The sequence below is a fragment of the Ranitomeya variabilis genome, chromosome 2 (genome assembly GCF_051348905.1).
Source record: "Ranitomeya variabilis isolate aRanVar5 chromosome 2, aRanVar5.hap1, whole genome shotgun sequence".
Classification (NCBI taxonomy): Eukaryota; Metazoa; Chordata; class Amphibia; order Anura; family Dendrobatidae; genus Ranitomeya; species Ranitomeya variabilis.
The window spans coordinates 285693508-285837686 of record NC_135233.1 but is presented as its reverse complement, the minus strand read 5'-3'; positions in this window follow the sequence as shown (position 1 = coordinate 285837686).

Genomic DNA, 144179 nt, shown 5'->3' with positions numbered 1-144179 from the left:
CACTAAATTTACATCTTTCTTTGCCAATCTGGGTTATCATCCGTGTATCTTACCTAGGTCTCCAATTAATTCTCCGGTTCTGGCAGTGGAGGAAAGGCTGACTGTGATGAGGCAAAAACTGGAGGTTCTGATGGAATCCCTGACCACAGCTCAAGAACGTTATAAGAGATTGGCTGATAGATTCCGTAAACCTTCACCCATGTTCAAGGTAGGAGATTCCGTGTGGTTAGCAACTAAGAATCTGAAGTTAAACATTCCTTCACAAAAACTTGGACAGAAATTCATTGGTCCTTTCAAGATCAACGGTATTGTGAGCTCTGTGGCCTGCCAGCTGAAGCTGCCTAGGACTATGAAGGTACACCCAATTTTTCATGTATCTTTACTAAAGCCTGTATCTCCTAATACCTTCCAGGGACGTGTTGTGCCACCTCCGCAGCCTGTGGTGATTGATGGGCAAGAACAATTTGTGGTGGAGGAAATTGTTGATTCCAGGATTCGCAGGAATCGGCTCCAATATCTGATAAGATGGCAGGGATATCCCCCTGAGTTTCTCTCTGCACCTGTTTGAATCACCGTGTGATAATATAGACTTTACCACTTATAAAACTGTGTCCTGTAGTTGTCTTGTTCCACTCAAAGAGTCTCCTGAGTTATCCCCTATAATTATTACACATGCTCATATACTCGTATTTTTAACTAGCGGGTGGTGACGGTGAGGCCAACATAAATTTTAGGGCAGGTACATATAGACAGCCATAGAATCAGTGTCTCATGTGCCCTGAATTCTCAGCTTAGTTATGTGTTGTGGATTCTGTTTGTGGGCTCCCTCTGGTGGTTACTGCTGGTACTGGGTGACTTTGGTGGGTTGCGGCCTTTGGTTTCCACCTGTCCATCAGAGGCTGGGTGTTTCCTATTTTACCTGGCCTTTCTGTCATTCCCTTGCCGGCTATCAATGTATTCAGATGTGCTCTGTTTGGTTCCTGCCTACCTGCTCCCAGATCTTTCAGGATAAGCTAAGTGCTGATTTTCAGTTGTTGGTTTTTTTGTCCAGCTTGCTTATTATGTCTCTATGCTAGCTGGTAGCTCTAGTGGACTGAGGTTCTCCCCATGTGCCATGAGTTGGCACATGGGTTCTTGTAATCTCAGGATGGTTTTTTGATTAGGGTTTTTTGCTGACCGCTCAGACCCCTTTTTGTTGTGAATTTGGATTCTGGGCTCCCCCGGTGGCCGCTTGTGGAATTGGACTTGTCATCCTCTTTCCTGTTTCACCTGATTCCATCAGTAGTGGGTGTCGCTATTTAAGCTCATTTCTCTGGTGGTTTCTTGCCGGTCAACAATGTTATCTGATGCCTCTCAGTGCTTGTTCCTGCTTCTAGACAACTACTGATAAGTTGGACTTTTGTCCATGTTTTGTTTTGCCTATTTGTTCCAGTTCGCAGCTGAAGTTTTGTTACTGTGTCTGGAAAGCTCTCGTCGATCAGGGATTGCTACTCTGGCGTTATGAGTTAATGCCAGAGTTTAAGGTAATCTCTGGATGGTGTTTTGTTAGTATTTTTCTGCTGACCATGAAAGTATACTATCTGTCTTCTGCTATCTAGTAAGCGGACCTCAAATTTGCTAAGACTATTTTCCTGCTGCGTTTGTTGTTTCATCTGAACTCACCGTCATTATATGTGGGGGGCTACTGTCTTCTTCGGAATATTTCTCTAGAGGTGAGCCAGGTCTTATATTTCCCTCTGCTAGCTATTTAGGTCTTAGGCCAGAGCTGGGCATCTAGCTATAAATAGGAAATGCTACCTGGCTATTTCTAGTTGCGCGGCAGGCTTAGTTCATGGTCAGTATAGTTCCATCTTCCGAGAGCTTGTCCCTCTATAGGCTTGCTATGATCTCTGCCTGCAGAGATCATGACAGTTTGACCGGCCAGTTAAAGTGTTAAAGACCCAGGTTGAGAAAGGAGAGTTATAAGAAGTCTGCTGGAATTTTTTTTTTTTTTTTTTTCTCCAGTCTGCCTTGCTGTAGTCTTTTTTCTCTCTCTCCTCCTAATCTCTGTATGCTCTGTGTGCACCTGACAATAATGGATCTCCAGAGTGTAACTGCGGGTTTGAATAATCTCATCACGAAAGTACAAAATTTACAAGATTTTGTAGTACATGCTCCGGTATCTGAGCCGAGAATTCCTTTGCCGGAGTTCTTCACAGGGAATAGAGCTAGCTTCCAGAATTTCCGAAATAATTGTAAGCTTTATTTGTCCCTGAAGTCTCGTTCAGCTGGAGACCCTGCTCAGCAGGTTAGGATTGTGATTTCCTTGCTCAGGGGTGACCCTCAAGATTGGGCCTTCTCATTGCCAGCAGGGGATCCTGCGTTACGCGATGTGGATGCGTTTTTTCTGGCCTTGGGCTTGCTTTATGAGGAACCTCATTTGGAACTTCAGGCAGAAAAAACTTTGATGGCACTATCTCAGGGGCAAGACGAAGCTGAAGTTTTCTGCCAAAAATTCCGAAAATGGTCTGTGCTTACTCAGTGGAATGAGTGCGCCTTGGCGGCAACTTTCAGAGAAGGTCTCTCTGATGCCGTTAAGGATGTTATGGTGGGGTTCCCTTTGCCTGCAGGTCTGAATGAGTCCATGACAATGGCTATTCAGATTGATAGGCGTCTGCGGGAGCGCAAACCGATGCACCATCTGGCGGTGTCTATGGAAAAGACGCCAGAAAGTATGCAGTGTGATAGAATTCTGTCCAGGAGTGAGCGACAGAATTTTAGACGGAAGAATGGATTGTGTTTCTATTGTGGGGATTCTACTCATGTTATATCGGCATGCTCTAGGCGTACAAAGAAGCTTGATAAGTCTGTTTCCATTGGCACCATTCAGTCTAAGTTTATTTTGTCTGTAACCCTGATTTGCTCTTTGTCATCCATTGCCACGGACGCCTATGTTGACTCTGGCGCCGCTCTGAGTCTTATGGATTGGTCCTTTGCCAATCGTTGTGGTTTTGATTTAGAGCCTTTGGAGACTCTTATTCCTCTGAAAGGGATTGACTCCACCCCATTGGCTAATAATAAACCACAATACTGGACACAAGTAACCATGCGTATCAATCCGGATCACCAGGAGATTATTCGTTTCCTGGTGCTGTATAATTTACATGACGATTTGGTACTGGGATTGCCATGGTTGCAGTCTCACAATCCAGTCTTGGACTGGAGAGCTATGTCTGTGTTGAGCTGGGGATGTAGGGGTATTCATGGGGACGTACCTTTGGTTTCTATTTCGTCGTCCATTCCCTCTGAAGTCCCTGAGTTCCTCTCTGATTATCAAGACGTCTTTGACGAACCCAAGCTTGGGTCGTTACCTCCGCACCGTGAGTGCGATTGTGCCTTAGATTTGATACCGGGTTGTAAATATCCAAAGGGTCGTTTGTTTAATTTGTCTGTGCCGGAACATGCTGCTATGCGGGAATATATAAAGGAGTCTTTGGAAAAGGGACATATTCGTCCATCTTCTTCTCCCTTGGGAGCTGGGTTTTTCTTTGTCTCAAAAAAAGACGGCTCTTTGAGACCATGTATTGATTATCGGCTTCTGAATAAGATCACTGTTAAGTATCAATACCCATTGCCATTGCTTACTGATTTGTTTGCTCGTATAGAGGGTGCTAAGTGGTTCTCTAAAATTGATCTTCGTGGGGCGTATAATTTGGTGCGGATCAGGCAGGGGGATGAGTGGAAGACCGCATTTAATACGCCCGAGGGCCACTTTGAGTATTTGGTCATGCCTTTTGGTCTTTCTAATGCCCCTTCAGTTTTCCAGTCTTTTATGCATGATATTTTCCGCGATTTTCTGGATAAATTTATGATAATATATCTGGATGATATTCTGATTTTTTCTGATGACTGGGACTCTCACGTCCAGCAGGTCAGGAGAGTTTTTCAGGTTCTGCGGTCTAATTCTTTATGTGTGAAGGGGTCTAAGTGCGTTTTTGGGGTCCAGAAAATTTCCTTTTTGGGGTATATTTTTTCTCCCTCTTCCATTGAGATGGATCCCGTCAAGGTGCAAGCTATTTGTGACTGGACTCAGCCCTCCTCTCTTAAGGGTCTTCAGAGATTTTTGGGCTTTGCCAACTTTTACCGCCGATTTATTGCTGGTTTTTCGGATGTCGTTAAACCACTGACTGATTTGACCAGACAAGGCGCTGATGTTGCTAATTGGTCCCCTCATGCTGTAGAGGCCTTTCAGGAGCTTAAGCGCCGTTTTGCCTCTGCCCCTGTGTTGCGTCAGCCTGATGTGAATCTGCCTTTTCAGGTTGAGGTTGACGCTTCGGAGATCGGAGCTGGGGCAGTGTTGTCGCAGAAAGGTTCCGACTGCTCCGTCATTAGGCCTTGTGCCTTCTTTTCTCGCAAATTTTCGCCCGCAGAGCGGAATTATGATGTTGGGAATCGGGAGCTTTTGGCCATGAAGTGGGCGTTTGAGGAGTGGCGCCATTGGCTCGAGGGGGCTAGGCATCAGGTGGTGGTATTGACTGACCACAAAAATTTGATTTATCTTGAGACTGCCAGACGCCTGAATCCTAGACAGGCGCGCTGGTCTTTATTTTTTTCTCGCTTTAATTTTGTGGTGTCATACCTACCGGGTTCTAAGAATGTTAAGGCAGATGCCCTTTCTAGGAGTTTTGACCCGGACTCTCCTGGTAATTCTGAACCCACAGGTATCCTTAGGGAGGGAGTAATTTTGTCGGCCGTTTCTCCTGATCTGCGGCGGTCCTTGCAAGAGTTTCAGGCGGATAGACCGGATCGTTGTCCGCCTGATAGACTGTTTGTTCCGGATGATTGGACCAGCAGAGTCATCTCTGAGGTACATTCTTCTGCATTGGCAGGTCATCCCGGAATTTTTGGTACCAGGGATTTGGTGGCAAGATCCTTCTGGTGGCCTTCTCTGTCACGAGATGTGCGAGTCTTTGTGCAGTCATGTGACGTTTGTGCTCGGGCCAAGTCTTGTAGTTCTCGGGCTAGCGGACTGCTGTTGCCCTTGCCTATTCCTAAGAGGCCTTGGACACACATCTCGATGGATTTTATTTCAGATCTGCCTGTTTCCCAGAAGATGTCTGTCATCTGGGTGGTCTGTGACCGTTTCTCTAAAATGGTCCATTTGGTTCCTCTGCCCAAGTTGCCTTCTTCTTCTGAGTTGGTTCCTCTGTTTTTTCAGAATGTTGTCCGATTGCACGGTATTCCTGAGAATATTGTTTCTGACAGAGGTACCCAATTTGTGTCTAGATTTTGGCGGGCATTCTGTGCTAGGATGGGCATAGATTTGTCTTTTTCATCTGCTTTTCACCCTCAGACTAATGGCCAGACCGAGCGGACTAATCAGACCCTTGAGACATATCTGAGGTGTTTTGTCTCTGCTGACCAGGATGATTGGGTTGCTTTTTTGCCATTGGCAGAGTTCGCCCTCAATAATCGTGCCAGTTCTTCCACCTTGGTGTCCCCGTTTTTCTGTAATTCGGGGTTTCACCCTCGATTTTCCTCCGGTCAGGTGGAATCCTCGGATTGTCCTGGAGTGGATGCGGTGGTGGAGAGATTGCATCACATCTGGGGGCAGGTTATGGACAATTTGAAGTTGTCACAGGAGAAGACTCAGCGTTTTGCCAACCGTCATCGTCGTGTTGGTTCTCGGCTTTGTGTTGGAGATTTAGTGTGGTTGTCTTCTCGTTTTGTCCCTATGAGGGTCTCTTCTCCTAAGTTTAAACCTCGGTTCATCGGCCCTTATAGAATATTGGAGATTCTTAATCCTGTTTCTTTCCGTTTGGACCTCCCTGCGTCCTTTTCCATTCATAACGTTTTTCATCGGTCGTTATTGCGCAGGTATGAGGTACCTGTTGTACCTTCTCTTGAGCCTCCTGCTCCGGTGTTGGTTGAGGGTGAGTTGGAGTACGTTGTGGAGAAAATTTTGGACTCTCGTGTTTCCAGACGGAAACTCCAGTATCTGGTCAACTGGAAGGGTTACGGCCAGGAGGATAATTCTTGGGTCAATGCATCTGATGTTCATGCTTCTGATCTTGTTCGTGCCTTCCATAGGGCTCATCCTGGTCGCCCTGGTGGATCTGGTGAGGGTTCGGTGCCCCCTCCTTGAGGGGGGGGTACTGTTGTGAATTTGGATTCTGGGCTCCCCCGGTGGCCGCTTGTGGAATTGGACTTGTCATCCTCTTTCCTGTTTCACCTGATTCCATCAGTAGTGGGTGTCGCTATTTAAGCTCATTTCTCTGGTGGTTTCTTGCCGGTCAACAATGTTATCTGATGCCTCTCAGTGCTTGTTCCTGCTTCTAGACAACTACTGATAAGTTGGACTTTTGTCCATGTTTTGTTTTGCCTATTTGTTCCAGTTCGCAGCTGAAGTTTTGTTACTGTGTCTGGAAAGCTCTCGTCGATCAGGGATTGCTACTCTGGCGTTATGAGTTAATGCCAGAGTTTAAGGTAATCTCTGGATGGTGTTTTGTTAGTATTTTTCTGCTGACCATGAAAGTATACTATCTGTCTTCTGCTATCTAGTAAGCGGACCTCAAATTTGCTAAGACTATTTTCCTGCTGCGTTTGTTGTTTCATCTGAACTCACCGTCATTATATGTGGGGGGCTACTGTCTTCTTCGGAATATTTCTCTAGAGGTGAGCCAGGTCTTATATTTCCCTCTGCTAGCTATTTAGGTCTTAGGCCAGAGCTGGGCATCTAGCTATAAATAGGAAATGCTACCTGGCTATTTCTAGTTGCGCGGCAGGCTTAGTTCATGGTCAGTATAGTTCCATCTTCCGAGAGCTTGTCCCTCTATAGGCTTGCTATGATCTCTGCCTGCAGAGATCATGACACCTTTTGTATCGTTCTGCTTTCTAGTTTACAGCGGGCCTCAATTTGCTGAACCTATATATATCATCTCTATGTGTGTGCCTTCCTCTCATTTCACCGTCAATACATGTGGGGGGCAACTATACCTTTTGGGGTTCATTCCTCTGGAGGCAAGTGAGGTCTTTATTTTCTCTGCAGTACTAGTTAGCTCTTAGGCTGGTGCGTGGCGTCTAGAACCAACGTAGGCACGCTCCCTGGCTATCTCTAGTTGCGTTTGTCAGGCGTAGGGCAGCGGTCAGCCCAGGTTCCATCACCCTAGAGCTCGTCCGATATTTTGTATTACTTTGCTTGTCCCTTGCTATCCCTAGCCATTGGGATTCATGACAGTATAGCCGGCCCACAAAGTGTTAATTGTTTGGGCTGAAGCAGGAGAAAAAGAAGTGTTTAAGGGAAATTTATTTATTTTATTTTTTTCCCTTCAGAGTTTTGCTGCCTAGCCCTTAATTGCTGTCTAGCTGCTTCTTACCTCCTCTTAACCCTTGAATAGCTCTGATATTAGCTGTTTAACATGGATGTCCAGAGTTTGGCTTCCAGCCTGAGTAATCTCGCGGCAAAAGTTCAAAACATACAGGATTTTGTTGTTCACACTCCCATGTCTGAACCTAGAATTCCTATTCCAGAGTTCTTTTCTGGAGATAGATCTACCTTCCTGAATTTCAGGAACAATTGTAAATTGTTTCTTTCTTTAAAATCTCGCTCCTCTGGAGACCCTGCTCAACAGGTCAAGATTGTAATATCTTTCCTGCGAGGCGACCCTCAGAATTGGGCATTTGCATTGGCACCAGGGGATCCTGCATTGCTCAATGTGGATGCGTTTTTTCTGGCATTGGGATTGCTCTATGAGGAACCCAATCTGGAAATTCAGGCTGAAAAGGCTTTATTAGCCCTCTCTCAGGGGTATGATGAAGCGGAAATATATTGTCAAAAATTTCGGAAATGGTCGGTGCTTACTCAGTGGAATGAGTGCGCCCTGGCTGCAAACTTCAGAAATGGTCTTTCCGAGGCCATTAAGGATATTATGGTGGGGTTCCCTACGCCTACAGGTCTGAATGAGTCGATGGCTATGGCCATTCAGATTGATCGGCGTTTACGGGAGCGCAAACCCGTGCACCAGTTGGCGGTGTCTTTTGAACAGGCACCTGAGACTATGCAATGTGATAGAATTCAGTCCAGAAATGAACGGCAAAATTATAGGCGGAAAAATGGATTGTGTTTTTATTGTGGTGATTCAGCTCATGTTATATCAGCATGCTCTAAACGCACAAAAAGGGTTGATAAATCTTTTGCCATTGGTACTCTGCAGCCTAAGTTCATTTTGTCTGTGACTCTGATTTTTTCACTGTCTTCCATTTCCGTCGATGCCTATGTGGATTCGGGCGCTGCCCTGAGTCTTATGGATTGGTCATTTGCTAAACGCTGCGGTTTTAGTCTGGAACCTCTGGAAGTTCCTATTCCTCTGAAGGGAATTGACTCTACACCATTGGCTATGAATAAACCGCAGTATTGGACACAAGTGACCATGCGCATGACTCCCGTTCATCAGGAGGTGATTCGCTTCCTTGTACTGTATAATTTACATGATGTACTAGTGCTTGGTCTGCCATGGTTACAAACTCATAATCCTGTCCTGGACTGGAAAACAATGTCTGTGTTAAGCTGGGGATGTCAGGGGGTTCATGATTATGCACCTCCGATTTCAATCGCTTCATCTACTCCTTCTGAGATCCCTGCGTTTTTGTCTGACTATAGGGATGTTTTTGAGGAGCCTAAGCTCAATTCGCTCCCTCCGCATAGAGATTGTGACTGTGCTATAGAATTGATTCCTGGCAGTAAGTTCCCTAAGGGTCGTTTATTTAATCTGTCACTGCCAGAGCATACTGCTATGCGGAATTATATTAAGGAGTCCTTGGAAAAGGGACATATTCGTCCATCTTCGTCCCCTCTGGGAGCAGGTTTTTTTTTCGTGGCAAAAAAAGATGGTTCCCTGAGGCCTTGTATAGATTATCGCCTTCTGAATAAGATTACAGTCAAGTATCAGTATCCATTGCCATTATTGACTGATTTGTTTGCTCGCATTAAGGGGGCTAGGTGGTTCACTAAGATAGATCTTCGCGGTGCGTATAATCTGGTGCGGATAAAACAGGGTGATGAGTGGAAAACCGCATTTAATACGCCTGAGGGCCATTTTGAGTATTTGGTAATGCCTTTTGGACTCTCCAATGCTCCGTCAGTCTTTCAGTCCTTTATGCACAATATTTTCCGTGAATATCTGGATAAGTTTATGATTGTGTATTTGGATGATATTTTGGTGTTTTCTGATGACTGGGAGTCTCATGTTCTACAGGTCAGGAAGGTGTTTCAGGTTCTGCGGGCCAATTCTCTGTTTGTGAAGGGCTCAAAGTGTCTCTTCGGAGTCCAGAAGATTTCTTTTTTGGGGTACATTTTTTCTCCTTCTACTATTGAGATGGATCCCGTCAAGGTTCAGGCGATTTGTGACTGGACACAACCTACATCTGTTAAGAGCCTTCAGAAGTTCTTGGGGTTTGCTAATTTTTATCGTCGGTTCATTGCTAATTTTTCCAGTATTGTTAAACGTTTGACTGATTTGACTAAAAAGGGTGCTGATGTTGCTGATTGGTCTCCTGCGGCCGTGGAGGCCTTTCAGGAACTTAAGCGCCGGTTTTCTTCTGCTCCTGTGTTGTGTCAACCAGATGTTTCACTTCCTTTTCAGGTTGAGGTTGATGCTTCCGAGATTGGAGCGGGGGCGGTTTTGTCACAGAGAAGTTCTAATGGCTCGGTGATGAAGCCATGTGCATTCTTCTCTAGAAAATTCTCGCCCGCCGAGCGCAATTATGATGTGGGTAATCGGGAGCTTTTGGCCATGAAGTGGGCATTTGAGGAGTGGCGTCATTGGCTTGAGGGTGCTAAACATCGTGTGGTGGTCTTGACTGATCACAAGAATCTCATTTACCTTGAGTCTGCCAGGCGTTTGAATCCTAGACAGGCTCGTTGGTCGTTGTTTTTTTCTCGTTTCAATTTCGTGGTTTCATACCTGCCAGGTTCAAAGAATGTCAAGGCAGATGCTCTTTCCAGGAGTTTTGTGCCTGACTCTCCTGGAGACTCTGGGCCTACTGGTATCCTTAGGGATGGGGTAATATTGTCCGCCGTATCCCCAGACTTGCGACGTGCATTGCAGGAGTTTCAGGTGGATAAACCGGATCGTTGTCCACCAGAAAGACTGTTTGTTCCGGATGATTGGACCAGTAGAGTCATCTCCGAGGTCCATTCTTCTGTGTTGGCTGGTCATCCTGGAATATTTGGTACTAGAGACTTGGTGGCCAGGTCTTTTTGGTGGCCTTCCTTGTCTAGGGATGTGCGTACCTTTGTGCAGTCTTGTGAAGTGTGTGCTCGAGCTAAGCCTTGCTGTTCTCGGGCCAGTGGGTTGTTGTTATCCTTGCCCATCCCGAAGAGGCCTTGGACGCACATTTCCATGGATTTTATTTCTGATCTCCTGGTTTCACAGAAAATGTCCGTTATCTGGGTTGTGTGTGACCGCTTTTCTAAGATGGTTCATTTGGTGCCCTTGCCTAAGTTGCCTTCCTCCTCTGAGTTGGTCCCTTTATTTTTTCAGAACGTGGTTCGTTTGCATGGGATTCCGGAGAATATCGTTTCTGACAGGGGATCCCAGTTTGTGTCTAGATTTTGGCGGACGTTTTGTGCCAAGATGGGCATTGATTTGTCTTTCTCGTCTGCATTCCATCCTCAGACGAATGGCCAGACGGAGCGAACTAATCAGACCTTGGAAACTTATTTGAGGTGTTTTGTTTCTGCTGATCAAGATGACTGGGTTGCTTTTTTGCCACTGGCCGAATTTGCTCTTAATAATCGGGCTAGTTCTGCCACGTTGGTCTCTCTTTTTTTTTGTAATTCGGGGTTTCATCCTCGTTTTTCCTCTGGTCAGGTGGAGTCTTCGGATTGTCCTGGAGTGGACGTGGTGGTGGACAGGCTGCATCAGATTTGGAACCAGGTGGTGGACAATTTGAAGTTATCTCAGGAGAAGACTCAGCAGTTTGCTAATCGCCGTCGCCGCGTGGGTCCCCGACTTCTTGTTGGGGATTTGGTGTGGTTGTCTTCTCGTTTTGTCCCTATGAAGGTCTCTTCTCCTAAGTTCAAGCCTCGGTTCATCGGTCCTTATAGGATCTCGGAGATTCTTAACCCTGTATCTTTTCGTTTGGATCTCCCAGCATCGTTTGCTATTCATAATGTGTTCCATCGGTCGTTGTTGCGGAGGTATGAGGTGCCCGTTGTTCCTTCGGTTGAGCCTCCTGCTCCGGTGCTGGTGGAGGGAGAATTGGAGTATGTTGTTGAGAAGATCTTGGATTCTCGTGTTTCCAGACGCAAACTCCAGTATTTGGTTAAGTGGAAGGGTTATGGTCAGGAGGATAATTCCTGGGTGGTCGCCTCCGATGTTCATGCGACTGATTTGGTCCGCGCCTTCCATAGAGCTCACCCTGATCGCCCTGGGGGTTCTCGTGAGGGTTCGGTGATCCCTCCTCAAGGGGGGGGTACTGTTGTGGATTCTGTTTGTGGGCTCCCTCTGGTGGTTACTGCTGGTACTGGGTGACTTTGGTGGGTTGCGGCCTTTGGTTTCCACCTGTCCATCAGAGGCTGGGTGTTTCCTATTTTACCTGGCCTTTCTGTCATTCCCTTGCCGGCTATCAATGTATTCAGATGTGCTCTGTTTGGTTCCTGCCTACCTGCTCCCAGATCTTTCAGGATAAGCTAAGTGCTGATTTTCAGTTGTTGGTTTTTTTGTCCAGCTTGCTTATTATGTCTCTATGCTAGCTGGTAGCTCTAGTGGACTGAGGTTCTCCCCATGTGCCATGAGTTGGCACATGGGTTCTTGTAATCTCAGGATGGTTTTTTGATTAGGGTTTTTTGCTGACCGCTCAGACCCCTTTTGTATCGTTCTGCTTTCTAGTTTACAGCGGGCCTCAATTTGCTGAACCTATATATATCATCTCTATGTGTGTGCCTTCCTCTCATTTCACCGTCAATACATGTGGGGGGCAACTATACCTTTTGGGGTTCATTCCTCTGGAGGCAAGTGAGGTCTTTATTTTCTCTGCAGTACTAGTTAGCTCTTAGGCTGGTGCGTGGCGTCTAGAACCAACGTAGGCACGCTCCCTGGCTATCTCTAGTTGCGTTTGTCAGGCGTAGGGCAGCGGTCAGCCCAGGTTCCATCACCCTAGAGCTCGTCCGATATTTTGTATTACTTTGCTTGTCCCTTGCTATCCCTAGCTATTGGGATTCATGACAGTTATGGAGTCAGAATACCATACATCATAGTTGGACAGGGGTTCCTACCGATAATGTGTAGGTACTTCATGGCGATTGTGCGTGGTACAGGAGCTGTGCCAGCATGTTCACCACCAGAAGCTTGGCTTTCGTGATAGCCATGCCCTGACTGTCGTAGCTAGGAACGGTGCCCCGGCTGTCATAGCCAGGGGCTGTTTAACCCTCTAAATGCCATGATCAATATCAATGGCAACATTTTGGAGGCTAGGAGAGGGAGGGGCCTCATCTCCCATCCGATCGGCACCCCCCGCAATGTCATCGTGAGGGCCCAATGTGTCGTCATGGTAACTTGAGGTCGTCATGACCACCTCCGGATCTACCAGCGACAGTGGCCTGCTTAGACCATGCCAGGAGCATGGTCTAAAAGGTTTCTGTCAGTGCAGCAGTGACAGGTATAATGCAATGCAATGCTGTATATCAGAGATCAGCGTAATAAGAGTTAAAAAAAAAGCATAAGAAAATTGTGCAAATATTAAAAAAATCATAAAATAATAAATGAAAAAAAATATTATACCCATAAATACGAATATTTATGTAAACTAAAAAAGTACACATATTTGTTATCTTCATGTCCAGAATGAAATTATCTATAAAACTGTGACACTAGTTAACCCCTTCAGTAAACACTGTTAAAAAAAAAAAGGTGGCAAAAAAACATGCTTTTGCCCCCTTCCACCCAAAACAAGTGGAATGAAACGCTATCAAAAAGTCAAATGTAAATAAAAATGAAAACATCATCTTGTCCCGCAAAAAAACAAGCCTCCATACAGCTCTGTCAGCGGAGAAATAGAAAAAATCTGTAGCTCCCACATTAAAGCGCTGCAGAAATATATATTTTTTTCTCTTTTTTTTTCTATAAAAATTTTTTATTGTGTAAAGCGGCAAAACAGAAAAAATAGATATAAATGTGGTATCACTGTAATAGTAAACCCCTTCCTCAAGAGGTGTAGTTGACAAAATGGGGTCACATGTGTCGGTTTTTGCTGTTTTGGCATGTGAGGGGCTCCTCAATGTGACATGGCATCTGCAATCTATTCCAGGCAAAATTGCGATCCAGAATGCCATTGGTGCTCCTTTACTTCCCAGCCCTGCTGTGCGCCCAAACAATAGTTTTCCACCACATATGGCGTATCAGTGTACTCAGGAGAAATTGCACAACACATTGCATGGTCCATTATTTTCTTCTGTTACTTTGTGAAAATGAAAAATTTGGGGCTGAAGCAACATTTTTGTGGGAAAAAAATTATTTTTTTCTAATTTCATGGCTCAATGTTATAAAATTTTGTGATTTTGCATTCAAGGTGCTCACCAGACCTCTAAATAAATTCCTTGAGTGTGAGTGATGTAGTTTCCAAAATTGGGTCACTTGTAGTGATGAGTGAGTATACCCATTACTCGAGATTTCCTGAGCATGCTTGGGTGGTCTCCTATTATTTCAGCGTGCTCGGAGATTTAGTTTATGTCGAAGCAGCTGCATGATTTGCGGCTGCTAGACAGCTTGAATACATGTAGGGGTTGCTTGTTTGTTAGGAAATCCCCACATGTATTCAAGCTGTCTAGCAGCCGCAAATCAACTAAATAAACTAAATCTCCGAGCACGCTGAAATACTCGAAGACCACTCGCTCGCTCATCACTAGTCACTTGTAGTGAGTTTCATCTGTTTAGGCACATCCGGGGTTCTGCAAACCCAACATTGCTTCCAGCCAATTTTGTTTTCCAAAATTCAAATGGTGTCCCTTGCCTTCTGAGCCCTGCCGTGTGGCAAAACAGTCATTCTCCACCACATTTGGGCTATTGGTGTACTCCGGAGAAATTGTACAACAGATTTTGGGGTCCATTTTTCCCTGTTGTGAAAATAAAAAAAATTGGGTTTAAGATAACATTTTTGTGGGACAAAGAAAAATTAATCATTTTTTCTTCCACATTGTTTTGATTCCTGCAAAGCATCAGAAGGGTTGAGCACTTTGAGGTTTGCAGTTTTTAAAATGATGTCGCTTGGGTATTTTCTGTCTTGTAGGCCCCTCAAAGTCACTTCAAATATGAAGTGGTCCCTAAAAAAATTGGTTTTGTAAATTTTGTTAGAAAAATTAGAAGTTGATGAAAAACTTTTAATCCTTCTAACTTCCTAACAAAAACAAATTACGTTTCAAGAATTATGTTGATGTACAACAAACATATGGTAAATGGAATTTGTTAGCCATTTTGTGTGATATAAGAGCATAAAAATAGAAGTTTGAAAATTGCAAAATTTTCATCAAAATTCCAATATTTTCACAAATAAATGCAAAAAAATAGACTTAAATTTACCACTAACGTTAACACTACCTTTATGTAAAATAAGCTCTGGAGGCAGAGTTATCTTCCAGGCAACGTCATTTACATAAAGTGATAAAAGATTAATTCTCCCCAACAAGACGTGATATCAGACACACAGGGAGGACTGTTTTCAGCAGCCTATAACCTGTATGCCCATACTAATAGTTTAGATAGGTCAAATGAGGTGACATATTCCCTTTCATTTACTTTCAGACTCCTTATAATGCCGTTTGTTACCTGTTCTAAGTTTTAGACCTTTTTCTTCTGGGTATGTGTCTTCAAGTAATGCATGCTGGATTTATGCATGTCCAGGATTTATGTTTTTAACCTTTATTTCATAAAAGTTATATTTTGATTATTTTTGCAACTATCTTGGTCTTGTATGTTATTCAGTATTGGTTTTGAAGGGTTGAATAATTCTGAGACTGCAGTAGCCATTAAAAGTGGCATTTTGTGCTGCATTCGGAGTAACCATTTGTTACATTAATTGTGTTTGGTGCGTGGAGCAGCCAGGGATTGTACAATCCTCAGACCATCTCCAGAGAGCTGCAGCATCAACTTGCTGCAGATGGTGTCACTGTGCATCGGTCAACTATACAACGCACTGTGTTTTTTTGCCACCATGCATAACTCCTTTTTGTATTACCAAACAACTCAATCTTGGTTTCATGAGTCCACAGGACCTTCTTCCAAAAAGAAATTGGCTTCTCCAAATGTGCTTTTGCATACCTCAGCCGACTCTGTTTGTGGCGTGCTTGCAGAAATGGCTTCTTTCACATCACTCTCCCATACAGCTTCTCCTTGTGCAAAGTGTGTTGTATAGTTGACCGATGCACAGTGACACCATCTGCAGCAAGTTGATGCTGCAGCTCTCTGGAGGTGGTCTGAGGATTGTCCTTGACTGATCTCACCATTCTTCTTCTCTGCCTTTCTGATGTTTTTCTTGGCCTGCCACTTCTGGCCTTAACAAGAATTGTACCTGTGTTCTTCCATTTCCTTACTATGTTCCTCACAGTGGAAATTGACAGGTTAAACCTCTGAGACAGCTTTTTGTATCCTTCCCCTGAACAACTATGTTGAATAATCTTTGTTTTCAGATCATTTGACAGTTGTTTTGAGGAGCCCATGATGCCACTCTTCAGAGGAGATTCAAACAGGAGAACAACTTGCAAGTGGCCACTTTAAGTAGCTTTTCTCATGATTGCATACACCTAGCTATGAAGTTCAAAGCTCAATGAGGTTACAAAACCAAAAAAAGTGCTGTAGTAAGTCAGTAAAAAGTAGGTAGGAGTATTTAAAACAAGAAAATGATAAGGGTGCCCATACTTATGCACCTGTCAAATTTTGTTTGAATGCAGATTGCACATTTTCTGTTCGTACAATAAACCTCATTTCAAGGCAGAAACATTACTGTGTCCAACAGTTATTAGATATATGAAACTGAAATAGCTGTTGGAAAAAAAACAATTTTTATAAAACATTAAGCTTAAGATTAATAGGGGTGCCCAAACTTTTTCATATGACTGTAGATCTTACATAATACCGCCATATACTTCTCACATAATACCATCATATAGAGCACACATAATACCACCATATAGATCTCACATAATACCGCCAGTGTTCTCACATAATACCACCATATAGAGCACACATAATACCGCCATATAGAGCACACATAATACCGCCATATAGAGCACACATAATACCACCATATAGATCTCACATAATACCGCCAGTGTTCTCACATAATACCGCCATATAGATCACACATAATACCGCCATACAGAGCACACATAATACCGCCATATAGAGCACACAATACCGCCATATACTTCACACATAATACCGCCATATAGATCTCACATAATATCACCAGTGTTCTCACATAATACCGCCATATAGATCACACATAATACCGCCATATACTTCTCACATAACGACGCCATATAGATCTCACATAATACCGCCATATAGATCACACATAACGGGGGAGAGGAGTGCATAGGAGAGGATTAGATACACAGCTCAGCAGTCAGTATCACACAGGGCAGTATTAGATACACAGCTCAGTCAGTATCATACAGGATAGGACTAGATACATGGCTCAGCCGTCAGTATCACAAAGGATAGGATTAGATACATAGCTCAGCAGTCAATATCACACAGGGGAGGATTAGATACACATCTCAGCACAATATCACACAGGGTAGGATTAGATACATGGCTCAGCAGACAGTATCACACAGGATAGGATTAAGGTACCTTCACATTAAGCGACGCTGCAGCGATAGCGACAACGATGCCGATCGCTGCAGCGTCGCTGTTTGATCGCTGGAGAGCTGTCACACAGACCGCTCTCCAGCGACCAACGATGCCGAGGTCCCTGGGTAACCAGGGTAAACATCGGGTTGCTAAGCGCAGGGCCGCGCTTAGTAACCCGATGTTTACCCTGGTTACCAGCGTAAAAGTAAAAATAACAAACAGTACATGCTCACCTGCGCGTCCCCCGGCGTCCGCTTCCTGTACTGTGTGAGCGCCGGCCCTAACAGCAGAGCGGTGACGTCACCGCTGTGCTGTACTTTCACTTTAGGGCCGGCGCTCAGTCAGAGCAGGAAGTGGACGGCAGAGGACGCGCAGGTGAGTATGTACTGTTTGTTTTTTTTACTTTTACGCTGGTAACCAGGGTAAACATCGGGTTACTAAGCGCGGCCCTGCGCTTAGTAACCCGATATTTACCCTGGTTACCAGCGTAAAACATCGCTGGTATCGTTGCTTTTGGTGTCAAACACGACGATACACGCCGGTCTGACGACCAAATAAAGTTCTGAACTTTCAGCCACGACCAGCGATATCACAGCAGGATCCAGATCGCTGCTGCGTGTCAAACACAACGATATCGCTATCCAGGACGCTGCAACGTCACGGATCGCTAGCGATATCGTTTAGTGTGAAGGTACCTTTAGATACACAGCTCAGCAGACAGTATCACACAGGATAGGATTAGATACACGGCTCAGTCAGTATCACACAGGAGAGGATTAGATACACAGCTCAGTCAGTATAATAATTGTTTATATAAACAATCATTTTTAATACAAAAAATAAAATGCTGCACCTTCCCTTTAAGGGATCGGACATTAAGTGTAGCTAGTATTGACTTACAGAGTAGCTACTTTCTCTAGATGCATATTTGTCTTGTCTACCAATTTGCTTGTTTTTCCCATTGAGCATGGCCAATAAGACTTTATCTCAGCTGGTCTCCTTATGTTGAAGAAATTACCTCAAAGCTAGATGCGAGGGTACCTTGCTAAATCCTGCACTGAACAAGGAATACGCACCCCAAAACAGCTGACTTTAGATCAGTGTCTCTCTTGGCTATTATCCCTAGTTTTGTTGCAAGGCTTGCTAGGGTCCAACATTGACATAAATGCCAGCTGGTAGCTACCTCCACTTGGTGGCAGTAGCAAGATAGTTTATTTCCTTCCTGTAGAGCTAATCTGTTTGAATTTACATCAAAACTGAATAATCTTTACTTAGAAAAATCACAAATTCAATAAACTAATATAATGAGGCTATGTAAAAACAAACAGGCTAATTATGATCTTTCTTTCTGCCCACTCCTATCATTATGGAATTGTTATAATTATTCGGCTGCCTTACATTTTCTAACTTAATCCAATTAAAATTCCCAATGTATTTGTATTCAATCTTCACATATCTACTACAGGGGCATTATATCTCATTTTCTGAAAATAACACAATATTGTACATATATATGTATTGCAGGTAGACATTACAGATCACTATTTTGCCATAAATAGGCATTTTTGGCAAAATTAACGTTAGAAGACAAATGTACTTTTGCATCACATTTTAGGTGGAAAATACCTATCAATTTATGATTCTTGCTGCAAACCCTTCTTAAGTTTCATCACAGAATTCACCCACTGATTCTCTCTTTCTGTTACCTGTATATTGTTACTGCGCATGCCCAGTCTGCGTCCTGAAGTCCCGGCTCTCTGCGTCCATGTATCCTTGGTTACGCCAGGTACTCCGTTCCTGTGACTCGGAGACCGGAACGTCCGGGACCTCCTGACTGCGCATGCGCCGATCACACCCGGGCCAAAGCACTCGGAATATGCACACTATATAAATGCCTCTAGAACCCGCAATAGCCACCCCCTGAGGAAGGATAGTTTTCCGAAACGCGCGTCGGGTGTGCGCAGGCACGGGACTCAGCTTACCCCCCAGGTATATGATATAGATATTGCTGTGCTGTCTTATATTTTTTTATGTAGTTGGCACATTGTCTGACCTTAATTTTGGTCGTTACACACTGGCACTTTATTTATTTGGCGTGTCTTTGCATATACACCCAATTAGAATTGGTTTGGCTATTGATGCACATTAGCACTTTATCCTTGTTGCTGGTTTCATTATATATTTTTTAGACTCTTTTGCACAAACTTACACTTATTTTTTATATATATAATATTTTTTGGCACCTTCTGATATGCACAGCTGAAACAAAAATCCTTTTATTTTAATATTTGGGGGTTTTGCTGAGAATAATCATAATTAATGTCTTATTTTTTGCTTTTGCACACTTTTGTATACATATATTTCTATATATAATTTTATTATGTAATCTTTGCCACTTTTAGAAATAAAGGCATATTTTAATTATTCTCGTGCTTACATACTTTCTGCTGGTCCTATGTTCCGTATTGCTTTGGTTTTGGTCTCTTCTTTACAGTGGTTCCCACTGTTGGTCTTCACAGCGCACCCTGATTTTTAGTCTATTCTCTATGGTATTGGTATATGATATTTATTGTGATTTACGCATATTCTAGGGTGTGCTGTGTTTCTAATTTTTACAACAGAATAGTGACAGCATCTAAATCCAATCCCTTGCTTTTTATGTGCCATAAAAAATACAATAGAAATAATGTGAAGCTGACAGAATCTAGTGTAGCTAACCAAAATGCAAAGTAACTGGTTGAAACGTTGCTTCTACTTCTACTTCTCTACTGGTGGATGGTTATCTATATGAAAAGGGATATTTGGTGTGGTTTCATCTCTTCTCAGTACTACTCAACCTACCTCCTGCTTGTAACAGCTGACAGGGAGAACACGCAGGAGGCAGGGAATACAGAAGATTAAAGCTGAATTACATTGGTTACACTGAGACTGCTATGTGTGTTGGTCCAAAGCAGCAAAGCAAAAATTATAAAAAACTTATGCAACAGAAGCATTTGAGAACTAAAGGGTGCCTTCAAGGTTGCCAACTTTCCCATATCCTTCTAGAAGTTTATAAGGATTGTGCAAACTCATAAAACTTTTTACAAACAGCTGCCAATGGTCTAAAATAAAAATAAGAGTAATGGTCATGTTAATTATCCTCTGCTGCTCCAGTGTAGCCTCCTCACAGACAGTCTTGTTGGTCTCTGTTCACTTAGCTCTAGTGCTGAGGTACTGAGATACTGTATATGCACCTTGTCCTTGCTAGATTATGATAAAGACTTACAGGACACCGGGGAAGCATTACCATGGGAGAAGCAGTAGAATGGTAAGGTAAGTATTTCTCCTTTAGATAATCCAGATGAGAAGACAGAAGAGAAGCTTTAGACATTGTTTGATTACAGCAAAATTACAAGACCACGCTCCACTACTGGTATACAAGGGACAGAAAAATTTTATTCATGGGTTTCCATTATGGTATCTGTCATGATAATGGAAAAAATATTTTATGTGTATTGAGCTACTTTTTTTCCAGCATTTTGACATAACATACAACAGGGGGTCCTCACAGAGCGCTCAACACAGTTGTGAATGGAGCTTAGAAGATGCAATTGCATGAAAACGTCATGGTTGGTCAATGGCTAGCAAAAATAACAAGGACTTTACAGTGACTGATTTTGCCGGAGCTGGATATCACAAGGTTAATACTGTTTTGAAGAGAATCCTGCTTTTTGTTGTATGCTTTCAGCGCTATTACATGGCACATTGTTACCTGTGTAATTAGTCTGAGGTTTGATTTAGAACCAATGAAGGGCCACAGGCAGGGAAGAAATGAAAAATAATAAGACCATTTTGCAACTCAGTTCAGATCACTCATGTCATCCATCATATCAAAGCCAGCGTTTTGAGTCAAGGGACTGGGCTACTTAAGGGTTCTCACAATTTCTGTTTGCTCTAATCTCTTTCCCATGCAGGTAATAAAATACATTCATCTTGATGGTCAAATAGTTTGGCACAATGTAACAATAAATAGAATACCCCAAATGTGACCATGTTTCTGCAGAAGACCTTTGCCATTCACACTGACATTCATCTGTCCTAATAGTCAAGAGAGGGTTTTAGAAAGCAATGCTGGCGGTATGACACAACAGCTAAAGCTTGGAGCTGGTTTCTGTATCACAGATGCTAACTTATTTTCCTTTTGACTAGTTTAAGAAATAATTGTCTAAAAACACAACAAACGGTGAGCATATAATACCAGGGTAGCCACAGGGCAAATACTTTCTGACTTGGGAGTGACAAGCAGCTTGTGGGCATCTTTCATGTGAGGCTACATGAGCACTGCTGGTTTCGGGAAGCATTTCATTAATACATTTCATTAATGGCGCCATGAATTCACAGATGTTCTGCTCCATATTGAAAGAGAAGATTGCTCCCATCGCTCTGTGTCCATGGTAGACATGCACTTTTCCAACATGACAAGATCCAAAACATCTCTGCATCTCTGAAGAAGAACATGGTGAAAGTGATTCATTGACCAAGTGTCTCCTGATCTGAGCAAAACCGAACACCTATGGGGAATTCTAAGGAGACCAGGTGTCATTGCTCCCCATCCAGTCTCTAAAAGAGGTAAAAAAAAAAAAAATGCTGTGTCACGCATGCGCCGTCGCCGCTTTTTTTGGTTAGGTTTCTGGGGGGTGTGCCGCTGATTGTGTCCTTTTGGGGCACTCGGTGACATACTCTCCGGGTCCCTATCTTTTTGGCGATGGCGGTTGCATGGTGACTGCAGCGCTGCGATTGTGTTCCCTTAATTAACATGGCTGCGGTGATGTCGAGCGCCGTGACACGCATGCGCCGCCCCGTCCTGTGCTGGGGATTCTGGGGCATGCGCCGCCGACTGTGTCCTTTGGATGCACTCGGTGATGTACTTCCGGATCCCTGTCGGAGTGATGGCGGTGGTTGCATGATGATCGCGGCGTCATATACCTATGGCGTCTCCTTAATATAGATTTATGACAGCTGTGATCTTGCTATTTAATGCCTCTGTACCCTGCCCACATCACTCCCTGATGAAGCGGAAAGCGCAAAGTGCGTTGGAGTGGTGTGTGCGGGGGCAGTGGCGTCCTGATACTGGTTGGTACTTGGGTATTTTACCATACTTACTTTCTCTGCACCTGGCTTTTATTAATTTTTAGTGTAATAATTTTGCTATCACTATGAATTTTGGTATATATATTTACTATACACTATGATTAATTGAGTTTTAAATAGTTGAGTGTCCATATTCATTTAGCACTGTGCACTTTCATTTTTGGTCATTTTGATTATTTTATTAGATAGTTTTTTGCACTTTTTTAGTACTGATTAATTTTATATATATTTTTTATATATATATTTTTAATATATGTCACTTGCATGTATGTATATATATATGCATGCGCATATGTATATATGTGTTTATATGTGTATATGTTGTAGGGGTTGTACTCGCTCAGGTGCGACGGGTGACACTAAGGAGACACGTTTCCTTAAAAGTTCACAGGGTTTATTGCTCCATAAATCACATTGCAACAGGAACAACAGGTAAACAGTCTTACGTCAGACAGATGATTCCTCAATGTCCATAACAGCGCTCCGCTCTCTCAGGTCTGTGGGCACACAGACTATGCTATGTCCAGCACGTAGGCTCTCCAGCCTAAATATGGTCTCTGTGTGTTGTTCAGGATGTCTGTCCCCACGTGGAACCGTCCAACACACAGGCCACTCTGCAGTGTCCAGCCAGGACACATGGAAGTGTGTCCACCCTGACAGACTCCCACACACTCACACCATGTGCTACACACACCTCCTTTATATAGGTGTAACCACACCCAGGTACCTGTCACATGGCCAGTCAGGTGAGCGTGACATCACCACAGGTCCTTACACACAAAACCATCTTACGTGTTCAGACACGCCTCTTTGGGTGGGTTTGTAGGTGACTGAACCCACCCATCTCTCCAATCACCTGGAAGCCTTCCCAATGTAAACAAATCCCTCAGCAGTAGATCTGCTTGAGCAAAACATACCCAGGCTTCCATCACAGGGCCACCCACTTCTGCGATACATACCGTCCATTAATCACATGACCAGTCGCTATGCCACAATGTATGAATAACATTTGGGTGCACAGAATATTTTGAATTTTAATTTTATTTTGTGCCAATCAGTTTCAGTATGCCTTGCCCTACGCATACATAGTTTCTATATCAAATTATTGATCTCTGTATTTTTGTATATCTTTTTAGGAATAAATTGTATGTATATTATCAGCTTCAATAAAGTTTTAATATTATATGAATTTTACATAAAACATTTTTTTACATGGAGATGAATTATGTGTTTATTATGTGCAAATAAAATATTGTTCATTATTAATGGTGGTCTTTTGAATATTTTTTAAGGGCTATATATCTAAAAGAGGTCGTTCTTGAAGAATGGAAAAAGATGTTGCCATGTGTCACCAACTTGTTCATTCCAGACTAGAAGACTTGGTGCTGTTCTTAAAAATCATGGGAGTCATACAAAATTCTAGATGTATTACTTTTGATGTGGGGTGTATTCATTTTTGTACCAAATAATTTGAGTAAAACTGACTATTTTGTAATGAAAATTATATTATTAACATTACTTTCATGTTATGGGTAGTGTTGAGCGATACCTTCCGATATCGGAAAGTATCGGTATCAGATTGGTTTGGCCGATATTAAAAAAATATCGGATATCACCGATACCGATACCCGATACCAATGCAAGTCAATGGGACCAAAATATCGGAATTAAAATAAACCCTTTCTTTCCTTGTAGGTTCATTCTACATGAAGGAAAACAACTAAGAATAATGTAGGATGTATTGGGGGAGGTGGCGGAGACATTAAAGGCATAGAGGTTTAGCCCAATCAAATAGAATAGCAGGAATTTTAATTTTTTTTTTAAGACGTTCGGAGTTACAAAGATATTGACTATGTTAAGATTTTTTTCATTTTGTCAGATATTGATGTTTCACTACTTCCATGCCCTTCACCTTTTTTACTTCTCCCACACTTTCTTCTTCATCATCCTCAGCAGCAGCATCAAACTTCTTCTTCACCTTATTCATCTTCTTCTTCATCGTCTACCTATTATTTTTTTTTGTAACATTCTTCATATTCTTTTTATTAAACTATTATTCTTCTTCATATTCTACTTCTTCATCATATTCTTATTTGTGACAGGCATTCCTGTAGTTGTTATCTATAAGTTTGAAGATTACACCTTACGTTCTGCCTGTCACAAAAGAGTTACAACAGGATTTGTCCGCGTTCAGTTAGGCCTGCAGCAGCAGGCTTTTTCCAGGGGCACCACGAGGAGGAACGGACTCACCCCCATACACTGCTTAGTCTTCTTCTGCTTATAATTAAGATAATATCTTTTGCTCTGATGTTTAGTCTTATGCTCAATGTTCTTCTGCTCTTTGTTCTGCAGCCTCTTGTTCTTCTGCTTCTCGGTCTTCCGGGTCGTCGTCTTTAGGGTCTTGAACTTGGAAATGTAGCAGAAGGTACAAGAAGGCTGAGAAAATGCCGAGAACCAGCTGATGGAACTGGAACTCGGATGGCTACCCAAAGGTCCAAGAGCCAATGGAACTACCGAGGACCAGCTGACGTTACTGGAACCCGGTTACTAAGCAGGAGGTACCCGTCCCAGAAAGCACTACCAAGGACCACCTGACGTTGGTGGAACTCGGATACCCAGAAGGAGGCACCTAAGCCAAAGGCTCTGCCCAGAACCAGCTGACGGTACTGGAACCAGGTTGGGGAGCTGAAGGTACAAGAGCAAAAGACACTGCCGAGAACCAGCTGACGGTACTGGAACCTGGATGGGTAGCCGAAAGTCCAAGAGCCAATGGAACTACCGAGGACCAGCTAACGTTACTGGAACCCGGTTACTAAGCAGGAGGTACCCGTGCCAGAAAGCAATACCAAGGACCACCTGATGTTGGTGGAACTCGGATACCCAGCAGGAGGCACCTAAGCCAAAGGACCTGCCCGGAACCAGCTGACGGTACTGGAACCAGGGGGACCTATTCAAGATTGTCTTCCTAGAGCCCCAACTAGCAGTGTTGGAGCCAAGAGTCAGCAGGGGGAGCAGAGTGTAGGCTGAAGCCTGCACTGGAGGCAGCTTAGTGTCTGTTGTGTCTGCGTGGCATTTGCAGGACACATTGCCGGCTACACAGCAGGGGAACAGCTGGCGTTACTGAACCCCACTGACACAGTGGCGAGTGTTTTTCTCTGTGCAGCCAGCACTTCTGAGCACCAACTGGCGGTGTTAGAGCCCAGGGAATCAAGGAGGAGCAGAGGAACAGAGTGTAGGCCGAAGCCTGAGGAGGTTGAAAGGGAACCTTTAACCCCCCCAAGGCGTTTGTAGCTGAAAGAGCTATCTTGTGCAGCACTCAGGATGCAAAAGGAAAAGGTGGCTCTTTTAATTATGCTCCTTGCAAACGCAGATCTAAACACTTATAAAATGTGTCCCCTGATACCGTGAAACCGTCCCGGAGGTGGGACTTTCCTTCAAAATGGGACGCAGCACAGCCGTCATTCCTACCCCCTTGGTGCCGTGTGCCGCCTCCTCAGCATTGTTTGAATCTGTCCCCTAGCCTGCGCTGTTATGTTCAATCTTGGCCATGCGCAGTTAGCGCAGCCCGTCTTCTGACATCATTTGGTGTCAGGCTGGTTGTGCCTGTGCGGACGCGCTGCCCGAGATCCCACCTGGCAGTGTCGTCTAATGCAATCACACTGCGGGCCTGGGATCCATGGGCATGCGCAGTGCATATCTTCGCCTCTCACTCCCCTCCTTCCGGCTTCTTCAGACTGTGCGGCGTCACGGCCGTGGCATGCTATTAGGGATCAGCTGACGGCGTACAGTCTGAAGAAGGCGGAGGGAGATGAGTGAGAGCCTGAGGTGAAGATATGCACTGCGCATGCCCATGGATCCCAGGCCCGCAGTGTGATTAAATCAAAAGAGACTGCGAGGCGGGATCTCGGGCTGCGCGGCCGCACAGGCGCAGGCAGCCTGACAACAAATGATATCAGAAGACGGGCAGTGCTAAGTGCGCATGGCCAAGGGATAACATAACAGCGCAGGCTATGGACAGATTCAAACAACGCTGAGGAGGCGGCGCACGGCACCAAGGGGGTAGGAATGACGGCTGTGCTGCGTCCCATTACGAAGGAAAGTCCCACCTCCGGGACAGTCTCACGGTATCAGGGGACACATTTTATAAGTGTTAAGTTCTGCGTGTGCAAGGAGCTAAACTTAAAGAGCTACCTTTTCCTTGTGCAGCATTACTGCTGCACAAGGTGGCTCTTTCAGTAACAAACGCCTGGGGGGGGGGACAGGTTCCCTTAAATTTCAGTAGTTGTGTCAGCGTGGCGGTCGCAGGACACATTGCCGGCTACACAGCTGGGGATCAGCTGACGTTACTGAAACCCAATAACACTGGGTCATGTGTTTTGACTGTGCAGACGGCACTTCTGAGCATCAACTGGCGGTGTTGGAGCCCAGGGATTACAGTTCAGGTGGTAGAAACATGAACGCAACAGGAGACCTGGATACTGTAGCCAACCAGTTATTTAATCTGGAAGAGGAGTGGCAAATTCCTGCGAGATCCAGGCCTTGTTCATTTTCAGAAAAGTAAGCAGGTCAATGTTATTGGAGGATAGTCTCATGCGACGGTCTGTTAGTACACCACCTGCGGCACTAAAGACGCGTTCCGATAATACACTAGCAGCAGGGCAAGCCAGCACCTCCAATGCATACTGGCTTAGTTCTGGCCATGTATCCAGCTTAGAGACCCAAAATTTGAAGGGGGAAGAGCCGTCTGGGAGTACAGTAAGAGGGCAAGACATGTAGTCTGTCATCATCTGACGGAAACGTTGCCTCCTGCTGACTGGAGCCGTCTGTGATGGTGTAGACATGTGTGGCGGGCACACAAAACTGTGCCACAGTTGGGCCATACTGGTCTTGCCTTGTGCTGAGGCACTGATTCTGCTCCCTCTTTGTGCAGAGCTTCCTCCACTGCCTCGACGCACTGAGCTGCTTTGTAAAGCACTAGCAGCACTGCTCTCATTTGGACTGGAGAAGATGATGGAATTCACCAGTGTGTCTTGGTACTCCCGCATTTTACGCTCCCGGTTCAACGGTGTTATGAGGCTTTGTAAGTTGTCCCGGTAGCGAGGATCTAGGAGGGTGTACACCCAATAATCAGCCATGTTGAGAATGTGGACGATGCGGCGGTCGTTTCTCAGGCACTGCAGCATGTAATCAGCCATGTGCTGCAGACTGCCAACTGGCCAAGAAACGCTGTCCCCTGCTTGAGGCGTGATCTCTGCCTGCTCTGCATCACCCCACCCTCGCTCTACACACTGACTACTGGAGAATTGTGTAACTCCCTCCTCTGGACCGATGTCTTCCTCCTCTATTGACTCCTCCTCATCCTCCTCACAAAGTGTCCCCTGCCTATGCCTTTGTGAGGAACCACGTAGCGCTGACTGTCCAGAAGCTGATGGAATTGGTGACTCCTCATCCTCCACCTCTTCCACAACATCATCCCTTAGCACTTGCAGTGTTTGTTGAAGCAGGCAGATAAGGGGGACAGTCATGCTGACTAGTGCATCATCTGCACTCACCATCCACGTGGAATCATCGAAGGAACGCAAAACCTGGCAGACGTCCTTCATAGTGGCCCACTCAGTGGTTGTGAAGTCTGAATGGCGCGGAGTGCGATTTCTTTGCTCCTGATGCAGCTGGTACTCCATTACTGCTGGCTGCTGCTCACACAACCGCTCCAACATATGTAACGTGGAATTCCACCTGGTGGGTAGGTCACATATGATGCGATGTTCCGGAAGGCGGAATCGGCGCTGCAGAGCTGCAATGCGCGATTTTGCCATGCTGGAACGCCGCAAGTGAGCACACTCTAGATGGACCTTGTGCAGCAGTGCATCAGGATCCGGATAGTCCCTCAAAAAACTCTGTACGACCAAGTTGAGCACATGTGCCAGACATGGGATGTGAGTGAGGTTGCCTAGGGCAAGAGCTGCCACCAGATTTCAGCCATTGTCACACACTACCATGCCAGGCTGGAGATTCGCTGGCACAAACCACACGTCGCTCTCCTGCTTGATGGCATTCCAGAGCTCCTGCGCTGTGTGGCTTCGATTCCCCAAAGAAATTAATTTCAAGATGGCCTGTTGACGTTTGGCCACAGCTGTGCTCATGTCGGTCGTAACAGGTAAACGTTCATGGGTCCCTGTGGAGGTGGACTGTGACGGCTCCTGCAGCGATGATTCTGAGGAACTTGTGTATGAGGAGGAGTCAATGCGTACAGACTGGATTCCTGCAATCCTTGAAGTTGGCAGAACACGTCCTGCGCCACTCGCACGATCTGTACCCGGCTCAACAACATTAACCCAATGGGCAGTGAGGGAAAGGTATCGCCCCTGTCCATGGTGACTGGTCGACGCATCGGTGGTGAGGTGGACCTTGCTACTGATGGCGTTCAGTAGTGCGTGTTTTATGTGTCCCTCCACATGCTTGTGCAGGGCAGGGACGGCTTGCCTGCTGAAATAAAAGCAGCTGGGCACATTGTATTGTGGGACTGCCAATGCCATCAAGTCACGGAAGCTGTCAGTCTCCACCAGCCTGAATGAGAGCATTTCAAGGGACAGTAGTTTTGCAATACCAGCATTCAGAGCCTGTGCTCGGGGGTGGTTTGCTGAGAATGGCTGCCTTTTCTCCCATGCCTGTGCTACCGATGGCTGTAGACTGGGCTGGAAGTGTGAGGATGACTAGGAACGTGGTGCTGTGGGTGGAATTACACTGGGTCTCTGGACAACAGTGCCAGAGGTTCTTCCATGGCGATCCTGTGAGGAAGCCAAACCATCTGTGTGTGAGCTGGAGGAAGAGGCAACAACACGAGCTGAAGAGGTGGTAGGTGCCGCTGTTGGTTGGCCTAGGTCTTCAGTGTGTTTTTGTAACTCCACCGCGTGCTTGGTACGCACATGTTTCCACATATTTGTGGTATTGACGTTGCTGACATTTTTCCCTCTTTTGACTTTCTGATGACACACCTTGCATTTGACAAAGCAAATGTCATCTGCAACTGTGTCAAAAAAGGACCAGGCACTGCAAGTCTTGGGAGCGCCCGTTTTGGCTTTTGGAAAAGGCATGCTCCTAACGGGTGCCGAAGTGGAGGCTACAGGAACCGCAGTCTTCCCCCTCCCTCTCCCTCTTTGGCCCGTTCGGGGAATCTCTTCCTCAGAGCTGCTCCCACCACCTTCCTGTACCTCACGCCACGATGGGTCAAGGACCTCATCATCTACACTACAGACTGCCACCAACTGCTTCTCCTGGGTAGTCTCGGCAGCCCAGTACGCACCAGAAAGTGGCACCTGAGTCTCATCATCAGATGCGTACTGCGGTGTGGTGACCGGAGGCACTGGCCCACCCGTCTCTTCAGAGTCAGAGAGACAAAGCTCTTGGGCATCACTGCATACTGCCTCTTCTTCCATTTCTCCAATGCTGCTTGGCTGGCCCCCTGTTTCCAAGCCAAGGGATTCAGAGAACAGAAGTAGAGATGGCTCCTGTCCTGGGCTCTCTGACTGCCTGGGCAATTTGGCAGGTGGTGAAGAGACAGATGGGTGCTCTCCAGTGCTCTGTGCCTGAGAGGATGTGGCACTAATTGAAGTCGATGCGATCTCCTACAAAGCTGCGCATGAAGGACTGTTCCCTGCTGAAACTGGGTGATGATGAGTCACCGGTGCCCGCAGCAGGCACAGAATCCCCACGTCCTCTCCCTGCTCCGCGCCCATGCCCACGTGCCTTACTCCCTGCCTTCTTCATCTTGGTTGACTGATAAAGATAAGCAGAAAAGTACTAAGGGCTTAGCGTGCTTATTCCTGAACAGCTCCTAACAGGTATAAGAAACACTAATTTTCTAAAGTGTGGACTAGACTTTAATATGAGCTAATGTGGCTTACACAACTGTAAAGTGGTGTGTTTGGTGAACTTTATTAATTTTTTTTTTTTTTTGCAGAACTGACTACAGAGTGAGCTGCACTCACACACAGACCATGCAGACAGCCGTGAACGGCGCTGCAAGGCCAAAACAAGCTCCTCTATGTAATCCTATTTTGTGTTTTTCCACAATCTAGCAGGATACAGAGGGAAAGCCACTAATAGGATAAATTTGAAAAAATGTGCAGCAGGCTGCACTAATTGAGAAACAGGCAATGGAACGGTATGAGGCAGTCACGCACCCTGAGCTGACTACAACCGGCTGTGGCTGCGGACAGACTACAGAGCGATGTGCACTCACACAGAGACCGTGCAGACAGCCGTAAATGGCGCTGCAAGGCCAAAAAAGCTGCTCTATGTAATCCTATAAAACATAAATAGGAGAAACCGGAGCATGTTTATATAAGAAAAAAGTTTTATACTTTATACTTTATTATACTATAATAAAGTATAAAACTTTTTTCTTATATAAACATGCTCCGGTTTCTCCTATTTATGTTTCATGTTCTTTGGAGCTAATTGATGGGTCTGGGCACATACAACACACTTGTGTTGTTTCAGACCAACAATATGATTTTGGGACTCTTAATATTATTCTATGTAATCCTATGTAGTGTTTTTCCACAATTTAGCCGGATACGGATGGAAAGCCACTAATAGGAAATATTTGAAAAAATGTGCAGCAGGCTGCACTAATTGCAAAAAAGGACAATGGATTGAACGGCATGAGGCAGTCACGCACCCTGAGCTGACTGCAACCGGCTGTGGCTGCAGACAGACTACAGAGCGATGTGCACTCACACAGAGACCATGCAGACAGCCGTAAACGGCACTGCATGGCCAAAAAAAGCTGCTCTATGTAATCCTACGTAGTGTTTTTCCACAATTTAGCTGGATACGGATGGAAAGCCACTAATAGGAAATATTTGAAAAAATGTGCAGCAGGCTGCACTAATTGCAAAAAAGGACAATGGATAGAACAATATGAGGCAGTGAAGCACTCTGAGCTGACTACAACTGGCTGTGGCTGCAGACAGACTACAGAGCGATGTGCACTCACACACACAGAGACCTTGCAGACAGCTGTGAACAGCGCTGTAAGGCAAAAGCAAGGATCTCACACAGCAGTTGCTAAATTAGCCTTGGTAAAGCACAATGAAGCAAATCGCTATCTCTAAACTGGCTCTCAGTCAGAACACAGCGTCCTGTCCCTAACTGAATTCACAGCAGAGTGAGCCCTAAATGACGGCAGCGACTTTTATAGTGCATCATGACATCATTTCAGCAGCCAATCACAGCCATGCCAGTACTTCCATGCCCACCATGCAGAACAGGATGTGCCCACACTTCTAATCATTACTCATTGGCTGAATTCGGGCACTTTGAATTGTGGGAACTTCCGATTCCGGTATCCGATATACTGAAAATATCGGAACTCGGTATCGGAATTCCGATACCGCAAATATCGGCCGATACCCGAAACTTCTTCAGTGCTGATTTTCGTGGAGGAGAGCATCAGGTTTGGAACAATGTATTCACATATTTTGGTCATATAGCAGTTTTCAATTATCTTTTTGGCAAAATCTAGAAGCTGTGTTGCAGTTTGGTAGAAATGGTGGAAAACAAATGCAATATGGACAATAATTTGTGGGAGAAATTAACAGTTTGCTGGTGTGAGCAAGGAAAAACTTAGCTCTAAAGGATGCTTCACATCTACACACCATATGAACAAATCACATAAAGAATTGGTGCAAGAAGACCACACTGCACGGTTATTATTAAAAAATGCAAACATTTTATTTCAACAATATTCATAAAATATATAAAACAGCAGCTGAACCAAATTATTATTTTTTATATAGTACCATTGATTCCATGGTGCTGTACATGAGAAGGGGTTACATACAAATGATGGGACACGTCAAAGAAAGGGTGTTAGTCAAATACAAATGTCGCACCCCGGAAGAAAGCAAGCGCTGAAATGCGTGTAGGGGACTTTGGCTACATGTTCAAAGCTTGGGTAAATATATACTTTTTGTCCTTACTGTTTCTCATTGCACATGCACCTTACTTTAGCTAGGACTCTACAGCCTTCCTATGATTAAATCCATGGCTGCACAGCCAGCATTTATTTAGTGCTATTAATATATTTGACAGTCTCCGGACAGTAATATTCTGTGATCTCTCATTGCACTTTACTTCACGTGATCACTAATGGTGCTTACATTTTGCTTGTTATATATATACCTGATCTATTTTATATTATGAAATACTGAACAGATTAGTTGTATATTTATATAACTGGCTGCTATTATTTAAGACTATAATGAATATATATATATACACAGTACAGAGCAAAAGTTTGGACACACCTTCTCATTTAAAGATTTTTCTGTATTTTCATATCTTCAGTTGTTTCACGCTTTTTTGTTAAGTATATAATTCCACATGTGTTAATTCATAGTTTTGATGCCTTCATTGTGAATTTACAATTTTCATAGTCATAAAAATACAGAAAAATCTTTAAATGAGAAGGTGTGTCCAAACTTTTGCTCTGTACTTTATATATATTGACCTGGTCTCTAATCTGAGCTGTGTTATGATCCGGTGGTAGGATCACCAAACTGACCTGATAGGTAAACCTGAATAGTAGGACAAGCTCCGGGAATGTGGAACTATACCGACCACAATCCTGATCCTATCCACACACACTAAAGGCAGCCGTGGAGCGTTACCTAAAAACCTAGACGCCTCTTCACAGCCTGAGAAACTAGCTACCCCTAGAGAGAAAGCAAAGCCTCACTTGCCTCAGAGAAATAACCCCAAAGTTTAGACAGCCCCCCACAAATAATAACGGTGAGTTAAGGGGAAAATACAAACGTAGGAATGAAAAACAGGTTTAAGCAAATGAGGCCCGCTAACACTAAATAGACAGAAGATAGCAGGGATCTGTGCGGTCGGTACAAAAACTATCAAAAACTATCCATGCAGAAAGTACAAGAACCCCCACACCGACTCACGATGTGAGGGGCGCACTTCTGCTCCCCAGAGCTACCAGCAAGCGAAAAATCACAGATAAGCAAGCTGGACTGAACACATCATATACTGAGAAACATATTCAAGGAAACAATGAGCAAAAAGAACTAGCAAGACTTAGCTTCTCAGAAATAGACAGGTCACCAGGAAAATCCAGGAGAGGTCAGAACCAGTACTGAATACAACGACAGCAGGCAACAAGTAAAGGTCCAGGTGGATTTAAATAGGAACCAGCATAGCAGGAAATGAGGCAGCTGAGCCCAGCTCCAGACCCGCAGTATCGCTAAAGGCCACCAGAGGGAACCCAGACGGAATTCACAACAGTACCCCCCCTTGAGGAGGGGTCACCGAACCCTCACCAGAGCCCCCAGGCCGATCAGGACGAGCCGAATGAAAGGCACGAACCAAATCGGCCGCATGGACATCAGAGGTGACAACCCAGGAATTATCCTCCTGACCATAGCCCTTCCATTTAACTAAGTACTGAAGCTTTCGTCTCGAAACATGAGAATCCAAGATCTTCTCCACCACATACTCTAATTCTCCCTCGACCAAGACCGGAGCAGGAGGGTCAACAGAAGGAACCACAGGCACCACATATCTCCGCAACAATGACCTATGGAACACATTGTGAATGGCAAATGATGCTGGGAGGTCCAAACGAAATGACACAGGGTTGAGGATTTCCAAAATCTTATAAGGACCGATGAAACGAGGCTTGAACTTAGGAGAGGAAACCTTCATCGGGACATAACGAGAAGACAACCATACCAAATCCCCCACACGAAGTCGGGGACCCACACAGCGACGGCGGTTAGCAAAGCGCTGAGCCTTCTCTTGTGACAACGTCAAATTGTCCACCACATGGTTCCAAATCTGCTGCAACCTATCCACCACAGAATCCACCCCAGGACAGTCAGAAGGCTCAACCTGACCTGAGGAAAAACGAGGATGAAAACCAGAATTGCAATAAAAAGGCGAAACCAAAGTAGCAGAACTAGCCCGATTATTGAGGGCGAACTCAGCCATTGGCAAAAAAAGTCACCCAATCATCCTGATCCGCAGAAACAAAACATCTCAGATAAGTCTCCAAGGTCTGATTAGTTCGTTCGGTTTGGCCATTCGTCTGAGGATGGAAGGCCGATGAAAAAAATTCAATGCCCATCTTAGCACAAAAGGACCGCCAAAATCTGGACACAAACTGGGATCCTCTGTCAGACACAATATTCTAAGAAATACCATGCAAACGAACCACATTCTGAAAAAACAGTGGAACCAAATCGGAGGAGGAAGGCAGCTTAGGCAAGGGCACCAAATGGACCATTTTAGAAAAACGATCACAAACCACCCAGATAACAGACATCTTCTGAGAGACTGGAAGATCCGAAATAAAATCCATGGAAATATGCGTCCAGGGCCTCTTCGGGACAGGTAAAGGCAAAAGCAGTCCACTGGCACGAGAACAGCAGGGCTTGGCCCGAGCACAAATCCCACAGGACTGCACAAAGGAACACACATCCCGCGACAAGGAAGGCCACCAAAAGGACCTAGCCACCAAATCCCTGGTACCAAAAATCCCAGGATGACCCGCCAACACCAAAGAATGAACCTCGGAAATGACTCTACTGGTCCATCTATCCGGGACAAACAGTCTCTCCGGTGGACAACGGTCAGGTCTATTGGCCTGAAATTCCTGCAGTACCCGTTGTAAATCAGGGGAGATGGCAGACAAAATCACCCCCTCTCTGAGGACACCAGCCGGTTCAGAAACTCCCGGAGAGTCAGGCACAAAGCTCCTAGAAAGAGCATCAGCCTTCATGTTCTTCGAACCCGGAAGGTATGAAACCACAAAATCGAAACGGGAGAAAAACAGCGACCATCGAGCCTGTCTAGGATTTAGCCGTTTAGCAGACTCAAGATAATTCAAATTCTTGTGATCCGTCAAGACCACCACACGATGTTTGGCTCCCTCTAGCCAATGTCGCCACTCCTCAAATGCCCATTTCATTGCCAACAACTCCCGATTACCAACATCATAATTCCGCTCTGCAGGCGAAAACTTTCTTGAAAAGAAAGCACATGGCCTCATCACAGAGCCATCAGAGCTTCTCTGTGACAAGACAGCCCCAGCTCCAATCTCAGAAGCATCAACCTCGACCTGGAAGGGCAGAGAGACATCCGGCTGACGCAAGACAGGAGCCGAAGAGAACCGACGTTTGAGCTCCTGAAAGGCCTCCACGGCCGCAGGAGACCAATTCGTCACATCAGAACCCTTCTTGGTCAAATCCGTCAAAGGCTTAATCACACTGGAAAAATTAGTGATGAAGCGACGGTAAAAATTAGCAAAACCCAAGAACTTCTGAAGACTCTTTACCGATGTAGGTTGAGTCCAGTCATAAATAGCCTGGACCTTGACTGGATCCATCTCAATGGTAGAAGGAGAAAAAATAAAGCCCAAAAAGGAAACCTTCTGGACTCCGAAGAGACATTTAGAGTCCTTCACAAACAAGGCATTGGCTCGCAGGACCTGAAATACCATCCTGACCTGCTTCACATGAGACTCCCAATCATCAGAAAAGACCAAAATATCATCCAGGTACACAATCATAAACCTATCCAGATATTCTCGGAAGATGTCGTGCATGAAGGACTGGAACACAGAAGGGGCCTTAGAAAGCCCAAAAGGCATCACCAAGTACTCAAAATGGCCTTCGGGCGTATTGAATGCTGTTTTCCATTCATCGCCCTGCTTCATACGCACAAGATTATACGCTCCACGAAGATCTATCTTGGTGAACCAACTGGCCCCCCTAATCCGAGCAAACAGATCGGACAACAGTGGCAAAGGATACTGAAATTTGACCGTGATGTTATTTAGAAGGCGATAATCTATACAGGGTCTCAGAGAACCATCCTTCTTGGCCACAAAAAAGAACCCCGCACCCAAAGGGGACGAGGACAGGCGAATATGCCCCTTCTCCAAAGACTCCTTGATATAACTCCGCATAGCGGCATGTTCTGGTACAGACAAATTAAAAAGTCGTCCCTTAGGGAACTTACTACCAGGAATCAAATTTATGGCGCAATCACAATCCCTATGAGGAGGTAGGGCACTGGACTTGGGCTCATCAAATACATCCTGGTAGTCCGACAAAAATTCAGGGACTTCAGAAGGAGTAGAAGAAGCAATAGACACCAAAGGAGCATCGCCATGAATCCCCTGGCAACCCCAACTTGACACAGACATTGCTTTCCAATCCAGGACTGGATTATGAGCCTGCAGCCATGGCAGACCTAACACGACAACATCATGCAAATTATGTAACACAAGAAAGCGAATCACCTCCTGATGTGCAGGAGTCATGCACATGGTCACTTGAGCCCAGTACTGAGGTTTATTCTTGGCCAATGGCGTGGCATCAATTCCCTTTAGTGGAATAGGGAATTGCAAAGGCTCCAAGATAAAACCACAGCGCCTGGCAAAAGACCAATCCATCAAATTCAGGGCAGCACCTGAATCCACAAAAGCCATAACTGAGTAGGATGACAGAGAGCAAATCAAAGTAACAGACAAAATGAATTTAGGCTGTACAGTACCAATGGTGACAGACTTAGCGAAGTTTTTTATGCGCTTAGAACAATCTGAGATAACATGAGCAGAATCACCACAGTAAAAGCACAACCCATTCTGACGTCTGTGATTTTGCCGTTCAATTCTGGTCAGAATCCTGTCACATTGCATAGACTCAGGCTTCTGCTCAGAAAATACCGCCAGATGGTGCACTGGTTTGCGCTCCCGTAAGCGCCGATCAATCTGAATGGCCAAAGACATTGACTCATTCAGACCCGTAGGCGTGGGGAACCCCACCATAACATCCTTAATGGCTTCAGAAAGACCCTTTCTGAAAATCGCTGCCAGGGCACACTCATTCCATTGAGTGAGCACAGACCATTTCCTAAACTTCTGACAGAAAACCTCTGCTTCATCCTGACCCTGGGAGAGAGCCAGCAAAACCTTTTCTGCTTGGTCTACCAGATTAGGTTCCTCATAAAGCACTCCAAGCGCCAGAAAAAACGCATCCACATTTTGCAATGCAGGATCTCCCGGCGCCAGAGAGAATGCCCAATCTTGAGGGTCACCACGCAACAAAGAAATAATAATTTTAACTTGCTGAACCGGATCACCAGAGGAACGAGGTCTCAGAGAAAGGAATAATTTGCAATTATTTTTAAAGTTCAAAAACCTAGATCTGTCTCTGGAGAACAGCTCAGGAATAGGTATCTTAGGCTCTGACATAGGACTGCGGACTACATAATCCTGAATGCCTTGTACCCTAGCAGTGAGATGATCCACACTAGAAGACAGACTCTGAAGGTCCATAGGTGCAGCTGAATTCTGAACCACCCAGAGATTAAGGGGAGGAGAGAGGCTAGACACACTGCAGAGGAAAAAAAAAATGAACTCAGGATTTCTCTTATCCCTCTTTTGCGATGCATTAACTCTTTATGGGCCTGCTGTACTGTTATGATCCGGTGGTAGGATCACCAAACTGACCTGATAGGTAAACCTGAATAGTAGGACAAGCTCCGGGAATGTGGAACTATACCGACCGCAATCCTGATCCTATCCACACACACTAAAGGCAGCCGTGGAGCATTACCTAAAAACCTAGACGCCTCTTCACAGCCTGAGAAACTAGCTACCCCTAGAGAGAAAGCAAAGCCTCACTTGCCTCAGAGAAATAACCCCAAAGTTTAGACAGCCCCCCACAGATAATAACGGTGAGTTAAGGGGAAAATACAAACGTAGGAATGAAAAACAGGTTTAAGCAAATGAGGCCCGCTAACACTAAATAGACAGAAGATAGCAGGGATCTGTGCGGTCGGTACAAAAACTATCAAAAACTATCCATGCAGAAAGTACAAGAACCCCCACACCGACTCACGATGTGAGGGGCGCACTTCTGCTCCCCAGAGCTACCAGCAAGCGAAAAATCACATATAAGCAAGCTGGACTGAACACATCATATACTGAGAAACATATTCAAGGAAACAATGAGCAAAAAGAACTAGCAAGACTTAGCTTCTCAGAAATAGACAGGTCACCAGGAAAATCCAGGAGAGGTCAGAACCAGTACTGAATACAACGACAGCAGGCAACAAGTAAAGGTCCAGGTGGATTTAAATAGGAACCAGCATAGCAGGAAATGAGGCAGCTGAGCCCAGCTCCAGACCCGCAGTATCGCTAAAGGCCACCAGAGGGAACCCAGACGGAATTCACAACAGAGCTGCTGTTAGCCTGCGATTTCTGAGGCTGGTGACTCGGATAAACTTATCCTCAGAAGCAGAGGTGACTCTTGGTCTTCCTTTCCTGGGGCAGTCCTCATGTGAGCCAGTTTCTTTGTAGCGCTTGATGGTTTTTGACACTGTACTTGGGGACACTTTCAAAGTTTTCCAATTTTTCGGACTGACTGACCTTCATTTCTTAAAGTAATGATGGCCACTCATTTTTCTTTACTTAGCTGCTTTTTTCTTGCCATAATACAAATTCTAACAGTCATATTCAGTAGGACTATCAGCTGTGTATCCACCAGACTTCTGCACAACACAACTGATGGTCCCAACCCCATTTATAAGGCAAGAAATCCCACTTATTAAACCTGACTGGGCACACCTGTGAAGTGAAAACCATTCCCGGTGACTACCTCTTGAAGCTCATCAAGAGAATGCCAAGAGTGTGCAAAAGGTGTCTACTTTGAAGAACCTAGAATATAAGACATATTTTCAGTTGTTTCACAGTTTTTTGTTAAGTATATAATTCCACATGTGTTAATTCAAAATTTTGATGCCTTCAGTGTGAATGTACAATTTTCATAGCCATGAAAATACAGAAAAATCTTTAAATGGGAAGGTGTGTCCAAACTTTTGGTCTGTACTTTCTCTCTCTCTCTCTATATGTATATATATATATATATATATATATATATATATATATATATATATATATATACTCATGTACTCTGTAATCTTAATGTATCATGAGGCACTGCTATCATGTGTATGTGACTAATACCCTTTCTTTGACATGTCCCATCATTTGGTTCAGCTGTTTTTTTTATGTATTTTATGAATATTGTTGAATTAAAATTTAGCATTTTTTTAATAGTAATCGTCTTGCCATAATTAATTGTATGATGTACAGTGGGGAAAAACAGTATTTAGTTAGCCACCAAGTGTGCACGCTCTCCCACTTAAAAAGATGAGAGAGGCCTGTAATTGAAATCATAAGTAGACCACAATTATAAGAGTCAAAATGAGAAAACAAATCCAGATAATCACCTTGTGTTATATTTATACTAGCTATTGAACCCGTTCTACGCCCGGGTGGCGAGCATTTATATTGGTATATGGTCTTCATCCTGTCATGTGCTGCTCCCATCCTGCACCCCCGTTTTGTGATGTGGTGCTGTCATCCTGCTCCCATATTTTGTAATGTGCTGCTGCCATCCTACGTCCCCATCCTGCCATGTGCTGCTCCCATCCTGTGCCCCCGTTTTAATCAGTAATGGCAACAGACACTGTGGCAGTATTGAGTCGAAAGTGGCTGCCTTGCTCCACAGACGTGTGTTATATATTCTTTAGAAAGTTACTTGGTAGCTTTGCTGACGCTTTGTGTAGTGTAGATATTCTTACACATGCTCCTGATATCTGTAACGAAATCATTAATGTGGGCGGAAATGCCACAACATCATGAGAGGGCGGGATTGTGATGCAGTAATCGGCACCAGCGCAGTCCGCGCTGCAGTGTCTCTTCAGATGTATGTAACGTAATGAGGGCGGGATCGTGTCCACCGTGTCCCCATGGCCCCGGATTCCAGCCCATAAATGTCCCCCTGCTCCCTGAATCGGCGCCGGCTCAGTCCACGCTTTCCAGCGCCATTTTCTTGAAGACACACTGCAGTATCCAAGAAAATGGCACCAGAAAGCGCGGACTGCGCAGACGCCGATTCCGGGAGTAGGGGGACATTCATGCCCTGGAATAAGGGGGCCTAAGTAAGTAATTGCTGTGGCACGAACTGCCACAACGTCATGAGGGAGGGATCGTGTCAACCGTGTCCCCACGCCCCCTGATTCCGGCTCATAAATGTCCCCCTGCTCCCAGAATCAGTGCATGCGCAGTCTGCGCTTTCTGGCGCCATTTTCTTCAAGACACACTGTAGTATGTATTCAAGAAAATGGAGCTGGAAAGTGCAGACTGCGCAGGCGCTGATTCCGGGAGCAGAGGGACATTCATACGCCGGAATCAGGGGGCGTAAGTAATTGCTGTGGCATGACCTGCTGCAGCATCATGAAGGCGGGATCATGTCCACCGTGTCCCCACGCCCCCTGATTCCGGGAGCAGGGGGACATTTATGGGCCAAAATTAAGGGGCGTGGGCACACTGTGGGGGTGGAAACTAAGTGATATGGGCGGGATTGTGACACAGATTTCGGCGCCAGCGCAGTCTGCGCTTTCCGGTGCCATTTTTTCTTGAGTACGGACTCTGTCTATAATCTAACGGTAGGAGTGTCATGTTTGCGCAGTCTATAAAGGCTTCGGACAGAGTGACACTCCTACCGTTATAGTATAGATATCTTATTTTGTTATATATCCTTTGTTGGCAGTGACAGAGGTCAAACGTTTTCTTTAAGTCTTCACAAGGTTGGCACACACTGTTGGTGGTATGTTGGCCCATTCCTCCATGCAGATCTCCTCTAGAGCATTGATGTTTTGGGCCTGTCACTGGGCAACACGTGTGCTTTCAACTCCCTCCAAACATTTTCTATGGGGTTGAGATCTGGAGACTGGCTAGGCCACTCCATGACCTTCATATGCTTCTTACAAAGCCACTCCTTTGTTGCCCTGGTGCTGTGCTTGGGATCATTATCATACTGAAAGACCCATCCACGTTTCATCTTCAATGCTCTTGCTGATGGAAGGAGGTTTGCACTCAAAATCACACGATACATGGCCCCATTCATCCTCCATGTACACGGATCAGTCGTCCTGGTCTCTTTGCAGAGAAACAGCCCCAAAGCATGATGTTGACCCCCCATGCTTCACAGTAGGTATGGTGTTCTTTGGATGCAACACTCGTCTCCTCCAAGCATGATGAGTTTTGTGTTTACCAAACAGTTCTACTGTGGTTTCATCAGACCATATCACATTCTCCCAGCACTCTTCTGGATAATCCAAATGCTCTCTAGCAAATTTCAGATGGCCTGGACATGTACTGGCTTAAGCAGGAGGACACGTCTGGCACTGCAGCATCTGAGTCCCTGGGGGTGTAGTGTGTTACTGATGGTAGCCTTTGTTATGGTGGTCCCAGCTCTATGCAGGTCATTCACTAGGTAACCCCCGTGTGGTTTGGGGATTTTTGCTCACCGTTCTTGTCATCATTTAACCCCACAGTGTGAGATCTTGTGTGGAGCCCCAGATCGAGGGAGATTATTAGTGGTCTTGTATGTCTTCCATTTTCTTAATATTGCTCACACAGTTGATTTCATCACACCAAGCTGCTTGCCTATTGCAGATTCAGTCTTCCCAGCCTGGTGCAGGGCTACAACTTTGTTTCTGGTGTCCTTCGACAGCTCTTTGGTCTTCACCATAGTGGAGTTTGGAGTGTGACTGTTTGAAGTTGTGGACACTCAGGTGTCTTTTATACTGATAACATGTTCAAAGAGGTGCCATTACTACAGTTAATGAGTGGAGAACAGAGGAGGCTCTTAAAGAAGAAGTTACAGGTCTGTGAAAGCCAGAAATCTTGTATGTTTTTAGATGACCAAATGCTTATTTTCCACCATAATTTGCAAAATAAATATTGCCAAATCAGACAAGGTGATTTTCTGGATTTGTTTTCTCATTTTGACTCTCATAGTTGTGGTCTACCTATGATGTCAATTACAGGCCTCTCTCATCTTTTTATGTGGGGGAAATTGCACAATTGGTGGCTGACTAAATATGTTTTTTTCCCCACTGTATTCATTAATACGTGCATGATCTATGGTCCTATACCAATTGTTATGCTTCACAGTTTGTTCAACATTTGCAACATCCCACTTGGAGACTTTTTGATCTGGCTTATTTCTTTCCAGGACTTATACTATAGCCACATTTCACTACATGCTTTGCACGTGCAAACCTTTGAACAACTTTTCTACTTTCTATTTACCTGCTGGTGTCTGGTTCTTACTGTGGTTCCACCTAGTTTGGCTTACCCCTGTCATATCCCTACATATTTTTGGTTTTGTGTCTTATATATTGTTCATAATGAAGCTTTGATATTTTTACACTATTTGATTCTTGATGGTGCTTTCTTCTTATATGATTTCTATTGTTATTAATGTGTAGTGTATAGAAGGGATAGAAGTTAGCATAAAGTAGTAGCGGGGTTAGAATAGAAGGGGCACATTGGAGATAGAGAATAGGATAGATAAGAATGTTAGTTTAGGCACAGGCAGCAAGGGGTTATTCAGTGGGGAGGGGTCAGAGCAGAGCAGCACATCGCAGGGAGATATAGGAAAGGGATTTCCTGTTTAAAATCAGACGACCGGGCAGTCTGCCCAAGGGCAGGACGCATACAGTGAGACAGTTACAGGCTGTGGGGGTAAAGCTGTGGACGGCCAAAGGACCCCAGGCTGGAGAATAGTGCAGTTGGGCACCAGCTCAACAGGATCATCCCCAGGAAGGACAAGGGGCTGACAGGGAGCTGGTGATGCTGAAGGTACAGATGGGACACGAACTGTCCAAAGATGCTGCCTGATGGAACAGGAAAGGAAAGCGCAGACTGGACAGAGTCTGGCTAGAGGTACGGCCTTGAACACCGAGAGTAAACAGAGAGAAATGACAGTGATACTACAGTCTGACCGGAAGGCAAGGAAAGGACAGGAAACATTGCCCTGTGTGAACTGTGCTGCCAATGTGAAGGAAGCCTTGCTGTTTAGTAAAGTTCAACTGTTAGAAAAGAACTGTGAATTTGTGGTATTTCATGGAACCTGGGAGCCAGAAGCTAGAGTAATAGAGACTGAGGGAATTTCAGCAACAGACGTGAGTACTGTACTGTACCCATCTCTCCATGTGTAAGGTGCCAGGTTGGTCACTGACTGTGAGTTAGTATACTCCCCCATGACTACCACCCCGTGCCACCTTGTTATAAATGTACTACATATATCCACCATCAATGTACAGCAGATGTCACCAATGTTAGGTCAGTAAGGCTTTGGGCACATCAGCAGCTGGACTACATAATTTTACCATCAGTCAGATCCAGTGTATGAGTTTCTCAGATAGCAGCGAGCTCTCATCATTGATATAAGGGAGCCAGCTCAATGTGCAAGCTCATTCATGACTGACATATCACTAAAGAAAAAACAAGCAGAGGCAGAGAGACATTATTTATGAAGCTTAATTTAGCTTACCCAGTGTAGGATTCACAGCTATAATGCTCAGTACTGCTGAATCACATCCAGGGCCGGCATTAGCAGCAGGCAGACCAGGCAGCTGCCTAGGGCCCCCACTCCCCCAGGGGCCCCAGCAAGTCACCTGCCGCCAGCACCAACTCCCCCAGTCACAGCCGCCGCATTGAACTATACCGGCGTTATAGATGCCAGTACTGTTCAAAGCAATGATGGAGGAGAGAGCATCAGCTGATGCTCCTTCTCCCATCATTCCTCTCTGCCTCTGACACTGCGGGTGCGTGATGACATCACTTCATCGTGTACCTGCTGTGTGTCGGCAGACTACAGCTGCTGAGACCGGAGCTGAGCCGGAGGATTGCATCATACTCTTTGATGGGGCTACATTATATTCTATGGGGAGGTGGGCTGTATTATATTCTCTGGGGGCTACATTATATTCTATGGGGGGCTGTATTATATTCTATGGGGAAGATAGCTGTATTATATTGTCTGGGGGCTACATTATTTTCTATGGGGGACTGTATTATATTCTATGGGGGTTAGATTATATTCTATGGGGGCTGTATTATATTCTATGAGGGAGGATTGCATCATATTCTTTGATGGGGCTACATTATATTCTATGGGGAGGTGGGCTGTATTATATTCTCTGAGGGGCTACATTATATTCTTTGGGGAGGTGGGCTGTATTATATTCTCTGGGGGCTACATTATATTCTATGGGGGGTGTATTATATTCTATGAGGGAGGATTGCATCATACTCTTTTATGGGGCAACATTATATTCTATGGGGAGGTGGGCTGTATTATATTCTATGGGGGTTACATTATATTCTATGGGGGGCTGTATTATATTCTATGAGGGAGGATTGCATCATATTCTTTGATGGGGCTTCATTTTATTCTATGGGGAGGTGGGCTGTATTATATTCTCTGGGGCTGTATTATATTCTATGAGGGAGGATTGCATCATACTCTTTTATGGGGCTACATTATATTCTATGGGGAGGTGATCTGTATTATATTCTATTGTGGGCTACATTATTTTCTATGTATTAAATTTATTCTATGTATTAAATTTATTATATTCTATGAAGGGTGATTGTATCATACTCTATGAGGAGGCTACATTGTATTTTATGGGGGGCTGCATCATATTCTATGGGGGGCTTCATTATACTCTATGAGGGAGCTACATTATATTCTATGGGGGGCTGCATTATATTCTATGGGGGCTGCATTATACTTTATGAGGGGGCTACCATATATTCTATGGATGGGCTGCATTATACTATATGAGGGGGCTGCATTATATTCTATTGGGGGTTACATTATATTGTATGGCGGGGCTGCATTATACATTGTGGGGTGTCAGCATTATACTATATGTAGGCTGCATTATACTGTATCGGACTATAGAGAATACATTATACTATATGAAGAACTATGGGGTGCATTATACTATGGGAAGTGAATTGTACTACATGGATGACTATATGGAGCACTATGAGGAGTGTATTATACTCTATGGAGGACTGAGGAGTGTATTTTAATATAGAATGGAATATATATGGAAAGATGAACAAGAATCCTTCTCTGCATGTATGTGCTATGTATAGGTGACATCATAGCAGAAGTAGAGCCATCATATAACGGACAGAAATAGTTATTCCTCATGTACATACACAGGATTATTCGGAAACATTGAAGGAAATTTATGAGGGCATGAATAAAACAATGGCTCCATTTTTGCAGACATGTATATTTTACTCTGAAGGACTGCAGCATTTCAGAGAAAACAAACTTTAAAATTCCAGCTAGGAACAATGTGAATACAATGACCAGTCATAGAGTTATGTCCCTGCAGCATGTCGCCTTGTCTCAGCCATGCTTAGCTAGACTAACAGTTTTTTCCCTATGCACCAGAGGTGAGGAACCTTTTTTCTGCCAAGGGTCATTTGAATATTTCTAACATCATTCACGGGCCATACAAAATTATCCACTTAAAAATTAGCCTGCCGTGTTTGGTCAAATATTTAATTAAAGGGAACCTGTCGGCAGGATTGTGCACAGTAACCTACAGACAGTGTCAGGTCTGCGCCGTTATACTGATTACAATGATACCTTGGTTGATGAAATCCGTCTTGTGGTTGTTCTTTAATCTTTATTTTCAGTTTTGTGTTAATGAGATTCTCGTGCCCTAAGGTAGGGCTGGTGTATGTGGTGCTCTGATTAGATATTCATAATGCAGACTGCTGACAGGTCACTGGTCCCTCACTGACCTGCCCCCTAGTTTGCATAATGAATACCTAACATACTGAAGAAATAAATAAAAAAAAAAAAACGCTTCTGCAGGCAGGTGTCAGCCGTGGCACCTGCTCTGCAGCATAATCGCTTGTTTAGCTCATACTGAGGTCATAAAACAGGAGGAATCAGGAACACAACACAAGCAATGACCAGCACAAGCAATGTAGCAAAACTAATTGACTGGCAGTGGAGGTCAGAGACCCAGAGTTTTAAATAGCAGGCATCCCCGCCCAGGGCGCGTAGAAAGAAGCAATCGAAACCAAACATTTTATCCCATAGTTTCATGATCTGGTGGCACCAAAAGTCCCAGGAATAAAACAGGAATGATGCTACCAAACATCACTCACAACAAAGATGCAGCGCCGTCTAGCAACCAAATCAGAAGACAGCACAGATGTCAAGCATACATCACATAGGAGATATTGTGACTGCTGTATATATCACTGGAACTGCTTTATATACATTCTATAGGAGTCACTGAGTCTGCTGGGCTTACATCATATAGGAGACACAGTGACTGCTGCACATATATCACATAGGATACACCGAGACTTCTGTGTCTAGATGACAAAGGAGACACCAAGACTGCAGTACAAATCACATAGGAGACAATGCAACTGCTGTATATAAATAAAATGGGATACGCTGATAGTGAGGTATAGTTGGCACTCAACAGTTTAAAGAGTGGGAGCTCCTTGGTTAATATGTAAACATAAGAATGGTAAATCAGGCAGTCCAATTCAAGTTGAAATGATTATGTGTTTATTAACATCAGGAAAAGATCTTTGTGCAGTGGGCGAATGTTTCAGTCACATGACCTTGTTCACAGCCAGAAAAAGTTACAGACTTATGCAGGCTGTTGTAGACTGCTACATCATCTTTCTTTTAGGATACACTCAGACTGATGTTTATACATCATACAGGAGACACAGTGTCAGCTCTATATGCATAACATTGGAGACACGGAGACTGCTGTATATACATCAAATAGGAAACACTGAGACTGCTGTATACATCACATAAGAGACAGCAACAGTTGCATACATCATGTAGGAGACATTGTGACTGACTGTATGCATTACATAGGAAACATTGTGACTGCTGCATACATCACATAGTAGACAGTAAGATTGCTGCACAGGAGGCAGGTGTGCAGAGTGTGTTAATTCTACTTACAGAGCTCGTTAACGCTGATGCTAGCACTGGATAGTGATGGACATAATCCAGCATTGTGTGAACCACTACAGAATTCAGTAGTGAACACTGCTTTCATGCACGCACTCAAAAGAAAAAATTAAAGGGTCAGCTGCACTGCAGGGATCAGTCTGAGGACTGAACCAAACCACGTTTACGGGCCATAGGTTCCCCACCCTGCTATAAGCAGTCACAGGGAGGGAGTTGTCAATCAACGTGAATAAGGAGAGTCTGGCCGGAACCTCATCCCCAGCTGGTTTTTAAAGTACGGTATGTTTAGTCTGGAACACTGCAGAATTTTAGAATTAAAAAAAAAACATGTCTGAATAATGGCGCTGGTCTCTGATTCACGCTGCCCGTTTGTGAAGCATTAATCAACTGACAAGTTCCCTTTAAGTTTCTTTCACATTTATTTATTCACGGTTATGTTCATATCTGCATCAAAAACTCTGCACAAAGGATTTTCTGTTATAAAGGGAAACCATCGCTTTACTTGCAATAATCAGAACTATAAAATTACATAGAAGCTTGATCAGGCCCGAAAATGTTTTTTTTCGAAAATCGTCAAATAAACCTGTTTTTAATAAAACCAGGGATAGAGCGAGTGATATAGACATTGGCAGTGAAAAAGTTAATCCCTGATAAAACCATAGAAGGTCGATTTGTCATTGCTCTATTGTAGCACACAAAAGAATTCTGTGAAATCTGCCATGTGTCATATCTGTCACTGAGGAAAACACAATATACTTCATGCAGAAATTTTTATCATTAATAACTGTTAGGCTCACACCCCAGCTGTAACTGTCCTGCATTCCTGGAAATGCAGAAAATCAATCAGAAAATAGATTGATTTTCCATGAAGCAGAAATTGTGATACATATAAATGTGATCTGAAGCTTTGAGACATAATAGGGTTATTTACCACAAGTGGTATGTTTCCATTCACCTTATGATATTATGAGGATGTATTATTGCTCCATAGGATTTAATACAAATAATGTTACAGTAATGAAAATATTAGCATCACTATCCATCTGCCTTTTTAAGAGGTATATACAGCTCTGGCAAAAATTAAGAGACCACTGCAAAATGTTCAGTTTCTCAGATTTTTCTCTTTATAGGTATATTTTTGAGTAAAATATAAATTGTTCTTTTTACTGAGGACTCTCACGTGTAAATATTTTTATTTTATTCTATAAACTTCTGACAACATGTCTCCGAAGGTCCAAGCAATAAATATTGTATTATTTTTTCTGAAAAGGAGAAATGGTCAAAATTTTAAAAAAAAAACAACAACAGAGCTTTCAGACCTCAAATAATGCAAAGAAAACAAGTTCATAATCATTTAGAAACAACAATACTAATGTTTTAACTTGGGAATAGTTCAGAAATCAATATTTTGTGGAATAACCATGATTTTTACTCACAGCTTTCATGCGTCTTGGCATGCTTTCCACCAGTCTTTTACACTGTTTCTGGGGCAAAAATTTAAGCAGTTATTTATTTGATGGCTTGTGACTATCCATCATCCTCTTGATTACATTCCAGAGGTTTTCAATTGGGTTCAGGTCTGGAGATTGGGCTGCCCATGACAGGGCTTTGATGTGGTGGTCTCTTAATTTTTGACAGAGTGGTATATTGCAGAATAGCTTAAAGGGGTTTCCATTTTTATGTAAATAATTCTTAAATGGGTTGCCATCTTCTGTTTTATTTTACTTGCTTAGTTATCTGAAAAAATAAAAAATTACAGTATACTACTCATCTTATAAATCACTGCTGCTTCTCTCCCAGCATTGATTGGTCCTCTCTGTGCTTTTTTTTCAGGCCAGGAGGACATGGCACCACTGCAGCCATAGGGGTGACTAATATGTCATCACCGCGACCAGTAATTGGCTGCAGCAGTCATATCATTTACAAAGCCAATCTGTTCTATCAACGAGACCACTGCAGCTAATCACTGGCATAAATGATGACACATTGGACACTATTGTGGTCAGTGATTTGCTGCTGTGGTCACACACCCATCCAGCGAAAAGAGCTAGCTTCAGTCGAGTATCAGGCAAAATTGTACGAGAAGCAGTGTTAATTAGTGGGGTAAGTATAATGCTCCCGGACTAAGAAACAAAAATAAACAGAGAGCAGACAAACCCTTTATACATTTTTTTTTTTAAGTTATGAAAGTTCTAGAAATATTGCATGATATTTACTAAGCTAATTTTAGTATAATTTACAAAAAACAAAACTGAAATGCTTTGCGCAATATTTATTAATGTTTTAGACATTTTTTACTGGCCTGCATGGGTGTAGCTTATATAGAGATCATGAGTGGCTATTGGCTAACTTAAAAGAGATTTGGTTTAAAATTAATCTCTGTGTGCAAAAATTGTGCTTATATTTGTTACCATTTTATATCTTTGCTTGCTGTAAGTGGATGAAAAATATTTAAAGTGCCCATTTATTCAGAGGCTAGAATCCTGCCTAGTCTTACAAAATGTATAAGTAAGTGTCACGAGGTGACTGTCCTCACGTGACCCGACCCGACGAGTGGACGGTCACCAAACGGCGAAACACACAAGGGTACACCGGGGACACTTTAATAACGGTGGGCCCTGTTGGTAGGGAACGGGGAATTGGACACCTCCTGCACTCACCTGAGGATGTGCCCTGCTCTTACTACCGTCCTTATATGGGTTCTTTCATCCCGTCGCCGAGCAGGATACCTAATCCCTCACTTGCCCTGCTTCTATCCCTAAGTAGGGAACTGGCAGGTGAGAGCACTGGTCCCACCGCTGTACTAATACAACACAGGGGAAAGTTACAGACAACAAATGGACAAAGAAGCAATAAACACCACACTTTGCTGTCCGGTGCATTGCAGCAGAGAAAGCTGAGTTAGGCACCAGATATCAGTACTCAGCTGAAGAACCACAGCACTCAGCAAACTCCTGTCTCCAACTAGGTTGGTCTCCAAAAGGACCTGTATAATCAACAGTCAGCTGATGCATCAGGCGACATTTTAAAAGAAAGGTGGGAAGGTCACCACCCACATCAGCAGAACTAGCAGCAATGCAATTACACCAGCGGCCACTGGGGGAAAAAACTACATTAGCCCCCGATAGTCTGAAAGGGAAAAAGTTTTAATCTGAGAGGCCAGATATGCCACAGATCCAAACACGGATCGCGACAGTATGGGTTTGATCTAAGTTTTAGAACAGAGATTGGAGCTGCTGCTGTGTGCACACTACACTTCATAGTTGCAGATCACATCAAATGTCACAATGTGTTGGTAGCTGCAGATCATATAAACGGGGTAGAGTAAGCTTGATGGTGACTGGTAGTACAAAACGAAGTTACCTAACTTGAGCATTGCTCTTCTAATGTCACTTATGTCCACTATGTGTGTATGTGCACCTGCGGCTCACCCACAGAAACTGACATGTGGCATTTCTTTCTACAATGGAGTGGTTCACAAATAAACATATCCAGGTGTTAGAATGGTCAAGTCAAAGTCCAGACCTCAATCCAATCGAGAATCTGTGGAAAGAGCTGAAAACTCCTGTTCACAAACGATCTCCATCAAACCTCACTGAGCTCGAGCTGTTTGCCAAGGAAGAATGGGCAAGAATTTCAGTCTCTCAATGTACAAAACTGATAGCGACATACCCCAAGCGACTTGCAGCTGTAATCCCAGCAAAAGGTGGCGCAACAAAGTATTAATCTGCCAGCTGACGGAATAGTACGTCAGCTGGCAGATCCCCTGCTTTGAGGTGGGCTCCGGCGCTGAGCCCAAATCAAAGCCGCGACATGTCAGCTGTTTTGTACAGCTGACATGTGGCGCAATGAGCGCAAGCGGAATCGCGATCCGCCCGCGCCCATTAACTAGTTAAATGCCGCCGTCAAGCGCTGACAGCGGCATTTAACTAGCGCTCCCGGCTGCGCGGCTTGAAGTGCTCGCACCGCTCACAGTGCTCACATGATCGGGGGTCAGCGGTGCATTGCCATAACAACCAGAGGTCTCCTTGAGACCTCTATGGTTGTTGATGGCCAATTGCTTTGAGCGCCACCCTGTGGTTGGCGTTCAAAGTACACCTGCATTTCTGCTACGTAGAGGTGATCTGTGCTTCACCTCTATGTAGCAGAGCTGATCGAGTTGTGCATGCTTCTAGCCTCCTATGGAGGCTATTGAAGCATGCCAAAATTAAAAAAAAAGTGTTTAAAAATATATATAAAAAGTATAAAAAATATAAAAGTTCAAATCACCCCCCTTTCGCCCCAATCAAAATAAAACAATAAAAAAACCCAAACCTACACATATTTGCTATTGCCGCGTTCAGAATCACCCGATCTATCAAAAAAACAAAGGATTAACCTGATCGCTAAATGGCGTAGCGAGAAAAAAATCAAAACGCCAAAATTACATTTTTTTGGTCGCCGCGACATTGCATTAAAATGTAATAACGGGCGATCAAAAAAACATACCTGCACGAAAATGGTATCATTAAAAACACCAGCTTGGCACGCAAAAAATAAGCTCTCACCTGACCCCAGATCACGAAAATTGGAGACGCTACGGGTATCGGAAAATCGCGCAATTTTTTTTTTTTTTTTTTTTTAGCAAACTTTGGAATTTTTTTTCACCACTTAGATAAAAAAAAACCTAGACATGTTAGGAGTCTATGAACTCTTAACCCCTTCCCGACATTTGACGTACTATCCCGTCGAGGTGGGGTGGGCCCGTATGACCGCCGACGGGATAGTACGTCATCATCGATCAGCGGCGCTCACGGGGGGAGCGCGGCCGATCGCGGCCGGGTGTCAGCTGCATATCGCAGCTGACATCCGGCACTATGTGCCAGGAGCGGTCACGGACCGCCCCCGGCACATTAACCCCCGGCACACCGCGATCAAACATGATCGCAGTGTACCGGCGGTATAGGGAAGCATCGCGCAGGGAGGGGGCTCCCTGCGGGCTTCCCTGAGACCCCCGGAGCAACGCGATGTGATCGCGTTGCTCTGAGGGTCTCCTACCTCCCTCCTCGCCGCAGGTCCCGGATCCAAGATGGCCGCGGCATCCGGGTCCTGCAGGGAGGGAGGTGGCTTACCGAGTGTCTGCTCAGAGCAGACACTTGGAAAGCCTGCAGCCCTGCACAGCAGATCGTCGATCTGGCAGAGTGCTGTGCACACTGCCAGATCAATGATCTGTGATGTCCCCCCCTGGGACAAAGTAAAAAAGTAAAAAAAAAATTTTTCCACATGTGTAAAAAAAAATAAAAAAAAAATTCCTAAATAAATAATAATAAAAAAAATATATTATTCCCATAAATACATTTCTTTATCTAAATAAAAAAAACAAAACAATAAAAGTACACATATTTAGTATCGCCGCGTCCGTAACGACCCAACCTATAAAACTGCCCCACTAGTTAACCCCTTCAGTAAACACCGTAAGAAAAAAAAAAAAAAAACGAGGCAAAAAACAACGCTTTATTACCATACCGCCGAACAAAAAGTGGAATAACACACGATCAAAAAGACTGATATAAATATCCATGGTACCGCTGAAAACGTCATCTTGTCCCGCAAAAAAAAAGCCGCCATACAGCATCATCAGCAAAAAAATAAAAAAGTTATAGTCCTGAGAATAAAGCGATACCAAAATAATTATTTTTTCTATATTTTAGTTTTTATCGTATAAAAGCGCCAAAACATAAAAAAATGATATAAATGAGATATCGCTGTAATCGTACTGACCCGACGAATAAAACTGCTTTATCAATTTTACCAAACGCGGAACGGTATAAACGCCTCTCCCAAAAGAAATTCATGAATAGCAGGTTTTTGGTCATTCTGCCTCACAAAAATCGGAATAAAAAGCGATCAAAAATGGTCACGTGTCCGAAAATGTTACCAATAAAAACGTCAACTCGTCCCGCAAAAAACAAGACCTCACATGACTCTGTGGAGCAAAATGTGGAAAAATTATAGGTCTCAAAATGTGGAGACGCAAAAACTTTTTTGCTATAAAAAGCGTCGCTGGTTTCACACTTGCGTTTTTGTCTGCAGCGTTTTTTGCACAAAAAACCGCATGCGTTTTTTCCCTATATTTGACATTGAAAACGCATGCGGTTTTTTTGTACGCGTTTGGTCGCGTTTTCAAACGCATGCGGTTTTTTTCTGCATGCGTTCATTTTCAGAAATACAACCTGCAGTATTTTCTTGCGTTTTTAAGCACATGCGTTTGTTTGCGTTAAAAACGCATGCATTTTTATCGAAAAAAAACAGAAAACACACTGAAAAGCCACCCACCACCATCAAGGTGATAAAGGGATCCAAACCCTAACCCTAACTCTACCCCTAACCTCACCCCTAACCGTTTAATGAACATTTTCTGACAGTCATAGTGCCACGTATTTCAGTGCCACGTATTTCAGTGCCACGTATTTCAGTGCCACGTATTTCAGTGCCACGTATTTCTGTGCCACGTATTTCAGTGCCACGTGTTTCAGTGCCACGTATTTCAGTGCCACGTATCACGTATTTCAGTGCCACATATTTTAGTACCACGTATTTCAGTGCCACGTATTTCAGTGCCACGTATTTCAGTGCCACGTGTTTCAGTGCCACGTGTTTCAGTGCCACGTATTTAAGTGCCACGTATCACATATTTCAGTGCCACGTATTTCAGTGCCACGTATTTCAGTGCCACGTATTTCAGTGCCACGTATTTCAGTGCCACGTATTTCAGTGCCACGTATCACATATTTCAGTGCCACGTATTTCAGTGCCACATATTTCAGTGCCACGTATCACGTATTTCAGTGCCACGTGTTTCAGTGCCACGTATTTCAGTGCCACGTATTTCAGTGCCACATATTTCAGTGCCACGTATTTCAGTGCCACGTATTTTAGGGCCACGTATTTCAGTGCCACGTGTTTCAGTGCCACGTGTTTCAGTGCCACGTGTTTCAGTGCCACGTGTTTCAGTGCCACGTATTTCAGTGCCACGTATTTCAGTGCCACGTATTTCAGTGCCACGTATTTCAGTGCCACGTATTTCAGTGCCACGTATCACGTATTTCAGTGCCACGTGTTTCAGTGCCACGTATTTAAGTGCCACGTATCACGTATTTCAGTGCCACGTATTTCAGTGCCACGTATTTCAGTGCCACGTATTTCAGTGCCACGTATTTCAGTGCCACGTATTTTAGTGACACGTATTTTAGTGACACGTATTTCAGTCACGTTTAGGGTTAGGGTGAGGGGTAGGGTTAGGGTTAGGGCTAGGGTTGGAGGTAAAGTTAGGGTTAGGGTTTGGATTACATTTACGTTTGGATTAGGGTTGGGATTAGAATTATGGGTGTGTCAGGGCTAGGGGTGTGGTTAGGGTTACCGTTGGGATTAGGGTTAGGGGTGTGTTTGGGTTAGGGTTTCAGGTAGAATTGGGGAGTTTCCACTGTCCAGGCACATCAGGGGCTCTCCAAGCGCGACATGGCGTCCAATCTCAATTCCAGCCAATTCTGCGTTGAAAAAGTAAAACAGTGCTCCTTCCCTTCCGAGCTCTCCCGTGCGCCCAAAAAGGGGTTTACCCCAACATATGTGTTATCAGCGTACTCGGGACAAATTGAACAACAACTTCTGGGGTCCAAGTTCTCTTGTTATCCTTAGGAAAATAAAAATTTGGGGGGCTAAAAATCATTTTTGTGGGAAAAAAAAGATGTTTTATTTTCACGGCTCTGCGTTATAAACTGTAGTGAAACACTTGGGGGTTCAAAGTTCTCACAACACATCTAGATAAGTTCCTTGGGAGGTCTAGTTTCCAATATGGGGTCACTTGTGGGGGGTTTGTACTGTTTGGGTACATCAGGGGCTCTGCAAATGCAACGTGACGCCTGCAGACCAATCCATTTAAGGCTGCATTCCAAATGGCGCTCCTTCCCTTCCGAGCTCTGTCATGCACCCAAACAGTGGTTCCCCCCCACATATGGGGTATCAGCGTACTCAGGACAAATTGGACAACAACTTTTGGGGTCTAATTTATCCTGTTACCCTTGTAAAAATACAAAACTGGGGGCTAAAAAATCATTTTTGTGAAAAAAAAAAAGAATTTTTATTTTCACGGCTTTGCGCTATAAACTTTAGTGAAACACTTGGGGGTTCAAAGTTCTCAAAACACATCTAGATAAGTTCCTTGGGAGGTCTAGTTTCCAATATGGGGTCACTTGTGGGGGGTTTGTACTGTTTGGGTACATCAGGGGCTCTGCAAATGCAACGTGACGGCTGCTGACCAATCCATTTAAGTCTGCATTCCAAATGGCGCTCCTTCCCTTCCGAGCTCTGTCATGCGCCCAAACAGTGGTTCCCCCCCACATATGGGGTATCAGCGTACTCAGGACAAATTGGAAAACAAATTTTGGGGTCCAATTTATTCTGTTACCCTTGTAAAAATACAAAGCTGGGTGCTAAAAAAATCATTTTTGAGAAAAAAAATAAAAATTATTTTCACGGCTCTGCGTTATAATCTGTAGTGAAACACTTGGGGGTTCAAAGCTCTCAAAACACATCTAGATAAGATCCTTAGGGGGTCTACTTTCCAAAATGGTGTCACTTGTAGGGAGTTTCAATGTTTAGGCACATCAGGGGCTCTCCAAACGCAACATGGCGTCCCATCTCAATTCCAGTCAATTTTGCATTGAAAAGTCAAATGGCGCTCCTTCCCTTCCAAGCTCTGCCATGCGCCCAAACAATGGTTTACACCCACATATGGGGTATCAGCGTACTCAGGACAAATTGGCCAACATTTTTTGGGGTCCAATTTCTTCTCTTACCCTTGGGAAAATAAAAAATTGGGGGCGAAAAGATCATTTTTGTGAAAAAATATGATTTTTTATTTTTACGGCTCTGCATTATAAACTTCTGTGAAGCACTTGGTGGGTCAAAGTGCTCACCACACATCTAGATAAGTTCCTTAGGGGGTCTACTTTCCAAAATGGTGTCACTTGTAGGGAGTTTCAATGTTTAGGCACATCAGGGGCTCTCCAAACGCAACATGGCGTCCCATCTCAATTCCAGTCAATTTTGCATTGAAAAGTCAAATGGCGCTCCTTCCCTTCCAAGCTCTGCCATGCGCCCAAACAATGGTTTACACCCACATATGGGGTATCATCGTACTCAGGACAAATTGCACAACATTTTTTGGGGTCCAATTTCTTCTCTTACCCTTGGGAAAATAAAAAATTGGGGGCGAAAAAATCATTTTTGTGAAAAAATATGATTTTTTATTTTTACGGCTCTGCATTATAAACTTCTGTGAAGCACTTGGTGGGTCAAAGTGCTCACCACACATCTAGATAAGTTCCTTAGGGGGTCTACTTTCCAAAATGGTGTCACTTGTAGGGAGTTTCAATGTTTAGGCACATCAGGGGCTCTCCAAACGCAACATGGCGTCCCATCTCAATTCCAGTCAATTTTGCATTGAAAAGTCAAATGGCGCTCCTTCCCTTCCAAGCTCTGCCATGCGCCCAAACAATGGTTTACACCCACATATGGGGTATCATCGTACTCAGGACAAATTGGCCAACATTTTTTGGGGTCCAATTTCTTCTCTTACCCTTGGGAAAATAAAAAATTGGGGGCGAAAAGATCATTTTTGTGAAAAAATATGATTTTTTATTTTTACGGCTCTGCATTATAAACTTCTGTGAAGCACTTGGTGGGTCAAAGTGCTCACCACACATCTAGATAAGTTCCTTAGGGGGTCTACTTTCCAAAATGGTGTCACTTGTAGGGAGTTTCAATGTTTAGGCACATCAGGGGCTCTCCAAACGCAACATGGCGTCCCATCTCAATTCCAGTCAATTTTGCATTGAAAAGTCAAATGGCGCTCCTTCCCTTCCAAGCTCTGCCATGCGCCCAAACAATGGTTTACACCCACATATGGGGTATCATCGTACTCAGGACAAATTGCACAACATTTTTTGGGGTCCAATTTCTTCTCTTACCCTTGGGAAAATAAAAAATTGGGGGCGAAAAGATCATTTTTGTGAAACAATATGATTTTTTATTTTTACGGCTCTGCATTATAAACTTCTGTGAAGCACTTGGTGGGTCAAAGTGCTCACCACACATCAAGATAAGTTCCTTAGGGGGTCTACTTTCCAAAATGGTGTCACTTGTAGGGGGTTTCAGTGTTTAGGCACATCAGGGGCTCTCCAAACGCAACATGGCGTCCCATCTCAATTCCAGTCAATTTTGCATTGAAAAGTCAAATGGCGCTCCTTTCCTTCCGAGCTCTGCCATACGCCCAAACAGTGGTTTACCCCCACATATGGGGTATCAGCGTACTCAGGACAAATTGTACAACAACTTTGGGGGTCCATTTTCTCCTGTTACCCTTGGTAAAATAAAACAAATTGGAGCTGAAATAAATTTTGTGTGAAAAAAAGTTAAATGTTCATTTTTATTTAAACATTCCAAAAATTCCTGTGAAACACCTGAAGGGTTAATAAACTTCTTGAATGTGGTTTTGAGCACCTTGAGGGGTGCAGTTTTTAGAATGGTGTCACACTTGGGTATTTTCTATCATATAGACCCCTCAAAATGACTTCAAATGAGATGTGGTCCCTAAAAAAAAATGGTGTTGTAAAAATGAGAAATTGCTGGTCAACTTTTAACCCTTATAACTCCGTCACAAAAAAAAATTTTGGTTCCAAAATTGTACTGATGTAAAGTAGACATGTGGGAAATGTTACTTATTAAGTATTTTGCGTGACATATGTCTGTGATTTAAGGGCATAAAAATTCAAAGTTGGAAAATTGCAAAATTTTCAAAATTTTCGCCAAATTTCCATTTTTTTCACAAATAAACGCAAGTTATATCGAATAAATTTTACCACTAACATGAAGTACAATATGTCACGAGAAAACAATGTCAGAATCGCCAAGATCCGTCAAAGCGTTCCAGAGTTATAGCCTCATAAAGGGACAGTGGTCAGAATTGTAAAAATTGGCCCGGTCATTAACGTGCAAACCACCCTTGGGGGTGAAGGGGTTAATGACCTGGAGAATCATAATGGCAGGTTAGTTTTAGCATTTGGTGAAACTAGCAAAAAATTCAAACAAAAAACAAGTGTGAAATTGTACTTTTTTTGCAATTTCATCACACTTGGAATTTTTTTCCCGTTTTCTGTTACATGGCATGTAAAACCAATGATGTCGTTCAAAAGTACATCTCATCCCGCAAAAAATAAGCCCTCACATGGCCATATTGACAGAAAAATAAAAAGTTATGGCTCTGGGAAGGAGGGGAGCGAAAACCGAAAATGAAAAAAAATGGAAAAAGCTCCGGGGGTGAAGGGGTTAAGTTAAAGGGGCCGAAATAATATACTGCACGCCCCACTTTTCAGTTTTTGAATTTCCACAAAAATTTAAAATAACCAGTAAATTTCGTTCAACTTCACAATTGTGTTCCACTTGTTGTTGATTCTTCACCAAAAATTTACATTTGGTATCTTTATGTTTGAAACATGATATGAGGGAAAAGGTTGAAAAGTTCCAGGGGGCCGAATACTTTCGCAAGGCACTGTATCCAAGTACAGAAACTAGGAGAGGACAGGAAAAAAGATCCTGAGACCATGGAGAACATTGACATAGCTGGATTATTTTAATTCTGTTTTATTTGGATCCTTATTAACCCTTTAACATCCAATGACGGACACAGACCGTCATTGGATGCCTCACCCCATTTAGCGCGGGCTCCGGCGATGAGCCCGCACCTTTTCCGGGACATGACAGCTGATCTGATCAGCTGACATGTGCCCGGAACAGCCGCTGGTGAAATCGCGATTCACCAGTGGCTGTTAACATGTTAAATACCGCTGTCAAACTCTGACAGTGGCATTTAACATGGATGCGCAGGAAGCACGTCCTTTCCTCCTCCCATTGGTGCCCGTGTCACATGACCATGGGTCGCCGATGGGTTGGCATGACAACCCTAGGTCAGGAGAAGACCCCTGTGGTTGTCATTGCTGAATTGCTTTGAGCGCCACCTAGTGGTCGGCATTCATAGCAATTGAGCATTTCTGATACATAGAGCAGGGCTGCAGCTTTCGGTTAAACCGTCAAAAATGATGCGGGACATATACTTTGAGTAGCCATAGGATACAGAAATATGTCAGATTTTACTCGTTATACCTGGGTACTCTGTGGCACCCACTGATCAGATATTTACCAGGGAAGAGAAGATTTTTCTAGGACACAAGAGGTTGCCATAGAGACATGCCGCTAAGCTTCGTTCAGTACCTATTTTAAAACGTGTCATATTTCCAAGAAACATCTGCGGGTTTATAGTAATCTGTTGGAGAAACATATATAAACCTGTAACTGAGATATCTTAATTAGGACAGCACACATTCAAAAGGATTTTTTATTAGCAGCTGATCTTCCTTCCACCATTTATTCAGTAACCATCAGATACTGTATGTCTACACTAGATTCAGTCAAGTGATAGGTGAATGGGTCCCAGTCATTATATTAACCCAACATGGGAATTAAACTATTATTTAAAAAAAAAAATGACAATTTTTATCTGATTATCTTTTCTTCATTTTACCATATAATGTACTAAAAAGGGGAAAAAATTACAAGGGAAGTGAAATATTGAAAAATGAACCCAATTCCACCATTGTTTTTTGGGTTTCGTTTTTATGGCATGTGGGAAAAATTACCTGGCAATACGATTCTATAGAGTAACACAGCAATATCCGTCTTAATTATCTTTTTTATTATTATTCGTTGACTGGCTTAAAAAAAAAGTCAACTTAATTGAAAAAATGCGTTTTGTGTCAGCATTTTCTTCCGGCATTGATAACTTTTTCATTTTTTGGTCACAGCTATATGAAGCCCTGTTTATAAAGTGAGCTGACATTTTTATTGGTGCCATTTTCGCGTACACGCAATATTTTGTATTGCTGATTCCAAGTATATGCAGTGAGTGAAGGAGATCATGGCATTTCGAACTGTTGCCTCATTGGTTACAACATTTTATATGTCTTTGTGGTTGGACCCCCAGCAATCAGCACGTCAGTCTCTACGCTAGGATAGGGGATAACTTGCAAAGATATCAAAGAAAAATTAGTACTTTATTCATATTAAGATAAAAAATGAACAAGCTGTGACATACAATATATTGTAAGAAAGAAATGAAGTGCATAGCTCAAGACTTCATAAGAAATTCTGTATCTCTAAAAAAAGGAAGTTAAAGCAGTTGTCCAGTCCTTTCACTATGAGAATTCAGAAGCTTGTACTCATATAGAGTGACTGCAGACTTTCATCTAAAACCAGGATGAGTTCTTTAATTATAAAAATGAAGCCCTGTAGCATGCCAATCCTAGCAGCGTGTAATATCCTCACTGTCAGGATTCAGCTCGGCAGGTTCCATCAGTCATCACATGGCCTGCGCGCCAATGCAAAATGACATTAACCTGCTCCTTGGTGCTTCAGCGATGTGGAAATCAGCAAACCGTGAATTGAATCTCAAAATGTTCATATTCTCATGATGCCATTCATTTTAGGAAATTAAACTTGACCGCGATCCATTGCGGATACTGGCTTAATCCAGGTACTTCTGGTTGAAGTTACTTCTGGGGAACGGATTTCTTGGATACGCTGTTAACCCAAAAGACCAGACGTAACCTTGTGGACACCCTCTGCAAATCATCAAATGAAAAAGCACCATTACATTAAGCAATGATCCCTGAAAGGGTTGGAAATTTTTCCAGCGTCCAGAAACATCTGAGAGATGGACATGAGCACAAGCCATGAAATAGGTCTGCGGGGCAGACTGTTCACCACACTAGGGCATTTACGAGGAAGCTCAAAAGTGTATATTGCATTTTGTTTAGTTTTCAAATGTGTTTCCCTTCATTTATCATACATTTCCAAGAAGCTGAAAAGCCCTGCCTGGGGGTTCAAATCATGTCTACCTAGAATTCTTTCCCATTTCCAAAATATTCCATTTGGGTGTTGATAGTGTTTCCAACTAGAGAGTCAAAAACCTTAGCCCTTGTAAATATTGTAAGCATGTCCTTTGAAATAATGAAGAACCATTTAAATATCATTCCAGTAGATCCAATGCAATACTGAAGAATAGAGACAATAGGCACGCCTATCTATTGTCCTTTTAGAATTCAAATGGAGATTATATAGGCCAGATAAAAAGATTGTGAAAGATTTCTGGTTTCCAATTTTATCTAGACTTGCTCCCAACCAACCCCACCTGACATCTATAGTTAAGAGCCGGAGTTTCACCTTACCGAAAAATAGTTTTTACTTAGTATCTAGACAAGTTAAATAGGAAAAAACAGTTCTGTGCTTGGATTTATTTTCTAGCAATTACAGAGACAAGCTGAGGTCAAAAGAACTTCATGCTGAAATTATTAGCTAAGCCAAATTTTATTTTTGGTAAAATATATGGTAAATTATGCAAACAATTTACTTTACTGAACATTGAACAACGGTGTCTCAGAAATCGCTTTATTGAGAAGATGTAATACTGAATATACAGTACGTTCCCATGGGGTTTTGGCAGCTGATTGTAGGTGACAATTCAATCTATTAGTGTCATAAAAAAGATGGCTACTGTGCTGTGCCAAGGATGAAACACAAACGGTAGGGGGTGAAATTTTTCTGGGACACAAGAAGTTGTCATGGAGACACAGGAGAAAATTTAGTAGAAAACCTATTTTTGATTTGTGTGTTACATTTGTAAGGTAGTTCATGTTCAGTTGATTGTTTTTGTGGATTGAAGTGTTATAGATAAGATTTCTTTCCAAAGATATATTCTGCCTTAGGGTACAGATGTGGAACCTCAGAGTGGAGTAAAGTAAAGGTGCAGGTGGTTGGGCCAGAGACTGGCACCCACAATCGGCTAGAGGGTTCCTGGCTGTCCAACATGTCAACTTTTATTTAAAGATTCTTTCAGTGTGGAGGTGCTGGATTTGTGATCTTGCTATGGAATAATCAACTCCTCGAACACCCTCTTATTTATAGATGAACCCTGGCTCATCCCTTGTCAATCACAGCATGCTGACTTGTGCCAACGCCTATACTCCTCTACTGTTCCAGTCACCACACACTGCACCAAGTACAGCCTAATCTACCCATTTCAGATTTTATGGAAAACACGGAGCACAAAACAGGCCGTATTTTTCCCAATAGTCCCAATAGGAATCCACCCGCTTTCAATGGTCGCTGAAACCCTATCCTAAATTCTACCCTCAGGTACCTGTCTTGTTGCTATCTAAGGTCTGCATCAATCAGATGCCACTTTGCACCATGCAGCTTCGGACACTAGTGCAGTATCCACCTCTCCGTGTTTCAATCATCTGCTCTGGAACTTGCCTTTCACATCTCTCCCGTTCCATCACTGTTCCATCACTCCCCTTCCTGGGAGGACAGTGAAGTCACTCAATACTGTATAAAACCATACTATTCTCACTGTGCGGTATACTTCCTCTGTGGTACTACAGGACGATGTTCCACATCTCAAGGCATCATGTCTTACTCTTAACACAATAGCAACTCCTACATTTGCATGTCACTCTTGCACTATGTCAGTGTCACATCATACCCAAATAACCCTTGAAAAACCACTTGAGTCATCACATACAGCACTTTTGTACATAAACATACAGTGCCTTGAAAAAGTATTCACACCCAGTGAACTTTTCCACATTTTTATGTTACACCCACAAACTTATATGTATTTTATCAGGATTTTATGTGATCTACTAACACAAAAAAGCAAATATTTGTTAAGTGTAAAGGTAATGATACATGTATTTTTAATATAAATCAGAAAATTGTGATGTGCATTGGTATCCAGCCCCTCTGTATTCTGATTCTTTGCAAGCCATCTCTAGCTCAGCGAGATTGTATGAATGCATCTGTGAAAAGCAATGTTTAAGGGTACCGTCACACAGTGGCATTTTCATCGCTACGACGGTACGATCCGTGACGTTCCAGCGATATCCATACGATATCGCAGTGTCTGACACGCAGCAGCGATCAGGGACCCTGCTGAGAATCGTACGTCGTAGCAGATCGTTTGAAACTTTCTTTCGTCGCTGGATCTCCCGCTGTCATCGCTGGATCGTTGTGTGTGACAGCGATCCAGCGATGCGTTTGCTGGTAACCAGGGTAAACATCGGGTTACTAAGCGCAGGGCCGCACTTAGTAACCCGATGTTTACCGTAGTTACCAGCATAAAAGTAAAAACAAACAAACCGTACATACTCACCATCTGATGTCCGTCAGGTCCCTGGCCGTCTGCTTCCCGCTCTGACTGACTGCCGGCCGGAAAGTGAGAGCAGATCACAGTGGTGACGTCACCGCTGCACTCTGCTCTCACTGTACGGCGGCACTCAGTCAGAGCAGGAAGCAGACGGCAAGGGACCTGACGGACATCAGATGGTGAGTATGTACGGTTTGTTTGTTTTTACTTTTACGCTGGTAACCACGGTAAACATCGGGTTACTAAGCGCGGCCCTGCGCTTAGTAACCCGATGTTTACCCTGGTTACCAGCGAACCTCGGGATCGTTGGTCGCTGGAGAGCGGTCTGTGTGACAGCTCCCCAGCGACCACACAACGACTTACCAACGATCACGGCCAGGTCGTATCGCAGGTCGTGATCGTTGGTAAATCGTATAGTGAGACGGTACCCTAAGTCTTTTCACAGATTCTTGATGGACTTTAGGTCTGGGCTTTCACTGGGCCATTTACACACATGAATATGCTCTGATCTAAACCATCCATTGTAGTTCTGGCGGTGTTTTTAAGGTCTTTGTCCTGCTGGAAGGTGAACCTACAACCCAGTTTCAAGTTTTTTGCTGCCTCTAACAGGTTTTTCTATGGATTGCCCTGTATAAAAGAGAGGAAAAAATGCAAACGTAATATTGGAAATTGGCTGCGGAGGTTAAATCTTAAAGGGCACCTGTCACCCCGTTTTTTCAGTATGAGATAAAAATACTGTTAAATAGGGCCTGAGCTGTGCATTACACCAGTGTATTTTGTGGACCCCGATTCCCCACCTATGCTGCCAAAATGCGTTACCAAAGTAGTCGTTTTCGCCTGTCAATCAGGCTGGTCTGGTCAAAAGGGTGTGGTGTCTTCCCCCAGATCTTGCTTAGTTTTCCGTTGGTGGCGTAGTGGTGTGCGCATGCCCAAGTCCAGAATCCACTGCACAGGGGAGTGAAAAGAGCGCGATGTGCACTATTTCATTGGTGATCGGTGGGGGCGGCCATCTTCCTTTGGCCGCGCGTGCGCAGAAGCGGCACTCTGCTGGCCGCGGCTTCAGGAAAATGGCTGCGGGATGCCGCGCGTGCGCAGATTGAGATCGCGGCGGCCATTTTCCTGAAGCAGAGTTCGCATCTCGGCTTCAGGAAAATGGCCGCCGCGATCTCAATCTGCGCACGCGCGGCATCCCGCGGCCATTTTCCTGAAGCCGCGGCCAGCAGAGCGCCGCTTCTGCGCATGCGCGGCCAAAGGAAGATGGCCGCCCCCACCGATCACCAATGAAATAGTGCACATCGCGCTCTTTTCACTCCCCTGTGCAGTGGATTCGGGACCTTGGGCATGCGCAAACCACTACGCCACCAACGGAAAACTAAGCAAGATCTGGGGGAAGACACCACGCCCTTTTGACCAGACCAGCCTGATTGACAGGCGAAAATGGCTACTTTGGTAACGTATTTTGGCAGCATAGGTCGGGAATCGGGGTCCACAAAATACACTGTTGTAATGCACAGCTCAGGCCCTATTTTACAGTATTTTTATCTCATACGGAAAAAACGGGGTGACAGGTGCCCTTTAATATGTGATAAAATGTATATCTAAGAAACAAAATCTTATTTTTTTTCTTATTTATGAGGGTGGGGGATTTATATTTTCATTTCACAATTTTTTTCCCCATTTTTACTGTGAATATTGGTACACATACTGTATACTGTGTGTATACAAATATCTATATATAGATATAACTATCTTCTGCATATATATCTAATATATAATTGCCTAGAATACTACTTCCTGCAATTTGTGCCAACTTCCGTGGCTTTGTCCGGAGCTAATGTCCGGAGATAATGTCCGGAGCTAATGTCCGGAGCTAATGTCCGGAGCTAATGTCCGGAGATAAGTGACGTCACCAGTGTCCTACACCCAGGCAGAGCACAGGGGCCCCAGGCAGCATATGGGGCCCCAGGCAGAGCACAGTGGCCCCAGGCAGAGCACAGGGGCCCCAGGCAGCATATGGGGCCCCAGGCAGAGCACAGTGGTCCCAGGCAGAGCACAGGGGCCCCAGGCAGCCTATGGGGCCCCAGGCAGAGCACAGTGGCCCCAGGCAGAGCACAGGGACCCCAGGCAGCATATGGGGCCCCAGGCAGAGCACAGTGGCCCCAGGCAGAGCACAGGGGCCCCAGGCAGAACATGGGGCCCCAGGCAGAGCACAGGGGCCCCAGGCAGCATATGGGGCCCCAGGCAGAGCACAGGGGCCCCAGGCAGAGCACAGGGGCCCCAGGCAGCATATGGGGCCCCAGGCAGAGCACAGTGGTCCCAGGCAGAGCACAGGGGCCCCAGGCAGCATATGGGGCCCCAGGCAGAGCACAGGGGCCCCAGGCAGAGCACAGGGGCCCCAGGCAGGACATGGGGCCCCAGGCAGAGCACAGGGGCCCCAGGCAGAGCACAGGGGCCCCAGGCAGCATATGGGGCCCCAGGCAGAGCACAGGGGCCCCAGGCAGCATATGGGGCCCCAGGCAGAGCACAGTGGCTCCAGGCAGCATATGGGGCCCCAGGCAGAGCACAGTAGCCCCAGGCAGAGCACAGGGGCCCCAGGCAGCATATGGGGCCCCAGGCAGAGCACAGTGGTCCCAGGCAGAGCACAGGGGCCCCAGGCAGCTTATGGGACCCCAGGCAGAGCACAGTGGCCCCAGGCAGAACATGGGGCCCCAGGCAGAGCACAGTGGTCCCAGGCAGAGCACAGGGGCCCCAGGCAGAACATGGGGCCCCAGGCAGAGCACAGGGGCCCCAGCCAGAGCACAGGGGCCCCAGGCAGCATATGGGGCCCCAGGCAGAGCACAGGGGCCCCAGGCAGCATATGGGGCCCCAGGCAGAGCACAGTGGCCCCAGGCAGCATATGGGGCCCCAGGCAGAGCACAGTGGCCCCAGGCAGAGCACAGGGGCCCCAGGCAGCATATGGGGCCCCAGGCAGAGCACAGTGGTCCCAGGCAGAGCACAGGGGCCCCAGGCAGCTTATGGGGCCCCAGGCAGAGCACAGTGGCCCCAGGTAGAACATGGGGCCCCAGGCAGAGCACAGTGGCCCCAGGCAGAGCACAGGGGCCCCAGGCAGAACATGGGGCCCCAGGCAGAGCACAGGGGCCCCAGGCAGAGCACAGGGGCCCCAGGCAGCATATGGGGCCCCAGGCAGAGCACAGGGGCCCCAGGCAGCATATGGGGCCCCAGGCAGAGCACAGTGGCCCCAGGCAGAGCACAGGGGCCCCAGGCAGCATATGGGGCCCCAGGCAGAGCACAGTGGTCCCAGGCAGAGCACAGGGGCCCCAGGCAGCCTATGGGGCCCCAGGCAGAGCACAGTGGCCCCAGGCAGAACATGGGGCCCCAGGCAGAGCACAGGGGTCCCAGGCAGAGCACAGGGGCCCCAGGCAGCATATGGGGCCCCAGGCAGAGCACAGTGGTCCCAGGCAGAGCACAGGGGCCCCAGGCAGCATATGGGGCCCCAGGCAGAGCACAGTGGCCCCAGGCAGAGCACAGGGGCCCCAGGCAGCATATGGGGCCCCAGGCAGAGCACAGTGGTCCCAGGCAGAGCACAGGGGCCCCAGGCAGAACATGGGGCCCCAGGCAGAGCACAGGGGCCCCAGGCAGAGCACAGGGGCCCCAGGCAGCATATGGGGCCCCAGGCAGCATATGGGGCCCCAGGCAGAGCACAGTGGCCCCAGGCAGCATATGGGGCCCCAGGCAGAGCACAGTGGCCCCAGGCAGAGCACAGGGGCCCCAGGCAGCATATGGGGCCCCAGGCAGAGCACAGTGGTCCCAGGCAGAGCACAGGGGCCCCAGGCAGCTTATGGGGCCCCAGGCAGAGCACAGTGGCCCCAGGCAGAACATGGGGCCCCAGGCAGAGCACAGTGGCCCCAGGCAGAGCACAGTGGCCCCAGGCAGAGCACAGGGGCCCCAGGCAGAACATGGGGCCCCAGGCAGAGCACAGGGGCCCCAGGCAGAGCACAGGGGCCCCAGGCAGCATATGGGGCCCCAGGCAGAGCACAGGGGCCCCAGGCAGCATATGGGGCCCCAGGCAGAGCACAGTGGCCCCAGGCAGAGCACAGGGGCCCCAGGCAGCATATGGGGCCCCAGGCAGAGCACAGTGGTCCCAGGCAGAGCACAGGGGCCCCAGGCAGCCTATGGGGCCCCAGGCAGAGCACAGTGGCCCCAGGCAGAACATGGGGCCCCAGGCAGAGCACAGGGGCCCCAGGCAGAGCACAGGGGCCCCAGGCAGCATATGGGGCCCCAGGCAGAGCACAGTGGTCCCAGGCAGAGCACAGGGGCCCCAGGCAGCATATGGGGCCCCAGGCAGAGCACAGGGGCCCCAGGCAGCATATGGGGCCCCAGGCAGAGCACAGCAATATTTTGGACCACTGTGCGGTGTTTCAGACCCCCTGTGTGATGTCTGGGGCCCTGTTCTTAAGTATATTAAAGATTAAAGTAACGTATATTAAAGTATATTATAGATCAAATTTGACACGTTTATGAGCACCATTGAGTGATATACTCAAGAATGACATAATTTTTCAACATTTTATGGTTTCAAACTGTAAACACTCAGAGTTTTTTTTACTTCAACCAGAAAACCTTAACGGTTCATAAAAAACTTGACTGTTCAGGATATGATAAAAGTCATAGTATTCTGAATCTTTAACTTATAAAGATACCTTTACATGGGGTGATTATTGGTTCCAGAGAGGCTTTCGGCCGATAATCGTACACATGGCTGGTGACAGGACAATACAATATAAACGTTCAAAGGTAAACACTGATAACATTAAAATCTAATATATAATTGCCTAGAATACTACTTCCGGCAATTTGTGCCAACTTCCGTGGCTTTGTCCGGAGATAATGTCCGGAGATAAGTGACGTCACCAGCGTCCTACACCCGCTCAGGGTGGACAAAGATATATGCCTTCGTGGTGCGCGGCACTTTTCTGATTGGTTGCCGCCTGCCGCGAGCGACCAATCAGAAATGTGCCGTACTGTCAAGAATTGTCAAGAGCTGGTGAGTGCAGCCATTTTTTGTTCTTTCTTACTATTATTTATTAATTGTATTATTCTTACATTTGAATAAATAAAGTATATATGGATTCTAGACTCCCGATTCTTTAGAATCGGGCTGCCACCTAGTATATATATACAGCGGGGCAAAAAAGTATTTAGTCAGTCAGCAATAGTGCAAGTTCCACCACTTAAAAAGATGAGAGGCGTCTGTAATTTACATCATAGGTAGACCTCAACTATGGGAGACAAACTGAGAAAAAAAAATCCAGAAAATCACATTGTCTGTTTTTTTAGCATTTTATTTGCATATTATGGTGGAAAATAAGTATTTGGTCAGAAACAAAATTTCATCTCAATACTTTTTAATATATCCTTTGTTGGCAATGACAGAGGGCAAACGTTTTCTGTAAGTCTTCACAAGGTTGCCACACACTGTTGTTGGTATGTTGGCCCATTCCTCCATGCAGATCTCCTCTAGAGCAGTGATGTTTTTGGCTTTTCGCTTGGCAACACGGACTTTCAACTCCCTCCAAAGGTTTTCTATAGGGTTGAGATCTGGAGACTGGCTAGGCCACTCCAGGACCTTGAAATGCTTCTTACGAAGCCACTCCTTCGTTGCCCTGGCGGTGTGCTTTGGATCATTGTCATGTTGAAAGACCCAGCCACGTTTCATCTTCAATGCCCTTGCTGATGGAAGGAGGTTTGCACTCAAAATCTCACGATACATGGCCCCATTCATTCTTTCATGTACCTGGATCAGTCGTCCTGGCCCCTTTGCAGAGAAACAGCCCCAAAGCATGATGTTTCCACCACTATGCTTTACAGTAGGTATGGTGTTTGATGGATGCAACTCAGTATTCTTTTTCCTCCAAACACGACAAGTTGTGTTTCTACCAAACAGTTCCAGTTTGGTTTCATCAGACCATAGGACATTCTCCCAAAACTCCTCTGGATCATCCAAATGCTCTCTAGCAAACTTCAGACGGGCCCGGACATGTACTGGCTTAAGCAGTGGGACACGTCTGGCACTGCAGGATCTGAGTCCATGGTGGCGTAGTGTGTTACTTATGGTAGGCCTTGTTACATTGGTCCCAGCTCTCTGCAGTTCATTCACTAGGTCCCCCCGCGTGGTTCTGGGATTTTTGCTCACCGTTCTTGTGATCATTCTGACCCCACGGGGTGGGATTTTGCGTGGAGCCCCAGATCGAGGGAGATTATCAGTGGTCTTGAATGTCTTCCATTTTCTAATTATTGCTCCCACTGTTGATTTCTTCACTCCAAGCTGGTTGGCTATTGCAGATTCAGTCTTCCCAGCCTGGTGCAGGGCTACAATTTTGTTTCTGGTGTCCTTTGACAGCTCTTTGGTCTTCACCATAGTGGAGTTTGGAGTCAGACTGTTTGAGTGTGTGCACAGGTGTCTTTTTATACTGATAACAAGTTTAAACAGGTGCCATTACTACAGGTAATGAGTGGAGGAAAGAGGAGACTCTTAAAGAAGAAGTTACAGGTCTGTGAGAGCCAGAAATCTTGATTTTTTGTTTCTGACCAAATACTTATTTTCCACCATAATATGCAAATAAAATGCTAAAAAAACAGACAATGTGATTTTCTGGATTTTTTTTTCTCAGTTTGTCTCCCATAGTTGAGGTCTACCTATGATGTAAATTACAGACGCCTCTCATCTTTTTAAGTGGTGGAACTTGAACTATTGCTGACTGACTAAATACTTTTTTGCCCCACTGTATATATCTATGCATATATATAATACGGTATATATATCTACTATATAATTGTCTAAGGGTCACTTCCGTCTGTCTGTCCTTCTGTCTGTCACGGATATTCATTGGTCGCGGCCTCTGTCTGTCATGGAATCCAAGTCGCTGATTGGTCTCGCCAGCTGCCTGTCATGGCTGCCGTGACCAATCAGCGACGGCCACAGTCCAATTAGTCCCTCCCTACTCCCCTGCAGTCAGTGCCCGCTCCATACTCAGTCACCGCTCACACAGGGTTAATGCCAGCGGTAACGGACCACGTTATGCCGTGGGTAACTCACTCCGTTACCGCCGCTATTAACCCTGTGTGACCAAGCTTTTACTATTGATGCTGCCTATGCAGCGTCAATAGTAAAAACATCTAATGTTAAAAATAATTTAAAAAATAAAAAATCATTATATATTCACCTTCCGCCACCTTTCCCGCTCCTCACGACGCTCCGGTGACCGCTCCATGCAAGCGGCAGGTTACGGTGGCAAGGATGGTATGCGAGAAGGACCTGCCATGACGTCAGGGTTATGTGACCGCGACGTCATCACACCCTGGGACTGGAAGCTGCCGCCTGCACCGCACACAGGCGACAGAACTACAAGGGGCCCTCGGAAGGTGAGTATATGTTTGTTTTTTATTTTTTAACCTGTGACATACGTGGCTGGGCAATATACTTTGTGGCTGGGCAATATACTTGTTGTGGATTCTGTTGGTGGGCTCCCTCTGGTGGTTACTGCTGGTACTGGGTGACTTTGGTGGGTTGCGGCCTTTGGTTTCCACCTGTCCATCAGAGGCTGGGTGTTTCCTATTTTACCTGGCACTTTCTGTCATTTCCCTTGCCGGCTATCAATGTGTTCAGATGTGCTCTGTTTGGTTCCTGCCTACCTGCTCCCAGATCTTTCAGGATAAGCTAAGTGCTGATTTTCAGTTGTTTGTTTTTTTGTCCAGCTTGCTTAGAATGTCTCTATGCTAGCTGGTTGCTCTAGTGGACTGAGGTTCTCCCCATGTGCCATGAGTTGGCACATGGGTTCTTGTAATCTCAGGATGTTTTTTTTTTATTAGGGTTTTTTGCTGACCGCTCAGTCCCCTTTTGTATCATTCTGCTTTCTAGTTTTCAGCGGGCCTCTATTTGCTAAAGCTATATACATCATCTCTATGTGTGTGCCTTCCTCTCATTTCACCGTCAATACATGTGGGGGGCAACTATACCTTTGGGGTTAATTCCTCTGGAGGCAAGTGAGGTCTTGTTTTCTCTGCAGTACTAGTTAGCTCTTAGGCTGGTGCGTGGCGTCTAGAACCAACGTAGGCACGCTCCCTGGCTATCTCTAGTTGCGTTTGTCAGGCGTAGGGCAGCGGTCAGCCCAGGTTCCATCACCCTACAGCTCGTCCGATATTTGTTATACTTTGCTTGTCCTGTGTTATCCCTAGCCATTGGGGATTCATGACAGTATAGCCGGCCCACAAAGTGTTAATTGTTTGGGCTGAAGCAGGAGGAAAAGAAGTGTTCAAGGAAAATTTTATTTATTTTTTTTTTTTTCCCTTCAGAGTTTTGCTGCCTAGCCCTTAATTGCTGTCTAGCTGCTTCTTACCTCCTCTTAACCCTTGAATGGCTCTGATCTTAGCTGTTTATCATGAATGTCCAGAGTTTGGCTTCCAGCCTGAGTAATCTCGCGGCAAAGGTTCAAAACATACAGGATTTCGTTGTTCACACTCCCATGTCTGAACCTAGAATTCCTATTCCAGAGTTTTTTTCTGGAGATAGATCTACCTTCCTGAATTTCAGGAACAATTGTAAATTGTTTCTCTCTTTGAAATCTCGCTCCTCTGGAGACCCTGCTCAACAGGTCAAGATTGTTATATCGTTCCTACGGGGCGACCCTCAGAATTGGGCATTTGCATTGGCACCAGGGGATCCTGCGTTGCTCAGTGTGGATGCGTTTTTTCTGGCATTGGGATTGCTCTATGAGGAACCTAACCTAGAGATTCAGGCTGAAAAGGCTTTATTAGCCCTCTCTCAGGGGCATGATGAAGCGGAAATATATTGTCAGAAATTTCGGAAATGGTCGGTGCTTACTCAGTGGAATGAGTGCGCCCTGGCTGCAAACTTCAGAAATGGTCTTTCTGAGGCCATTAAGGATATTATGGTGGGGTTCCCTGCGCCTACAGGTCTGAATGAGTCTATGGCTATGGCCATTCAGATTGATCGGCGTTTACGGGAGCGCAAACCCGTGCACCAGTTGGCGGTGTCTTCTGAACAGGCACCTGAGACTATGCAATGTGATAGAATTCAGTCCAGAAGTGAACGGCAAAATTATAGGCGGAAAAATGGTTTGTGTTTTTATTGTGGTGATTCAGCTCATGTTATATCAGCATGCTCTAAACGCACAAAAAGGGTTGATAAATCTTTTGCCATTGATACTCTGCAGTCTAAGTTCATTTTGTCTGTGACTCTGATTTTTTCACTGTCTTCCATTTCCGTCGATGCCTATGTGGATTCAGGCGCTGCCCTGAGTCTTATGGATTGGTCATTTGCTAAACGCTGCGGTTTTAGTCTAGAGCCTCTGGAAGTTCCTATTCCTCTGAAGGGAATTGATTCTACACCATTGGCTATGAATAAACCGCAGTATTGGACACAAGTGACCATGCGCATGACTCCCGTTCATCAGGAGGTGATTCGCTTCCTTGTACTGTATAATTTACATGATGTACTAGTGCTTGGTCTGCCATGGTTACAAACTCATAATCCTGTCCTGGACTGGAAAACAATGTCTGTGCTAAGCTGGGGATGTCAGGGGGTTCATGATGATGCACCTCCGATTTCTATCGCTTCATCGACTCCTTCGGAGATCCCTGCATTTTTGTCAGATTATAAGGATGTTTTTGAGGAGCCTAAGCTCAATTCGCTCCCTCCTCATAGAGAGTGTGACTGTGCTATAGAATTGATTCCTGGCAGTAAGTTCCCTAAGGGTCGTTTATTTAATCTGTCACTGCCAGAGCATACTGCTATGCGGAATTATATTAAGGAGTCCTTGGAAAAGGGACATATTCGTCCATCTTCGTCCCCTCTGGGAGCAGGTTTTTTTTTCGTGGCAAAAAAAGATGGTTCCCTGAGGCCTTGTATAGATTATCGCCTTCTGAATAAGATTACAGTCAAATACCAGTATCCATTGCCATTATTTACTGATTTGTTTGCTCGCATTAAGGGGGCTAGGTGGTTCACTAAAATAGATCTTCGTGGTGCGTATAATCTGGTGCGGATAAAACAGGGTGATGAGTGGAAAACCGCATTTAATACGCCTGAGGGCCATTTTGAGTATTTGGTAATGCCTTTTGGACTCTCCAATGCTCCGTCAGTCTTTCAGTCCTTTATGCACAATATTTTCCGTGAATATCTGGATAAGTTTATGATTGTGTATTTGGATGATATTTTGGTGTTTTCTGATGACTGGGAGTCTCATGTTCTACAGGTCAGGAAGGTGTTTCAGGTTTTGCGGGCCAATTCTCTGTTTGTGAAGGGCTCAAAGTGTCTCTTCGGAGTCCAGAAGATTTCTTTTTTGGGGTACATTTTTTCTCCTTCTACTATTGAGATGGATCCCGTTAAGGTTCAGGCTATTTGTGACTGGACACAACCTACATCTGTTAAGAGCCTTCAGAAGTTCTTGGGGTTTGCTAATTTTTATCGTCGGTTCATTGCTAATTTTTCCAGTATTGTTAAACCTTTGACTGATTTGACTAAAAAGGGTGCTGATGTTGCTGATTGGTCTCCTGCGGCCGTGGAGGCCTTTCGGGAACTTAAGCGCCGGTTTTCTTCTGCTCCTGTGTTGTGTCAACCAGATGTTTCACTTCCTTTTCAGGTGGAGGTTGATGCTTCCGAGATTGGAGCGGGGGCGGTTTTGTCACAGAGAAGTTCTAATGGCTCGGTGATGAAGCCATGTGCTTTCTTCTCTAGAAAATTCTCGCCCGCCGAGCGCAATTATGATGTGGGTAATCGGGAGCTTTTGGCCATGAAGTGGGCATTTGAGGAGTGGCGTCATTGGCTTGAGGGTGCTAAACATCGCGTGGTGGTCTTGACTGATCACAAGAATCTCATTTACCTTGAGTCTGCCAGGCGTTTGAATCCTAGACAGGCTCGTTGGTCATTATTTTTTTCTCGTTTCAATTTCGTGGTTTCATACCTGCCAGGTTCAAAGAATGTGAAGGCAGATGCTCTTTCCAGGAGTTTTGTGCCTGACTCTCCTGGAGACACTGGGCCTGCTGGTATCCTTAGGGATGGGGTAATATTGTCCGCCGTATCCCCAGACTTGCGACGCGCATTGCAGGAGTTTCAGGTGGATAAACCGGATCGATGTCCACCAGAAAGACTGTTTGTTCCGGATGATTGGACCAGTAGAGTCATCTCCGAGGTCCATTCTTCTGTGTTGGCTGGTCATCCTGGAATATTTGGTACAAGAGATTTGGTGGCCAGGTCTTTTTGGTGGCCTTCCTTGTCTAGGGATGTGCGTACCTTTGTGCAGTCTTGAGAAGTGTGTGCTCGAGCTAAGCCTTGCTGTTCACGGGCTAGTGGGTTGTTGTTATCTTTGCCCATCCCGAAGAGGCCTTGGACGCACATTTCCATGGATTTTATTTCTGATCTCCCGGTTTCACAGAAAATGTCCGTTATCTGGGTTGTGTGTGACCGCTTTTCTAAGATGGTTCATTTGGTGCCCTTGCCTATGTTACCCTCCTCCTCTGAGTTGGTTCCTTTGTTTTTTCAGAACGTGGTTCGTTTGCATGGGATTCCGGAGAATATCGTTTCTGACAGGGGATCCCAGTTTGTGTCTAGATTTTGGCGGACGTTTTGTGCCAAGATGGGCATTGATTTGTCTTTCTCGTCTGCATTCCATCCTCAGACGAATGGCCAGACGGAGCGAACTAATCAGACCTTGGAAACTTATTTGAGGTGTTTTGTTTCTGCTGATCAGGATGACTGGGTTGCTTTTTTGCCACTGGCCGAATTTGCTCTTAATAATCGGGCTAGTTCTGCCACGTTGGTCTCTCCTTTTTTTTGTAATTCGGGGTTTCATCCTCGTTTTTCCTCTGGTCAGGGGGAATCTTCGGATTGTCCTGGAGTGGACGTGGTGGTGGACAGGCTACATCAGATTTGGAATCAGGTGGTGGACAATTTGAAGTTATCTCAGGAGAAGACTCAGCAGTTCGCTAATCGCCGTCGCCGCGTGGGTCCCCGACTTCTTGTTGGGGACTTGGTGTGGTTGTCTTCTCGTTTTGTCCCTATGAAGGTCTCTTCTCCTAAGTTCAAGCCTCGGTTCATTGGTCCTTATAGGATCTCGGAGATTCTTAACCCTGTATCTTTTCGTTTGGATCTCCCAGCATCGTTTGCTATTCATAATGTGTTCCATCGGTCGTTGTTGCGGAGGTATGAGGTACCCGTTGTTCCTTCGGTCGAGCCTCCTGCTCCGGTGCTGGTGGAGGGAGAATTGGAGTATGTTGTTGAAAAGATCTTGGATTCTCGTGTTTCCAGACGCAAACTCCAGTATTTGGTTAAGTGGAAGGGTTATGGTCAGGAGGATAATTCCTGGGTGGTCGCCTCCGATGTTCACGCGACTGATTTGGTCCGCGCCTTCCATAGAGCTCACCCTGATCGCCCTGGGGGTTCTCGTGAGGGTTCGGTGACCCCTCCTCAAGGGGGGGGTACTGTTGTGGATTCTGTTGGTGGGCTCCCTCTGGTGGTTACTGCTGGTACTGGGTGACTTTGGTGGGTTGCGGCCTTTGGTTTCCACCTGTCCATCAGAGGCTGGGTGTTTCCTATTTTACCTGGCACTTTCTGTCATTTCCCTTGCCGGCTATCAATGTGTTCAGATGTGCTCTGTTTGGTTCCTGCCTACCTGCTCCCAGATCTTTCAGGATAAGCTAAGTGCTGATTTTCAGTTGTTTGGTTTTTTGTCCAGCTTGCTTAGAATGTCTCTATGCTAGCTGGTTGCTCTAGTGGACTGAGGTTCTCCCCATGTGCCATGAGTTGGCACATGGGTTCTTGTAATCTCAGGATGGTTTTTTTTTATTAGGGTTTTTTGCTGACCGCTCAGTCCCCTTTTGTATCATTCTGCTTTCTAGTTTTCAGCGGGCCTCTATTTGCTAAAGCTATATACATCATCTCTATGTGTGTGCCTTCCTCTCATTTCACCGTCAATACATGTGGGGGGCAACTATACCTTTGGGGTTAATTCCTCTGGAGGCAAGTGAGGTCTTGTTTTCTCTGCAGTACTAGTTAGCTCTTAGGCTGGTGCGTGGCGTCTAGAACCAACGTAGGCACGCTCCCTGGCTATCTCTAGTTGCGTTTGTCAGGCGTAGGGCAGCGGTCAGCCCAGGTTCCATCACCCTACAGCTCGTCCGATATTTGTTATACTTTGCTTGTCCTGTGTTATCCCTAGCCATTGGGGATTCATGACAATACTACATAGCTGGGCAATATACTACGTAGCTGGGAAATATACTACGTGACTGGCCAATATACTACGTGGCTGAGCAATATACTATGTGGCTCTGTGCTGTATACTATGTCGCTGTGCAATATACTACATGGCTTTGTGCTGTATACTACGTCACTGGGCAGTATACTACGTAACTGGGCAATATACTACGTGGCTGGGCAATATACTACGTAACTGGGCAATATACTACGTAGCTGGGAAATATACTACGTGGCTGGGCAATATACTACGTAGCTGGGCAATATACTACGTGGGCTGTGCAATATACTAAGTGGCTGGGCAATATACTACGTGGCTCTGTGCTGTATACTACGTCGCTGTGCAATATACTACGTGGCTCTGTGCTGTATGCTACGTCGCTGTGCAATATACTACGTAACTGGGCAATATACTACGTGGTTGGGCAATATACTACGTCACTGGGCAATATACTACATAACTGGGCAATATACTACATGGCTCTGTGCTGTATAGTACCTCACTGGGCAATATACTACGTAACTGGGCAATATACTATGTGGCTGGGCAATATACTACGTAACTGAGCAATATACTACGCAACTGAGCAATATACTACATGGCTGGGCAATATACTACATGGCTGGGCAATATACTAATTGACTGGGCAATATACTACGTGACTGGGAAATATACTACGTAACTGGGCAATATACTACGTGACTGGGCAATATACTACGTGGACATGCATATTCTAGAATACCCGATGTGTTAGAATCGGGCCACCATCTAGTATATATATATATATATATATATATATATATATGGATAGATACACACACAGTATATACACATTCACATTAGTCTTTCTCTGGTATGCTTTATATCTACTCAGCTTTCACTGGCATCTGAGTGTTCATGTGCAGAGCATATAATCTTTTTCTGGTATGCTTTATATCTACTCAGCTTTCCCTGGCATCTGAGTGTCTATGTGCAGCGCATATAATCTTTTTCCGGCATGCTTTCCTACCTATCATCTTGTTTCCATGACCTGTTTCATGTCTCTTATGATGTTATTCTGGCATATCTTTGAGTGGTCACTCCAACCCTTCCCTCTCTTTATGACCTTTGCTTAACTCACAGCTTCTGGTCTCGCCATTCCCACCCACCTCCTCATTCACACCTGAGTGCCCTTAGCTGGAGATACAGTATATTCAGACCCAGGAGTCTGATCCAGACTTTAGTCTGATCCATTTATTTTTCAAATTACAAATTTCTAATTACAATACTTTGAATTAGACTTGAATTGGACTGAAATTGACTGTAAGGTAATGGTATAGAAAACCACTACAATGTTTCTGTTTCTTTGCCCTTTCAGCCCCATTCTACTTTCCTTCTTACAATCTCCTGCAATCCCTCCACCTAGTAAAGAACTAGTCATTTCTCCCTCCATACTCCCCAGCCATCTCACCATCTCCTAAGAACTGTTCCTCCAAATACAATCCTTTTTCTCCAGACACACACGGCCACATCATGTCCTATCCAGCTCCAACCTTCTAATGCTCTGCCTGCTACTCCTCATTGCTGGTGACGTATCCCCAATTCCTGGCTCTCCTCAACATATCCTAACACTCATTTCTAACACCCTGCCACGATCCTCTACAAGTTTTCACAATGATGACAACCTCATACCCATTCATCCAGCCCCCACTCCCCTGGTCCCCTGTTGTGAATTCCGCTCTTGGACTCCCTCCGGTGGTTGTAAGTAGCACTTTTGTGAGTTCTGCTCTTGGGCTCCCTCCGGTGGTTTTGAGTGGTATGGCTGCTTCTTGGATTTAGCATCAGCAGCTGCTTCCACTGATCTTCTTTGTGGCTCGGCTATTTTAGTCTGGCCTTATCCCTCAATCAATGCCAGTTGTCAATTGTTCCTGCTTGGAGTCACGGCTCTTTTGGATTTCCCTGACACTCTGACCTGTTCAGCAAAGATAAGTCCTTGCTTGTCCTTTTGCAGTCCTCTTGTTGTGGACTTTATTGTTCAGCACATTCTATGTTTTGCTCATTTGTCCAGCTTATCAGTATGGATCTATTCAGCTAAGCTGAAGCTCTGGGCAGCAGATTTTGCCCTCCACACCTTTAGTCAGGTGTGGAGATTTTTGCATTTCTCTGCGGTGGACTTTTTCTAGTTTTTATTACAGACCGCACAGTGTTCTATCCTGTACTATCTATCTAGCTAGAAGTGGCCTCCTTTGCTAAATCTTGTTTCATTCTATGTATGTCATTTCCTTCTCCACTCACAGTCATTATTTGTGGGGGGCTGTCTGTTCTTTGGGGGATCTTCTCTGAGGCAAGATAGCTTTCCTGTTTCTGCCTTTAGAGGTAGCTAGTTCTCCGGCTGTGACGAGGTGTCCAGGGAGTGACAGGAACATCCCACGGCTATTGCTAGTGTTGTGTTAAGATCAGGAACTGCGGTCTGTATAGTTACCACCTGCTCAGAGCTAGTCGCATGTCGCTCCTAAATCACCAGTCCATAACAGTCCCCCTACCTGGAGCACTATGGAATGCACGCTCTGTCTGCAACAAACTCTCATGATACCCCTCAGTCAACAGCCTCCAAACTTCTGACCCTTACTTCATCTTTTGTACTTACTCAGTGGTCCTCCGCAGCCACCCACATAGACGGACATACCTTAGACCTGGTCTTCACCCATCTCTGCTCTCTATCTAACTTCCCCACCTCCCCTCTCCCTCTATCCGACCACCATCTGCTCACTTTCTCATCCTTGTCCTCCTCACCGGTCACCCATGTCCAGCAACATGCGCACCCCCGCAGAAACCTTGCACACCTAGACTCCCACACGCTCTCTGATGCTATCCTACCACTGGCATCCATATCCTCACTCCACGACACAGACACTGCCACTGCTTTCTACAATGCCACTCTTGCATCAGCTATTGACACGGTTGCCCCTCTCGTTCATGGCAGAGTGCGACGTATCAATAGACAACCCTGCAAAATAACACCACTAAAAAGCTCCGGCAACTGTCCAGGGTTGCAGAGCGGCATTGGAAGAAAACACATTCGCAAGACGACTTCACTGCATTCAAACAGGCAACACTAGCTTTTAAATCTGCTCTCACCTCTGCTAAACAGGCCTACTTTACAACACTTGTATCATCACTATCTTACAACCCTAAACAGTTATTCAAAACCTTTAACTCCCTCCTCTGCCCCCCACTGCCCCCTCTAACCTCCCTCATCTCTGCTGAGGACATTGCCACACACTTTAAAAATAAGATCGACCAAACAAGGCAAGTCTTCATTGTTCAACCACCACAACCCCTTTGTATACCAGGCAAATGCCCAAACCCCATAACCCTCTCCAAGATTACTGAAGGGGGGCTTAGTTGTCTCCTCTCCAAATCGCACCTCACCACCTGTACACTCGACCCCATCCCATGTCCTCCCCAACCTCACCACCACACTTATCCCATCCCTAACCCACCTCTTCAACCTATCACTAACCTCTGTCACCTTGCCTTCTGCTTTCAAACATGCCACAATCACGCCTTTCCTTAAAAAGCCAACCCTTGACCCAACAGCTATGTCCAGCTATCGCCCAATATTGCTGCTCCCATTCGCTCCCAAACTCCTGGAGCAGCATGTCCACACTGAACTTTCCTCCCACCTCTCATCTAAGTTGCTCTTTGACAATCTACAATCTGGTTTCCGCCCCCATCACTCAACTGAGACCACCCTGACCAAAATCACTAATGACCTACTTACAGCCAAAGCTAACAGACAATACTCTGTACTCCTTCTAGACCTGTCCTCTGCTTTTGACACAGTTGACCACTGCCTCCTACTACAGATGCTCTCCTCCTTTGGCATCAAAGACCTCGCCCTATCCTGGATCTTTCTAACCGCGCATTCAGCATCTCCCACTCCCACACTACCTCCTCATCCCATCCTCTCTCTGTTGGAGTCCCCCAAGGCTCTGTTCTAGGACCCCTACTCTTCTCAATCTACACACTTGGCCTGGGACAACTCATAAAGTCCCATGGATTCCAGTACCACCTTTATGCTGATGACACTCAGATCTACCTTTCTGGCCCAGACATCACCTCTCTGCTGTCCAGAAACCCGGAGTGTCTATCAGCCATATCCTCCTTCTTCTCCTCTCGCTTCCTCAAACTCAATGTGGACAAATCTGAACTCATCATCTTTCCTCCATCTCATAGATCTTCCATACTTGACCTATCGCAATTAACAACATCACGCTTTCCCCCGTAATGGAAGACCCTTGACTCTGCCCTGTCCTTCAAACCCCACATCCAAGCTCTTTCCACCTCCTGTCGCCTCCAGCTCAAAAATATCTCCAGAATCCTTCCTTTCCTCAACCGTCAATCTACTAAAATGCTTGTGCATGCCCTCATCATCTCCCGCCTTGACTACTGCAACATCCTTTTCTGTGGCCTCTCTGCTAACTCCCTTGCACCTCTCCAGTCCATCCTTAACTCTGCTGCCCGACTAATTTATCTCTCTCCTTGCTACTCCTCCGCTTCCCCCCTCTGCAAATCTCTTCACTGGCTCCCATTCCCTCAGCGTATCCAGTTCAAATTACTAATACTGACCTACAAAGCCATCCATAACCTGTCTCCTCCATATATCTCTGAACTAATCTCCCGATTTCTTCCCTCACGTAATATCCGGTCCTCCCAAGACCTCCACACTTATCCGCTCCTCACCCAACCGCCTCCAAGACTTCTCCAGAATATCCCCCATCCTCTGGAATTCTTTGCCCCAACACATCCGACTATCAACCACATTCGGATCCTTCAGACGGAACCTGAAAACCCACCTCTTCAGGAAAGCCTACAGCCTGCACTGACCCCGCTGCCTCCTCACCACTTCAGAAGCTACCGCCTCACCAACACTGGAGCTCCCACAATCCTCAACCTATTGTCTCCATCCCCACCATCCTGTAGAATGTAAGCCCGCAAGGGCATGGTCATTCCCCTTCTGTATCAGTCTGTAATTATTAGTTTGCTTACTGTAAGTGATATCTGTAATTTGTATGTAACCCCTTCTCATGTACAGCACCATGGAATCAAGGTGCTAAATAAATAAATAAATAATAATATCCATGACCTCTTTATTACCAGCAAACTCTCCTTCCTTGGCATCACTGAAACCTGGCTCACCCCCTCTGACTCAGCCTCTCCAACTGCACTTTCTTATGGCGGATTCCATCTCTCTCACACCCCTCGCCCCAGCAACAAATGTGGTGTAGGAGTTGGCTTGCTCCTGTCTCATACCTGCTCCTTTGCCCCAGTTCCGCTACCACCCTCTGCTACTCTTCCCTCATTTGAGGTGCACTTAGTCAGAATCTACTCCCCCTCCAACTGGCTGTCATCTACCGCCCACCAGAGCTATCTCCATCTCCACCTTTCTCGACCACTTCACCACCTGGCTACTTCATTTCTTTTCTGCTGACATCCCCACTATCATTGAGAGTGACTTCAATATGCCCATTGACACTTGTACCTCAGCTGCCTCTGAACTTTTACCACTAACTGCCTCCTTTGGCCTCATTCAGTGGTCCTCTGTGGACACTCACAAAGATGGCCACACGCTGGACCTTATTATCAACCGCCGTTGTTCCCTTACTAATCTCACCCCTCCCCCTGTCTGACCACATCCTACTGACATTTCCTTCCCTCTCCTCTCCTAGTGTGCAATCCCCACTCCACAAACTCAACCACCCTCGCAGAAATTTCAAACACCTCAATTTACACTCACTCTATGTGTCCCTTTTCCCTCTTACAGACATAGCTTCCTTACATGACATAGATGTTGCTGTCACTTTATACAACACCACAATAACAGCAGCACTTAATTTGGCCACGCCCCCTCAGGCACAGCAAAACTCATACAATCAACAGGCAGCCCTGGCTGGCCAGCCTGACCAAAGAACTGAGATGAGCTTCCAGGGTTGCTGAGCGGAGATGGAAGAGATCCCGTTCTGCTGAGCACTTTATCGCATGCAAGCAGTCCTTCGCCAGCTTCAAGACCACACTCACTGCCACAAAACAAACTTACTTCTCATCTCTCATATCCTGTCTCACAACCCTAAACAGCTTTTCAACACTTTCAATTCTCTACTCTTTCCCCCAGCACCACCTTACTCTCCTCTCATTCCTGCTGAAGACTTTGCCTCTTTCTTTAAGCAGAAGATCAATACAATCTGAGAAATCTTTGGCCCGCAACCCCAATGCCACTCCTCTTAACTGCTCAGCCCTGTTCTTCCAAAACTACCTTCTCCGCCATGACAGAAGCTCAGCTCTCCACCCTGCTGTCAAGATCACATCTCACCACTTGCACGTTTGACCTACTCCTGCCCCACCTCTATCCCTACCCTAACACATGTCTTCAACCTTTCACTTGCAAATGGTGTCTTCCCCTCATCCTTCAAACATGCCTCAAGCACACCCATCCTCAAAAAGCCCTCCCTCGGCCAATCCTCTGTGTCTAGCTATCGCCCAATATCACTTTTCCCTTATGCCTCAAAACTACTGGAACAACACGTCCATCATGAACTGTTCACCCACCTCTCCTCCTACTCCCTACAATCTGGCTTCCGACTGCGTCACTCAACTGAAACTGCCCTAACTAAAGTCACCAATGACATACTAACTGCCAAGAGCAAGCGACACTACTCTGTCCTCCACCTACTGGACCTGTCTTCTGCCTTTGACACTGCGGACTAGGGTTGAGCGACTTTCATTTTTTTAAGATCGAGTCGGGTTTTGCGAAACCCGACTTTGTCCAAAGTCGAGTCGAGTGCAGTCGGCCGATTATCGCTAAAAGTCGGGGATCGACCGAAACACGAAACCCAATGCAAGTCAATGGGGAAGCATAGTCGGCAGTGAGTGGAGGCCAGGAAAACACCTACAGTGCCCATTTTAATGCCAAAAACATCCATTCTTGTTTCTGAAGCTTGTCAATCTTAATTAACTTTATAATAATAGTTGGGCATTGGAAATTGGGGGTCATTTTGGCAAAAGTTGTGGGGGGTAGGGCTGGTTCAAGGTTCTAGTGGGCCCAGGAAACGTGGACTACGTCACGGCGGTGGAGCAGTGTGAGGTAAGTATTTCAACTTTGCAAGTGCTGTGATCCTGAGCAAGCAGGGAGGCCCACTCGTTCGCATTGGCACTGGCACAGGGCCCCTCAAAGTACAGCGGTGTGTTTGCACGGCGGGGGCGCCTCCCACCAGCAGCGACACTTTTGCGTACTCTGAGGGGCCCTGTGCCAGTGACGTCGCCAACGAGTATGCCCCCCCACCTGATGAAGGAACCTGCACTTTCATCTGCACCTTCCTCTTTGTCCCTGTGTAAGGTGGTATAACATGCGGGAAGGGGAACCTTACTTTCAGCAGGGTCAGATTCTGGCTGTGTAGAGTGCAAGGGGAATGTAGTGGTCTAGGTCAATGTACCAGCAGACTCATCTAGCAGTGGCTGGGCAATGGGCAGGATGAGGAGGAAACACAGATATAGGGCCAAAGAATAAAGTAGGCTAAATGCAGTTCAAAATTGGTAACAGGACTAAACAGGCGGCATTGCTTTGTTCAGTGGAGTAGCAAACCCAGGAGCAGCAGACACTGTTTTAAGGGCCCAACCACACTAGTAGGCCAAATGCAGTTTAATATCTGCTACTATAGGCCAAAAGCCTAAAGACTGAAGCTCAGCTTTATACAGTGGAGGACAACACCAGGGAGCGGCAGACACCGTTAGTAGGCCGTAACCACCAATTTTTTGTTAAAAAAGCACTTAATGAGAGCCAGAAGGTTGAAGCTCAGACAAGGCAACCTGGAGGAGAACACCAAGGAGCGTCAGACACCGTTAGTAGGCCCTAACCACCAATTTATTTAAAGAAAGCACTTAATGAGAGCCAGAAGGTTGAAGCTCAGCTTTATACAGTGGAGGACAACACCAGGGAGCGGCACACACCGTTAGTAGGCCGTAACCACCAATTTTTTAAAAAACAGCACTTAATGAGAGCCAGAAGGTTGAAGCTCAGCTTTATACAGTGGAGGACAACACCAGGGAGCGGCAGACACCGTTAGTAGGCCGTATCCACCAATTTTTTAAAAAACAGCACTTAATGAGAGCCAGAAGGTTGAAGCTCAGATTTAGACAGTGGAGGACAGCACCAGGGAGCGGCAGACACCGTTAGTAGGCCTTAACCACCAATTTTTTTTAAAAAGCACTTAATGAGAGCCAGAAGGTTGAAGCTCAGATTTATACAGTAGAGGACAACACCAGGGAGCGGCAGACACCGTTAGTAGGCCCCAACCACCAAATTTTTTTTTAAAAAGCACTTAATGAGAGCCAGAAGGTTGAAGCTCAGATTTATACAGTAGAGGACAACACCAGGGAGCGGCAGACACCGTTAGTATGCCCCAACCACCACATTTTTTTAAAAAAGCACTTAATGAGAGCCAGAAGGTTGAAGCTCAGATTTATACAGTAGAGGACAACACCAGGGAGCGGCAGACACCGTTAGTATGCCCCAACCACCAAATTTTTTTAAAAAAGCACTTAATGAGAGCCAGAAGGTTGAAGCTCAGATTTAGACAGTGGAGGACAACACCAGGGAGCGGCAGACACCGTTAGTAGGCCGTAACCACCAATTTTTTAAAAAACAGCACTTAATGAGAGCCAGAAGGTTGAAGCTCAGATTTAGACAGAGGAGGACAGCACCAGGGAGCGGCAGACACCGTTAGTAGGCCATAACCACCAATTTTTTAAAAAACAGCACTTAATGAGAGCCAGAAGGTTGAAGCTCAGATTTAGACAGTGGAGGACAGCACCAGGGAGCGGCAGACACCGTTAGTAGGCCGTAAACAAAGTTGAAGGCCAAATGCAGTTTAATATCTGATACTATAGGCCGAAAGCCTAAAGACTGAAGCTCAGCTTTATCCAGTGGAGGACAACACCAGGGAGCGGCACACACAGTTAGTAGGCCGTAACCACCAATTTTTTAAAAAACAGCACTTAATGAGAGCCAGAAGGTTGAAGCTCAGATTTAGACAGTGGAGGATAACACCAGGGAGCGGCAGACACCGTTAGTAGGCCGTAACCACCAATTTTTTAAAAAACAGCACTTAATGAGAGCCAGAAGGTTGAAGCTCAGATTTAGACAGTGGAGGACAGCACCAGGGAGCGGCAGACACCGTTAGTATGCCCCAACCACCAAATTTTTTTTAAAAAGCACTTAATAAGAGCCAGAAGGTTGAAGCTCAGATTTAGACAGTGGAGGACAACACCAGGGAGCGGCAGACACCGTTAGTAGGCCGTAACCACCAATTTTTTAAAAAACAGCACTTAATGAGAGCCAGAAGGTTGAAGCTCAGATTTAGACAGTGAAGGACAATTTGAATTAGGGACTGCAGACAGACTTAGTAGGCTGTCCCCTGTGGACCATGCATCCACCACATTAACCCATTGCGCCGTAATGGACACGTAACCTTCCATGGCCATGCCTACAAGTCTATGCGTCTGTTGTCAGGTGCACCTTTGTACTCACAGATTGCCAGAGTGCATGGACAATGCGGTCTTTTACATGCTGGTGGAGGGTTGGGATGGCTTTTCTCGCAAAAGAAGTGTCGACTGGTTAGCTTGTAGCGTGGTACAGCGTAGTCCATCATGGCTTTATTAATATTAAATAAAATATATAAATAGGCTCTATGAACTTTTAAATAGGTTCCAGGGGTACACGGGCAGCATTGGTGTGGTCAGTGGAGGAGGACTGACTGACCCTAGCAGAGGAAAATACAGACCTGGCTTACCTCTAGAGAAATTTTCCCCAAAAGGCAGACAGTAGCCCCCACATATATTGTCGGTGATTTTAGAGGAAATTGACATACGAAGTATGAAGATAGGTTTAGCAAATTGAGGTCCGCTTACTAGATAGTAGGAAGACAGAAAAGGGAACTTCACAGTCAGCTGAAAACCCTTTCAAAACACCATCCTGAAATTACTTTAAGACTCTAATATCAACTCATGACACCAGAGTGGCAATTTCAGCTCACAAGAGCTTCCAGCCTCAGAAATATTCAAACACAGAGAACTGGAACAAAAATGCAAAACAATCTTAGGACTACAAGTCCAACTTAGCTGATAGTAGTCTAGGAGCAGGAACATGCAACAGAAAGGCTTCTGGTAACATTGTTGGCCGGCATAGAAATGACTGAGGAGCAAGGCTAAATAGACAACTCCCACATCCTGATGGAAACAGGTGAACAGAGGAGATGAAGCACACAAGTGCAGTACCACCAGAAACCACCGGGGGAGCCCAGAAACCAAATTCACAACAGTACCCCCCCCTCAAGGAGGGGGCACCGAACCCTCACCAGAACCACCAGGGCGATCAGGATGAGCCCTATGAAAGGCACGGACCAAATCGGAGGCATGAACATCAGAGGCAGTCACCCAAGAGTTATCCTCCTGACCGTAGCCCTTCCACTTGACCAAATACTGAAGTCTCCGTCTGGAAACACGGGAGTCCAAGATCTTCTCGACAACGTACTCCAACTCACCCTCAACCAACACCGGAGCAGGAGGCTCAACGGAAGGCACAACCGGTACCTCATACCTGCGCAACAATGACCGATGGAAGACATTATGAATAGAAAAAGATGCAGGGAGGTCCAAACGAAAGGACACAGGGTTAAGAATCTCCAATATCTTGTACGGGCCGATGAACCGAGGCTTAAACTTAGGAGAAGAAACCTTCATAGGGACAAAACGAGAAGACAACCACACCAAGTCCCCAACACAAAGACGAGGACCAGCACGACGACGGCGGTTGGCAAACTGCTGAGTCTTCTCCTGGGACAACTTCAAATTGTCCACCACATGCCCCCAAATCTGATGCAACCTCTCCACCACAGCATCCACTCCAGGACAATCCGAAGACTCCACCTGACCGGAAGAGAAACGAGGATGAAACCCCGAATTACAGAAGAAAGGAGAAACCAAGGTGGCAGAACTAGCCCGGTTATTGAGGGCAAACTCCGCCAAGGGCAAAAAGGCAACCCAATCATCCTGATCCGCAGACACAAAACACCTCAAATAAGTCTCCAAGGTCTGATTAGTTCGCTCGGTCTGGCCATTAGTCTGAGGATGGAAAGCAGACGAAAAAGACAAATCAATGCCCATCCTAGCACAGAACGCTCGCCAAAATCTAGACACGAATTGGGTTCCCCTGTCAGAAACGATATTCTCCGGAATACCATGCAAGCGAACCACATTTTGAAAAAACAGAGGAACCAGCTCGGATGAGGAAGGCAATTTAGGCAAGGGGACCAAATGGACCATCTTAGAGAAACGGTCACACACCACCCAGATGACAGACATCTTCTGAGAAACAGGGAGATCAGAAATAAAATCCATGGAGATGTGAGTCCAAGGCCTCTTCGGAATAGGCAAAGATAACAACAATCCACTAGCCCGAGAACAACAAGGCTTGGCCGAGCACAAACATCACAAGACTGCACAAAACCTCGCACATCTCGCGACAGGGAAGGCCACCAGAAGGACCTAGCCACCAAATCCCTGGTACCAAAGATTCCAGGATGACCAGCTAATGCAGAAGAATGGACCTCCGAGATGACTCTACTGGTCCAATCATCCGGAACAAACAGTCTACCAGGCGGGCAACGATCAGGTCTATCCGCCTGAAACTCCTGCAAGACCCGTCGAAAGTCTGGGGAAACAGCAGATAATATCACTCCATCCTTAAGGATACCTGTAGGTTCAGAATTACCAGGGGAATCAGGCTCAAAACTCCTAGAAAGGGCATCCGCCTTCACATTTTTAGAACCCGGTAGGTAAGAAACCACAAAATTAAACCGAGAGAAAAATAACGACCAGCGCGCCTGTCTAGGATTCAGGCGCCTGGCAGACTCAAGATAAATCAAATTCTTGTGGTCGGTCAATACCACCACCTGATGTCTAGCCCCCTCAAGCCAATGACGCCACTCCTCAAAAGCCCACTTCATAGCCAAGAGCTCCCGATTACCAATATCATAATTTCGCTCAGCGGGCGAAAATTTACGAGAAAAGAACGCGCAAGGTCTCATCACGGAGCAGTTGGAACTTTTCTGCGACAAAACCGCCCCAGCTCCGATTTCTGAAGCGTCGACCTCAACCTGAAAAGGAAGAGTAACATCAGGCTGACGCAATACAGGGGCGGAAGAAAAGCGGTGCTTAAGCTCCCGAAAGGCCTCCACAGCAGCAGGGGACCAATCAGCAACATCAGCACCCTTCTTAGTCAAATCAGTCAACGGCTTAGCAACATCAGAAAAACCAGTTATAAATCGACGATAAAAATTAGCAAAGCCCAAAAACTTCTGAAGGCTCTTAAGAGAAGAGGGTTGCGTCCAATCACAAATAGCCTGAACCTTGACTGGGTCCATCTCAATGGAAGAGGGGGAAAAAATGTACCCCAAAAACGAAATCTTTTGAACCCCAAAAACACACTTAGAACCCTTTACACACAAGGAATTAGAGCGCAAAACCTGAAAAACCCTCCTGACCTGTTGGACATGAGAGTCCCAGTCATCCGAAAAAATCAAAATATCATCCAGATACACAATCATAAATTTATCCAAATATTCACGGAAAATGTCATGCATAAAAGACTGAAAGACTGAAGGGGCATTTGAAAGACCAAAAGGCATTACTAAATACTCAAAATGGCCCTCAGGCGTATTAAATGCGGTTTTCCACTCATCCCCCTGCTTAATTCGCACTAAATTATACGCCCCACGAAGATCAATCTTAGAGAACCACTTGGCCCCCTTTATTCGAGCAAACAAATCAGTAAGCAGTGGCAAAGGATACTGATATTTAACCGTGATTTTATTCAAAAGCCGATAATCAATACACGGCCTCAAAGAGCCATCTTTTTTAGATACAAAGAAAAAACCGGCTCCTAAGGGAGATGACGAAGGACGAATATGTCCCTTTTCCAAGGACTCCTTAATATATTCCCGCATAGCAGCATGTTCAGGCACAGATAGATTAAATAAACGACCCTTTGGAAACTTACTGCCCGGAATCAGATCTATAGTACAATCGCAATCTCTGTGCGGAGGTAGTGAACCAAGTTTAGGCTCCTCAAAAACGTCACGATAATCAGATAAAAATTCCGGAATCTCAGAGGGAATAGATGACGAAATGGAAACCAAAGGTACGTCCCCATGAGTCCCCTGACATCCCCAGCTTAACACAGACATTGCTTTCCAGTCGAGGACTGGGTTATGAGATTGCAGCCATGGCAATCCAAGCACCAACATATCATGTAGATTATACAACACAAGGAAGCGAATAATCTCCTGGTGATCCGGATTAATACGCATAGTTACTTGTGTCCAGTATTGTGGTTTATTACTAGCCAATGGCGTGGAGTCAATACCCTTCAGAGGTATAGGAACTTCCAGAGGCTCTAAATTAAACCCACAGCATTTGGCAAAGGACCAATCCATAAGACTCAAAGCGGCGCCAGAGTCGACATAGGCGTCCGCGGTAATAGACAATAAAGAGCAAATCAGGGTCACAGATAGAATAAACTTAGACTGTAAAGTGCCAATTGAAACAGACTTATCAACCTTCTTAGTACGTTTAGAGCATGCTGATATAACATGAGTTGAATCACCACAATAGAAGCATAACCCATTTTTCCGCCTAAAATTCTGTCGTTCGCTTCTGGACAGAATTCTATCACATTGCATAATCTCTGGCGCCTTCTCAGTAGACACCGCCAAATGGTGCACAGGTTTGCGCTCCCGCAAACGCCGATCAATCTGAATAGCCATTGTCATGGACTCATTCAGACCTGTAGGCACAGGGAACCCCACCATAACATCTTTAATGGCATCAGAGAGACCCTCTCTGAAATTCGCCGCCAGGGCGCACTCATTCCACTGAGTAAGCACAGACCACTTACGAAATTTTTGACAGTATATTTCAGCCTCATCTTGCCCTTGAGACAGGGCCATCAAGGCTTTTTCAGCCTGAATCTCTAAATGAGATTCCTCATAAAGCAACCCCAAAGCCAGGAAAAACGCATCCACATTGAGCAACGCAGGATCCCCTGGTGCCAAAGCAAATGCCCAATCCTGAGGGTCGCCCCGGAGCAAGGAAATTACAATCCTGACCTGCTGTGCAGGATCTCCAGCGGAGCGAGATCTCAGAGACAAAAATAATTTACAATTATGTTTGAAATTCTGGAAGCGAGATCTATCCCCGGAGAAAAATTCAGGTAAAGGAATTCTAGGTTCAGATATAGGAGCATGAATTACAAAATCCTGTAAACTTTGAACCTTCATAGCGAGATTATCCAAACCTATAGCTAAACTCTGAGGATCCATTTTAATCAGGTGAAATCAGAACCATTCAAGGATTAGAAGGAGAGAGAGACGAAGGCTGCAGTAAGCAGAGATGCAAGTGAATCAACTAATGAGCAAACTCAGAAAAAAAAAAATTCTCTGCAGACTTCTTTTCTCTCCTTTCTTCTGCCAATTATTTTAACCCTTGGCCGGCCAAACTGTCATGGTTCTCAATGGCAAGAGACCGTAGAAAAGCATACAAAAGGACTAGCTCTTGGAAGATGGGAACTCGAGCTGACTGTGAGCTAAACCTACCGCACAACTAACAGTGGCCGGGTAGCGTGCCTACGTTTTATCCCTAGACGCCCAGCGCCAGCCGGAGGACTGACTGACCCTAGCAGAGGAAAATGCAGACCTGGCTTACCTCTAGAGAAATTTTCCCCAAAAGGCAGACAGTAGCCCCCACATATATTGTCGGTGATTTTAGAGGAAATTGACATACGAAGTATGAAGATAGGTTTAGCAAATTGAGGTCCGCTTACTAGATAGTAGGAAGACAGAAAAGGGAACTTCACAGTCAGCTGAAAACCCTTTCAAAACACCATCCTGAAATTACTTTAAGACTCTAATATCAACTCATGACACCAGAGTGGCAATTTCAGCTCACAAGAGCTTCCAGCCTCAGAAATATTCAAACACAGAGAACTGGAACAAAAATGCAAAACAATCTTAGGACTACAAGTCCAACTTAGCTGATAGTAGTCTAGGAGCAGGAACATGCAACAGAAAGGCTTCTGGTAACATTGTTGGCCGGCATAGAAATGACTGAGGAGCAAGGCTAAATAGACAACTCCCACATCCTGATGGAAACAGGTGAACAGAGGAGATGAAGCACACAAGTGCAGTACCACCAGAAACCACCGGGGGAGCCCAGAAACCAAATTCACAACAGGCTCTATGCAGTTTTAAATAGGTTACATGGATACACAGGCAGCATTGTGGTCAGTGGAGGAGGATTGCAAGGAGGGACCGCAGACAGGCTTACTAGGCCAAAAATAACTAAAAATAGGCTCTATGCAGTTTTAAATAGGTTACATGGATACACAGGCAGCATTGTGATCAGTGGAGGAGGATTGCAAGGAGGGACCGCAGACAGGCTTACTAGGCCTAAAATAACGAAAAATAGGCTCTATGCAGTTTTAAATAGGTTACATGGATACACAGGCAGCATTGTGGTCAGTGGAGGAGGATTGCAAGGAGGGACCGCAGACAGGCTTACTAGGCCTAAAATAACTAAAAATAGGCTCTATGCAGTTTTAAATAGGTTACATGGATACACAGGCAGCATTGTGGTCAGTGGAGGAGGATTGCAAGGAGGGACCGCAGACAGGCTTACTAGGCCTAAAATAACTAAAAATAGGCTCTATGCAGTTTTAAATAGGTTACATGGATACACAGGCAGCATTGTGGTCATTGGAGGAGGATTGCAAGGAGGGACCGCAGACAGGCTTACTAGGCCTAAAATAACTAAAAATAGGCTCTATGCAGTTTTAAATAGGTTACATGGATACACAGGCAGCATTGTGGTCAGTGGAGGAGGATTGCAAGGAGGGACCGCAGACAGGCTTACTAGGCCTAAAATAACTAAAAATAGGCTCTATGCAGTTTTAAATAGGTTACATGGATACACAGGCAGCATTGTGGTCAGTGGAGGAGGATTGCAAGGAGGGACCGCAGACAGGCTTACTAGGCCTAAAATAACTAAAAATAGGCTCTATGCAGTTTTAAATAGGTTACATGGATACACAGGCAGCATTGTGGTCAGTGGAGGAGGATTGCAAGGAGGGACCGCAGACAGGCTTACTAGGCCAAAAATAACTAAAAATAGGCTCTATGCAGTTTTAAATAGGTTACATGGATACACAGGCAGCATTGTGGTCAGTGGAGGAGGATTGCAAGGAGGGACCGCAGACAGGCTTACTAGGCCTAAAATAACTAAAAATAGGCTCTATGCAGTTTTAAATAGGTTACATGGATACACAGGCAGCATTGTGGTCAGTGGAGGAGGATTGCACGGAGGGACCGCAGACAGGCTTACTAGGCCTAAAATAACTAAAAATAGGCTCCATGCAGTTTTAAATAGGTTACATGGATACACAGGCAGCATTGTGGTCAGTGGAGGAGGATTACACGGAGGGACCGCAGACAGGCTTACTAGGCCTAAAATAACTAAAAATAGGCTCTATGCAGTTTTAAATAGGTTACATGGATGCACAGGCAGCATTGTGGTCAGTGGAGGAGGATTGCAAGGAGTGTCTGACACAGTTAGTACTCACAAAAAATAAATAGATGTTAATGTCTCGCAAAACAACAACAACAACAAAAAAAAGTGTGGCATACTTAGGTACAGGGGTGGGCTCATCTGCTGAGTTTCTGACATAGTAATTTGGCAGTAAGTATTTACTGGTGTCAATATAGGACACTGACCCAGACTACTTTAACTAGCATCATAGATGTCAACAAATTGGTATTGTCAGTGCCAGGCATTGAATGATGTCAGCGCATAGACTAAACATTGGTGGAGCTGTGAGAGATAATTTTGCACGTGGTAGAGCACACTTTGAGCTGGGGGGGGGGGTGAACTCTCTTGTGGCCGGTGGTACCGTCCCAGGGCCCCTCATGTTACAATGGTGTGTCTGACGTTGGGTGCGCGCCACCACCGCCAGAGACACTTTATTGTACTATGAGGGACCCAGTGGCAGTGCCGTCGACCAAAAGCGGGCACACCCACCTCTTCAGACAAACGGCACTCTAACGGGTGCTTGCGCCAAGTGGCGAGACCACGGCCCCGTGGGGGGAGTTTTCCCATTGAGGGAGGTGTAAACATGTCGTATGCTGGACAAACAGCTGCTGCAAATTAAGAGATTGGAACACTCAATAAGACAAGTCCACAAGCAAGACCTTTTTACAGGAAAGCTAGGTGTCAGCTGGGAAAGGTGGGGCAAAATAATTTGAAATCCAGGAGTGGTTCATTTTAATGAAGGTTAGATCATCCACATTTTGGGTAGCCAGACGAGTCCTTTTTTCGGTTAATATTGAACCAGCAGCACTGAATACTCTTTCTGATAGCACACTAGCTGCTGGGCAAGCAAGCTCCTGCAATGCATATTCAGCCAATTCAGGCCAGGTGTCTAATTTGGATGCCCAGTAATCAAATGGGAATGACGGTTGAGGGAGAACATCGAAAAGGGATGAAAAATAGTTAGTAACCATACTGGACAAATGTTGTCTCCTGTCACTTTGAATAGATGCTGCAGTACTTGTCCTGTCTGCGGTCATTGCGAAATCACTCCACAACCTGGTCAGAAAACCCCTCTGTCCAACGCCACTTCTGATTTGTGCACCTCTAACACCTCTGCCCTGTAGCCCCCTGCAGCTCGTGTGAGAACCATCACCGGCGCTGTGTGCGGTCTACAAGAGTAGCTTGTTTGGTTGCTAATATTTGTTCGAGGTTCTCATGTGGCATAATATTTTGCAATTTGCCTTTATAGCGAGGGTCAAGGATGCAGGCCAACCAGTAATCGTCATCGCTCATCATTTTAATAATGCGTGGGTCCCTTTTGAGGATACGTAAGGCATAATCCGCCATGTGGGCCAAAGTTCCAGTTGTCAAATCTGCGGTTGTGCTGGTTTGAGGGGCAGTTACAGGCAAATCTACGTCACTTGTCTCCCTTAAAAAAACAGAACCCGGCCTTGTAACGCCACTAATTTCTGTTGGCCCAGGAGAAGCTTCCTCATTAAAAAAGTACTCATCCCCATCATCCTCCTCGTCCTCCTCCTCCTCTTCGCCCGCTACCGTGTCCTCTACACGGCCCTGACCAGACAATGGCTGACTGTCATCAAGGCTTTCCTCTTCTTTGGCTGAAGACGCCTGCTCCTTTATGTGCGTCAAACTTTGCATCAGCAGACGCATTAGGGGGATGCTCATGCTTATTATGGCGTTGTCTGCACTAACCAGCCGTGTGCATTCCTCAAAACACTGAAGGACTTGACACAGGTCTTGTAGCTTCGACCACTGCACACCTGACAACTCCATGTCTGCCATCCAACTGCCTGCCCGTGTATCCTCCCACAAATACATAACAGCACGCCTCTGTTCGCACAGTCTCTGAAGCATGTGCAGTGTGGAGTTCCACCTTGTTGCAACGTCGATGATTAGGCGATGCTGGGGAAGGTTCAAAGACCGCTGATAGTTCTGCATACGGCTGGAGTGTACGGGCGAATGGCGGATATGCGAGCAAAGTCTGCGCACTTTGAGGAGCAGGTCGGGTAACCCCGGATAACTTTTCAGGAAGCACTGCACCACCAGGTTTAAGGTGTGAGCCAGGCAAGGAATGTGTTTCAGTTGGGAAAGGGCTATGGCAGCCATGAAATTCCTTCCGTTATCACTCACTACCTTGCCTGCCTCAAGATGTACAGTGCCCAGCCATGACTGAGTTTCTTTCTGCAAGAACTCGGACAGAACTTCCGCGGTGTGTCTGTTGTCGCCCAAACACTTCATTGCCAATACAGCCTGCTGACGCTTGCCACTAGCTGTCCCATAATGGCACACCTGGTGTGCAACAGTGGCAGCTGCGGATGGAGTGGATGTGCAACTACGGTCTGTGGACGAGCTCTCGCTTCTGCAGGAGGACGAGGAAGAGGAGGAGGGGGGGCGAACGCCTACAGCCAACTCTTTCCTTGACCGTGGGCTAGGCAGAACTGTCCCAATATTGCTGTCCCCTGTGGACCCTGCATCCACCACATTCACCCAGTGTGCCGTGATGGACACGTAACGTCCCTGGCCATGCCTACTGGTCCATGCATCTGTTGTCAGGTGCACCTTTGTAGTCACAGACTGCCTGACTGCATGGACGATGCGGTCTTTAACATGCTGTTGGAGGGCTGGGATGGCTTTTCTAGAAAAGAAGTGTCGACTGGGTAGCTCGTAGCGTGGTACAGCGTAGTCCATCAGCGCTTTGAAAGCTTCGCTTTCAACTAACCGGTAGGGCATCATCTCCAATGAGATTAGTCTAGCAATGTGGGCGTTCAAACCCTGTGTACGCGGATGCGAGAATGAGTACTTCCTTTTCCTAACAAGTGTCTCATGTAGGGTGAGCTGGACTGGAGAGCTGGAGATCGTGGAACTAGCGGTGGTGCCGGTGGACATGGCAGACAGAGAGGGTTGGAGATGGTATTCTTGCCGGTGCTCTACATGCAGTGTTTCCTACTACGAACCTGGTGATTCCCTGACTGCTTTGGCCTGGCGACGAAAGCTGCACAGATACTGCAGGTGGTGCGGGAAATGGTGGGCTTACAGTGAGGGAAGGGATGTAGCGTTGCTGACTAGCTTCATTGGCCGAGGGTGCTGCAACCTTTAGGCACGTTTGGTAGTTAGTCCAGGCTTGCAAATGCATGGTGGATAAATGTCTATGCATGCAACTTGTATTTAGACTTTTAAGATTCTGACCTCTGCTTAAGGTAGTTGAACATTTTTGACAGATGACTTTGCGCTGATCATTTGGATGTTGTTTAAAAAAATGCCAGACTGCACTCTTTCTACCATCGGATACCTTTTCAGGCATTGCAAACTGAGCTTCTTTAACCGGATGGCCACGCTGTCCTCCAACTGGTTTTGGTTTTGCCATGCGTTTTTGGCCAGATACGGGCCCGGCAGATGGAACCTGTTGTGATGTTGATGCCTGCTGCGGCTCCTCCTCCACTTCAGAACTACTGCCGCCTGCACCCTGTTCCCCCAATGGCTGCCAATCGGGGTCCACAACTGGGTCATCTATGACCTCCTCTTCTATCTCGTGTGCAACTTCGTCTGTGTCACCGTGTAAGCCGGTGGTAGAGCGTTCGTGACGGGGCACCATAGTCTCAGCTGGGTTTGATTCTGGCTCAGTACACTGCGAGGGCAATGTTCTGGTCTGAGTCAAAGGAACAGCATAGTAATCTGGCTGTGGCTGTGCATCAGTGCACTCTATGTCCGATTCAACTTCTAATGGGCATGGCCTGTTAACTGTTTCACTGTCTAACCCAGGAACGGTATGTGTAAAGAGCTCCATGGAGTAACCCGTTGTGTCTCCTGACGCATCCTTCTCTCTTGTTCTGGGTGAAGAAGACAAGGAAGCGACTTGTCCCTGACCGTCAACATCCACTAATGACGCGCTGCTTTTACATTTTGCACTTTCAGAAGAGGAGGCAAAAGAGCTAGAGGCTGAGTCAGCAAGGAAAGCCAAAAATTGTTCTTGCTCCGGCTTTAAAAGCGGTTTTCCTACTCCCAGAAAAGGGAGCGTTCGAGGCCTTGTGTAGCCAGACGACGAACCTGGCTCAACAACTCGAGACTTAGGTGCTGTACTTCTTTTACCACGACCACCTGATGCTCCACCACCACTACCATCATTACTAGCTGACAATGACCGCCCACGGCCACGACCTCTTCCACCAGACTTCCTCATTGTTTGCAAAACGTAACCAAAGTAACGGTATCTGTTACTGTAAAACAACTTATAAGGTGAACTCTAACTTCTGTAGGATTTATATACACCTTTATAGGTGGCTGACACTGAAAGGAAAACCAGGCCCAATGTTACACACTAGGTTTTTTGTGCCCCAATAATTTGAGACAGATGGCACACACACGACCGGCACTCAAACAGAAATGCCAATCTTAATCTTCCACTATTTATTTTTTTCAGGGAGAATTTAAAAAAAAAAAAAAGCCCAGTATTACACACTGGTTTTCGGTGGCACACAATGAGAGACAGATGCCACACACAGCACTGGCACAGAGGCAGACTTGCCAATCTTTATCTCCCACTATTTATTTATTTTTTTACAAGGAGAATTTACAAAAAAAAAAAATTATGGCCCAGTATTACACACTGGTTTTCGGTGGCACACAATGAGAGACAGATGCCACACACAGCAATGGCACAGAAGCAGACTTGCCAATCTTTATCTCCCACTATTTAATTTTTTTTTTTTCAGGGACAATAAAAAAAAAATAAAAAAAATAAAGGACCAGTATTACACACTGGTTTTCGGTGGCACACAATGAGAGACAGATGCCACACACAGCAATGGCACAGAGGCAGACTTGCCAATCTTTATCTCCCACTATTTATTTTTTATTTTTTTCAGGGAGAATTAAAAAAAAAATTATGGCCCAGTATTACACACTGGTTTTCAGTGGCACACAATGAGAGACAGATGCCACACACAGCACTGGCACAGAGGCAGACTTGCTAATCTTTATCTCCCACTATTTATTTATTTTTTCAGGGAGAATTAAAAAAAAAATTATGGCCCAGTATTACACACTGGTTTTCGGTGGCACACAATGAGAGACAGATGCCACACACAGCACTGGCACAGAGGCAGACTTGCCAATCTTTATCTCCCTGCAGTAATCTCAGAAAAGTATGGCAGGCAGCTATAAAAAGGACTGCTGCACACAAAAGTGTGGACAAACAAACAAGATAGCTGTGCAGAAAGGAAGGAACAACAGGATTTGTGCTTTGAAAAAAGCAGTTGGTTTGCACAGTGGCGTACACACACAGCAACGCAGCTATCAGGGAGCCTTCTAGGGCAGCCCAATGAGCTACAGCGCTGAGAAAAAAAAAATGTAGCTTCCACTGTCCCTGCAAACAAAAGGTGGTGTTGGACAGTGGAAATCGCTACAGCACAAGCGGTTTGGGGGTGAATGTACCCTGCAAAACACTATCCCTGCTTCTGACGAAGCGGCACCTCTCCCTACGCTCAGATCAGCAGCAGTAAGATGGCGGTCGGCGGGAACGCCCCTTTATAGCCCCTGTGACGCGGCAGAAAGCAAGCCAATCACTGCAATGCCCTTCTCTAAGATGGTGGGGACTGAGATCTATGTCATCACGCTGCCCACACTTTGCGTCCACCTTCATTGTCTGAGAAATGGCGCTTTTAGCGTCATTGAAACGTGACTTTGGCGCGAAAGTCGCGTACCGCATGGCCGACCCCACACAGGGATCGGGTCGGGTTTCATGAGACGCCGACTTTGCCAAAAGTCGGCGACTTATGAAAATGAACGATCCGTTTCGCTCAACCCTACTGCGGACCATTCCCTCTTGCTACAGATTCTGCCATCTCTTGTCATAACAGATTTGGCCCTATTCTGGATCTCGTCATATCTAACAGACTGGACATTCAGTGTCTCACTTTCCCACACCACCTCCTCACCTCGCCCCCTGTCTGTTGGTGTTCCCCAAGGCTCAGTTCTAGGACCCCTGCTCTTCTCCATCTACACCTTTGGCCTGGGAAAGCTCATAGAATCCCACGGTCTCCAGTATCATCTCTACGCCGATGATATGCAGATCTACCTATCTCAACCTGACATCACCTCCTTACTGACCAAAATCCCACAATGTCTGTCCGCTATTTCATCTTTCTTTTCTACTCGCTTTCTAAAACTGAACATGGACAAAACAGAATTTATCATCTTTCCCCATCTCACTCTACCCACCAGATTTATCCATCAATGTCAATGGCTGCTCACTTTCCCCAGTCCCGCATGTTCAGTGCCCCTGGGTGATCCTCGACTCTGCCCTCTCTTTCAAACCACATATCCAAGCCCTTGCCTTCTCCTGCCCACTCCAACTCAAAAACATTTCCTGGATCCATACATTCCTTGACCAAGAAACTGCAAAAACACTTGTGCACACCCTCATCACCTCCCGCCTTGACTATTGCAACCTTCTACTCTCTGGCCTCCCCTCTAGCAATCTTGCACCACTTCAATCTATCCTAAACTCTGCTGCCCGACTAATCCACCTGTCTCCCTGTTATTCCCCAGCCTCTCCTCTCCTCTCTGCCAAGCCCTTCACTGGCTTCCTATTGTCCAGGGGCTCCAGTTCAGAACCCTAACTATGACATACAAACCATCCACAACCTGTCCCCTCCATACATCTGTGACATGGTCTGGTACTTACCCACAAACAACCTACGATCCTCTCAAGATCTCCTTCTCTACTCCCCTCTTATCTCTTCTTCCCACAACCGCATGCAAGACTTCTCCCGTGCTTTCCCCATACTCTGGAACTGTCTACCACAACACATCAGACTTTCACCTACCACGGAAACTTTCAAAGGGAACCTGAAGACCCACCTCTTATGACAAGCCTACAACCTGAAGTGATCCTCAGTCTACTGAACCACCACACAACTATATATATATATATATATATATATATATATATATATATATATATATATATATATGTGTGTGTAGGTAGCGCCCCCACTGCCGCAGGGCCGAGGGGTACCCGGTACCGGGCCTCTGAGTCTCTGCTCTGGGGTTGTCACGGTGGCTAGACCCGGTCCGTGACCCTGCTGAGGGGCGTACAGTGATAGATGTAGATAGTGGTGGTGGTGGTGCGGTGCAGTAAATAACGAGTACACCAGGTTGCAGTCTCTTTACCTCTTTACTGAAGATCTCTGGGTCCTCAATCCGGAATACGGTTAACCAGGCTGCGCAAGTCCGGCCGGTCCAATGGCACCTCCAGAGTTCTCTTTGCAGGTGGAAATCTGTGCCTTCCTGCTAGCGCTATGTGTTGTGGTCCTTCCCTGCTGTGCTTACGGAAAGTCCCCACAACTGTTGTGTCTGTTTCTTAAGTTCCTTCACAACTCGATTAGATGATGTTCTGCTAATCTTCCGTCCCTCCCTGATGTTACGGTTAGGACGGCACCCGTATGACGGGTAGGCTCGGAGCTCTTCCGGGACCCTAGAGTCGCCCCTCTCCACAGGTTGCCCCCTATGTCTTCGTAGGTGATTTAGGTGAGACAGCCCGCCTATGACTGACTGTCCTGCCATTGGTTTGAAGTATTGCTTGAAGCTAGATTTATGAATACTTCCTCGGCGTTCCGGCCGCCGGTTGTGCGCCTCAGTAGGATGTTGCCTCGGTCTCACAGCACGACTCCTACTGGTATTCTCCTTGTTGCTTTGATCTCGTTTCTCACTCAGCACAATCTATCTCGCTTCTAATCCTTCCTTGGGCACCGCCGCTATGCTGAGCAGGCACGGTCCCTTGACATTCTCTCAAGTTGCCAGACCTCTGTCAGGATCCCACCCCCGACAGGGGCCCTACCAAATCTTCCCCAACAACACCCTCTGCCACAAGGTGTTGCCTGGTTCCAACCCAATCAGCTTTCTGTTCTAACTTCCTGCCTGACCCCCAGTTTTACCAGTATGTGAGGAGTGGCCTAATGAATAGAACCCTTAGCTCCCCCTGGAGGCCCGGCTGTGAAATGTATTGGTGTCTGTGATACCTGGTCAGATGAACTCCTTCAGTGCCATCAGACGTACCATAGCTCCCCTTAGTGGCGGAGCCACAGTACTGCAACGACCAGGACTCTGGGGCGCTGCACTTATATATATATATATATATATATATATATATATATATATATTTGGTATGTAAAGATCTTCTGGTTTATAGAGATGTATCTGTGTGTACCAGTACAATGTGCCTATAAAGAATATGAGCATCATTTAGAGAAGTGAGAAGAAATAATTCTTCCATCACAGCTAAGGCTGCTGTCTACCCTGCAAAAGGTTCTAAGTTTGAATTCCAATGGAGACCATACATCAAGGATTATCAATTTAAGTGAGTATATAATGTTGTACAGATCACAGACAGATACTGGCCCCTTCCCCAAAGAGGGGAATTTGAATGGTCACACCAGCGTCTGGCATTGCCAGGAGAGCTGGAGACATCTTTGTGCCACACAGACTTCAGTTGAATAAACTATCTATGGGGCTATTCACATGTCTGGGCTTTTTTTGCAGATACAGTTGTTTGCAAAGAATCATGGGAACTTATCAGAGTTTGGGGCACCGGTCAAAATACATACAGGAATCGTGGACAGCGCACGGATTGCATCAGTGTGCAGTCTGTGATTCACATTGTAAAGGATAGGTGAAGCTTTGTAATTTAATTTTTTTTCATACCAGAAAATCATTGATGAAAAATTGATGATAAAAACTGACACTCTGACCAGATGCTAAAGAAACTCGGATGCAAAAATCTGTTGACCACTTGATTGGTTTTGAAGAATTGCTGATGTCTGAATGAGGCCTTACATATGTCTATGAGTGGCTGATCATTGTCATTAAAACATAGACATAAAAAAGTGAAATAACCAGAAGACAGGGAATATATGAGGGTGTATGATACTTCTCATCACAGAATACCGGTATGAAGGACACTGGGGCAGGAAAGACATGCGCTTGTGACAACTGCCAGAAAACCTGGCGGTGTTAATTATGTCTGCACAGGAGAGGTTTGATAGAAGAGTAGCAGCATCTTCTTTTCATTACTTGCATCTGTCAGATAAAAATGCAGAGCAAGAGAGGGAGGACAATTCATTAAAATGGGATGACATTCATGTAAACATTTGAGCCTGCCATACAGACAGCTCAGCGGTGAGTAAAGCCTCCTACAAGCTCCTACAGATCTATATACAGATATATACAGCCTCATCAAGATTAATGAACAACCTCTGCATTTATTCAGTGCATGGCCCGGATTTTGAGGTGAATTTACTCAACATTAAAAGAAAGTAAAAGTCCAAACTTTTTTGATAGATACACAAGATTCAAGGTGGCAAAGAAGTGATCCACAGCCATAAGTGTGTGGGGCACAAATATGGATTATTATATCTCTGAGTAGAGAAGTTCCCTCCTTGGGACAGGTGAAGATGACTGCGTATTCTGTCATACAAGAAAATCAGATTATGCTAATCATACTATGATCAGTTTGATCAGAGTTGATAATAGTGTGATCCGATTCTCTTGGTTGAGAAGATGGAGAAAAAAATCTCCATTTTCTGGACAGAGACCTGTCAATCATCTGGAGCCGGCGGCCTAGTCTCTCTCTTCCTTCAAACTATGCTTTTGCTGGGTTTCAGACAAAAACATACCTGGCTGCAATCATGCAGTCAGGCTCTGATTCATGTTGTCTGTGTTTTGGGAAGCATAAATCAGGGGACAGGTTCTCTTTAAAGATATGTAATCAGTCCCACCACCTGTTACTGGTGTGGGTAAGGATCCATTTATATGGCCGACCAGCAGCACAATATGACCGTCAATCGGTAAATTTTTACTGATAGCAGGGCGTTTAAATCTAAACCAAAGCAAAAAGTGTGTACTGAGCAGTCTGCACTAGATCGCTCAGTGCACATAGGCCACCATTGTTCTTGGCACTGCAAGTCCTTTTTACACAGGAAAATAATCTTTTATGCTGCACAAAATATTATGTCATCCGATGAACAAGTTTGCATAGCAAAATTATTGTGAAATAAAAGTTTTTAGCAACGCTCATTCAAGATAATCTTGCAGTGTAAATGCAACTTAAAGGGGTTGTCCGCTACTAGGACAACCCCTTCTCATACCCCACGCTTGGTCCCGACAAAATAAAAAAGGCTATACTCACCTCTCGTTCCGACAATGTTCCAGCGGCAGATTCAGCATAGGACTTGCTAGAGCTACATGGACTTTATTTCCCCTTTGTATTTTTCGTTACCCTTCTAATTAACCGCACCTCTCTTCCTGTGCTTTTTTTCTGAGAGTACCCCTATACGTTGTTTTACCTATATTTAATAAAAGTTATTTTTTAGAGGGTTTTCTTTTTGTTGGTTTATATTTGAGTGGACCCCATATACACTATCCATTTTCGATGGTTTTGTTGTAATTTTTTTAAAGCAGTGAATCTGTCAGTGAGCTCTTCTGACAGCAGGGTCTGCAATCCATTCATTCCTGGGTACTTCTTCCTCTTCATCACTTAGAGGAATTATGTAATTTTTTTGCAATATAATAATCATGGCATCTATTTTTCACAAACAGTGGCCAATACATTTATAGAGTCTACATAATACTTGATGGATCCGTACAGCATAGGAAATGGAAGACTAAAATGCTTTAGAGTTTGTGCAGTTTTTCTTTTTTTATAAAATTAATGATCCCCATATTTACATGATTAATAATGACTAATTATGCGTTGGCTAATTAAGGTAAATAGGACAGGTCATCAATCTTAGCTCCAACATCCTGCAACCCGACTGATTGCTGTTTTCGTGGCTGGATGTAAACAATTTATGGAGTCAGAAATTATGGGCACTGCACCTTATCTCACATTGAAGTGAACGGGAGGAAGATAAGATGCACCCCTGAGGAAGCCAGCTTCCGACGATACATGTGAGGCACCTGGTCCAGGGTACCTACTTTCTTATATCATGGTTTTGGTATTTACTTGACCTGTTTCTTGTTTTGGGTGCCTTTCTTTGCATTCCTTGACTCTTGATACTTGATGCTGCATTATCGCATTAGTAATTTATAACTCTTTTGATTCTCTTTTTAACCAACATCTTACATAACTGAGCATTTCTTTGTTTAGAGGGGTCTTATAGTTTTGTATTCACAGGATATTTTGGATTCTTACAAAGAATTATTATATTGTCCTGTAAGTGGAACAGCCACTTTTTTTGGGTTGGGAGTGTTCTACCATTGTGACATTTTAGTTTGTGTCTGTTTTATTTGCTTTTATTCCTTCGGTGTTAACCATATATACACTTTTTTAGATTTTCCACAAAAATGCAAGTTTTATATTCAGGATGTAATTTTTCTTCCATAATTTGACTTTCTTCTTCCATAATTATATCCCCAAGAAAGTATATTTATGGCACATCCATGTCACGACTGTGTTCTCCGGTGTCCCGGGACGAGGTGTTCTTTTTACCTGTCCCTAATGGAGTGCCCTAGCTCGCCCTGTTACCCAAATTATATCTGATGGTGAAGATCCCGGGTCCACGTACCTTGCCTTAGCTCCTGAATCCGCCCTCAGTCTGTACCTTTCCCCCACCTAGAGAGGAGAGGAGAGGAGTAGTAGTGTACTGTGATACACCAACCAGACTAACAAAGGAATACGGACAGGAATAAAAGAAAATACAAATCATAAAAATATACTCACACAAACAATAGAGGAATGCAACAAGGAGTGGAGGATGGGGTAAAACAAAAGTAGAAGATGGGGAATTAGCACACATCCAAAACCTAGCAACAGTCACAGATAAATCCACCAAACACCTTCTCAAATAACAACCAACAACTTCCAGCCATACAGCAAAAGCTCGCTCTGACACTGAGTGCTTGCCAGGGCCAAGTTTATATAGGAGATGGGAGTGGCTAACAGTGCACAGCTGAGAGTCTTACCACAGGAAAGCTTCCAGGAGCTCTCAACTGAGCAGATTAACCCTTGCACTGCTAAAAGAAACCTGCACTGTTTAATATGGAGGTGAAGTACTTCTAATCAGTGCAGGAGTAGGGAAAATCAGATGCTGCGGTCTTCTGTTGTGGTAAACCCGTGACAATCCATCTGTGGGACCTGGATCTGTCTCACACGTTCTGTTCCATGGAGAAATAGTTGTAATTCCAACCATCTCGCCACTGATAAATCAAAAATGGGAAATGAGAGCTACTGAGTTGTTTGCTACCATCAGGGCTGCAGCTGTAGGATGTTGTTACTGTCCTTCACCATCTTGGATCTGTTCAGGTTTGCTAAGCACTTGAATGAATTATGGTAAATAATTATTTTTCAATATAATTGCTATGGTATCTTGTTTCACACAGAATCGCCCATTCACATTTGAAGCCTAAAATACATATTTGATGGGTCCATACAGCAAAGGAAACAGAAGACAAATTTATTTTAGAGTTTACGTGTTTTCTTTTTGATAACATAAATGAGCCCCATTTTTGCACATTAGTAATAAAGTAATTATGTGGGTCCTACGTGATAGCTACTTATGGAAAAGTGAGAAATAACAGAGGATGGGTTACTATTTGGACTCCTTTGCCTAGGTGACTGACAGCAGTGCCACTTATGCCAATATAAAAGGAAAGAGATACCGGGAGCACAGCAACCCTCCTGGCAGTCAAACATATTTTTGTTCAGCTTGAAAATCCATTCCTAAATTTTAAAATCACATATGCATAAGAAAGTGTGCTACGGCAAAGTTGACCCATGGGTTCCATAGTTTATGAAATATTAAAAGTTTGCTACAAGTAAGTTTTCCAAGCATTAATAGTTCATGTATTTTTTCTAAGCTGTAAGTGATGGAAGTCTGTAATGTTTCCATTTACAGTTATCAAGTTCCCATCAATGGAAATAATTGTAGACGCAGTATCTATTCTTATCTGAGATATCTTCTAGACCCAGCACATATATTTTTATATCAAGATTTAAAAATTGGTGGCGCAAATTGTCACCGTTATTATCAATGCCTGCTGCAATACCAACAAACCTCCACCTAGGTTTGTGAAGACAGAACAAACAATAAATATATATACACACACAAGGTGTGTGTAGGTATGCGCTGGTATAAATAACGGAAATACTGATAAAAACTATAATGATAAAAAAGGAAACGTTTTAAAACACCTTAAAATAACGCAGATCCCAGAGGTTTGCTACAAGTAAGTTTTCCAAGCATTAATAGTTCATGTATTTTTTCTAAGCTGTAAGTGATGGAAGTCTGTAATGTTTCCATTTACAGTTATCAAGTTCCCATCAATGGAAATAATTGTAGACGCAGTATCTATTCTTATCTGAGATATCTTCTAGACCCAGCACATATATTTTTAATTCGGGCTATAATAACACCCTCAGGATTGCTGAAAAGGTACTTATTTTCTCTCCAATATCATTGTAGCTTGAGGCAATGCCATAACGTATATAATAAATCTTCATTACAAAGATTGCACCAATTACATTTATCTATTTCCTAATAACCAATTTAATCTAATATATTTGGAGTACAGTAGGCCATATTTTTTATTTAAATCCTTTAGTGATAAGTGAATCTATTCGATGCCAAGCAGTTTCATGTAGAATTATATGAAATTTGTAGCTCATGGTGAATTCACAATTCAATTTTCACAAATCATAAAAGAAAATGCCTGCCACCATTCTACACACTGCAGAACATTGCATCAGCCAAAGAAGGCTCACATTACCTCAGTTATGACTGCGGTGGCTATCCCAGTATGCCATGCAGTTATCAAATCACATGGAATAGCACATCCAATCAGGAGGGACTATCAGAGTCTATATAAAAGCCGAGGGACGGAATGCAGCAGTCATTTTAGGGTGATCCTTGATAGAGAGAGGATGTCAGAGCTCATAGCTTAACAATAAAGATAGGGAAAGCCCTAAAACACTGGACAAATACTAATGTAATTTGTTGTACAACTTAATCAGGACCTAAGAAATAGAAGGGGATGCAGAGGAGTTGATGCCTTTAGAGGAAGATAGTCTTGGCATTAGCTATAAAGTGCTGACACGACATCTAGCCAAAAGATCTTCTGTGGTCTGGTCTGCGTCTTCTCTGTTCAGCTTGGGAGTAGGTTCTGCTGTTTGTGTAGGAGGTTCAACATCACCTGAAAGCTCTGGTGGTGGTTGTGGTAATGTCAAATCCTATGATTTTTTTTCAACAAAGCAGGAAGACCTGTCTATTGTTTTGTGTAGACTCTGTAGTAGGAGAATAATGTGGATGCCCTGGCACAAATCGATTAGGAAGCACAGCCATCTGTCAACACATGAAATGGCATCACCTGCTCTTGTGGGTAAAGCAAACTGACCAGCCATGTGTACAAGACTCAAGCTGTCCTGTTAACTGTCTTTCTGGTTGCCAGGTTTCATCCACAAGAAGTGCCTAGTCTTTGTTATTATCACCCTCATCTACTGCTCTTTCCATTCTCCATTTATTTAGCTATACATGGGCCTAAGAAATGTGTGCCCAGTAGGGTTGAGCGACTTTCATTTTTTTAAGATCGAGTCGGGGTTTGTGAAACCCGACTTTGTCCAGAGTCGAGTCGAGTGCAGTCGGCCGATTATCGCTAAAAGTCGGGGATCGACCGAAACACGAAACCCAATGCAAGTCAATGGGGAAGCATAGTCGGCAGTGAGTGGAGGCCAGGAAAACACCTACAGTGCCCATTTTAATGCCAAAAACATCCATTCTTGTTTCTGAAGCTTGTCAATCTTAATTAACTTTATAATAATAGTTGGGCATAGGAAATTGGGGGTCATTTGGCTAAAGTTGTGGGGGGAGTAGGGCTGGCTCAAGTTTTTCGTGGGCCCAGGAAATGCGGACTACGTCACGGTGGTGGAGCAGGGAGAGGTAAGTATTTCAACGTTGCAAGTGCGGTGATCCTGAGCAAGCAGGGGGGGCCCACTCTTTCACATTGGCACTGGCACAGGGCCCCTCAAAGTACGGCGGTGTGTTTGCATGGCGGGGGCGCCTCCCACCAGCAGCGACACTTTTGCGTACTCTGAGGGGCCCTGTGCCAGTGACGTCGCCAACGAGTATGCCCCCCCCACCTGATGAAGGAACCTGCACTTTCATCTGCACCTTCCTCTTTGTCCCTGTGTAAGGTGGTATAACATGCGGGAAGGGGAACCTTACTTTCAGCAGGGTCAGATTCTGGCTGTGTAGAGTACAAGGGGAATGTAGTGGTCTAGGTCAATGTACCAGCAGACTCATCTAGCAGTGGCTGGGCAATGGGCAGGATGAGGAGGAAACAGATATAGGGCCAAAGAATAAAGTAGGCTAAATGCAGTTCAAAATTGGTAACAGGACTAAACAGGTGGCATTGCTTTGTTCAGTGGAGTAGCAAACCCAAGAGCAGCAGACACTGTTTCAAGGGCCTAACCACACTAGTAGGCCAAATGCAGTTTAATATCTGATAGTATAGGCCGAAAGCCAGAATGTGGAAGCTCAGCTTTGTTCAGTTGAGGACAACACCAGGGAGGGGCAGACACCGTTAGTAGGCCGGAACAGCCAATTTTTTAAAAAACAGCAGTTAATCAGAGCCAGAAGGTGGAAGCTCAGCTTTATTCAGTTGAGGACAACACCAGGCAGGGGCAGACACCGTTAGTAGGCCGGAACAGCCAATTTTTAAAAAAACAGCAGTTAATCAGAGCCAGAAGGTGGAAGCTCAGCTTTATTCAGTTGAGGACAACACCAGGCAGGGGCAGACACCGTTAGTAGGCCGGAACAGCCAATTTTTAAAAAAACAGCAGTTAATCAGAGCCAGAAGGTAGAAGCGCAGCTTTATTCAGTTGAGGACAACACCAGGGAGGGGCAGACACCGTTAGTAGGCCCTAAACACCCAATTTCTTTTTTAAAAATCTTAATTTGGAACAGAAGGTTGAAGCACAGCTTTATTCAGTTGAGGACAACACCAGGCAGGGGCAGACACCGTTAGTAGGCCGGAACCAAAGTTGAAGGCCAAATGCAGTTTAATATCTGATACTATAGGCCGAAAGCCATAAGGTTGAAGCACAGCTTTATTCAGTTGCAGCTTCTTGGCAATAATATAAAGAAGACGCGACAGGACAACACTCGGTGGATGCCATATCTGTGTTTTCAACTGAAAAAAACCTTTCAGTTAACTACTTGCAGGAGAAAGTTTTTGTAGCTGGTGGCCAATTTTTGTACTGTACCAGTTTTTTGTTGTATGTGTTTTTGTTTTTAATGTTAAAATGTCTGCATTTGATATCTCTCCAGTATTTTCTTTTTTATAAGCAAAATACTTATTTTTATATTTTCTGATGTTTTATACCGGAGTGTTCCTCGGGACACGCTTATAAAGTGTCTTATATATGTGTTTCTAATGAGTCACATTATATATTTTTTGTAATTGTGGCTCTAAGAGATCTCAAAGATTTCATGGTTTGGAAATGATTGTTATACCTTTACTGTTATATATAATAAAAACTGAATGGACACTTGTCAGCTCTTCTCAGGTGAAATGTTATCAAGTTCCGTCTGTTGGGCCATTATTCTAGGTCATACCCCCAGATCTGTGAACTGAGCAGTAAGGAAAATTAGCTGGTCTAAGAAGCATATCCATCTTTCCTACTTAAACACTTTCTTCATTGCTACTTAATGTGTTATATTTTAAAGCCATTGCAAGATTTCATAGAAGGAACTGATTGTAATTATCACCATAGGTATCATCACCTTTTAAGGACAGTGGGCAATCATTCAGCACTTTTTTGTAGGCATACATCCTCTCCCCAGCAACCTGTATGCATTTGACATGACATTATTTGTTCCTTTTATTGCATTACTTTCTTCATTGATTCCTTTTGTATAATTTATATGTAGTTTTAGTGCTGGTTTTGTACTCTGAGCTTGTTGCCCTGTGCACAATATTTTAAGACAGACTTAAATGTCAAGTTTGTTCTGTCAAAAGCAGTAGTGTTTCAAAATAGATAAAAAACAACATAAAGACAACATTCTAGAGCTGCTGTTATACTTATAAAGACAGTAAAATGTGATAACAACTATTAGCAGGTCATCTTTAGTATGTAGGTTTGATGAATCGGTGAGTGGTTGTATTGTATTGTGTGTGGTATTGTTATTAGTATTGTGAATTTTATTAAAATGTTTGCCTTCTGATCCAGTGTTTACTTTTCTTAATTTCCAAAATGCATGATTTCTTTGAAGGTTGTGTCTTCTGTCTTTACACACTTCTTTCTTAACCCCTTCCCAACATGCGCCATATATGTACAGTGCTGTGGGATCATATGAGCTCACACAAAGCACCGTCACGATCAAATGTGGGTGTCAACTCAATATGAGAGGTGACGCCCTGCTAGCATTGATCGTGGGCGTTTAGCCCCTCTGATGCTGCTGTCAATATGGGGAGAACTACGTCCATGCATAGACTACTGGGGTCTTAATGCCATCACTTAAGAATAAGTATCCTTTGCCCTTGATATCTGAGCTCTTTGATAGACTCTGTAATGCCCCAGCCGTTTTCCAAGACTTTGTGAACGACATCTTCCGGGTGATGCTCACCACCTCGGTCGTAGTCTATCTGGATGATATTCTCATCTACTCTCCAGATATTGACTCCAATCAGAGAGATGTTTGCAAAGTTTTTGACCTCTTACGGGCAAACTGAAGTGTGTGTTTGAGCAGGAGTCTTTGCCTTTCCTTGGCTATATCATCTCTGACCAGGGATTGGCTATGGATCCTGCCAAGCTACAGGCTGTAATGGACTGGCAAGAACCCCATTCTCTTAAAGCAGTGCAGCGCTTTATGGGGTTCATTAATTACTATCGCCAGTTCATCCCACACTTCTCATCTTTGGTAGCTCCCTTGGTTGCCCTCACCAAGAAGGGAGCAAATCCCAAGTTGTGGTCGGAGGAGGTCTCCAAGGCCCTACTCACTATTAAGTCACACTTCGCTAGCGCTCCCATCCTACATCGCCCCGATGTAGATAAGGCATTTATAATAGAGGTGGATGCCTCATCCGTTGGTGCTGGAGCAGTCCTCTTCCAAAAGGATGCTCAAGGTCGGAAGCATCCTTGCTTCTTCTCCAAGACCTTCTCACCAGCGGAGAGGAATTATTCCATCGTGGACAGGGAGTTGCTAGCCATGAAGTTGGCTTTCTCAGAGTGGAGACACCTCCTAAAGTTTTTACAGACCAAAAAAATTTTGTGTACTAACAGACAGCCCAGCTGCAAAATTCTCGCCAGGCCAGATGGTCCCTGTTCTTCTCCCGGTTCCATTTCACCCTAACTTTTTTCTCCAGGTTGAAGAACATTCGTGCCGACGCTCTCTCCCGCTCCGTAGTGTCATCAGAGGAGGAGGAGCCTTGGCTTATTGTCCCTTCTGAGAGCCTGAGAACCGTGGCTCCGGATTCACTAGAGTCTGTTCCCCCGGGCAAGCCTTTTGTACCATCAAATTTGCGACCGGAGTTTCTCTGTTGGGCTCCTTTGTCCAAGGAGGGTACACATTTCGGGATCAAGAGGACATTTGAGCTTCTGGCGAGAACATACTGGTGGCCGCATATGGCTCGTGATGTCGGGGATAATATTCGGGCATGTGTCTCCTGCGCCAAGAATCGGTCTACTCGGCAACGGCCTGCTGGGCTACTTTACCCCCTGCCAGTGGCAGACAGGCCCTGGGAGATGGTCAGGATGGACTTCGTGGTGGGCTTACTTAAGTGTCGTAGCTGCACCGTTATCTGGGTAGTCACCGATCAAAGTACAGCGGTGTGTTTGCACGGCGGGGGCGCCTCCCACCGGTAGCAACACTTTTGCGTACTATGAGGGGCCCTGTGGCAGTGACGTCGCCAACGAGTATTCCTCCCCCCACCTGATGAAGGAACCTGCACCTTCATCTGCACCTTCCTCTTTGTCCCCATGTAAGGTGGTATTTTATGCGGGAAGGGGGACCTGACTTTCAGCAGGGTCACAATCTTGCAGTGTAGCGTGCACGGGGAATGTTGCATTATGGGTCAATGTACCAGCAGACTCATCTATCACTGGCTGGGCAATGGGCAGGATGAGGGGGAAACAGATATGGGCCCAAAGAATAAAGTGGGCTAAATGCAGTTCAAAATTGGTAACAGGACTAAACAGGTGGCATTGCTTTGTTCAGTGGAGTAGCAAACCCAGGAGCAGCAGACACTGTTTTAAGGGCCCAACCACACTAGTAGGCCAAATGCAGTTTAATATCTGCTACTGTAGGCCAAAAGCCTAAAGACTGAAGCTCAGCTTTATACAGTTGAGGACAACACCAGGGAGCGGCAGAAACCGTTAGTAGGCCCTAACCACCATTTTGTTTTTTAAAAAACACTTAATGAGAGCCAGAAGGTTGAAGCTCAGCTGTATTCAGTTGAGGACAACACCAGGGAGGGGCAGAAACCGTTAGTAGGCCCTAACCACCATTTTGTTTTTTAAAAAACACTTAATGAGAGCCAGAAGGTTGAAGCTCAGCTGTATTCAGTTGAGGACAACACCAGGGAGGGGCAGAAACCGTTAGTAGGCCCTAAACACCATTTTTTTTAAAAAAAACAGCAGTTAATGAGAGGCAGAAGGTAGAAGCTCAGCTTTATTCATTTGAGGACAACTTGAATTAGGGACTGCAGACAGGCTTCCTAGGCCTAAAATACCTAAAAATAGGCTCAAGGCAGTTTTACATCGGTTACATGGATACACAGGCAGCATTGTTGTCAGTGGAGGAGTATTTAAAGTAGGGACCGCAGACAGGCTATCAAAGGCCTAAAATAGCAAACAATAGGCTCATGGCAGTTTTACATCGGTTACATGGATACACAGGCAGCTTGGTGGTCAGTGAGGGAGTATTTAAAGTAGGGATCGCAGACAGGCTATCAAAGGCCTAAAATAACAAAACATAGGCTCAAGGCAGTTTTACATCGGTTACATGGATACACAGGCAGCTTGGTGGTCAGTGGAGGAGTATTTAAAGTAGGGACCGCAGACAGGCTATCAAAGGCCTAAAATAACATAGGCTTAAGGCAGTTTTACATCGGTTACATGGATAGACAGGCAGCTTGGTGGTCAGTGGAGGAGTATTTAAAGTAGGGACCGCAGACAGGCTATCAAAGGCCTAAAATAACAAAACATAGGCTCAAGGCAGTTTTACATCGGTTACATGGATACACAGGCAGCTTGGTGGTCAGCGGAGGAGGAGTATTGCAAGTAGGGACCGCAGACAGGCTATCAAAGGCCTAAAATAACAAAACATAGGCTCAAGGCAGTTTTACATCGGTTACATGGATACACAGGCAGCTTGGTGGTCAGTGGAGGAGTATTTAAAGTAGGGACCGCAGACAGGCTATCAAAGGCCTAAAATAACAAAACATAGGCTCAAGGCAGTTTTACATCGGTTACATGGATACACAGGCAGCTTGGTGGTCAGTGGAGGAGTATTTAAAGTAGGGACCGCAGACAGGCTATCAAAGGCCTAAAATAACAAAACATAGGCTCAAGGCAGTTTTACATCGGTTACATGGATACACAGGCAGCTTGGTGGTCAGTGGAGGAGTATTTAAAGTAGGGACCGCAGACAGGCTATCAAAGGCCTAAAATAACAAAACATAGGCTGAAGGCAGTTTTACATCGGTTACATGGATACACAGGCAGCTTGGTGGTCAGTGGAGGAGTATTTAAAGTAGGGACCGCAGACAGGCTATCAAAGGCCTAAAATAACAAAACATAGGCTCAAGGCAGTTTTACATCAGTTACATGGATACACAGGCAGGCAGCATTGTGGTCAGTGGAGGAGTATTGCAAGGAGTGTCTGTCCCAGTACTCCCAAAATATAAATAGATGTTAATGTCTCGCAAAACAACCCAAAAAAAAAAAAAAAGGTGGCATACCTAGGTACAGGGATGGGCTCATCTGCTGAGTTTCTGACATAGTAATTTGACAGTAACTATTTAATGGTGCCAATATAGGACACTGACACAGACTACTTTAAGTAGCATAATAGATGTCTACAAATTTGTATTGTCAGTGCCAGACATTGAATGATGTCAGCGAATAGACTAAACATTGGTGGAGCTGTGCGACATAATTTTGCACGTGGTAGAGCACAGTTTGAGCTGGGGGAGGGGGAACTCTCTTGTGGCCGGCGGGACCGCCCCAGGGCCCCTCATGTTACAACGGTGTGTCTGACGTTGGGTGCGCACCACCACCGCCAGAGACACTACATTGTACTATGAGGGACCCAGTAGCAATGCCGTCAACCAAAAGCGAGCACACCCACCTCTTCAGACAAACAGCAGTCTCACGGGTGCTTGCGCCAAGTCGCGATACCACGGCTCCGTGTGGTGAGTTTGGCCATTTATGGAGGTGTAAACATGTCGTATGCTGGACAATCAGCTGCAGCAAATTAGACATTAGAAAAGTAATTCACAGGCAAGAGCTTTTCATAGGAAAGCTAGGTGTCGGCCGGGCAAGGTGGGGCAAAAGATTTTGAAATCCAGTTGTAGTTCATTTTAATGAATGTTAGATCGTCAACATTTTGGGTAGCCAGACGAGTCCTTTTTTCGGTTAATATTGAACCTGCAGCACTGAATACTCTTTCTGATAGGACACTTGCTGCCGGGCAAGCAAGCTCCTGCAATGCATATTCTGCCAATTCTGGCCAGGTGTCTAATTTTGATGCCCAGTAATCAAATGGGAATGACGGTTGAGGGAGAACATCGATAAGGGATAAAAAATAGTTAGTAACCATACTGGACAAATGTTGTCTCCTGTCACTTTCAATTGATGCAGCAGTACCTGTCCTGTCTGCGGTCATAGCAAAATCACTCCACAACCTGGTCAGAAAACCCCTCTGTCCAACGCCACTTCTGATGTGTGCACCCCTAACACTCCTAGTCTGCTGCCCCCTGGAGCTCGTGTGAGAACGATCACGTGCGCTGTGTGCTGGGAATGCCTGAAGCAAACGGTCAACAAGAGTTGATTGTTTGGTTGCTAATATTAGTTCCAAGTTCTCATGTGGCATTATATTTTGCAATTTGCCTTTATAGCGTGGATCAAGGAGGCAGGCCAACCAGTAATCGTCATCGTTCATCATTTTCGTAATGCGTGTGTCCCTTTTTAGGATACGTAAGGCATAATCCGCCATGTGGGCCAAAGTTCCAGTTGTCAAATCTCCGGTTGTGATTGGTTGAGGGGCAGTTTCAGGCAAATCTACGTCACTTGTGTCCCTCAAAAAACCAGAACCCGGCCTTGCCACGCAACCAATTTCCAGTGCCCCCGGGAAAGTTTCCGCATTAAAAATATACTCATCCCCATCATCCTCCTCGTCCTCCACCTCCTCTTCGCCCGCTACCTCGTCCTGTACACTGCCCTGACCAGACAATGGCTGACTGTCATCAAGGCTTTCCTCTTCCTCTGGTGCAGACGCCTGATCCTTTATGTGCGTCAAACTTTGCATCAGCAGACGCATTAGGGGGATGCTCATGCTTATTACGGCGTTGTCTGCACTAACCAGCTGTGTGCATTCCTCAAAACACTGAAGGACTTGACACATGTCTTGTATCTTGGACCACTGCACACCTGACAACTCCATGTCTGCCATCCTACTGCCTGCCCGTGTATGTGTATCCTCCCACAAAAACATAACAGCCCGCCTCTGTTGGCACAGTCTCTGAAGCATGTGCAGTGTTGAGTTCCACCTTGTTGCAACGTCTATGATTAGGCGATGCTGGGGAAGGTTCAAAGACCGCTGATAGGTCTGCATACGGCTGGAGTGTACAGGCGAACGTCGGATATGTGAGCAAAGTCCACGCACTTTGAGGAGCAGGTCGGAGAACCCAGGATAAGTTTTCAATAAGCACTGCACCACCAGGTTTAAGGTGTGAGCCAGGCAAGGAATGTGTTTCAGTTGGGAAAGGGAGATGGCAGCCATGAAATTCCTTCCCTCACTACCTTGCCTGCCTCAAGATCTACTGTGCCCAGCCACGACTGCGTTTCTTGTTGCAAGAACTCGGACAGAACTTCTGCGGTGTGTCTGTTGTCGCCCAAACACTTCATAGCCAATACAGCCTGCTGACGCTTGCCAGTAGCTGGCCCATAATGGGACAACTGGTGTGCAACAGTGTCATCTGCCGATGGAGTGGTTGGCCGACTGCGGTCTGTGGAAGAGCTGTAGCTTCTGCAGGAGGACGAGGAGGAGGAGGAGGAGGGGGTGCGAACGCCTACAGCCAACTGTTTCCTAGACCGTGGGCTAGGCACAACTGTCCCGAAATTGATGTCCCCTGTGGACCCTGCATCCACCACATTCACCCAGTGTGCCGTGATGGACACATAACGTCCCTGGCCATGCCTACTGGTCCATGCATCTGTAGTCAGGTGCACCTTTGTACTCACAGATTGCCTGAGTGCATGGACGATGCGCTGTTTAACATGCTGGTGCAGGACTGGGATGGCTTTTCTTGAAAAAAAGTGTCGACTGGGTAGCTCGTATCGTGGTTCAGCGTACTCCATCAGGGCTTTGAAAGCTTCGCTTTCAACTAACCGGTAGGGCATCATCTCTAACGAGATTAGTCTAGCTATGTGGGCGTTAAAACCCTGTGTACGCGGATGCGAGGATAAGTACTTCCTTTTCCTAACCAGAGTCTCATGTAGTGTGAGCTGAACTGGAGAGATGGAGAACGTGGAACTTGCGGGTGTGCCGGTGGACATGGCAGACTGAGAGACGGTTGGAGACGGTATTGTTTCCGCCGGTGCCCTAGATGCAATATTTCCGCCTACAAAACTGGTGATTCCCTGACCCTGACTGCTTTTGGCTGGCAAAGAAACCTGCACAGATACTGCCGGTGGTGCGGAAAATGGTGGCCTTACAGTGACGGAAGGGATGTTGCGTTGCTGACTAGCTTCATTGGCCGAGGGTGCTACAACCTTAAGGGACGTTTGGTAGTTAGTCCAGGCTTGAAAATGCATGGTGGTTAAGTGTCTATGCATGCAACTAGTATTGAGACTTTTCAGATTCTGACCTCTGCTTAAGCTAGTTGAACATTTTTGACAGATGACTTTGCGCTGATCAATTGGATGTTGTTTAAAAAAATGCCAGACTGCACTCTTCCTAGCATTGGATCCCTTTTCAGGGATTGCAGACTGAGCTTTAACCGGATGGCCACGCTGTCCTCCAACAGGTTTTGGCTTTGACACGCGTTTTGGGCCAGATACGGGCCCGGCAGATGGAACCTGTTGCGATGTTGATGCCTGCTGCGGCCCCTCCTCCACCTCCGCTTCTGAACTACTGCCGCCTGCACTCTGTTCCCCCAACGGCTGCCAATCGGGGTCAACAACTGGGTCATCTATTACCTCCTCTTCGAGCTCGTGTGCAACTTCATCTGTGTCACCGTGTCGGTCGGTGGTATAGCGTTCGTGGCGGGGCAACATAGTCTCATCAGGGTCTGATTGCGGATCAGTACCCTGAGAGGGCAATGTTGTGGTCTGAGTCAAAGGAGCAGCATAGTACTCTGGCTGTGGCTGTGCATCAGTGCACTCCATGTCAGAATCTACTTGTAATGGGCATGGCCTGTTAAGTGTTTCACTTTCTAAGCCAGGGACGGTATGTGTAAAGAGCTCCATGGAGTAACCCGTTGTGTCGCCTGCTGCATCCTTCTCTCTTGTTGTTGTATTTGCTGAAGAGGACAAGGAAGCGACTTGTCCCTGACCGTGAACATCCACAAGCGACGCGCTGCTTTTACATTTACCAGTTTCAGAAGAGGAGGCAAAAGAGCTAGAGGCTGAGTCTGCAATGTAAGCCAAAACTTGCTGTTGCTGCTCCGGCTTTAAAAGCGGTTTTCCTACTCCCAGAAAAGAGAGCTTTCGAGGCCTTGTGTAGCCAGACGACGAAACTGGCTCCACAGCTCCAGACTTAGGTGGAATATTTTTATCCCCACGCCCACCTGATGCTCCACTACCACTACCATCATTACCAGCTGACAATGAACGCCCACGGCCACGACCTCTTGCACCAGACTTCCTCATTGTTTTAAAAACGTAACCAAAGTAACTTTATTTGTTGCTGTCAAACAACTTACACGGTGAGCTATAACTTCAGTATGATTTCAATATCCCTTAACAGGTTGTTGAGACCACAAGGAAAATCAGGCACAATGTTACACACACTGTTTTCTGTGGCACAAAATCACAGAGATGCCACACACGCAGGACTGTCACTCAAGCCCAAATGTCAATATTAATCTCCCACCTATTTTTTTTTTTTTTCTCAGGGAGACTTTAGAAACCAAATAAGATAAAAGGTTTTTTTCAGGGACAATTTAGAAACCAAATAATAAAAATAAAAAAAAAACGCTTTCTGTGGCCCAGTGCCCACTGAGTGAGAGATGGCACACACAGGAGTCAAGACTGGCACACAAGCAGAAAGGGCAATATTAATCTCCCACTGTTTTTTTATTTATTTATTTTTTTTTTCAGGCAGACTTTAGAAACCAAATAATTAAAAAAAAAAAAAAAAAAAGGCTTTCTATGGCCCACTGAGTGAGAGATGGCACACACAGGAGTCAGGAGTGGCACACAAGCCCTGACTGAGGCCAATATTTTTCTACCACTGATTGATGTAGTGTTTTTTTTAAGGTAGATTTTAGAACCCAAATCAAGGAAAAAAATAAATAGGCTTTCTATGGCCCACAATTTGAGAGAGAGAGGTGGCACACCCAGGAGTCAAGACTGGCACACAAGCTGAAAGGGCAATATTAATCTCCCACTGTTTTTTTTTTTTTTTTCAGGGAGACTTTAGAAACCAAATAATAATAATAAAAAAAAAAAAAGGCTTTCTATGGCCCACTGAGTGAGAGATGGCACACACAGGAGTCAGGAGTGGCACACAAGCCCTGACTGAGGCCAATATTTTTCTCCCACTGATTGATGTAGTGTTTTTTTTAAGGTAGATTTTAGAACCCAAATCAAGGAAAAAAATAAATAGGCTTTCTATGGCCCACTCAGTGAGAGATGGCACACACAGGAGTCAGGAGTGGCACACAAGCCCTGACTGAGGCCAATATTTTTCTCCCACTGATTGATGTAGTGATTTTTTTAAAGGTAGATTTTAGAACCCAAATCAAGCAAAAAAATAAATAGGCTTTCTATGGCCCACTGAGTGAGAGATGGCACACACAGGAGTCAGGAGTGGCACACAAGCCCTGACTGAGGCCAATATTTTTCTACCACTGATTAATGTAGTGTTTTTTTTTCAGGTAGATTTTAGAACCCAAATCATGGAAAAAAATAAATAGGCTTTCTATGGCCCACTCAGTGAGAGATGGCACACACAGGAGTCAGGAGTGGCACACAAGCCCTGACTGAGGCCAATATTTTTCTCCCACTGATTGATGTAGTGATTTTTTTCAAGGTAGATTTTAGAACCCAAATCAAGCAAAAAAATAAATAGGCTTTCTACGGCCCACTGAGTGAGAGATGGCACACACAGGAGTCAGGAGTGGCACACAAGCCCTGACTGAGGCCAATATTTTTCTACCACTGATTGATGTAGTGTTTTTTTTAAGGTAGATTTTAGAACCCAAATCAAGGAAAAAAATAAATAGGCTTTCTATGGCCCACAATTTGAGAGAGAGAGGTGGCACACCCAGGAGTCAAGACTGGCACACAAGCTGAAAGGGCAATATTAATCTCCCACTGTTTTTTTATTTTATTTTTTTTTCAGGGAGACTTTAGAAACCAAATAATAAAAAAAAAAAAAAAAAAAGGCTTTCTATGGCCCACTGAGTGAGAGATGGCACACACAGGAGTCAGGAGTGGCACACAAGTCCTGACTGAGGCCAATATTTTTCTCCCACTGATTGATGTAGTGATTTTTTAAAAGGTAGATTTTAGAACCCAAATCAAGCAAAAAAATAAATAGGCTTTCTATGGCCCACTGAGTGAGAGATGGCACACACAGGAGTCAGGAGTGGCACACAAGCCCTGACTGAGGCCAATATTTTTCTACCACTGATTGATGTAGTGTTTTTTTAAGGTAGATTTTAGAACCCAAATCAAGGAAAAAAAATAAATAGGCTTTCTATGGCCCACAATTTGAGAGAGAGAGGTGGCACACCCAGGAGTCAAGACTGGCACACAAGCTGAAAGGGCAATATTAATCTCCCACTGTTTTGTTTTTTTTTTTTTTTTCAGGGAGACTTTAGAAACCAAATAATAAAAAAAAAAAAAAAAAAAAGGCTTTCTATGGCCCACTGAGTGAGAGATGGCACACACAGGAGTCAGGAGTGGCACACAAGCCCTGACTGAGGCCAATATTTTTCTACCACTGATTGATGTAGTGTTTTTTTTTCAGGTAGATTTTAGAACCCAAATCATGGAAAAAAATAAATAGGCTTTCTATGGCCCACTCAGTGAGAGATGGCACACACAGGAGTCAGGAGTGGCACACAAGCCCTGACTGAGGCCAATATTTTTCTCCCACTGATTGATGTAGTGATTTTTTTCAAGGTAGATTTTAGAACCCAAATCAAGCAAAAAAATAAATAGGCTTTCTATGGCCCACTGAGTGAGAGATGGCACACACAGGAGTCAGGAGTGGCACACAAGCCCTGACTGAGGCCAATATTTTTCTACCACTGATTGATGTAGTGTTTTTTTTAAGGTAGATTTTAGAACCCAAATCAAGGAAAAAAATAAATAGGCTTTCTATGGCCCACAATTTGAGAGAGAGAGGTGGCACACCCAGGAGTCAAGACTGGCACACAAGCTGAAAGGGCAATATTAATCTCCCACTGTTTTTTTTTTTTTTTTTTTTTCAGGGAGACTTTAGAAACCAAATAATAAAAAAAAAAAAAAAAAAAGGCTTTCTATGGCCCACTGAGTGAGAGATGGCACACACAGGAGTCAGGAGTGGCACACAAGCCCTGACTGAGGCCAATATTTTTCTACCACTGATTGATGTAGTGTTTTTTTTTAAGGTAGATTTTAGAACCCAAATCAAGGAAAAAAATAAATAGGCTTTCTATGGCCCACAATTTGAGAGAGAGAGGTGGCACACCCAGGAGTCAAGACTGGCACACAAGCTGAAAGGGCAATATTAACCCCTTCCCGACCTGTGACACAGCGTATGCGTCATGAAAGTCGGTGCCTTCCCGACCTGTGACGCATATGCTGTGTCACAGAATGATCGCGTCCCTGCAGATCGGGTGAAGGGGTTAACTCCTATTTTACCCGATCTGCAGGGAGAGGGGGAGTGGTACTTCAGCCCAGGGGGGGTGGCTTAACCCCCCCGTGGCTACGATCGCTCTGATTGGCTGTTGAAAGTGAAACTGCCAATCGGAGCGATTTGTAATATTTCACCTATGAAAATGGTGAAATATTACAATCCAGCCATGGCCGATGCTGCAATAGCATCTGCCATGGCTGGAGACCCCGATCTGCCCCCACCCCAGCCCACCGATCGCCCCCCCAGTCGTCCTTTTTGCCCCGATGTCCGTTCCGCTCCCCTCCTCCCTCCTGTCGGCTCCCCCGGTCCTCCTGTCCGCTCCCCAGGTCCTCCGATCCCCCCCCCCGTGTTCCGGTCCCACCCCCCCATACTTACCTAGCTCCGATGTCCCTCCCGGTGTCCGGCCGTCTGCTTCATGGGCGCCGCCATCTTGGAAAATGGCGGGCGCATGAGCAGTACGCCCGCCGAATCTGACAGCCGGCAGATTCGTTCCTGCACATTTTGGTCGCTGTGATAAGTTCTATCACAGCGATCAAAATAAAAAAAATAGTAAATAAATCACCCCCTTTATCACCCCCATAGGTAGGGATAATAATAAAATACAGAAAATATAATTATTTTAGTTTTTCCATTAGGGTTAGGGTTAGGGGTAGGGTTAGGGGTACGGTTAGGGTTAGGGGTAGGGTTAGGGTTAGGGGTAGGGTTGCACTTAGGGTTGCACTTAGGGTTGCACTTAGGGTTGCACTTAGGGCTAGGGTTGCACTTAGGGCTAGGGTTGCACTTAGGGTTGCACTTAGGGTTGCACTTAGGGTTGCACTTAGGGCTAGGGTTGCACTTAGGGTTGCACTTAGGGTTGCACTTAGGGCTAGGGTTGCACTTAGGGTTGCACTTAGGGTTGCACTTAGGGTTGCACTTAGGGCTAGGGTTGCACTTAGGGCTAGGGTTGCACTTAGGGTTGCACTTAGGGTTGCACTTAGGGCTAGGGTTGCACTTAGGGTTGCACTTAGGGTTGCACTTAGGGCTAGGGTTGCACTTAGGATTGCACTTAGGGTTGCACTTAGGGCTAGGGTTGCACTTAGGGTTGCACTTAGGGCTAGGGTTGCACTTAGGGCTAGGGTTGCACTTAGGGCTAGGGTTGCACTTAGGGTTGCACTTAGGGTTGCACTTAGGGTTGCACTTAGGGCTAGGGTTGCACTTAGGGTTGCACTTAGGGTTGCACTTAGGGTTGCACTTAGGGCTAGGGTTGCACTTAGGGTTGCACTTAGGGCTAGGGTTGCACTTAGGGTTGCACTTAGGGCTAGGGTTGCACTTAGGGCTAGGGTTGCACTTAGGGTTAGAATTAGGGTTAGAATTAGGCTATGTGCACACGGTGCGGATTTGGCTCCGGATCCGCAGCGGATTGGTCGCTGCGGATTCGTATCAGTTTTCCATCACGTTTACAGTACCACGTAAACCTATGGAAAACCAAATCCGCTGTGCCCATGGTGCGGAAAATACAGCGCGGAAACGCTGCGTTGTATTTTCCGCAGCATGTCAATTCTTTGTGCAATTCCGCAGCGTTTTACACCTGCTCCATAATAGGAATCCGCAAGTGAAATCCACACAAAAAACACTGGAAATCCGCGGTAAATCCGCAGGTAAAGCGCAGTGCGTTTTACCTGCAGATTTTTCAAAAACTGCAGAAAAATCCACACAAATCCGCAACGTGAGCACATAGCCTTAGGGTTGGAATTAGGGGTAAGACTAGGGTTAGGGGTGTGTTGGGGTTAGGGTTGTGGTTAGGGTTGGGATTAGAGTTAGGGGTGTGTTGGGGTTAGTGTTGGAGTTAGAATTGAGGGGTTTCCACTTTTTAGGCACATCAGGGGGTCTCCAAACGCGACACGGCGCCACCATTGATTCCAGCCAATCTTGCGTTGAAAAAGTAAAATGGTGCTCTCTCCCTTCCGAGCCCCGACGTGTGCCCAAACAGTGCTTTACCCCCACATATGGGGTACCAGCGTACTCAGGAGAAACTGATCAACAACTTTTGGGGTCCAATTTCTCCTGTAACCCTTGGGAAAATAAAAAATTGCGGGCTAAAAAATTATTTTTGAGGAAAGAAAAATGATTTTTTATTTTCACGGCTCTGCGTTATAAACTTCTGTGAAGCACTTGGGGGTTCAAAGTGCTAACCACACATCTAGATAAGTTCCCTTGGGGGTTTAGTTTCCAAAATGGGGTCACTTTTGGGGAGTTTCTACTGTTTAGGCACATCAGGGGCTCTGCAAACGCAACGTGATGCCCGCAGAGCATTCCATCAAAGTCTGCATTTCAAAACGTCACTACTTCACTTCCGAGCTCCGGCATGTGCCCAAACAGTGGTTTACCCCCACATATGGGGTATCACCGTACTCAGGAGAAACTGGACAACAACTCTTGGGGTCAAATTTCTCCTGTTACCCTTGGGAAAATAAAAAAATCAGGGCTAAAAAATTTTTTTTTGAGGAAAGAAAACGTATTTATTATTTTCACGGCTCTGCGTTATAAACTTCTGTGAAGCACTTAGGGGTTCAAAGTGCTCACCACACATCTAGATAAGTTCATTTGGGGGTCTAGTTTCCAAAATGGGGTCACTTGTTGGGGGTTTCTACTGTTTAGGCACATCAGGGGCTCTGCAAACGCAACGTGACGCCCGCAGAGCATTCCATCAAAGTCTGCATTTCAAAACGTCACTACTTCCCTTCTGAACCCCGACGTGTGCCCAAGCAGTGGTTTACCCCCACATATGGGGTATCAGCGTACTCAGGAGAAACTGGACAACAACTATTGGGGTCAAATTTCCCCTGTTACCCTTGGGAAAATAAAAAATTCAGGGCTAAAAAAATTTTTTTGAGAAAAGAAAAAATATTTTTTATTTTCATGGCTCTGCGTTATAAACTTCTGTGAAGCACTTGGGGGTTCAAAGTGCTCAACACACATCTAGATTAGTTCCTTGGGAGGTCTAGTTTCCAAAATGGGGTCACGTATGGGGAAGCTCCAATGTTTAGGCACACAGGGGCTCTCCAAACGCGACATGGTGTCCGCTAATGATTGGAGCTAATTTTCCATTCAAAAAGCCAAATGGCGTGCCTTCCCTTCCAAGCCCTGCCGTGCACCCAAACAGTGGTTTACCCCCACATATTGGGTATCATCGTACTCAGGACAAACTGGACAACAACATTTGGGGTCCAATTTCTCCTGTTACCCTTGGGAAAATAAAAAATTCTGGGCTAAAAATCATTTTTGAGGAAAGAAAAATTATTTTTTATTTTCACGGCTCTGCGTTATAAACTTCTGTGAAGCACTTGTTGGTTTAAAGTGCTCACTATGCATCTAGATAAGTTCCTTGGGGGGTCTAGTTTCCAAAATGGGGTCACTTGTGGGGGAGCTCCAATGTTTAGGCACACAGGGGCTCTCCAAACGCGACATGGTGTCCGCTAACGATTGGAGCTACTTTTCCATTCAAAAAGTCAAATGGCGCGCCTTCCCTTCCGAGCCTTGCCATGCGCCCAAACAGTGGTTTACCCCCACATATGAGGTATCGGCGTACTCAGGAGAAATTGCCCAATAAATTTTAGGATCCATTTTATCCTGTTGCCCATGTGAAAATTAAAAAATTGAGGCTAAAAGAATTTTTTTGTGAAAAAAAAGTACTTTTTCATTTTTACGGATCAATTTGTGAAGCACCTGAGGGTTTAAAGTGCTCACTATGCATCTAGATAAGTTCCTTGGGGGGTCTCCTTTCCAAAATGGGGTCACTTGTGGGGAAGCTCCAATGTTTAGTCACACAGGGGCTCTCCAAACGCGACATGGTGTCCGCTAACGATGGAGATAATTTTTCATTCAAAAAGTCAAATTGCGCTCCTTCCCTTCCGAGACTTACCATGTGCCCAAACAGTGGTTTACCCCCACATGTGAGGTATCAGTGTACTCAGGAGAAATTGCCCAACAAATTTTAGGATCCATTTTATCCTGTTGCCCATGTGAAAATTAAAAAATTGAGGCTAAAATATTTTTTTTGTGAAAAAAAAGTACTTTTTCATTTTTACGGATCAATTTGTGAAGCACCTGGGGGTTTAAAGTGCTCACTATGCTTCTAGATAAGTTCCTTGGGGGGTCTAGTTTCCAAAATGGGGTCACTTGTGGGGGAGCTCCAATGTTTAGGCACACGGGGGCTCTCCAAACGCGACATGGTGTCCGCTAAAGATTGGAGCCAATTTTTCATTCAAAAAGTCAAATGGCGCTCCTTCCCTTCCGAGTTCTGCCGTGCGCCCAAACAGTGGTTTACCCCCACATATGAGGTATCAGCGTACTCAGAACAAATTGGACAACAACGTTCGTGGTCCAGTTTCTCCTTTTACCCTTGGGAAAATAAAAAAATTGTTGCTAAAAGATCATTTTTGTGACTAAAAAGTTAAATGTTCATTTTTTCCTTCCATGTTGCTTCTGCTGCTGTGAAACACCTGAAGGGTTAATAAACTTCTTGAATGTGGTTTTGAGCACCTTGAGGGGTGCAGTTTTTAGAATGGTGTCACTTTTGGGTATTTTCAGCCATATAGAACCCTCAAATTGACTTCAAATGTGAGGTGGTCCCTAAAAAAAATGGTTTTGTAAATTTTGTTGTAAAAATGAGAAATCACTGGTCAAATTTTAACCCTTATAACTTCCTAGCAAAAAAAAATGTTGTTTCCAAAATTGTGCTGATGTAAAGTAAACATGTGGTAAATGTTATTTATTAACTATTTTGTGTCACATAACTCTCTGGTTTAACAGAATGAAAATTCAAAATGTGAAAATTGCAAAATTTTCAAAATTTTCGCCAAATTTCCATTTTTTTCACAAATAAACGCAGAAATTATCGACCTAAATTTACCACTAACATGAAGCCCAATATGTCACGAAAAAACAATCTCAGAATCGCTACAATCCGTTGAAGCGTTCCCGAGTTATTACCTCATAAAGGGACACTGGTCAGAATTGCAAAAAACGGCAAGGTCATTAAGGCCAAAATAGGCTGGGTCATGAAGGGGTTAATCTCCCACTGTTTGTTTTTTTTTTTTTTTTTCAGGGAGACTTTAGAAACCAAATAATAAAAAAAAAAAAAAAAAAAAAAGGCTTTCTATGGCCCACTGAGTGAGAGATGGCACACACAGGAGTCAGGAGTGGCACACAAGCCCTGACTGAGGCCAATATTTTTCTCCCACTGATTGATGTAGTGATTTTTTTCAAGGTAGATTTTAGAACCCAAATCAAGCAAAAAAATAAATAGGCTTTCTATGGCCCACTGAGTGAGAGATGGCACACACAGGAGTCAGGAGTGGCACATAAGCCCTGACTGAGGCCAATATTTTTCTACCACTGATTGATGTAGTGTTTTTTTTAAGGTAGATTTTAGAACCCAAATCAAGGAAAAAAATAAATAGGCTTTCTATGGCCCACTGAGTGAGAGATGGCACACACAGGAGTCAGGAGTGGCACACAAGCCCTGACTGAGGCCAATATTTTTCTCCCACTGATTGATGTAGTGATTTTTTTAAGGTAGATTTTAGAACCCAAATCAAGCAAAAAAATAAATAGGCTTTCTATGGCCCACTGAGTGAGAGATGGCACACACAGGAGTCAGGAGTGGCACACAAGCCCTGACTGAGGCCAATATTTTTCTACCACTGATTGATGTAGTGTTTTTTTTAAGGTAGATTTTAGAACCCAAATCAAGGAAAAAAATAAATAGGCTTTCTATGGCCCACTCAGTGAGAGATGGCACACACAGGAGTCAAGAGTGGCACACAAGCCCTGACTGAGGCCAATATTTTTCTCCCACTGATTGATGTAGTGATTTTTTTAAAGGTAGATTTTAGAACCCAAATCAAGGAAAAAAATAAATAGGCTTTCTATGGCCCACTCAGTGAGAGATGGCACACACACGGATGGCACTCTAGCAGAAATGCCAATCTTAATCTCCAACAAAAAAAAACAAAAAAAAAAAAAAAAGAAACTGTCCTACAATTACTATCTCCCTGCAGTAATCTCAGCCAGGTATGGCAGGCAGCAATAAGGAGTGGACTGATGCACAAATTAAATAAAAAGTGTGGACAAACAAAAAAGATAGCTGTGCAGAAAGGAAGGTACAAGAGGATATGTGCTTTGAAAAAAGCAGTTGGTTTCCACAGTGGCGTACACACAGCAATACAGCTATCAGGGAGCCTTCTAGGGCAGCCCAATGAGCTACAGCGCTGAGAGAAAAAATAAAAAAATGTAGCTTCCACTGTCCCTGCACACCGAAGGTGTTGGACAGTGGAAATCGCTACAGCACAAGCGGTTTGGTGGTTTATGGACCCTGCCTAACGCTCTCCCTGCTTCTGACGAAGCGGCAGCAACCTCTCCCTAAGCTCAGATCAGCAGCAGTGAGATGGCGGTCGGCGGGAACGCCCCTTTATAGCCCCTGTGACGCCGCAGACAGCAAGCCAATCACTGCAATGCCCTTCTCTAAGATGGTGGGGACCAGGCACTATGTCATCACGCTGCCCACACTCTGCGTTCACCTTCATTGGCTGAGAAATGGCGCTTTTCGCGTCATTGAAACGCGACTTTGGCGCGAAAGTCGCGTACCGCATGGCCGATGCAACACTGGGATCGGCTCGGTTTCATGAGACGCCGACTTTGCCAAAAGTCGGCGACTTTTGAAAATGAACAACCCGTTTCGCTCAACCCTAGTGCCCAGTTATGCATTTCTGTGGAAACAACTCCTACATGTCCAATTTCACCACAATTGACATGCCCTTGGCCATGATGGGAAATACCTAACCATTAATATTTTTGAAAGAAAATCCATCTCTGGTTTGTACTCTCCTGTTGCAGAGACCATGGGCTTCTGCTTGGTATTGATGCTATGCTGCAAGGTGCACTCCACCATCATCATCAGAAATTACATCTAAGAACTTCATATATATTTGATCACTGAATCAATGTTCTGAACAGAGGCAAGCCTCTACTCAGAGCAGGCCAGAGGGTTACTATTGACGCCTCGACACGAAGAGACGATTAGGCTACTCTTCCACATCCGAATCAATGGACATCTCCTCGTTCCCACAAGCAACCGAGCAGAACATTGTATCAAATATCTAATGGTATGTCCCCTCACCTGTGACAGTGCCAGAAAGAATTTTGGTTGACATTTATTTTTGAAAAGTAATCCATGCTTGCTGCATGGTCCTTAATTTGATTGTGCATAATTTTTAAAACAAATATACCTGCTAGAAGAAGGAGGTACTCATTGGCAGGAGAGTGTGTGGACATTTCAAGTGTTAAGTGGATAAGAAAGGTCTGTAGGATTTGAAGTGACAGAGCGGTATGACTGATCACCTACCTGATTTGGAACACTGCAAATTGATGGAACTGAACAGTAATCATAGTGCTGCATCTGGATGAGCAAACTCAGGCGATGAGGTGATTGATGATATCATACAGCCGAGAAATTGAAGCTTGTGTTACCTTAAAATCCATCATTGGCAGGTGATGAGGAACACATGTCGTTTCCTAAGGCCTTTCTAAAAGGATATAAAATGGACCTGTAATAGTAATTGAAGAGAATCATTTTATAATTAGTGTAAAGAGTGAATGTAAATTGCATTATTTGAAATTTGTTTCAAGTATAACTTAAAAATCTGCCAATAAACCATTAACTTTTATGCAGTTACCATTAAAAGGTATCACAGTAATTGTTCTCTTACAATTGTGGTTGACATTGAATGGAAATGTCCTCATTATTTGCAAGAGATGTGCAATTTGCTGGGAGTCTTTGTGGGTATTTTATTTTGAGACCTAATCCTTAGAGGTTCTGGGAGAATTTAGCCAAGGTTCCCAACCTTTCCCAGTATTTTCCTGGTAGTTCTTTACGTAGACAATTTAGGGTAATGGTGTATTAATATCGGTAACCAATCTAATTAATGGGAAACTAACTTCTTAGATTGGAAGAGTGTCAAATTGAGATATCAAATAGCTTCAATAGTCAACTCTAAAGACTTACTGGTAAAATGGACAAATTACCAATCTTACCACTAAGTCTTTAGAGTTGCCTATTGAGGCTCTTTGATATCTCATATTACTGGTCATTAAAGAATTGAATTACTGTAGCCCAGAATTCCCGGCCATTAATCAGGATGGACAGTGCTGAGAAGCCAAGGAGTTCTAATGGTCTTGTCCAAATTGGGCAATATGGGCATGTCTAAGTTGTAAATACTAAAATAACATGCGGTTTGGCAGCTCAAATCTTTCCTTCAGCACTTGAAAAAACTTCCGATCTGAATGCATACTGTATATATCTCCAAGTAATATAATACCTTTGCTCAGTCAGGTATTGGAGTTGGCTATTCTGCAGAATTTAGAATGGTCAACATTATACCACAAGGGAGCATATTTATGGATCGTGAGCGAATCATACAGTCGCACCAAATTTGAAGTTTTTGCTGTAAAGGAGGGTTTGACTGAATTAGAGACTTAGCAAAGACAGATATTCTATGGTCAAAGGTTTAATTTCCAAGGACTAACAAAGTATGTGTACGGTCAAGTTCTAGGCCTCTCTACGACGTCTGGATTTGGTGCTTTCTCAGTCATAGAGGTTTCTAAAGAATAAGAAGGACTAGGTGGGTTATTACATCTATCTGAGGCAAATGGGTTTCTGAAATTTTTCCAGGTTTTATCTAGCATCAGCCACTTCGCCCATTGTAGGTCTCTTAGCCCCATAGTTTGATAAGACTACCCTTTATTCTGCAGAAAAATGTAGATAGAAGATTTACAGATGTTAGGAGATAGGTAGAAGTGAAGAAGAGGTGAAGAGGAGTCCAACCTTCAAGAGTATAGTAATAAAATGCCGGCAAGAGGGAGCACATTTTGAGATTATTTTTCAGACATTGTCATACAGGGGTGAGAAGTAGTGCCACTTAGGGCAGTCTTCTTCAAGGATGGATCAATATTGAAGTTTATCATAGCTCTTATTTCTATCAGAGACTCAAACTGTCACTTAGCACAAATCAAGTTAGTCTCTCAGAACCTATGAGGGTAAAGTGATGTTTTAGGAGAGCCGATATAGAGTTTTAGAGGAGATGCCAAGGTGCTCCTGTATAAGCTCCCAAAAGAAGGTGCCTTATTTAACAGTAATGCAGAGAATCACAGTCAGGACTGATGACATCAGGTTGTCTGACTTACAATAAAAACTGAGTTCCTGATTGAAGGAATTGGACAAGCTTTGAACTCTGAAGACAGTCAGTTATCTTTTGGATTTTTTTATACTAATACTTGTCCAAGTGATTATAAAATACAGTAGAACTATGCATAGCATAATAGCGCTGATAGTTATCTTGGGATAAGAATATCAGCATACATACAGTATATATACTATGCTACTGATTGTACTGGTTGCCCATACAGTTCAGAGTACAACATAAACTTATCCTGCTCACCAGCAAAGCTCTCCACAGATGGCTGAACAGTAAACTACAAGCACCTGTTACCTTTTATGTCATCCCTAGATTGCAAGCTCTTGTGAGTAGGGCCCTCACTCCCCTTACTAGAATTGGTGAATGATGTGGTTCTCAGTGAAGTCTTACATTGTCGCACAATATACATGACATGATTTCAGACCATTAAGCTAATGCCAAGTGACTATACTCATGTAATTTGGCACTGGTTTACAAGTCTTATTCCAAAAAACTGATAAAAAGAATGGGGACAGAACAATCTCCATTATGATCGTTCTATCCCCATACACTATCAGGTCACCTTCAGTACATGTCCTGTTTGCACTAGGTGATGTGTTGCCAAGACCAATGATTTTAGATCTGGCTAAATGATCCAATCAACCAATGAATAAATGTTTTCCTTGTTCGTGGGGTTATTGTCATTTGGGTTTGTTACACACAGAAACACTATGCTACACACACCACATGTGCCACATGTACAAACACACATGCTACACACTGTATGTCACACACACATTTTCTCCATGCTACACACACTGTATGTCACACACACATTTTCTCCATGCTACACACACTGTATGTCACGCACACATACACACTCTCCATGCTACACACACTGTATGTCACACACACATACACACTCTCCATGCTACACACACTGTATGTCACACACACATACTCTCCATGCTACACACACTGTATGTCACACACACCCTCCATGTTACATAAACATTTACATACACACACACACCATGCTACATACAATGTATGTCACACACACACTCTCCACGCTACACACACTTTATAACACACACAAACACACTCCATGGTACACACAATGTGCAAGTGCTTCTCACTAAATTAGAATATCATCAAAAAGTTAATTTATTTCAGTTCTTCTATACAATAAGTGAAACTCATATATTATATAGAGTCATTACAAACAGAGGGATCTATTTCAAGTGTTTATTTCTGTTAATGTTGATGATTATGGCTTACAGCCAATGAAAACCCAAAAGTCATTATCTCTGTAAATTAGAATACTTTATAACACCAGCTTGAAAAATGATTTCAAAATCCGAAATTTCTGTCCATGCCTTTTTCGTGAGTTTTATTTTTTTTTAATTCTGTGGAAGCATGGTTGAAAAGCAATGTCTGACTTTCATTTGTTCATTTTCATAGATATTTTATTTATTATTACTTTTGTCAGATTCAAGTTATTTCTGTGACCATTGTGGGTTTTTCTGCAATTAAACGAGGGGTACCAACAATTTTGACCACGTGCATATGAGATTCTCACATTCACTGAAATGATGAGCCCTCCTATGTCCATTTTTAATATTATGATAACTATAGCACCTGTCACTCAAACGCTTATTCAGATCTAAGGCCTGGTGTTCAAATTTATCATCTGATGAGCAAATTTGCATCATCCTTAGGAATTGACACACGGAGACAAGCTTGAGGGGAGAAGGTGTGTGGGCTCACGATCCATGGAGTAAAGAGTTCATTACTGTGCTCTTTCTGTGCAAATTGATTTAAAAATATCCACTATCATCAATGGAAAGTTGCACATCCAGGAACTCTCTTTTGTGTTGGCTGTATGTTAATATAAGTCTAATGTTGTATTTATTGCTATTCAAGGACTTCATCAAGGTGTATAGTAGATCAGAATCCCGGCGCCAGGTAAAAAGTAGGTCATCAATGTACCTCAACCAGCACCGCACATGGTCAGTGGCCCGAGCACTTCCACTATGCAAAACCTCTCTCCCAAAGGCTGAGAAACAGGTTTGCATATGAGGGCACGCATGTTGCACCCATGACAGTGCCCCACTTCTGTAGAAAAAAGCAGTTAAAAACAAAAAATTGTGTGTTAATATGAATTGTAATAACTGTAATATCCCTCCTTGCCACCTTACACCAGTGGGAAAACCAACTAATTTCACAATATGGCCTCTAACTTTCACAGGAAATCCCGCTATCACGGACTATCAGCTTCAGATACTAGTGTTTAATCACAAAGTTACACATTGTGCAGGCCAGTTTGGAGCATAAACCCTGAAGAGGGAAAGCAGGAAATACAAGGTAGGGTTGTGTGCGAGACAGCTGAGAAGGGTGGAGTCATACAGTAGTGTACATTGCTCTACACCATCATTCCTCTGTCTTAGTCCTGAACCTTTGTGAATTCAAAGAAATTAAATTATTTTAACACAGATCCTTTTTTTATGCATGATAAGGGCTCAGGTCACACAAATGTTTAAGAAGCACTATGAAAATATGACATAAGCTAATATTATCAACATGGTGTATCAGTGTCCACATGTTTCTTCCTTCCATACTGCTATAAGATTATATTCTCGCCTTACATAATAAGGTTTGAGTTATGACATCTTTTCCTGACTTCACTGCCCTCTGTCACATTACATCTAAAGCTAGCAGGAGTTTTTCTGTTATTCTGCTGAGCTTTCTAATAGAACAAAACCTTGCAAGATGTTCAAAGGCTTCCAGACACACAGATCTCAGGAAGGGAGATCAATGAAGCTCAGAGCAGAGGCTTATTAGCCAGAATTTAACGAAGCATGTAACACATAGCAAAGAAATGAAATACTTTTTGCACATTCATACCAGCCTGATGGCAAGGGTCACACCATTTTTTTAAATCATTCCCTGAAGCACATCATTCACCCCAATGTTCAGCTATTTGTAGCAAAGATCAAAGTATTATTAAAATAAAACTGTTTGCTCTATATAGAGAATGCTAGAACATATATTATCATTAAGAGTGCCTGTAAATGTCAACGTGTGCTCAACCACTGCAAACAAATTTTAGAACTTTGATTTATCTTTAAGTAGATCTATAAGACTGCTTTTAACAAAATTTTGTGTTTATGGTAAAATAAGGATAAAAAATCTTGGAATGAAATATGTTTAAAATGTATGCTCACATTTTTGCATTTTCAAAAAAGTTAGTATATTATTTCAAAACTTTTAAAAACTTAAGAGTTATTTAGTGTTTAGTTTCTGCAGCCTTTTTTATCATTGTGCATAACTTGCTGCAGAATTAAGTAACAGTGACTCAGTCAGGGAGCTCGTTCTGACGGCAGGGTTTACTTTATGCTCTGGAAAAATACCACCTTGAGTAGTTTTATTTGTACCTCATTACTATATTGTTTTCCCTTTTTCCTTTCTAAATTGCTGTGCCTTCATGAAAAATGGTTTGTAAACCTTATAGTTTTTCGAAACTTTTTTATGCTTTATGACCTGATGTGAGCTGAACTTTGATGTGGTTACAAATCAGCTTAGAAGATTTTTTAGGATAAAAGCGATAAGGCTTACAGACCAAGCCCAGAACAAGCTCATTGACTGATTTTCTATCACATCATTTGAAAGTCTAGTATGTACAGTGATGCATAGAGGCGTTAGTAGCCAAAAGGTTAACCAGACTTTTATAATATATCCTACTGACATCTTATTTTATTTAAGACAATTTCTAAACAGATGTTTTCAAGTTATTAAATTGCTTTGGTTAGTTAAACACATTAAAATAAGCAAGTTTGTTACTGACTTGCTTTTTTATCGACTTTCAGTGTCCCGCAATGAGAGCTTTTATCTTTCATAGGTTAGAGCTGGTTGCCATGGAGCTTGACCACTAGTGTCTGCCCAGATCCTGGCGAGTTACATTCCAGGTGAGGAGTTAATTCCTAACATACCAGCCAGCTCTCTCCATCTCATTGATCCCTCTTAGCCCCTGACTAAGCTTCTGTTCTAAATATTGCTCTTACCATTCCTGTAGAATCACAATCCTGGGAACCTGACATCAGGTCTCTCACTATCCTTTCCATTTGCTTGCCCATATGACCTGTTATGCAAATATAGTGATGATGACATTGTAGACTCAGAACAAACCACTGATAGATGAACTTGTGCTGAACTTTATAGTTGTTCTAATTCTACAGCTCTGCCGCGCACCAGAACTGTAACACAATGAGGAGAGTAAGCAGATTGCACTGCTCTGAGCTGCTCAAGAGACAACATGAGAATATCTCTTTAAGGATAACTGAAACATTTCCTGACACATGGATTTGCTTTATAGGCATTAAAAGCCTGACAACTGCTACTTAGCAACAGATTGCAAATTGCCAATCTTTTTTCTGACAGTATTTGTTGGAAAAAGAATAGTGTTAACTCTGTTCCTAGAGAAGATCTGACATAACTTTGGAAGGTATACTGTATTTAGAACCATTTTTATTGCTCTGATGCATCTAACAACACAAATTTGCAAATAGTCTTCATTAAAATGTCTTACTGTTTTGTGTATACGGCTTATTTGTGTCACCATGACTATATAATCATGTGCGCTGTCTGATCCTGCAGTCATTTCCATCTTATACCTCTGTTATTATTTTTACAAAACATGGGGCAGATGGAGAGGAGTAACACAAGAATGTATGTGTGGACAGAAGTATGACCACTAGGCACAAAAAACTTTTTTTTTTTTTTTTTGGAGGAGATGGGGTGTACGAAACAGGAGAATAACAATTTCTGATGTAACAAATATAATAAATACAGACATGTGCACAGCCTCTGATCTGGTCAACTCTGATGTTTTCTTTAAAATTCTGGCTATGGAGATCTGGCCTCTTACAGGCAATATTCAGTGTCTGGAATTCCTTAAATAAAAGTTTCTGTACTAAATGAGAACAACCAACTCTCTAATGTCTTAATAGATAATCATGACATCGGTACGCAGGGCGCCTCCTGATCTTCTCTGAACTCCTCAGCATACACGTCACCCATAGCTTTACGGTTTCTCATACTAATTGGTCTCTGCCACAGTCTTTGAATTACTGATCCACGTTATGAACCTGACTGATCGGAGGGCGATAAAACCAACTTGCAGCCATTGAATGCTCAGGGCAACATAGTGCACAGACAGAAAGGCTACTGCTGCTCTCTCACCAATCCTGATGCAATTCCATTAGTCTTTGCCTTTTGCCAACTTTTTGGGGACATCTCTTATTAAGGGACTAGTACAATTAAAATGTGCCATTTTTCCATTTCTTATCATGGTTCGTTGAGTTTGTCCTTTGAGTGCCATGGAATTTTAACCATGTTTAAATAAAATTTTTAGATTTTAATGATGGACCTGGAATGCATCCCTTTCCTTTTTCCAAACATTTTACTCCTTTCTCTTTCATGCTCCAGGCTGGATACACAGTGTACAGAAATGTGCGGCACACTAGATTCCATCTATTTCCAGACCTTGACCCGTTTTTTCTGCAAAAAATAATTTTGTGGTTTGTTTTTAGCCTATAACCAATGATAGCTCACCATAGAGAGAAAACTTACACTCAATATTATTTACAAAGTTGGGTTTTAAAACAGCATTAGACCAAAACAAAGGAGTTACAAAATTGTGCATATCCTTTAAATCTTTGTACAAGAGAATTTTTCTCATTCGAAGTTAAATACCAGGATAGTCAACACTTCAGCTCAATAAAGTAAGTATATTAAGACATTTCTCAAACTTGCAGCTAACTTGTGAATGCAAACAAGGAAAATCTACTATATTTTACACATTAGTTAACTTGCATTCACTATATTTTGGAATTTTCTTTTATTACTTATCTTCTACTGAGTTACAAGTGCAGGCGCTTCAGTTCTGTTTCCACTGGTTTCTCTTAAGGTACCGTCACACTAGGCGATATCGCCAGCAATCCGTGACGTTGCAGCGACCTGGATGGCGATATCGCTGTATTTGACACGCAGCAGCGATCTGGATCCCGCTGTGAAATTGCTGGTCGCTGCTAGAAGGTCTGCACATTATTTGGTCGCTAGGTCGCCGTGTATCGCCGTGTTTGACAGCAAAAGCGACGATACCAGCGATATTTTACACTGGTAACCAGGGTAAACATCGGGTTACTAAGCGCAGGGCCGCGCTTAGTAACCCGATGTTTACCCTGGTTACCAGCGTAAAAGTTAAAAAAACAAACAGTACATACTCACCTGCGCGTCCCCCAGCCTCTGCTTCCTGACACTGACTGAGCGCCGGCCCTAAACTGAAAGTGAAAGCACAGCGGTGACGTCACCGCTCTGCTGTTAGGGCCGGAGCTCAGTCAGCGTCAGGATGCAGAGGCTGGGGGACGCGCAGGTGAGCATGTACTGTTTGTTTTTTTAACTTTTACGCTGGTAACCAGGGTAAACATCGGGTTACTAAGCGCGGCCCTGCGCTTAGCAACCCGATGTTTACCCTGGTTACCCGGGGACCTCGGCATCGCTGGTCGCTGGAGAGCGGTCTGTGTGACAGCTCTCCAGCGACCACACAGCGACGCTGCAGCGATCGGCATTGCTGTCGCTATCGCTGCAGCGTCGCTTAGTGTGACGGTACCTTTAGAAATAGTCCAGAAGTTAGTAGACATGTCAGATAAACATAATGTTCTAATTTAGCTAATTTAATTAAGTTATTCTTTACCATTAAAGGGTTTGTACCAAGCATGGAAGTTGATACCTATCAATAGAATAGGCCAGACATAGGCAAAGTATGTCTCACAGATCACATTGCCAGCCCTCTGGCTGTTCCTACTGGCCAGTCAAAGGGCTGAAAACTGCACCATGTGGCCTCACTTTGCCGGCCTCAGGATGGAGATATCAGTTAATGCAATGGTGTAACAGATGGTGGATGGCTCCCTGGTGCACTAGCATTCAATCTGTGCACCTTAGTGATTCAGCACTGTATGCGCAATGGCGTCATGCTTGCTATGCAGAGCCTCAGTCCACATTCTGCACAGACCAGAGCAGCACATCTGCCAGAATGGGGTTAGGTCAATAGTTGTAGAAAACTGTGGGGGGGCCTTCAAACTGCATGAGGTTCTGTGGGACGATTCTACTGTGGGGGGGGGGGAACTATGAGGGCCATCAAATGTAGTGTAGGGAGCTGTGGGATCATTATAGTTTGTGGGGTGCTGTTTGATCATTGTAATGATATTACGAATGTGCTCATATTCAAAAGTACCCTAATAGAATTTTCCATTGCTTTACCAGCATATACATGCTTCCCTTCTCCCCGTTAGGTCTGTGAAAAGAGCACAAAGTAGCTCTTCTTTTCACTGCCAGCTCTTCCCTCCTCCCTGCATACAGCTGTAATGTGAAACCAGTGTGCTGTGAGCAGGCCTACTCAGCCGTGTGCAAAAAGCATGGTTGGGGGGGCATTCCTTTTGTTCTCTTAAACTGGTATATAATCATGCAGATTAGGTCTGGAAGCAGGACAAATACATTTTTGGCCTCTGCATCGGCTGGGCCATCACACAGCTCATTTTCTAAGCTTCAACAGTAGGAGAATTTGAGAAACGCATTACTGCTTACCCGAGTCGCTTAGCCGACTCATGTTTAGACTTATATGTGATATGACCTGGTGGGTAAAACCAATCATGGACTCGCTTAGAGGAGGTAGCAGCTCCACAGACAGTAATCACTGATATGACCTAGTGAATACGGAGCAGCACTGAAATGACCTAGTGGGCAAAACAAAAGTAGTACTAGCTCTGAGGAGGTGGTAACTTTACTGACCGCAATCCCTACTCCTAACACCAACACTAGAAATAGCCGTGGAGCGTACTTAACTCTGCCTAGATGCCTCTGCACAGCCTAAGAACTAGCTACCCCTGAAGATGGAAACAGAAAGCTATCTCACCTCAGAGAAACCCCCAAAGGAAGATAGCCCCCCACAAATATTGACGGTGAGTGGAGAGGGAAATGACAAACTCAGAAATGAAACTAGTTTTTTTAAGCAAAGGAGGCCAGTACTATCTAAATAGACAGAGATAGAAAAGGTTACTGTGCGGTCAGTATAAAAACTAAAAATCCACGCAGAGTTTACAAAAATAACCTCCACACCAACTCACGGTGTGGAGGGGCAAATCTGCGACCCCAGAGCTTCCAACTAGCCGGAATATTTCATAATGACAAGCTGGACAAAGAGACATAAATTGAACTGAACAAAAGGTCATAAGCAGGGAAACACCCAAAAACTAGCAGACGTATCTTAAGCAGGAAATGGACTGGCCAACAGAGAACTTCCAAGAAAGGACAGAATCCACAGGAAATACATTGACAGCTGGCATCCACTACAGCCAAAAGCCCAGTTAAATAACAAGGCCAGGAAACCGATTAGTGAACGCAGCTGCTAAGTTCCACTTGAAACCACCAGAGGGAGCCCAAGAGCAGAACTCCCAAAAATACCATTAGCAACCACAGGATGGAGCCCAAGAACGGAATTCACAACAGTACCCCCCCCTTGAGGAGGGGTCACCGAACCCTCACCAGAGCCCCCAGGCCGATCGGGACGAGCCAAATGAAAAGCACGTACCAAATCAGCAGCATGGACATCGGAAGCAAAAACCCAAGAGTTATCCTCCTGGCCATAACCCTTCCACTTGACCAGATACTGAAGTTTCCGCCTTGAAAGACGAGAATCCAAAATCTTCTCCACCACATATTCCAGCTCCCCCTCAACCAACACCGGAGCAGGAGGGTCAACGGAGGGAACCATGGGCACCACATATCTCCGCAACAAAGATCTATGGAACACATTATGAATGGAAAACGAAGCTGGAAGGGCCAAACGAAAAGACACCGGATTGATAATTTCCGAAATCCTATAAGGACCAATAAAACGAGGTTTGAACTTAGGGGAAGAGACCTTCATAGGAACATGATGAGAAGACAACCAGACCAAATCCCCAACCCGAAGCCGGGGACCAACGCACCGACGGCGGTTAGCAAAATGTTGAGCCTTTTCCTGAGACAATGTTAAATTGTCCACCACATGAGTCCAAATCCGCTGCAACCTGTCCACCACAGAATCCACCCCAGGACAGTCCGAAGACTCAACCTGCCCTGAAGAAAAACGAGGATGAAAACCGAAATTGCAAAAAAAAGGCGAAACCAAAGTAGCCGAACTAGCCCGATTATTAAGGGCAAACTCGGCCAACGGCAAGAAGGTAACCCAATCATCCTGATCATCAGACACAAAGCATCTCAAGTAGATCTCCAAGGTCTGATTGGTTCGCTCCGTCTGTCCATTTGTCTGAGGGTGAAATGCCGAAGAAAAAGACAAATTAATGCCCATTATACCACAAAAGGACCGCCAAAACCTAGAAACAAACTGGGTACCTCTGTCAGACACAATATTCTCCGGAATACCATGCAAACGAACCACATGCTGGAAAAACAAAGGAACCAAATCAGAGGAGGAAGGCAACTTAGGCAAAGGTACCAAATGGACCATTTTAGAAAACCGGTCACAAACCACCCAGATGACAGAAATCTTCTGAGACACAGGAAGATCGGAAATAAAATCCATGGAAATATGCGTCCAGGGCCTCTCAGGGATAGGCAAGGGCAAAAGCAACCCACTAGCATGAGAACAGCAGGGCTTAGCCCGAGCACAAATCCCACAGGACTGCACGAAGGAACACACATCCCGTGACAAAGAAGGCCACCAAAAGGACCTGGCAACCAAATCTCTGGTTCCAAAGATCCCAGGATGACCAGCCAACACCGAACAATGGATCTCAGAAATCACCTTATTAGTCCATCTATCAGGAACAAACAATTTCCCCACAGGACAGCGGTCGGGTCTATCAGCCTGAAACTCCTGAAGCACCCGCCGTAAATCAGGGGAGATAGCAGAAAGAATCACCCCCTCCTTGAGAATACCAGCCAGCTCACGGACTCCAGGAGAATCAGGCAAAAAACTCCTAGACAAGGCATCAGCTTTCACATTCTTAGATCCCGGAAGATACGAGACCACAAAATCAAAACGGGAGAAAAACAAAGACCACCGAGCCTGTCTAGGATTCAAGCGCTTGGCCGACTCAAGGTAAATCAGATTCTTATGGTCGGTCAAGACCACAACATGATGCTTGGCTCCCTCAAGCCAATGTCGCCACTCCTCGAATGCCCACTTCATAGCCAACAACTCCTGATTGCCGACATCATAATTACGCTCAGCAGGCGAAAACTTTCTGGAGAAGAAAGCACACGGCTTCAACACAGAGCCATCAGAGCTTCCCTGAGACAAAACAGCTCCTGCCCCAATCTCAGAAGCGTCAACCTCAACCTGAAAAGGGAGAGAAACATCTGGCTGACGCAACACAGGGGCAGAAGAAAAACGACGCTTAAGCTCCTGAAAGGCCTCCACAGCCGCAGAGGACCAATTCACCACATCCACACCTTTCTTGGTCAAATCGGTCAGAGGTTTAACCACAGTAGAAAAATTAGCAATGAAGCGGCGATAAAAATTAGCAAAGCCCAAAAATTTCTGAAGGCTCTTCACAGATGTGGGCTGAGTCCAATCATAAATAGCCTGAACCTTAACAGGGTCCATTTCAATAGCCGAGGGAGAAAAAATGAACCCCAGAAAAGAAACCTTCTGAACTCCAAAAAGGCACTTAGACCCCTTCACAAACAGTGTATTAGCACGAAGAATCTGAAATACCATCCGGAGCTGCTTCACATGAGTCTCCCAATCATCGGAAAAACCCAAAATATCATCCAAATATACAATCATAAATTTATCCAAATACTCCCGGAAAATATCATGCATAAAGGACTGAAACACAGATGGAGCATTAGAGAGCCCGAAAGGCATCACAAGATATTCAAAATGGCCTTCGGGCGTATTAAATGCTGTTTTCCATTCATCACCCTGTTTGATGCGGACCAGATTATACGCCCCTCGAAGGTCAATCTTGGTAAACCAGCTAGCCCCTTTGATCTGAGCAAACAAATCAGAGAGCAAAGGCAAAGGGTACTGGAATTTGACCGTGATCTTATTGAGAAGGCGATAATCTATACAGGGCCTCAAGGAGCCATCCTTCTTGGCAACAAAAAAGAACCCCGCTCCCAACGGTGACGAAGACGGGCGAATATGCCCCTTCTCCAAGGACTCTTTTACATAAGTCCGTATAGCGGTATGCTCTGGCACAGACAGATTGAAAAGTCGACCCTTAGGGAACTTACAGCCAGGAATCAAATTAATAGCGCAATCACAGTCCCTATGAGGAGGCAGAGGACTGGATTTAGGCTCCTCAAATATATCCTGGAAATCTGACAAAAACTCAGGAACTTCAGAAGAAGGGGATGAGAAAATTGACATCAGAGGAATGTCACTACGTATCCCCTGACAACCCCAACTAGTCACGGACATAGATTTCCAATCCAGCACTGGATTATGTACCTGTAACCATGGAAACCCCAGCACATCCACATCATGCAAATTATGCAACACCAAAAAGCGAATATTTTCCTGATGTGCTGGAGCCATGTTCATGGCTAACTGTGTCCAGTACTGAGGTTTATTCTTGGCCAATGGCGTAGCATCAATCCCCCTCAAGGGAATAGGACTCTGCAACGGCTCCAAGGAAAAACCACAGCGCTTGGCAAATTCCAGGTCCATTAAGTTCAGGGCAGCGCCAGAATCCACAAATGCCATTACAGAAAAGGACGACAATGAGCAAATCAGGGTAATAGACAAGAGAAATTTAGGCTGCAAAGTACTGATGGTAACCGACTTAGCAACCCTCTTAGTTCGTTTCGGGCAGTCAGGGATAGCATGAGTAGCGTCACCACAGTAAAAACACAGCCCATTCTGACGTCTGAACTCCTGCCGTTCTGCTCTCGTCAAAACTCTATCGCATTGCATAGGCTCAGAACTCTGCCCAGAGGACACCGCCATATGGTGCACCTCCTTACGTTCACGTAAGCGCCGATCAATCTGAATGGCCAGAGACATTGATTCGTTCAAACCAGCAGGCGTGGGAAACCCCACCATAACATCTTTCAGAGCTTCAGAAAGACCCTTTCTGAAAATAGCCGCCAGGGCATCCTCATTCCATTTTGTAAGCACAGACCACTTTCTAAATTTCTGACAATATATCTATACTGCTTCCTGACCCTGACACAGAGCCAGCAAAATTTTTTCGCCTGATCCACAGAATTGGGTTCGTCATAAAGCAGTCCCAGTGCTTGAAAAAACGAATCTATATTGAGCAATGCAGGATTGCCTGGCTCAAGGGAGAATGCCCAGTCCTGCGGGTCGCCACGCAGCAGAGAAATAACAATCTTCACCTGCTGAATGGGGTCACCAGAGGAACGGGGTCACAGAGCAAAAAATAATCTGCAATTATTTTTAAAATTCAAAAACCTAGATCTATCCCCAGAAAACAAATCAGGAATAGGAATTCTAGGCTCAGAAACAGGAGCTTGAATAACATAGTCTTGGATACTCTGTACCCTTGCAGCGAGATGATCAACATGCGCAGACAAACCCTGAACCTCCATATCAGCACCCAGCTCCTGCACCATCCAAAAATCAAGGGGAAAAAAAAGGACAAAACAAGCAACACACAAAAAAAATGACTCAGAACTTTCTCTTCCCTCTTTTGAGATGCATTTAACACATTGTTGGCCAGCTGTACTGTTATGACCTGGTGGGTACGGAGCGGTACTGAGATGACCTGGTGGGTAAAACCAATCATGGACTCGCTTAGAGGAGGTAGCAGCTCCACAGACAGTAATCACTGATATGACCTAGTGAATACGGAGCAGCACTGAAATGACCTAGTGGGCAAAACAAAAGTAGTACTAGCTCTGAGGAGGTGGTAACTTTACTGACCGCAATCCCTACTCCTAACACCAACACTAGAAATAGCTGTGGAGCGTACCTAACTCTGCCTAGACGCCTCTGCACAGCCTAAGAACTAGCTACCCCTGAAGATGGAAACGGAAAGCTATCTCGCCTCAGAGAAACCCCCAAAGGAAGATAGCCCCCCACAAATATTGACGGTGAGTGGAGAGGGAAATGACAAACTCAGAAATGAAACTAGTTTTTTTAAGCAAAGGAGGCCAGTACTATCTAAATAGACAGAGATAGAAAAGGTTACTGTGTGGTCAGTATAAAAACTAAAAATCCACGCAGAGTTTACAAAAATAACCACCACACCGACTCACGGTGTGGAGGGGCAAATCTGCGACCCCAGAGCTTCCAACTAGCCGGAATATTTCATAATGACAAGCTGGACAAAGAGACATAAATTGAACTGAACAAAAGGTCATAAGCAGGGAAACACCCAAAAACTAGCAGACTTATCCTAAGCTGGAAATGGACTGGCCAACAGAGAACTTCCAAGAAAGGACAGAATCCACAGGAAATACATTGACAGCTGGCATCCACTACAGCCAAAAGCCCAGTTAAAT